General features: G+C 45.3%; 1 protein-coding gene across 1 annotated transcript; it reads left to right on the forward strand.

Annotated features, from left to right (window-relative positions):
• Positions 1 to 12,554: 12,554 nt before the first annotated feature.
• Positions 12,555 to 100,193, forward strand: LOC310823653 (slit homolog 1 protein-like; the record flags this gene model as incomplete). The annotated part of the gene is given in 32 exon segments (XM_083696533.1): positions 12,555 to 12,759; positions 16,484 to 16,584; positions 25,154 to 25,247; positions 27,027 to 27,045; positions 27,133 to 27,204; positions 31,649 to 31,720; positions 32,144 to 32,215; positions 47,467 to 47,583; positions 64,973 to 65,044; positions 66,139 to 66,210; positions 66,341 to 66,412; positions 66,649 to 66,792; positions 67,479 to 67,642; positions 68,058 to 68,081; positions 69,607 to 69,751; positions 72,259 to 72,333; positions 74,251 to 74,394; positions 74,528 to 74,671; positions 74,928 to 75,094; positions 81,611 to 81,721; positions 88,999 to 89,023; positions 89,477 to 89,545; positions 89,679 to 89,750; positions 90,012 to 90,083; positions 97,244 to 97,315; positions 98,714 to 98,877; positions 98,993 to 99,117; positions 99,236 to 99,333; positions 99,686 to 99,825; positions 100,021 to 100,094; positions 100,096 to 100,124; positions 100,175 to 100,193. Coding segments are annotated over 32 exon segments (3,045 nt in total).
• Positions 100,194 to 136,902: the final 36,709 nt, after the last annotated feature.

Consider the following 136,902-nt stretch of genomic DNA (forward strand, 5'->3'; position numbering starts at 1 on the left):
GTCTATGCCCCTCCACTGTGTCATGATCAGTCACAATTGCATAACCCACATTATTCAGAGAGGATATAAAGCATTTTGATGCAGACCATCTACATAATGAACCACATCGCTGTTTTCGAATGGTTCATCTGATAAATCTTGCCTAGGTGTACATTGCTGGTTTATTGCTGCTAAACAGTCATGGGGCTCCCCATCCTCCTCTGTGGGGAGAAATGTAGCTGGATTGAGGGCTGTGCATCTTACAACAGTAACATTTGGGAGAGATAGCAGAACATTGTGGTAGTGGAGGAACCTTGCCCCCGACAGATGGCTTGTCTTGTTTTCTAATAATATTCAGGCTACAGAGTGCGGCACTCAGAGTTCTAATGGTTGACAGTGAGGAAGCCCTTGATTTACAGCATCAAGTTTGGAAGAGAAGTATGCTATAGGGCATAATCTATCACCATGTTTTTGCATCAGTACAGAGGACATAAAACCATCTTTCTCACATACAGCCTGGATGAATTTCTTATTTGGGTCAGGCAATCCTAAGGTCGCCCCTGTCAACATAGTTTTGAGTTTATTGAAACAATCTTCCCCTTCTGTTGTCCATGTAACCTTATCTGCAGAGGCAAATTTTTAGCCATGTGCCATGGTGTGGAGCGGCTGTACTAATTTAGCATATTTGGGGACCCATTGTCTGCAGAAACCTGTCATGTCAAGAAAAGACATGAGGTGCTTCTTTGTCATGGGTTTACGTATTTTGGCTATCGGCTCGACCCTGTCTCCACTGAGACTTTTTCCCTCAGAGGCGAGCTTGTGGCCTAAAAATATCACTTCCTCTTTTGCAAACTGTAGTTTCTGCAAACTTGCTTTGTAGCCTTGTTCTGCTAAGTACTTCAAGAGAGTCACTGTGTCTCTCTCACATGTTTCCTTGTCAGAAAAGCAAATTAAAAGGTCATCAACGTATTGTATTAAAGTGCTCCCTCTATCTAATTTTAAATTATCTTTGAGAGCTGATGCGAGCACAGCTAGGCTCTCGACATACCCCTGGGGTAGACGAGCCCAGGTGTATGGCTTATTATTAAGTTGAAATGCGAACCAAATGTACTGTTGCCTCATAATTGTATATGGGTCAGGGACTATGGGTGCGCGCACATGAACTGCTTCATTAACTTTTTTAAGATCCTGCACAAAGCGTCACACCTGTGTTTGGCCTTCCTATTTGGCTTTTTTAACTGGAAAGATAGGAGTGCGGCATGGACTGTTAGGGCATGGAACAATTATCCCTTTCTCTAATAATGCTTCAAAAACTGGAATAATTCCCTCGGCACGGCATATGGGGTCCCTTGGGTGTGACTCCCAACGATAAGGCCAACGTCATACTTATGCTGTGACCAGAGTGTGGGTAGTACTCCCACCAGCTGACTGTCTCCTGCAGTCATCACTGCCCCCATAAACCTTGATTGCTCATCTCGCTCTGGGATCAGATGTACACTCCGTATTCCTACAAACGTACACTGATATGGGCGTCTATAAGCCTTTACTGTAGACGAGTATTCACCCCCACCCTCACATGCGACCCAGTCCCTAGCCAGATTACAGCGTCTCACCCAAGACCCCACATCCTGACATTTTGCCTCAATAGGCTAGCCAATGATACGTGAGAGTCTGACCCATATACTTCATAAATCTACTCTCACTCCAGTAGAGTCTGTGTCCTGACAGCAAGTCACTTTTCTCTCTAAACCAAACTTTCTCAAACTTTTCATCCTGACTTTCCGTTACCCTAGCAGTACAGTATAATTCATCCTCATCCATGAATACAACTCTAACTCTTTGCCCTGCTTCTCTCATTAAGTCCTGTGATATTGACCTTGGACCAGATCCAACAAGATCCCGTGAATAGTAGTAATTTAGCTCTTCTATGCCCAATATAACATTTTGTCCTGCCCATTTCTCTATTTTTATACCTTCACTAGTACAGAACAGAGCTAAGTTACACATTAGATCTCTTCCCAACAGATTAACAGGGCAACAATCAGAGAGTATGATATGAATTGTCATACTGAATTGTCTCATCTTTTACAGACAGAGGAACGGTAAATCGTTCCTTCATCCCTATGCCCGCTGCCCCTATTATTCCCACTGTTCGACCACTGACTTTTGGCTTAGGATTCCACTCACTTGCTGTAAAGACTGAATACCCTGCTCCTGAATCTACTAAGAATTTAACCTCTTTACCAGCTATGATTAACGATAATTCAGGTATTATTTTTTTTCTATTGGTCATTTACTTCCCATGAATTTTCTCTAACAGCCTGTATATCTAAACATTGTGTGTGCGTTTGTTTTGGTTTGATCTCACCAGTCAATGCCTCCCATCCCGTCTCCTCTGACCGTCAGTGCCCCTCCTGTTGGTTCCCACCTCGGCACCCTCCTCTTGGATTGCTGACTGTAATTCCTCGCGGGGCATCATCACCCTCTTCTGGTTCAGGACAGTCGTTTATCCAAGGTTCCTTTGATCCGCAACGGAAACTGAGATTTCTGCCACTTCTCCCTTGTTCTCGTCCGCCCCCTCTTCCATTGTATCTCCTCCGGCCTCGTCCTCTGCCTGTCTGACCAGTATAGTGGGCCAGTTGGGCCATCTGGAGCTTCTTGCCCATCTTCTCTTTAACCTTGTCCTCCTTATCCTTTTGGTCCCTGATGAATTTCTCTGCATGTTTTATGTAAGGCCAGACGTCCCCCATCCGCCCATCCTCATAGGTGACACAGTTCTTTTTTACATGTTTCTGTATATCCGGTAGTAATCCTGCTATCATAATTAACTTGCGTTGTTGTTTCCATGGGCTGTCCTGGTCACCGTCCGGTCAAGTCATCCCACTGTGGTCGAGGAAAATGTTTTCAAACCGCAGTTTATAGTCAATCACTCTCTCGTCTGGTTTCTGCTTATAGTCTGTGATCTTCTCCCAGTTCATTCGTCTGGGGAATTGGTTTCCGAGATGCTCACGCAGGCCCCTGACATGGCCTATGTGGTCCCCCTGCTCGTCATCTGACCAGGGGATGTTGAGCTGTGGCCAGGTTCCCTTTACCAATGACCACCTCAGTTGCAATTGTTTCATCATGACATACTCCAGTTCCTGAGTGATTGGTTTGTATTGGTCAATCATCATGTCCATGGCCCTTATAAATCCGTCTGCCCCCTCTTTTCCTGCGTCTGGCAGTGCCTCTGCCACCTCCCTCAAGTCCTGTGGAGACCAGGGACGGTAAACCAGCATTGTGGCTTGTTGTGGTTGCTCCTCTGTCCCTGGGGCGGCCGGGTTGGCCACCTCCACCATGGGTGCCTGGAAAACAAAGTCTGAGTTCAGGGTTCAAGGAGACTTCTTGTTTGGAGGGCCTCTAGGGGATACTATATCCACCAATGCTCAAGCTATTCCCAAGATCACACTGTTCGGAGTCTCCGGAGAGCCGTGGTCCATGCTCCATCGGCATCGGATGACGGCATCCTCAGTGCAGGTGCAGGTGCTGGCAGCAGTGGGGCGTTGGGCATGGCTGCCCACCACGGCTGTGGTGGTGGTTGTTGTGGTCTGACAACAGCATACGGTGGGGGTGAGGGTGATCGGCCAGAGGGACAGTCCAGGTCTGCAACTACCTGGTCAGACACAACTATAGGACACTGGTTAGTTGGCCCTACACTGGCTGTCTGTCCCTCTCTTACTTTGCCCTGTAGGCGTCTTTTCTCTTCCTTGTCTGTCTCTTCCTTTCACATACCATATGCTTTCCAATTCAAGATTCAAGATTCAAGATATTTATTAGTCATATGCACAGTAAACAGACAGTTACACCACACAATGAAAATCTTACTTTGCTAGTCCCCCCTAACACAACAGTATAGACTAAACTAAAGAAGCAGATTAAAAAACTAGTTCCATATATACATATACAAATTCTATATTGCACCTGGTGGATCACAGTTATAAAGTTATAAAGTGCGCTTATGCATTGTTGCAAATTGCATGAGGTATTTGTAGTGCAAACAGTAGTGAAGTCACAGCAGCAGTCAGAATGTCTGTCGAGTTCACAGTTGATCAGTCAAGTAATGCAAGTGATGTGGGGGGTGGGAGGGGGAGGGCTTTGTGAGGGAACTTGTTCACAAGCCTGATGGCCTGTGGATAGAAACTGTTTGTCAGTCTAGTGGTCCTAGATTTCAGACTCCTGTAGCGCCTGCCTGATGGTAGGAGAGTGAAGAGTCTGTGCTGGGGGTGTGTACAGTCCCTGATGATGTTGTGTGTTCTCCTGGTGACCCTGGTGTTGTAAATGTCCTGAAGTGAGGGGAAGGCTGCTCCTGAGATATACTGTGCAGTTTTTATCACACGCTGGAGTGCCTTCCTGTCCTGGGCTGTACAGTTTCCATACCAGACTGTGATGGAACTGGTAAGGGTGCTCTCAACTGTACATCTATAGAAGTTGCTGAGAATTTTGGATGGCATGCCAAATTTCCTCAGCCTTCTTAAGAAGTACAGTCGCTGCTGGGATTTCTTAATGTTCTGTTGTGCATTGTGAGACCAGGTAAGATCCTCGCTGATGTAGGTTCCGAGGAATTTGAAGGTTTTCACCCTATCCACCTCTGTCTCATCTATATACAGTGGTGTGTGCTGCACACTCTTCTTTCGTGGATCAATAATCATCTCCTTGGTCTTGTCTGCGTTCAGGGAGAGATTATTGTCCTGACACCAGGCCACCAGATCCGCCACCTCTCTTCTGTATGCCGCCTCAGCCCCCCCGGTGATCAGTCCAATGACTGTCGTATCATCCGCAAACTTGATGATGCTGGTGTTATCCTGGGAGGCCACGCAGTCATATGTGAAGAGGGTGTACAGCAGGGGGCTCAGCACGCAGCCCTGGGGGGTCCCTGTGCTTATGGTTCTTGTGCCTGATGTGCGGTTGCCTACTCTGACTGACTGGGGTCTGTCTGATAGAAAGTCCAGCACCCAGTTACAGAGAGCAGGTGTCAGTCCAAGAGTGAGGAGTTTTGCACAGAGTTTGTGTGGGATAACCGTGTTAAATGCTGAACTGTAGTCAATAAAGAGTAGTCTTACATATGTGTCCTTTCCCTCTAAGTGTGTGAGGGTGGTGTGGATGACGGCGTTGACTGCATCGTCGGTGGACCGGTTCTGACGGTACGCAAACTGTAGAGGGTCTAAGGTGTTTGGGATGGTCCTCTTGATGTGCGTCATGACTATCCTCTCAAAGCACTTCATCACTATTGGGGTGAGTGCGACGGGTCGATAGTCATTCAGGCAGGTCACAGTGTTTTTCTTTGGGAGGGGCACGATGGTGGTTGTCTTGAAGCAGGTGGGCACCAAAGCTTGTGCTAGTGACATGTTGTAAATATCAGCCAGTCAACCCTTCACTTGACTTTCTGTAATTTACCTGACTCATATTCATTGAGCTTATCTCTTAGCGCATCAAGCTGTCTTATGCTGAAACTCCCATTTACCGGAAAACCTAACATTTCCCACGTCCATTTGCCATATTTTTCAGACATTATTTTTGCACACCCTTCCAAACGGACACGCGGACACTCCGCTTTACTCACTGTTTTTCCCATTTCAAATTATTGTGGCGTCTTCATCAGTCCTTTACCTTAGTGTTCAACAACAAAAGTGTTCAACAACAAAAGGTGCCAAACCTTGTATCTATTCTCGATTAACATATACCAAACAATCGTTAATAAGCCCGTCGGCCCTTTAGCGAGAATACTCCATTCCCACAACAGGATACCTCCGTTCAAGAAGAGGAGGGTTTCTTTCCAGATTTTAACTCTGTTCCCACAACAGGAGACCTCCGTTCAACAGGAGGATTTTTGTAACAAATATTGTGGTCTCACCTTTCCGAATTCAATTTTCCCTCGGGATCCCCGTACTGAGTAGTCCCGTTCCTTTCTCCTTCCAGGCGCCCTCCACTCCACCCCTGGCGGACTCTAATCCTCAGGGGGAGGATTTAGGCTCCAGGACCCAGTCTCTGACCATGCACGGTTGACCTGTTAGTAGAGGTGGAATACTCAGGTTAGGGATCCTGGACAACCCCCCAAATTGTCATGGAAATTCTCCAATGTAGTATTTTATTTCAGCAAAGGTGAGATTCAAGAGTCAAGGATCTTGTTAAAGCCACAATATAAGTTTATTATACTTGTACGCAGAGAGACACACCAGACAGAATTCAGTGAGATCTCTGAGGCGCAGCTCAGCAACCTTCCTCCTTAAAGAACACAATCAAGGACAAAGATAGGGATGTTGGCGGTTTGGAACATATTGTGTCAATAACAGGTGCCACAAGTACTGTTTCCCACAGTCTATTTCCAACCTTCAAACCCTGTTTTGCCCAGAAACACTACTCGATAAATTTCCACAACCTGCCTTACCATAAGGGCAGGCCTAGTACATTGTAATAAGCAATACAGCAGTATTCTGTCTAAAACATTTCAATCAATAATATTTCTATCACAGAGTAATTAATATGCTTAACATACCCTCACCGGACGCTTTATTAGGTACACCTGTTCAACTGCTCGTTAACGCAAATATCTAATGGTGTGGGGGATATTTTCTTAGCACACTTTGGGTCCCTTAGTACCAATTGAGCATCGTTTAAATGTCACAGCCTACGTGAGTATTGTTGCTGACCATGTCCATCCCTTTATGACCACAGTGTACCCATCTTCTGATGGCTACTTCCAGCAAGATAACGCGCCATGTCACAAAGCTCACATCATTTCAAACTGGTTTCTTGAACATGATAATAAGTTCACTGTACTCCAATGGCCTCCACAGTCACCAGATCTCAATCCAATAGAGCACCTTTGGGATGTGGTGGAACGGGAGATTCGCATCATGGATGTGCAGCCGACAAATCTGCAGCAACTGCGTGATGATATCATGTCAATATGGACCAAAATCTCTGAGGAATGTTTCCAGCACCTTGTTGAATCTATGCCAAAAAGAATTAAGGCAGTTCTGAAGGCAAAAGGGGGTCCAACCCTGTACTAGCAAGGTGTACCTAATAAAGTGGCCGGTGAGTGTATATTCATGCTTACTTAAAGTAAATTACACTGAAGTTGTACTGACTTTGTACTTTTGCGTACTTACTCAAAGCACACTTTAATTTCATGTCCTTCAATTTGTGCTTTAGCATACTTGCAAAAAGTATACTAGAGTTTAATGTACTTTAAATTATACTTTAGTATACAAAAAAAAGTATACTTCATTGTCATGGAATTTAACCTGTATTTTAGTATACTTACAAAAAGTATACTTGAATGTCATGACTGTAAATGTGCACTTTAGTATATTTACAAAAAGTGTAGTTTATTGTCATATCTGTCATATCATTCAGTCTACCTATAAAATAGTGTACTTGTATTTCCAACATTCGTAATCCCATAATTTACAGTTCGCTCCATACGTATTGGAATGAGGATGCATTTTGTCTTCTTTTAGCTCTGTACTGCAACAGCTTGGATTTAAAATCAAACAATTACTGTGAGGTTATAGTAGAGATTCTCAGCTTTAATTAAATGTTTTCTTTTTCAGTTCTGTTTCTCCATTTAGAAATTACAACCCTGTGTATACATAGTCCCCCTATTTCAGGGGACCAAAAGTATTGAAAAATTGGCTTGACTCCACCACAAACCACCAGGATGGTCAGGTTACAGTTTGCTAAAAAGTACCTAAAAAGTCTGCAGAGGTCTGGAAAACAGTCTTGTGGACAGATAAGACGAATATTATCATGTACCAGAAAGATTGCAAGAGTAAAGTTTGGAGAAAAAAGGATCATCTGTGAAACATGGTGGAGGGGGTGCTATGGTTTGGGCATGTATAGCTGCCACAAGAACTGGCTAACTTGTCTTAATTGAAGATTGACAGCAGCAGCAGAACGTATTCTGAAGTGTACAGAAACATCTTGTCTTCTTGAGTACAAGCAAATACCTCCAAATTCATTGGGTGGCGCTTCATCACACAGTGGGTTAGGGTTAGTTCTTAATATGACTACGATTACATTCTAAGTGTGTTGAAGATGACCTCAGATGATCTTATTATAAGTATATTTAAGTATGAATTAAGAGGGGTCAATTTAACATATTTCAACGATACTTAATATGCCAAAATCCTACATAATTCCCAATTTTAGTATATAAAATAGAACTTAAATACAATTTAAGCTGGGTAATTTTAGTATGCTTTAATATACTTCAGTATATTTAAAGTCAAGTATACTAGAAATATAATACTTAATTATAATACTTAACTCATTCTAGTGCTTTCGGCCAAATGCTTGTTCCTCTGGTCCTCTCCCAAACAGAACAGGCCCCTCCTGGTGCATGGTTTCTATACATAGTAGTGGATGTATATTTTTATGCAGTATATGAGCATGTGTGTGTATTGTCGCCGAGGGCGAGACTAGTATGGCCTTTACCCGGCCTCAACACCACACTCAGAGTTACCCAGGCTATAGTAAGAAATCGGAATATGTGCTGTGGGTGTGTACCCCGGAGGAAATGCCAAAGGATGGGGGGGCCGGGGACACCTACCGTATTGTACCGGGGCCACTTGAGATGGAAGCCGGGGCACCGGTTGGGCTTAGTAAGCAGAGGGCATCCACTGAGGGAGAGAAATTACCCGTACACACCCAGGAGATGGAGCCAGACTCAGCTGAAAGCAAGGCCATAGATACTAAGCCGGTAAGCAGTGGACGAGAGTTGAGACCACGTCCAGCTGGAGTGCCACGACAGCCTAGTGAACTGACCTCCACCACTGATACTGACACCGAGTCGACTGACTCTGGATCCGCTTCTGATGTTTCTGAATATAGGCCAGGGGCTAGGCCCAGCGGGCAAAGGTTAGATAAACGTATGGGTCGTTACATGCGTAAAATAGATAAACGTATGGGTTATAAACCTCCTGGGAAGCCACCTAAAAGCCAGGGGGTTCAGGAAAGGAAGGTGGATACACCACCACCCCCACCAGGCTTTAACTGTGTGATCTTGCTCAGAGTGAGGCAAGGCAATATATCTTTGAAAAGTTGAAGTCATGTGTATAAAGTGCAACTACTGTAGGAAAGGAAATATGAAGTGAGACTCGTCGAAAGGTCAGGTCAGGTGATGGAAAGTCCCTAACTGAAAAGTACCATGGCGTCCAAAATCAAGTAGAAACATGCCGAGAAATGTGTGATACTAATGATATAGAGAATAGAGCGATTTGCTGGTTTTAAGGCTTTTAAAATGATTGATTACTATATGGTTATACGGTAGGAGAGTGTGTTGGTAATAGGGCCTGGAAGCCATACTTGTTGGGGGATGGGAAATGGCCTAACCACAGAGTTGCTACATTTGGAGCTGTAGCAGCCCCCACCTTCTGGTCTTGTGATCTCTGGAGAGGAAGCATTGCAGGCCTGCTGTGTACCAACCAGAGATGCACCCTATGCATAGTGTGTAATAAGATGTGTAATAGTGTAATAGATACGCTGTAAACAAAGCATAGATGTACAACAAACAGATGTTCTACATGCAAAACATAGATATGTACTGTGCAAGCAGACATAGACACGCAATGTGCAGACATAGACAAAACACACAAGATAGGGAGGTACCTTAGCCAGGGTATAAAACATGATGTTTGGGGCATTTCGCTGGGTGCACCCCGCTGCGGAGCGTATGAACCTGATGCATCGGAGCAGGATTGAGTGTGTTGGAGACCAAGCCCGGAGCTCATAATCTGATCATATTCTGATTTACGGATTGCAACCGCTGAACAACTTTTGGAGACGAGTTTTCTTGACAAGTATTTGGAGATCATTTTAGTGACTAGACCACACTCTGAGAACTCCACAGTTCCTCTCTCAGCACGGGGCTGGACCCTTAGCTATTGGGGCTGTGGCAGCGAGTAACACCGAGGAGCATTTATTATAGGTTTTGTTCTTTTCTAATTTTTATCTTTTTCAGAGGAGCACCTTTAGATATAGTATTATTATAGGAGTTTACATCAGATTCACGGATAATACTTGGACACAGGATTTCAGGATCATCCAGAGTTCCGGATCATCGAGATTTCAGGTTCGTCCAGAATTCAAGATTCTTTAATCAATTCCAAAGGAAAATAATTTTAGTAGTTTTTCTAGATTTCACTTGTCAGGGGCAAGGCTGAGGCCCCCCGCGGGGAATCAGAGCCTCTTGGCTGGGTAGAGGAAACTCGAGCTTACCACAAACACGGCGGATAGAGGAAACGAACCTAACTCGACGGGGTTTGGAATCTGAGCCTCTCCAAATCTTCACTGACCAATAGTAAGACAGACTGATAGGTTTTGTTCTTTTCTAAGTTTTATCGTTTTTACTATTATCATGTTAACAGTTTAATCAAATTGTCTGTAACCCCATTTTATGATATTTTAGCTATGCTGTAATGCTTTGAATATTAATTAAACATCATATCCTGCATTTAAAGCAACAGTGTCACAAAATTTAATGGTTTATTATTTTTACTCTAAAGTGTAGAACTCAGTATAAGTCACATTTCTCTTCCTGGTAATGTAAAAAGTTATAGGCTACTGTGCATGTGATATCATAGGATCTGAAAGGTTATATTTGGCCCATTATTATTACCTCCATTGGGTATATTTTCCATACCGATAAATCTTATATCCGCAACCACACCAACTGGCACTCATAAAAGGTTAGAGCAGCCGTACAACCATAGAGATTGCCCGCTTCTGTGCACGGTTTTATAGGGGTGACTTTTCAGTGCATTTGAAGTGAGTGAAGGAAGCTTTTATGGAGGAACTATGGGATTTTTTAGGCTGTTAACAGCGGAGTGAATCTAACCACCACCGACCTACACCGGACCCCCGAGGTCCAAACCTGTTACTAGAGGGTTGGTACCGGAGCCCTGTATAGGGCTTTGAGTTCTGTTTGTGAATTTTATATTTTTAAACTGAAACTCAACTTTTGCCGGGAGACATTTTTGGCGCCCAACGTGGGGCTCTCAGGAGGAGCTATAAGCCCGCATTCATTTGGAGCGGCACGGCTTAATCTTGGCAGCTCTTGACCTAGGACTGGAAACCTCAGGACTCATTCGGGATTCAGGATTCACTCTCAGGAAGGGAGGACACATTGGATACTCATTGGGGACCTTGGAGGAACAGTCTTGAGGAACGTCGACCCGGGAAAGTAAGGAGGAAGGAGAGAGAAAAAGACTGGGAGCACCCTGGTAAGGGGGCTCAGTCGAGACCAAGTGTGCAGACCGCTGGGAACACTCCGGAAACAGAGCCCTGTCTGTATGCTAACCACAGGTAGGAACACCCTCGAGAGGGCTACCTAATAGAGCAGAATAGCTTACAAACCCTCCACGGCCGGCCTAGTGGTAACTAGGAAGGGGGAAGAGCCAGCCTGAGAACGCCCTGGTAAGGGATAGCTCGGCCTGAGTTTGTGCAACATTAAAGGGAATATTAAGGGGAGGTAACTGTGACCAGGGCCTCTCTGTCCCGAAGAAAACAACCCCAACAGCAGTATTGGATCCGGCATCAGCCCGAGGAGATACTTTGAGTAAACCTGGGGAGCTAAGGCCACGACAGCTGGCTAAGGACTCCAGGTATTCCTGCTACCGACCATACCTAGACCTAAGCGGTCCAAATATTCCTGGTAAGGAAACTACTGAGGACAAGAAAATATTAGATACAGTAAACCCAGCATCAGCCTGGACATGTATGTAAGTAAGAGACGGGTCTAACAAAGAGTTCTTTAGTTTAAAAATCAGTCACCGGCCATACAACAAGAAGAGTGGGACAGAGACTGGACTAGCAACCCAGTGAAGCTGGACTAGCGACCCAGTCACCTACCATTGTCAACACGAGTTGCACGGGGGCTATTTAGGACGAGGATCTCAGTTTAAGACCTGTCGCCTGCCATAGTCAAGGAGAGCTGCACAAGGTTACACCCACTATCTTAAATGGAGGAGGAGAATGCACCACCCAGGAGACCCGGAGAGGGTAGTGTTATGAGTGACACCCATTCTCGTATCTCGGACAGAGAAACCCCTGAAATCATGGAGGGGGAAACCACCTATGTGCTACCTTTAGTAGATGGCTGGGAAAGCTGGGCACCTGAAATATGGGACTGGGTACAGTCAATAATAAAGAAGGGAGAGACACAGGAGAGCATGGACCTACCAGGGAAAGTGAAAAGCTATCAGAAAGATAAAGGAGCCTATGAAGTAAAATACAGGACCGAGCATCAAACTGATGGGAGGTTACTAATCTATCCCAGCCCGCTGGAACATGATGCCCCATCAGCGGTGCAGGACTGGCTGGAATGGTGGATAGAGGTGTTGAAACAGTATGGAGGAAACCCACAATACAGGTTGGCCTGCCTGGTGAGTCCACATGAGAAATGGGACGCCGTTATCAAAATAGTGTCTAATTCATCAAAAGTAGATTGTTTACTGAGGGTGGTAGCCACTAGGGCCGCCGTCAGGAAACCCAGCACATTAGGACTGAGAGAAATTATCAAGAGCCTGGAACAGGACATGAAGGGGCCAGGAGACGGGTGGCTGCACGCCACTGGGGGGGTAGATAGTTTAAACGACTCAGGTGAGGATGAGGAGGACCTAGAGGAGGTGAAAGCCCAAATTGAGGTTATCCGACCTCTCACACCACTCAAAATCAAAGTCTTGCCCCCTTACCCACAGCCTGTGCCCACCCCTACACGGGAGGAGTCCACACCGAGACCAGGTTTGGATATCGCAGATACAATTCAGAGATTGCAAATAGGGATTAGGAGGCTTTGAAATGCCAGGGAGATTAGGCAGGGTGGAGCAAAACCGCTCGAGGACCCAGACCCAGGAGCAGGGAGAGAGGTAGGCTCCCCCCAATGGACTAGAATGGGGGCAAAGCCTAAGACCTTGTTAAGAGAACTACTCTCACCCTCAAAGGACCGAGGAGGAGGCGAGGACGTGCTCCAGGAGTCCCCGGAGGAGACATATAATAGCTTACCCCGTCTAACACGAGGGCTCATGACTACACTGGGGCCACTGGGGGGAAATAATGTATTAACACGAAGCTACCCAAAGGGGTCCTTGTGCTCATATGTGGGAGACCTGTGGGACATCCAAGCTGACGGGCTGGCTGTGCGAACTAATCATCGTCTCAAACCCGTAAACAAAGAGTTTGCTAAATGCCTCAATCGCCAAGCTGGAGAGGTGCATGTAAAAGCGCGAAGGAAGCACCATCAGAAAAGGGAGAGGTCCCAATGTGTGGGGGAAAAGTTTCAGAGGATAATTGATGGAGGAGGTCTGCAGGCCCATGCGGTAATATACAGTAGTGTGGGACCACTGGAGGAGTTAACACCAGAGACCTTAGCATACTTCGCCACGGCAGATGTGCTGGGGGCAGCACGCGAAGTAGGGATGAGAAGGATAGTGGTAAGCCTGGATGCTATAAGAGACAAGGGACATATTATTGTCCCCACTGAGCAGGGGGTCATAAGAGCAGCCCTGAGGCAATTATTGCGTAAAGAGGGCCTGCCAGACAAGGCATATCAGAGAGTGATGGTTTACACCCCTGAACAATGGCAGGAATGTCAAAGACAACAGAGGAGCACTATCCGAAAGACTCGTTCCCTAGAAGGAGAAGTTGAGCAGCCCACACTAGGGCCCGGGGAGAGACGGAAATCCATGCCGAGCCTTAGGGCTCTCCCGGAGGAAGAGTGGGAACTGGGAGCAGGAGTGTTTCATACCCCGGTCAGTAGCTCTACCCCCAGAGAACCAAATAGAAATAGGACCCAAGGGTCTAGGGACCTGGAGGATACTACTCTAGGCCAAGAACCAAATCAGGGGAGACTAAGGGAGAGACATTCGGGCGGAGACCGCCAAGAAATGAGGAGCGGGTTAGGATACGGACCAATCCCCATACCCACTGAGTATATGCATGACCGAGAGGAGGATGATGAGGAGGACACGGAGGACACTAGTCCATCCCAGGATGAATGGTCTCAGGCACAGGAGAGGAGACCTCTGAAATCTGGGCAGTATAAGAGACAAGCACCTAAAAAAGAGGTAAAGATGATAGACCCGCTGAAGGCTTCCGAAAGATTGGCTAGGGATATAACCCTGGGAGCTATTGAGACGCGAGATGGTAGGAGGATCTATGACCCGAGGTGGGCCAAAAGACGGCCAGAGTGCCTAAAGACTGGGGTAAGAATGAAATCAAGGTAAAGTTGGAGTGGCAAACATTGTCAACATGCCACCCTACCCACGAGTCATGAAACATCAGGACCTAAACCTACCATTCAAAGGAGCTTATGTGGGTATAGCCCATGATGTGTTACTGAGGAGATGTAAAAAGGGGGCAAAGAAATACCTGGATGCGTGTCTGAGAGATGAGGTCAGAGAGGATGGTTTGTTGGATGAGTACTCAGAGGAGGAGGACGAACCGACCCCAACACCCCAAGTTAAAGCGGTAACATTCCTCGGAGCACCAGCTGAAGGCAGTGTGAGCCGAGGCACAACCACAGGGGGTATGGGGGGAGTAGAATATAACGTATCAAGGCCACCCCTTACACCTGGGGGTGGTCCCCCTCAAGGATGGCCAAACCCCGGCTGGGACCCTTTAAGAGACCACACTTATGGAGAAACATACTCACTAGCCACAGGACAGACCCCAGGAGGAGGCCTAGGTTCACTAAGGGGAGGTGTGGACCCCATGAAGGAATTAAAATGCATAGACCTACTGGTGCCGAATAAAAAACCGGAGGAGTCGATGAAAGAGTATTTAATAGAATGGTACCCCTAAGTAAAAGGATATGGGGAGGGTGCACAAAAACTTTGGTTGAAGCGAGCAACTAAATCAAAGAGCACGGACCCACAGACGGCCCAGCAAATATTCGAACACTTCACCAGAGGAGAGGCAGAAGATGAGGAGGCTCTGATACAAGTAGCTAGGAAACAGTTGAGGGAGAACACCTCCTTAATGACCATCTGGCAAGGTCTCAGACCCCTAATCCTACCAAAACGATGGGTAAAGGTGCTAATCGCCATAACAAAGGGATATGCTGGAGAGATAGATTTCATAGGGCTAAGTGCACAACACTCCACTCAGAAGGAAATAGATGCAACTATTATCAAGTGGGAATTGATACATGAACATTATGAGCAGAAAAGGAGACGAGGGGAAAAAGCCAGGACATATTCAGCTCCCACCACTCCAAGAGATTCATGGAACGAAAACTCACCCCGGGATAGGCCTGCAGCTCAGCAAACTGCCTGGAGTGCGCCCATTAGAGAGACAGGAGGCCAACGAGGGCCTAACAGAGAGACCCCGGATAGGAGGATGGACAATCCACACAGAGGAGAATTCACCCAAGGCAAAGTAACTGATGGGAGATACACTAGACAGGACTCGGGGGGGAAATGCAAATGCCCCGGGTGATTATGCAAAAAAGAACAATGATCAGAAACCAGCCCCCTACCAGTCCCGCCTGCCTAAGGGACCGGGGGGGGTAAAACAGTAATGGCTAACAGCTTGCGGGTCACATTGAAGTATGCCTACTGGGTGGGGAGAGACATATACACTAACATCTTAGGTGTCCCCTACCTGGTGGATACTGGGGCAGAGGTGTCCATGACCCGCAGGAACCTAAAAGCTAAAGGACATCTCAAAGTAATGTTGGCAGACGGTACCATGAGGAGAGTGCCGTATGGGATTTGCAATGGAATTGTATGGATGTTAGGCCCTCAGAATCTGATCACAATACAGGACATGGAGGAAATACATGGAGGGGGTAGGCGACGGACCCCATTAGGTAAAAGGTTACAACAGTTGAATGCCAGAATGGTAAAAGCAGGCCCAACATTGCCTGACTGGTATAAACCAGTAAACGTGCCGGAGGGCATGAAAGAGAAAATCAAGGAGAGTGATCTCTCTACTCAAGGGAAAGAGCGGCTGGGTCAGATGTTGAATAAAACGGAGGTGGCATGGTTTAAAAATGACTGTGGAAAATTGGGAGCGGAATATACACACACAATCGAAGGAGGAGTACACCCTGAGGTACGAAAATATCCCTTAAATCCAGGAGCGGTACAGGAAATGGATGTAATAGTGGAGGAGCTCTTGAAATTAGGAATCCTTAGGTTCAAACCTAATCCCATCACTAACAGTCCTATCCAGGCAGTGAAAAAGCCTGAAGCAGCTGGGGGAGGCTGGAGGCCTGTTATCAACTTTAAGGCCTTGAATCGACGTACTATAGCCAACAAAGCCAGCCTAATCAATCCACAAGGTACCTTGAAGACCCTAGCGGTCAAGAAATATAAATCCTGTATCGACCTGGCGAATGGATTTTTCAGTTTGCCTCTAGCACGAGTCTCACAGGCCAAAACAGCCTTCACACACCAAGGAAAGTCATATGTATGGCAGGTCTTACCACAGGGGTATAAAAACTCCCCTAATGTCTTCCAATCAGCTGTGATGAACGTTTTAAAGGGCATCGAGGCCTCGGTGTACATAGATGATATATTCATAGCAGATGACACGGAGGAGGAACACCTGGAGCGGCTGCAACAGGTGATGGAAAGACTGACAGAAGCCGGCCTAAAGCTGAACTTGAAAAAATGTCAGCTGGGGAAATTCAAGGTTAACTACTTAGGATTTGAGGTGTCAACTACTCTGGGATTGTCTGAAGGATACAAGGAGAAACTAGCACTGATACAACCTCCCACCACAAAAAAGGAGCTTCAAAGCATACTGGGACTCTGCAATTATGTGAGAGACCATGTAGAGGGCTATCAGAAATATGCACGACCTCTGTACACCAAACTAAGGGATGAAAAGGACTCTGAAGGGAAAGCAAAGCCTAGCAAATGGGTCTGGGAAGCTAATGACCAGGAAAACCTGGAAAATCTCCGTAAGGTCATACTCACAGCAGTTAGACTCGAGCCCAGAAGCCTCGAGGGCCGCCTGGAAGTGGAGGTACACTGTGAGGATGAGAATGCAGTAGTAAGAGTTAAAAATGAAGGAGGAGGATTAGTAGCTCTGTGGAGCTACGTGCTACCCTTGGTAGAACGCAAATACCCATATGAGGAAAAGGAGTTGGCTGTGCTGGCTAAATACTGGAAGCATATAAAAGAGCTGGCCCAGGGTCAAGGTATAAAAATAGGCACACAGAGCCAAGTACATCGTTTCTTAAGGAAAGGAACCGTGGAAAGCACAAAGGCCACCAACACTAGATGGGCACGGTGGGAAGATATCCTACTAGACCCAGACTTAGAAATTGGGCCTATAGATGCTGTGAAACATAAACCAAAACAACCAAAAACACCCGAGCCGGTGATTGAGTCATATGAGTGTGAATTGTACACGGACGGCTCTAAGAAAGGAGGAGACGAGTGGGCATACTGGGGATACATCCTTAGCAATAATGGCAAGGAGACGTTTCGACAAAAAGGTCGAGTAGCCGGCACGGCTCAAACCGGCGAAGTAGCCGCAGTATTGGAAGGACTGCTGGAGCTAGAAAAAAGGAGAATAAACCGGGTGAGGTTAATCACTGATAGTTACTATTGTGCACAGGCTCTAAGGGAGGATTTGGACATACAGTGGGGGAAATAATTATTTGATCCCCTGCTGATTTTGTTAGTTTGCCCGATTACAAAGAAATTAGCAGTCTATAATTTTTATGGTACTTTTATTTTAACAAATAGAGACAGAATATCAACAAAGAAGTCCAGAAAAAACACATTATATAAAGTTATAAATTCATTTGCATTTGATCGAAGGAAATAAGTATTTGATCCCCAAGCAAAACATAACTTAGTACTTGGTGGAGAAAACCTTGCTGGCAAGCACAGAAGTCTGACGTTTCTTATAGTTGGTCACCAGGTTTGCACACATCTCAGGAGGGATTTTGGTCCACTCCTCTTTACAGATCCTCTCCAAATCCTGAAGGTTTCAAGGCTTTTGCTTGGCAACTCGAAGCTTCAGCTCCCTCCACAAATTTTCTATAGGATTAAGGTCTGGAGACTAGCTAGGCCACTCCATGACCTTAGTGTGCTTCTTCTTGAGCCACTCCTTTGTTGCCTTGGCTGTATGTTTTGGGTCATTGTCATGCTGGAAGACCCATCCACGACCCATCCTCAGTGCTCTGGCTGAGGGAAGGAGGTTCTCGTCCAAGATCTTATGGTACATGGCCCCGTCCATTGGCCCCTCAATGCAGTGAAGTCGTCCTGTACCCTTAGCAGAGAAACAACCCCAAAGCATAATGTTTCCACCTCCGTGTTTGACGGTGGGGATGGTGTTCTTGGGATTGTAGCATTCAGCATTTCTCTCCCTCCAAACACGAAGAGTCGAATTTATGCCAAAGAGTTCAATTTTGGTCTCATCTGACCACATCACCTTCTCCCAAGCCTTCTCTGAATCATTTAGGTGTTCATTGGCAAACTTCAGATGGGCCTGTACATGTACATTGAGCAGGGGGACCTTGCGGGCACTGCAGGATTTCAATCCGTTACAGTGTAGTGTGTTACCAATGGTTTTCTTGGTGACTGTGGTCCCAGCTGCCTTGAGATCATTACCAAGCTCTTCCCGTGTAGTTCTGGGCTGATCCCTCACCCTTCTCATGATCATCCTTACCCCACGAGGCAAGATCTTGCATGGAGCTTCAGGCCGAGGGCGATTGATGGTTATTTTGTATTTCTTCCATTTTCTAATAATTGCACCAACAGTTGTCTCCTTCTCACCAAGCTTCTTGCTGATGGTCTTGTAGCCCATTCCAGCCTTGTGCAGGTCTACAACTCTTACCCTGATGTCCTTTGAATGTTCTTTGGTCTTGCCCATGGTGGTGGAGAGGTTGGAATGGAAGAGATTGATTCTATTGACAGGTGTCTTTTATACCCATAACAAGCAGAGATTAGGAGTACTTTTCCTAAAGTGACAGGACTAATCTGTGTGCCTCATGGGCATATAACCGGTCTGTATGAGCCAGAATTCTTGCTGGTTTGTAGGGGATCAAATACTTATTTCCTTCGATCAAATGCAAATTAATTTATAACTTTATATAATGTGTTTTTTCTGGACTTCTTTGTTGATATTCTGTCTCTATTTGTTCAATTAAAAGTACCATAACAATTATAGACCGCTCATTTCTTTTTAATCGGGCAAACTAACAAAATCAGCAGGGGATCAAATAATTATTTCCCCCACTGTAGGTACATCCATGGAACAAAAGTTCACGACAGAACAACGGGTGTAGCAAATGCCAGGCTTATATGCTGGACAAATAACAAGGCACAGGTGAGGAAAATAATAAAGGGAGTCTCTGGTGGCCAATGGTGGCCAGTAGGGGAAGCAGCAGGATGAGGATGATTCCTCACAATCTGGCACAATAATAAGTCAAATACTGAGATTCCGCTCCATCATAGCACTCTATTGTACTCCATGTACTCTCATCTTTAAGGGCGAGAATTTAAATTCTGCCCCTATCTTCTTCAATTGACCTTCCCCTGCAATGACATGGCTATGAGCTCTCTGAAGTGTCAAACTGAACTCTGATTGGTCTCCCTTGGTCTCCTTGCAAACAGCTCCTAATTTAAATACTTAAGTCTCTATAACAGGGGCAAAGGGATACATTCATATCTTTCCTTTGTCCTGTTGTGAGGTTCTCATCATGTTGTGAGTAGCATTGTTTTGAATGACCTGTGGTCATCTGTCTATCTCTCTCTCTCTCTCTACTCTCTCTCTATTACAATGTTACGGCCGCTGCCGATGACTGCCCGTGTCTGTCTCTTGTTCTGTGTTGTCAAGCAGGCTGTGTGCTCCAGGACTCGGAGGCTCCGCCCACTTTGTGGTTGTCGCCAGTGGGGATCCTGATTGGAGCGATACATTCCAGCAAGCGCACCTATCGGGACCGAGCGCGAGGTGTATAAAAGTTGGGCCAGCTTGTCAGTCAGGGGGCTGTGTGTTGTTGAACAGTTCCCTTGTGAGACTTTGTTGACATTCTGTTAGAGATAACTCAGTTTGTATTGTGTACTGTGCATAACGCACTAGATTATTGTTTATTATTGTTTAGAAAACTGGGCCAGGTTTAGTTTTGTTTTACTGATTCGCACCACACGTAGTGGATTCTTTTGCTTAGATTCTCGAGGAGTAGAGGTGGCTGTTCTTGAATGTATTTAAGTTTTGACTGCTGCAGTAGGCCAGTGAGGTTTTATTTTCGCTTTGGTTTTGTTTAAATAATGAAAGTTTAGTTTTGCTCGCCTTTTAGGAGCTCTCTTTTGGTTATATTTGTTTGTTTGAGTTAAACAGCACCTGCCGGCCCTTTTTCCTTTGTGTTACCATTGTTACCTTTACAAAAAGACCTTGTAAATTCCTTGTTAATAAAATAACTTTAATTTACCAAATCCATCTGGTTTTATGTTCTTCCCTTTCCCCTAGCGAGCCGGGTTGTAACATACAATGTAGTGTTCGCCTTGTAATAGTTGTATACAGTATTATTAAAGCCTCATTTGATTCATTCTACTTTACCTTTCTTGCACTAAATCAGCACAGACTCAACAATTATTTGCACATAGTGATAATTACATTGGAGTCAGATTATCAATATTAGATATGCTTTGCTATTATTATGCTTTGCCAAAAATCTACCTTTGTGTGGAAACTGATGTTGTTATAAAATGCTCTACAATCTCTCTGCTTAGGAGGAAACACACACACACACACACACACGTCTTGCTGTCTGGGGGGGAAATGTCATCAACAGCCTCCACACCCATGGAGAGATCATTGGCTCCAACATCAGTAGGTACGTCCAGCAGTTTGTAGAGCTAGGGTGAAGAAGAGGTGAGAACTATAATTAGTTCTGGGAGAGGTAGGCTAGAGGTACAAAAGCATTTCTGTCATGTAGCGGTGTGTTGATAAGAGGCACCGGTATAACCTAGGTGCCAGACTGGTTCTGCTTTCAACTATTCTACATTGTTGCTTTGCCAAGATGACATTTAATGTTTTTTGTGAAAGTTTAATGGTTGTTCTGGAATGAGAGTGTTATGGATATTCAAAGCAAAAAAATAGTGAATGTGCAAATTCCAACTTTAATTGCGGTATATTTGCAGTGGTCTGCAATAGGCTGTTTTAATTGCTGTTCTACCATGAAGGCACAACCACCCATTCATTCATCATATTGCACAACACATACAGCACTGTGGCACCAGTGTTTTTCTATTCCTTTTGTATGATGTTGAAACCATGTCTGTGAATTCATAAGTCTGTACGCATGTATCTTAGAGATGCAAAGCTGTTGTATTGTGATATGAATTAATCAGTATGTCGCAAGTTGAACTTTTTCCCCATGTGTGCCTTTGTGTGTGTGGGTGTATGTCTTTAAGCATCTGATCTAGGTCTATTGCAGTAAATTGTGTTGTGCAGAATAGGGTAGCACTTTACATTACAGCTTGGAATAAGTGGGTAATAACATGGTGTAACAATGTCCGTTGTACACAGAGAGGCAGACGCAGCGTGTTGGTGAGGGAATGTCCCGTTTATTTATCAAGTTCGTAATACTTTGGCTTTTCAGCCCTCCAAAACCAAAACACTCGGCGACTTTCCAGTCGCCCTCCTTTTTCCTGCCAAACAGAGGCACACACATCTTAAACCATTTAGTCAACGAGGCTTCATTTGCAACAGGTGTGCAACGGAGCCTCGCCGACATAACCCTGGCCACGGTCCTGTAGCTCCCTCTACAGGCCGAACGCTGCATGTCCCCCCACATACCCCCACCGCCCGACACAGGCCGGGGACACGACGGCCGACAACCTACTCCCCCCCCCCTGCGCGGGAGAGGAAGTCTGCCACGACCATCTGCGCCCCCGGTCTGTGCACGACCGAAAAGTTGAAGGGGTGCAACGCGAGATACCACCGGGTGATCCTCGCGTTCACATCCTTCATGCGGTGGAGCCACTGGAGGGGAGCATGGTCGGAGTAGAGGGTGAAAGCGCGACCCAGCAGGTAGTAGCGGAGGGCGCCGACCGCCCACTTGATGGCCAGGCACTCCTTCTCCACCGTGCTGTACCGGCCCTCCCTCTCCAATAGCTTGCGGCTCAGGTACAGCACCGGCCGGTCAGCCCCCTCCACCCGCTGGGTCAGCACTGCTCCCAGGCCTCTATCCGACGCGTCCGTCTGTAGGGAGAAAGGGAGGTTAAAATCAGGCGCATACAGGACCGTTTCTCCACAAAGAGCTCCCTTAAGGGACTCGAACGACCCCTGGCACTGGCCCGACCATTGGACCGGATCCGGGGCACCCTTCCGGGTGAGGTCCGTCAAGGGACTGGCCAGCTCTGAAAATCCCGGCACGAACTGTAATAGCCAGCCAGCCCCAGGAAGGCCCTCACCTCCTTCTTCGTCTTGGGCCGCGGAGAGTCTTTTCAATCTGCGGCCGCACCTCCCCCCGACCCAAGTGGTACCCCAGATACCGGATCTCCCTCCGCCCGATCACGCACTTCTTCGGGTTGGCCGTCAGCCCTGCCTGCCTCAGGGACCGCAGAACAGCAGCCACACTCTGCACATGCCGCGCCCAGGTGTCACTGTGAATGACAAAGTCAGCCAGGTAGGCCTCAGCATAGGCAGAGTGCGGCCGCAGAATGCAGTCCATGAGGCGCTGAAAAGTGGCTGGGGCTCCGAACAACCCGAAAGGGAGCACCGTGAACTGGAATAGCCCGAGCGGAGTGGAGAATGCAGTTTTCTCCCGGGATACCGGCGAGAGTGGAATCTGCCAGTATCCCTTCGTGCAATCCAACGTCGTGAAATATTTGGCCGTGCCAAGCCGGTCCAAGAGCTCGTCAACCCGGGGCATCGGGTAGGCATCGAACTTGGAGACCGCATTAACCCGTCTATAATCCACACAGAACCGTATAGCCCCATCCGGCTTGTTGACAAGCACGATGGGGCTACACCAGTCACTGCGGGACTCCTCGACCACACCCAGCTCCAGCATGGCTTCCAATTCCCTGCACACAATGTCTCGTTTGTGTACCGGCAACCTATAGGGACGCGTGCGCACCGTTAAACCTGGCTGCGTTTCTATGTGGTGGTCGATAAGCGTAGTCCGACCGGGCAGGGGAGAGAACACGTCCGCGAACTTAGCTTGCAAATCTGCAACGTCCGTGGCCTGGCTAGCAGAGAGATGGTTATCAATACCGACCGGAGTGCTAACTTTTGATTTTGGGACCGAACTCATCTCTCTCTGGAATGATTGTAGCCAGAGCAACAGTGACCACGTCGTTCCATTTTTTTAGGAGATTTACGTGATACACCTGCAAGCTATCCCCCCGGATACTACCTCCGAGTGTACTACCTCATAATCCACGTCCCCCATGCGACGTGTGACCACAAACGGCCCTTGCCACTTCGCTAGTAATTCCGTGCTGGAGGTGGGTAACAATACGAGCACCTTATCTCCCGGTGTAAATTCTCGTAGGGTAGTTCCCCTGTCGTACAGTCACTTTTGACGCTCCTGGGCTTGCAGCAAATGCTCGCGTGAGATAACCCCTAGGGCGTGGAGCTTTGTGCGCATGTCCAGGACGTATTGAATCTCATTCTTACTGTCGCTAGACCCTTCCTCCCAATTTTCTTTAAGAAGGTCTAGGACACCCCGTGGCTTACGCCCGTAGAGTAATTCAAATGGGGAAGACCCGGTAAAAGCTTGGGGGACTTCCCGTACCGCAAACAACAGGGGATCTAGCCATTTATGCCAATTCCGACTATCCTCGTGTACAAACTTCCGGATCATTGACTTCAAGGTCCGATTGAACCTCTCACAAAGGCCATCAGTGGCCGGGTGGTAGACACTGGTTCGAACCGCCTTGATATTCAACAAGCCATACAGTTCTTTGAGGGTGCGTGACATAAAATTAGTGCCCTGATCGGTGAGAATCTCTTTCGGGATTCCCACGCGGGAGATTACTTGAAACAATGCCTGTGCTACACTCCTGGCAGAGATATTGCGCAGCAGTATTGCCTCGGGGTATCGGGTTGCGTAATCTATCAAGACGAACACAAATCGATATCCCTGTGTACACCGATCGAATGGCCCGATAACATCCATGGCAATGGGTTCTCGACCAATGGTAAGGGCCGCAAGGGGGCCCGTGGAATGGCTGGGGGATTTACCAACTGACACTCGTGACAAGAAGCGCACCACCTACGCACCTCTGCCCGAATTCCCGGCCAATAAAATCGAGCCATTATACGGTTTAGTGTCTTATCATACCCTAAATGGCCCGCCATTTCCCGGCGGCTACGGGGAACCAACAACTGGGTTACTTCCTCCTGGCTATGTGAGTCACGACTTACTCGGTACAACCTGTCGCTGATAATCGCGAAATAGGGGTGGGCGCGTACTGTGTCTGGCCGTACCAAAGTACCATCAATCGCTATCACTTGGTCATAGGCCGATCGTAGAGTCCCGTCACGAGACTGCTCGAGGGGGAAGTCACCTAGCAGCGGATAGTTCGGCGGGGAAATCTCGGGTTGAGACCCCCCCCGCCGGCTCCTTGGCAGTGTCACGAGGCGCCGCCTCAGCACAGAGCACATTACACGCCTCACACCTCCCTCTCTGTCGTGCACGCACCCCGGTAGCCCGCTTTACTGCTTGAGGAAACCCCTCCCAATCTACACCCAGAATAAGGGGATGCGTGAGGCGCGGGCTAACGGCCGCCTGTACACTATGCTTTTTCCCTTCAAAATGAATTTCGATCGCGACCACAGGATATTCGTGAATGTCCCCATGCACACACTTCACCAACACCCTCGATGCCTTTAGCAATGCCCCCGGTCGAACCAGGCGCTCCTGGATCATGGACTGCATGCAGCCCGAATCCAAGAACGCCTGGTGCGTATCATGTTGTATCCTTTCCGGAACACGATACGCCGCTCCTGGTCCGGGGGGAGGGCCCGGTATGTCGCCGATGCGGACGACCTGCCCCACCTCCCTCACTGGGCACTCCGCCCGTACATGGCCCGGCCATCCGCATCGCCAACACACCCCCCCTGTCGCTCGGGGTGCTTCCTGTGGGGCCAGGGCTGGTTCTCGACATGCCTGCCCCTGCCATCTCGTCCTCGGGGCGGGCGCCGGCCTCTCCTCCTCCGGCAGCACGGCAACTTCCGGGCGCCGCCCCCCCGCCCCCTGGTGCGGGGTTGGTTGTCGGGGCTCCTGCGGCGGGAGGGAGAGATGGTCCTCTGCCAAGGTAACAGCGGCCGCGAGATCCTGGGGCCGGTGGTACTGGACCCAGGCGCGGTCCGGGCCGGGAGCCCCGTGAGGACGTGCTCCAACACCACCCGGTCCCCGACCTCCTCCGCAGAGCTGTTCTCTGGGTCCAGCCACCGCCGCGCGCTGTCCCGCAGCCGCTGGGCGTAGGCAAAAGGCCGGCTCCCCTCCTCCATCGTCAGGGCCTGGAACCAGCGACGGTGTTCCTCCGGGGTGAGGCACAGGCGGTCCCGAATCGCCCGGGCGAGGGAGGGATAGTCCCGCTGGGCGGCCGTTGGCAGACTGTGGGCAGCGAGCTGCGCCTCGCCCGACAGGAGGGGCAGCAGATGGTACGCCCACTCGCCGTCCGGCCACCCCGAGATCCTCGCCGTCCCCTCGAACACCGCCTGGAACGCCTCCGGGTCGTCCAGGTCCCCCATCTTCTGGAGGTGTACCTTGGGGGGACCTTGTGGCGAGCCGGGCGCCGGCCCCGACGAGCTCCCGGAGGAGGGCACGGTCCTCAGCCCTCGCCGTCGCCATCTCTCCCATCGCGGACTGCTGCTCGTGCTGGAGGTGGGCCTGCTATTCCAAAACGAGGGCCATCTTTCCGATGCTTAACGCCTCCATCTCTGTGCCCCACGTTGGGCGCCAATGTAACAATGTCCGTTGTACACAGAGAGGCAGATGCAGCGTGTTGGTGAGGGAATCTCCCGTTTATTTATCAAGTTCGTAATACTTTGGCTTTTCAGCCCTCCAAAACCAAAACACTCGGCGACTTTCCAGTCGCCCTCCTTTTTCCTGCCAAACAGAGGCACACACATCTTAAACCATTTAGTCAACGAGGCTTCATTTGCAACAGGTGTGCAACGGAGCCTCGCCGACATAACCCTGGCCACGGTCCTGTAGCTCCCTCTACAGGCCGAACGCTGCCTGTCCCCCCACACATGGTAAGAACCATAGTAATTTCCAGTAATTACTTGTAGTTACTAGTAACAAGAAAGACAATTACCTTCTTATACGCTATGAAAGTCCATACATCACACTGCAGAATATAAAGAAAACTGGACACTAACGTTATGATTGCTAGCAAAAGAGAGTCAGCGCAGTCGCTAATTAACGCTTGGCTAATTAGCTACAGGTAATTACCATGGTTTTACCCTACCTACTGTGGGGGTGTGTGGCCATGTGTGTTTGGCTGTGTGTGCTTGTGTGAGGTTAGCTCACCATTTAACCGCCTAACAAAGACTCCTGCTAATTAAAACTATGGTTACTTGTGTTTCTCTCTCCCTCCGCTCCTCTCTGACCCACCCTCTACTCTCTCCATCTCTCAATCTCCATCTCTCTCTCGACACATCACACACAACACACACACACACACACACATACACATCACATTCAGAAAGGACAAACACACACCACCATTCAATGGTCTTTGTCTGGAAGTCTCCCTATGAATCCGCACCCGCAGACCCTAGTAGGACACTGCTGCCTGTTAGTAAGATTTGTGTACAGGCACTGAGATGGACACCTCACACCTCACACGGCATTATAAACTCCATGCAGTTCCACACCTCTAGCTTTTTGGCAAAGGTTTGAAAGAGAAGACTAAGGCTTTAGATGATCTGTCCCCTGGAGGCTTCTCCCCACAAATGAGTGCTCTTAATGAAGAACTGGGATGACACAGAATTAATTCAGTCAGTCAGACTACAAGCAATCTTTCACTACAGGGCTAAGTTGCTGATATTGAATAATTTGTGTCTTGTGTATGTGTCTTCCCTAGTTCTCTCTCCTATAACACAGTGTGAAACTGTACATGTGTTGTGTATGTGGTTGGATGGTGAGATGTTGGGTTTGAGACTAAAACAACCATGTTCTTGTCTTCATAGAGATCTGAGTGAAAACGTCATCCAGTCCATCCCCAGGAAAGCCTTCAGAGGAGCCACTGACATCAAGAACCTGTGAGTGTCTGTCTGAGTGGGCTAGCTTTCCCCACATGGACCAGATGGACCAGTGACCAGTGTGTGACACACACACACACTGATGTATGCCCCTGTCGTTGTAGATAAACAGTAAAATCATCCTTTCGTTATACAAGCAAAGATTATTACAGTGCCCACCATAAGTTTTGGAAAAAGGAAGCATTTTGTCTTGTCTTAGCTCAATACTCAAATCAACAATTTGGATTTGAAATCAAACAATTAGTATGGGGTCAAAGTAGAGATTCTCAGCTTTAATTCAATGAGGGGGGGGAGGGTTCAGATTGGGTGCACCATTTAGAAAGTACAACCATTTTTAAACATACTCCCCCTATTTCAGGGCTCCAAAAGTATTTGAAAAGATCATATAATGTCAAAATAAAGTACTCATGTTTAGCATTTGGTCGACAATCGTTTGCATGCAATAAGGTCCATTAACGCTGTGTATCTTCTCTGGTGATGCTCTGCCAGTTGCTGTTTGTTTTGAGGTTTGTTTTGCTTAAAATCTTATGATCAGGAAATTAAATGTATGTTCAATTGGATTTAAATCTGAAGATTGACTTGGCCAGTCAATACCTTTCCGCTTTTGGCCCTGAAAATGTTACACCGGAACGTCTGAAGAACGAAATGACGGCACACAGAGAGGGTGGTAGAATATAGCCCGAAGGCGTATTTAATAATTGTTATGATGAATTTTCATTTACGACTCCAATACTAACCAGATGTGGAACATAGCCTAGGGCTACCCCAACCTCCAGACTTACTGGCACCATGCCACATAAGGTATGGGGGAGGCTTACAAAGAGTTGTTCTCTTTCTGTATAAATAGGAGCGAAACCCCCATTTTGGTGCTCTCTTATGGGAAATATACATTGACCATGTATCTTCCATTGTGAGCCCAGATCGATCTGAATTAAACTATCCTGATCCAACTTTTATTCGGCGTATCTACTTTATCACCGGTGACTGCATTCTTCAACATCCAAAAATCATCATTACAATAATAATGAATAGGGAGAGGGGTTGGGGAGAAAGGGATAATCCAAGGGGGTCGTCGGGGTCCGGTCCAGGGTTCGGTAACGGGAGATCCAGTAGCTGAGAGGGGTAGGGGTTGGGGTAGGGTCGACGTACAGGTAGGGGCTAGGTCCATGGAATGGATAAATTAGGGAGTCCGAGGGAGACGAGAGTTCTGGAGAGTCACAAGGTAAACAAGACACTAGGAACACGTAGGAATACTCGGGAGGGCTGAAGCATCTGCGGGTCACGTGGGAAGATTACCATTAGACACAGTACGTTCTGGCAGGTGAAGTTCAGGCAGGGTTTAAGTAGGGAGGTGATTGCCGATGGGTTGCAGGTGTGCTGATAGGTGATATGGAACAGGTGCGCTGCCGACTGGGGACCGGGGACTGGGCGCTCCAGCGATGATCGCCGGGGCCTCAAGGTGGTGCCAGAGAGTTGGTTAGAGGGAGGGACCGTAACAGAAAAACTCCCTAGTTGCTATGGCAATATGTTTTGGGTCATTGTCTTACTGTATGATGAAGCACCATCCATTTGCTTGTACTCGAACAGACAAGATGTTTCTGTACACTTCAGAATACATTCTGCTGCTGCTGTCAGCAGTTACAATCATCAGTTAAGACAAGTTAGTTCTAGTGGCAGCTGTACAAACCTAACACCCTCTGCATCATGTTTCACAGATGAGGTGGTATGCTGTAAATCTTGGGCAGATCCTATTTTCTCCAAACTTTCCACATCTATCCACAAGTTTTCCAGACCAACTAGTGGTTTGCACCTGGCAGTGAAGCCTCTGTAGTTTGGCTGGTGACATATTCTGCAGATTGTAGTTTCTGACACATTCATGCCTTGTCGCCGAGGGCGAGTCTAGTATGGCCTTTCCCCGGCCTAAACACCATTCCCAACGTTACCCAGTTAAGCACAGCAGGATTGGCCCAAGGTTTGAGAGCAACCTTGGTGAATCACCACGACACTGCGAGAAAGAGAAAAAGCTTAGCAGCTGGGGGGCCAACCTGACGAGGGACACCGCGGCTGCGGATGTTCCTGAAACACTTTTTATCTTTGATCTATCCTTCAAATAGGTGCAACTGCATTACTGCTTATAAATGATAAGTTGGTTCGAATATGTGTAACTGAATAACTAAATAAGAGGAATTAGAATGCAAGTGTATGACCCTGGGTCAACATATCTGCTTGGGCCTCATTGTGATGACAGCTTACTAACACGGAAGGTACTAAGAATATAGAAATATAGAACTGTTTGATTGTGTAATCTTACTCAGGGATGATTACTGAAGTATGCTACTATATGTACTAATGTTAATTTTGATGATACATAGTTTTATCACGGCATAAGAAGGGTTAATAGTGTAAGACCTGCGGGATGAAGTGGGTCAGGTTGCGGAAATCCCCAACAGAAAGTACCCTTGTGTCCATAATCAAGCATGAGTGTGATAAGAATGTTTAGCAGACACAACAAAAAGTACCCTTGTGCCCATAATGTATTATTATCAAATGTATTATTATATGTCTTGTGACACTGAGAGTTGAGGGACAGAGACACTTCCTAAAAAGAACTTCCCTAAAAGCACTTCATATGACCTTACAAACACAGACACTGTGTCTAACACAGAAATACGCACGAAAATACACACACTATGATTAACACATATATTTAGAGACAAACCCACAAAACACCTGCAGGTGTTAGACGAACAGGAAGCCACATAAGAGAGGGTGGGGGCAAACAGGAAGCCACATTGAAGGACTTTTTATCGAGAATATAAAAAGAGCTCCCCGGAGCAGTACAACGGTCATTCCCCGCTGAGGAGCGTAAATACCTGGAGGACCGGAGCAGGACTGAGCGTGTTGTAAACTACCCCGGAGTGGAAACTGGAGCTTTCATACTCTAGCATCCGAGCAGATTCTCCGTGACCGGAGCTCACACTCTGATTGAATTCTGACTGACGGCCTCGCCACTCAAGCACAACGGAGGACCTTGGCGGACCTTTCTTTGTACAACAACGGCCGTGGCGGAAAGAGGAACCGGCTACGCTCGACGGAGTGAGACTGGGACTTCTCTAAATTTCACAGGCAGAGTAGGGACAGACTGATAGGTTTTTATTCTTTTCAAATTTTTATCGTTTTTGAATACTACCATTTAATCACTCTGCCTGTAACGCTGCAATGCTTTAAGCCATCATTAAAGAATTTAACCTGCATTTAATGGAACAGTTTTCTCAATTTTAATTCTTAAATCTTTATATTTTTTTATTTTTTAAAAGAAAAAAACGTTTTATTAACGTCGTTTTATTCATATAAAGACGTTTAGTATTCCATCCACCATAAGCAATTTTACCTCCTCCTGGTGACATAAAACATTATAGACTACTGTGCATATTACATCTTAGGATCTGAAGGGTTATATCTGGCCCCTTATTACCTCCTTTGGGTAAGTTATCCTTACCGATAAACATTTTATCCGCAACCACACCATCTGGCACTCTTGTAAGATTAGAGCAGTCGTTAACCATAGAGATTACCCACTTCGGTGTACGGTTTTATTTGGGGTGACTTTTCAGTGCAGCTGAGGTGGGTAGAGGAAGATTTGGGAGGAACTATGGGACGTAGACTGTTAACAGCGGAGTGAGTCTAATCGACACCAACCTACATAGGACCAGTCAGCAGCTGACAGGGTAAGACCCTGCAGGCTGAGGATCCACACCTGTTATCAGAGGGTTGGTCGGGGGCTTCTGTACAGGGCCTGAATACCCGGGAGACAGCCTACACGTGTTCCTGATCTGTGGAACAGTTGTTTTGAGGGTTTTCTTAATTATGGTTAGCATTCTTCGGTCATCCACTGTATTCGTCTTCCTTGGCCTACCAGCCCGTTTGCGATTGCTGAGCTCACCAGTGCTTTCTTTCTTTTTTGATGATGTTACAAACTGTAGATTTTGGTAAGTTTAAAGTTTTGGCTATGTTTCTGATATATTTTTCTGATATTTCAGCCTCATAATGGCTTCCTTGACTTTCATTGACACCTCTTTGGTCCTCATGTTAACAGACACCAATAGCAAACTCCAAGGCAAATGCAAAGCCTAGAATCAATACTAGACATTGACAGCTCTCTTATGCCTGCACAAATGATGTGACGGAACACACCCGATTAACCAGAAACACCTGTCAAGCCAATTTTCCAATACTTTTGGTGCCCTGAAATAGGGGGAGCATGTATAAAAAGGGTTGTTATTTGGAAATAGTAAAACCAATCTGAAAAAAAGAAAATATTTAATTAAAGCTGAGAATCTCTACTTTAATCTCACAGTAATTGAAACTGTTGGAGTATAGAGCTAAAATAAGACCAAATGCAATCTAGTGTAGAACGCAACCTATCTCTCTTTTGTCTCTGTAGTCAACTGGATAAGAATCACATCAGCTGCATCGAGGATGGAGCCTTCAGAGCGTTGAGGGGTCTGGAAGTGCTGTAAGTCCAGTATGATGCGCACTTGCACATGTGCACACACACACATGGACATAAATGCTTAAACTCTCTTAACAGACCAAACCCCAGCCTCACTAGCCCTCCCCCTCCCTCACCCCACGTAGCACTTAGTTAAATGAAGTCACTAGGAGCCTTCTAATAACCATCACCGCAACTGGTTTATAATCCAGACAGTCCTCTGATAAGCTATAATATTCATACACAGGACGCACAGGGCCAATGCAGCCTAACTGCCTGATAGCATCATGGCCCATTAATTCATGTGCCAGGGGGAGACAGGGTTCCTACCCCTGTTCTTGTCCCTGCCCCTGTCCCCGCCCTAGGGGAGACAAGAGGGTATTTATGGTTTTATAGTCTCTTCTCTGTTGATACATGTATCTTTTCCTCTGTTGTTGTCTCTTCCAGAACTCTGAACAACAACAATATCAGCAGCATCCCTGTGTCCAGCTTCAACCACATGCCCAAGCTACGCACCTTGTGAGGGACACACACCAACACCTCTCTCTGTCTATTTGTCCATTTATCTGTCTCAGTCATATTTTCCATACTGTGGCGAATAGAACAGTGTGAGAAAGCTGTGAGGTCCCATACGCTACCATCTCAATGAGCATATTATTGGCACAATTTACAATGTACAATGTAGATCAGTGATTTATGCCTGCTCTATGGGGAGAAAGAGCGAGTGTGTGTGTGTGTGTGTGTGTGTGCGAGCATGTGCGCGGGTGTGTGTGTGCGAGCATGAGCCCAGAAATACATACCCCCCAAAGCCTATTGTCTAAAGATAATTACTAAATATTAATGTCATGAATATAGTACGCAGGCAGAAGACTCAAATGCATGACTCAGAGACCAAAACTTCCAAAACATCCAAAAAGAATAGTCTGGTTCGATACACGGGTATGCAGTCAATAGGTAAAACAGATAATCCAGTAAGGGGTAGGCAAGGCAGGGTTCGGTACACAGGTGATCAATCAGAACAGTAGGTAAACAATCTGTCAGGGAGATGGCAACAGGGAACGTCAGAAAAACAAGCGCAGATCAAAGAAATGTGAATACAAAAACACAAGGAGAATCGCTGGTAGGCTTGACACAAGGGACAAAGACAAACTGGCAACGAGACTGGGGAAACACAGAGACTAAATACACAGGGAATGATGAGGAACAGGTGAAGCCAATCAGGGCGGGGTAGACGATCACACAGGCGAGAAACACACAACGGCAGGTAGTGAAGTGTCACAAAAATAAACAGGGAAGAATAAATTAATCACATGGAACAAAGACAAACAAAACTAAGGAGCAGGACGAGACGTTACAATTAAATTATGTATGAATTAAGTCAATTATGTTATGCGGGGACGTTCGGGTGGAACCAATAACGGCACAGGGAGCGGAGAAAAGCGATATTGCCCGAAGGCGTCTTTAATAATAATTATAATAGGGAAAAAGGGAAGGGGGGAAGAGTGGAGAATCCAGAGAGAGTAGTCAAGGGTCGGTCCAGGGGTCGGCAGGAGAGCAGGTAGTCAGACAGGCAGGGGTCGGGCAGGCAGACGGGTAGTCAGACAGGCAGGGGTCGAGCAGGCGGGGAGGTCCAGTAACAGGAAAAGGGGCTAGGTCCGTGGAAGGGTCGAGGCGGGATGCAAGGGGGTCGGGACTGCAGGAGGAAAACACAGGAGACAAGGGGTGAGGCAATACATTTGGGATTGAGTGAGTGGTGAAGCCTGTTCTCCAGTCTGAGTAAATCAGTTTAATCTTGTTTCTAGTCAGAGTGCTATTAGGAGTTGTTTGTTTTTTCAGTGACTATCCTGCCTGAAGCCTGTTCTCCAGCCTGAGTAAGTCAGTTTAATCTTGCCTCTAATCAGAGTGCTATTAAGAGTTGTTTGTTTGGCTATCTTGCCTTAAGTATTAAGTTTCTATTGGAAGCCATCTGTTTGAAGTCAATTAGCTGTGAAGTGCTGTCAATCTCCAGTGGGAGGGCCTAAACTCCTGCTCACCCTGGACCACGACTAATACATTTGGGATTGAGTGAGTGGTGAAACCTGTCTGGTCGTTAACGGATCGTCAGGTGGAAGGGGATGCTACCCTGCTAGTCATCAGCAATCACAGAATCTGCATTTATTTCGTGACAATCGCAGAGCGACAGCCTCCTGACACGAAGACAGGAGTCTATCTGTGGAGTCCATCGAGGAAGGCCATACTACTAAGTATTTTTATTCTATCTTGATAATTTCTTCATTACCCTGAGTGTATTGTGTATACTTTACCCACTAACCCAATGTGCTTTCTCCCCATTCCTGTTATTTCCTCCCTTAGGAGGACACATCGATGCTACACTTCCACTCGCAACCCTTCCAATCTTATCTAGATTAAAATTAGATTAGATTCAACTTTATTGTCATTGTGCAGAATACAAGTACAGAGACAACGAAATGCAGTTAGCGTCTAACCAGAAGTGCAAAAAAAGCTGAAAAGTGCAATGTGAACAATATATACAGGTAGTGCAGTATAAGCAGTATATGAGCAGTATAAGTAGTGCAGTATAAGCAGTATACAGTGGGGGAAATAATTATTTGATCCCCTGCTGATTTTGTTAGTTTGCCCGATTACAAAGAAATGAGCGGTCTATAATTTTTATGGTACTTTTATTTTAACAAATAGAGACAGAATATCAACAAAGAAGTCCAGAAAAAACACATTATATAAAGTTATAAATTCATTTGCATTTGATCGAAGGAAATAAGTAATTGATCCCCTACAAACCAGCAAGAATTCTGGCTAATACAGACCGGTTATATGCCCATGAGGCACACAGATTACTCCTGTCACTTTAAGAAAGTACTCCTAATCTCTGCTTGTTATGGGTATAAAAGACACCTGTCATTAGAATCAATCTCTTCCATTCCAACCTCTCCACCACCATGGGCAAGACCAAAGAACATTCAAAGGACATCAGGGTAAGAGTTGTAGACCTGCACAAGGCCGGAATGGGCTATAAGACCATCAGCAAGAAGCTTGGTGAGAAGGAGACTGTTGGTGCAATTATTAGAAAATGGAAGAAATACAAAATAACCATCAATCGCCCTCGGCCTGGAGCTCCATGCAAGATCTCGCCTCGTGGGGTAAGGATGATCATGAGAAGGGTGAGGGATCAGCCCAGAACTACACGGGAGGAGCTTGGTAATGATCTCAAGGCAGCTGGGACCACAGTCACCAAGAAAACCATTGGTAACACACTACACCGTAACGGATTGAAATCCTGCAGTGCCCGCAAGGTCCCCCTGCTCAAGAAGGCACATGTACAGGCCCATCTGAAGTTTGCCAATGAACACTTAAATGATTCAGAGAAGGCTTGGGAGAAGGTAATGTGGTCAGATGAGACCAAAATCGAACTCTTTGGCATAAATTCGACTCGTCGTGTTTGGAGGGAGAGAAATGCTGAATGCTACAATCCCAAGAACACCATCCCCACCGTCAAACACGGAGGTGGAAACATTATGCTTTGGGGTTGTTTCTCTGCTAAGGGTACAGGACGACTTCACTGCATTGAGGGGCCAATGGACGGGGCCATGTACCGTAAGATCTTGGACGAGAACCTCCTTCCCTCAGCCAGAGCACTGAGGATGGGTCGTGGATGGGTCTTCCAGCATGACAATGACCCAAAACATACGGCCAAGGCAACAAAGGAGTGGCTCAAGAAGAAGCACACTAAGGTCATGGAGTGGCCTAGCTAGTCTCCAGACCTTAATCCTATAGAAAATTTGTGGAGGGAGCTGAAGCTTCGAGTTGCCAAGCAAAAGCCTTGAAACCTTCAGGATTTGGAGAGGATCTGTAAAGAGGAGTGGACCAAAATCCCTCCTGAGATGTGTGCAAACCTGGTGACCAACTACAAGAAACGTCTGACTTCTGTGCTTGCCAACAAGGGTTTCTCCACCAAGTACTAAATCATGTTTTGCTTGGGGATCAAATACTTATTTCCTTCGATCAAATGCAAATGAATTTATAACTTTATATAATGTGTTTTTTCTGGACTTCTTTGTTGATATTCTGTCTCTATTTGTTAAAATAAAAGTACCATAAAAATTATAGACCGCTCATTTCTTTGTAATCGGGCAAACTAACAAAATCAGCAGGGGATCAAATAATTATTTCCCCCACTGTATATATTAACAGGAACATTATAAGCAGAATAAATATAGAATGCAGTATGAATGGTATAAGCAGTATATGAGCTGTATAAGTAGTGCACTATAAGCAGTATATGTAATAACATTATAAGCAGAATAAATATAGAATGCAGTATGAACAGTATAAGCAGCATATGAGCTGTATAAGCAGTGCAGTATAAGCAGTATATATGTATTAACAGTAAACATTAAAGCAGAGTAAATAAGCAGAATAAATATGGAATGCAGTATGAACAGTATAAACAGATATGTACAGTATGTACAGATATGTGCAGTGTATTTACAGTAGCATTATAAGATTAGTAAAAAAAATAAGGGTATGTGCATTATGAACAGTATAGACAGATATGTACAGAAGAACAGTAGTATATAGTATAAGAGCAGTGTGTACAAGTGAAGATACAGTATGTACAGTTTATAGGAATACTATAGGGTAAGAGTGCAAGGGTAAGGGTGTAGGGGTTAGTTGGTAGGTTGTCACCTAGGTGTAGAGTTGGAGTTCAGTAGGGTGACAGCCGCAGGGAAGAAGCTTCCTCTGAACCTGCTGGTTCGGGTGCGGAGAGACCTGTAGCGCCTCCCGGAGGGGAGTGGGACGAACAGTCTGTGGTTGGGGTGAGAAATGTCCATGACGATGCTGCGTGCCTTACGCAAGCATCGCTTGCCCTGGACAGCCTCAATGGAGGGGAGTGAGGAACCGGTGATGCGTTGGGCAGTTTTCACCACCCTCTGCAGTGCTTTCCGGTCAGAGGCAGAGCAGTTGCCATACCATACTGTGACACAGTTGGTGAGGATGCTCTCGATGGTGCAGAGGTAGAAGTTCACCAGGATCTGAAGAGACAGATGGACCTACTTTCGTCTCCTCAGGAAGAAGAGACGCTGGTGAGCCTTCTTGATCAGGGTAGAGGTGTTGAGGGTCCAGGAGAGATCCTCAGAGATGTGGACACCCAGAAACTTGAAGCTGGTGACTCACTCCACCTTAGTCCTGTTGATGAGGATGGGGGTGTGTGTGCCAGCTTTTGACTTCCTGAAGTCCACAATGAGCTCTTTGGTCTTCCTGGTGTTGAGAGCCAGGTTGTTGTCGTTGCACCACACTGTTAGGTGCTGGACCTCCTCCCTGTAGGCCATCTCATCGTTGTTGCTGATGAGACACGTTGTGTCGTCTGCAAACTTAACAATGGTGTTTGAGCCATGTACAGGTGTGCAGTCGTAGGTGAAGAGGGAGTAAAGGAGGGGGCTCAGCACACAGCCTTTTGGAACGCCGGTGTTCAGGGTGAGGGTTGAGGAGGTGTGGTTATGGAGCCTAACAGACTGCGGCCCACCATGGTCAACTGACCACGACCTCACTGTCACGGGAGGACTTTGGAACTGCCAATCAGCGGTCCGGAAAGCAGAGGCTATCTCAGCCTATGCCTGCTTCATGTCTCTCCACTTCCTTGCTCTCACAGAGACATGGATTACACCGGATAACACAGCTACTCCAGCAGCCCTCTCTGATGCCTACTCCTTTACTCATTCCCCTAGACTCTCTGGTCGAGGAGGAGCAACAGGACTCTTCATTTCGCCTAAGTGGTCACATAATGTCCTTCCCCTGTCACACCTGTCCATATCCTCCTTTGAATTCCATGCTATTTCTATCACCTCCCCTGTCAAACTTCACATTGTTGTTATGTATCTTCCTCCAGGTCAGCTTGGCCACTTTTTAGATGAGATGGATGTCCTTCTCAGCTCCCTCCCTGAGGACGGCACACCGCTCACACTACTGGGAGATTTCAACATCCAGTCGGAGATGCTTCACTCGTCTGGAACGCTTGACCTTCTATCCTCCTTCGGCCTTACCCTGTCCCCCTCTCCTCCCACTCATAAGGCGGGCAATCAGCTTGACCTTGTCTTCACAAGATCCTCCCATACCTCAAACCTCACTGTTACCCCTCTTCCGGTTTCGGACCATCATTTCGTATCCTTCTCCCTCCCTCTCAAATGCTCACCCTCCCAACCAGTCTCTACCCACACTGTGTCCTCTCGTCGCGGCCTGCGCACCCTTTCACTCACCACTCTTTCTTATCCGCCCTACCCTCTGTTGAATCCTTCTCTCTTCTATCCACTGACGCAGCTTCCTCCACCCTCCTGTCCTCTCTTTCCTCATCCTTTGACTCTCTCTGGCCACAGATCTCAAGGCCGGCACCATCCACTCCACGCGCTCCCTGGCTGTCTGAAACCCTGCAAGCTTGTAGAATAGGGCTCCGGGCAGCTGAGAGGAAATGGAGAAAATCTGGCCTTCCAGATGATCTAGACCCTTATCTCTCTCTCCTCCTCAACTACACCTCATCTGCATCAGCTGCTAAAGCCTTATACTACCATTCCAAAATCCAATCCTCTGTCTCTGACCCAAGGAAACTGTTCTCCACATTTTCCTCACTCCTCAACCCTCCTCCTCCCCCCCCTCCTCCCTCCTCTCTGTCTGCCGATGACTTCGTCACCTAGATTGAAAAGAAGGTTGATGACATTAGCAGCTCCTTCCCTCTACCTCTCACCAACAATGCTACCTCTCTTCCCAAAGCCAATGTGCAACACCCAGTCTCTGGTTTATCAGATTTCTCCCCCCTCTCCCCAGAGGATGTTCTAAAGCTGGTCACATCCAAGCGGGCAACCACCTGCCCCCTCGATCCTATCCCCTCTCCAATCCATCTCCAAAGACCTCCTTCCTCCTTCCGTTCCTTACCACCTTAATCAATTCCTCTCTATCCACAGGATCTGTCCCAGCTGCCTTCAAGACAGCCAGAGTCAAGCCTCTTCTCAAGAAACCAACTCTTGACCCGTCTGCTGTCCATAACTACAGACCGGTATCCCATCTCTCCTTCTTATCTAAAACCCTTGAACGTGCTGTCTCTAACCAACTGTCGAACTACCTCCTTCAAAACAACTTCCTTGACCCTCACCAATCCGGCTTTAAAGCTGGGCACTGTACTGAAACGGCTCTCCTCGCTGTCACGGAGGCTCTCCACTCCGCTCAAGCTTCCTCCCTCTCCTCTGTTCTCATTCTTCTGGACCTATCTGCTGCATTTGACACAGTAAACCACCCAATCCTTCTCTCCACCCTCTCAGAATTGGGCATCTCTGGCTCTGCACTCTCCTGGTTTGCATCCTACCTGGCCGATTGCTCCTACCAGACCCCTCACCACTGGTGTCCCCCAGGGCTCTGTCCTTGGGCCTTTACTGTTCTCTCTCTATACCAAATCTCTCGGCTCTGTAATTTCTTCACATGGTTTCTCCTACCACACCTACGCAGATGACACTCAACTTTTTCCCTCATTCCCCCCTTCTGACTCACAGGTGGCAACACGTGTCTCGGCATGTCTTGCAGACATTTCTGCTTGGATGTCAGCCCACCACCTAAAGCTCAACCTTGACAAGACTGAGCTGCTCTTCCTCCTAGGGAAAGCCTGCCCTCTCCAAGACTTCTCCATCACAGTAGAAAACTCTACTGTGACCTCCTCCCATACAGCCAAGAACCTTGGGGTGATCCTTGACAACCACTTATCCTGTGTGGCGAACATCACAGCGACAGCATGCTCCTGTAGATTCTTTCCCAACAACATCAGAAGGATACGTCCATTCCTCACCAGAGAAGCAGCACAACTTTTGGTCCAAACACTTCTAATCTCTCGCCTTGACTACTGCAATGCACTCTTGGCCGGACTCCCCCATCAGGCCTCTGCAGCTCATCCAGAACGCTGTCGCTCGTCTGGTGTTCAATGTCACACCCCTCATCCGCACCCTCCACTGGCTCCCGGTAGCAGCTCGCATCAAATTCAAGACCCTGGTGCTTACCTACCGTGCGGCAAAGGGAACAGCCCCTCCCTACTTGCAAGCAATGGTTAGCCCCCAAACCCCTGCAAGATCACTCCGCTCATCCACCTCGGCTGCCCGCCTGGCACCGCCGCCTCTACGTGGATGCAGTGGCCGCGCTACTTGGTCACAGCTTTTCACTGTCCTGGCGCCTGTTATGGAAAATACATTCATAGAACTATTTTCAGGTTATACACTTTCATATGACTGATACAACGTGTGTAACTACTGTGATTAAATTTTCTCTTGCCACACCTCTAAAGTTCTATAGCCATTGTTCTAAAAAGCACTGTATAATTTACCATGTGAACAGCGGTGGTGTCGGAGGGAGTGGTGAGAGAGAGCAATAATGGGGGGACAGGCACATCCTGCCGATAGGTGTGAAATGTTGAACACCGATTAATCAGTAAGAAAGCGCTGATTGATCAGTGAGAGAGTCTCCCCATTGTTCATTCTCTCCCGCCCTTTCTCACGTAAGCACAAGCCCATCAGCCGATAGCCTTGGTGGCAACTTCCATTATGTTCAAACTGTATAAAAGACAAACCTGATCATTGTCTCTTTAGACTTGCGCTGAACGGAACCCCGGATCTAAGCTGGGCTGCTGTTACGCTCTTGTCTCTTGTTTGCAAGCAATAAATACCGGACTCAGATATTGTGGCTACTCAGGATTTGTTTCTTGATTCTTACCTCCGAAGAGCTAAAGTACAGAGTGGTAAATCCTAGACTTCCACCACATGCCCCGCTGGTGCAATGAGCTTCCCACTACTGTCAGGACTGCAGAGTCACTTCCGATCTTTCGCCGTAGATTGAAAACCCACTTACTTTAACAAATGTATTGTTGTAAGTGGCTTTGGATAAAGGCGTCTGCTAAATGCCATAAATGTAAATGTAATGTAAATGCAATGACGAGGAGACGAAAAACACTGGAGGGGTTACCGTATGGTCACAGTACATTCTGGCACTGGAGTGATGACTGGGCAGGGTTCTTGGGGATGGGTCGCAGGTGTGCTGATAGGAGATCGGGTCCAGGTGCGCTGTCGACTGGGAGGGAGACGCTCCAGAGATGACCACCGTGGCCTCGAGGTGGTGCCAGAGGGTTGGTTAGGAGGGGGAACCGTAACAAATTATGCTCGCTGAGATTCTTAAATGCACCACACTTTCATTTTTGTGGTGGTTTATGTACCTCTCCACTCCCAGTTGGGTTACGGGTGTATATGTGTGTGTGTGCACGTGCGTTTGTTTGTGTGTGCGTGCGTGCGTGCATTTGTGTATGTGCGTCTGCTCCAAACCCCCACCACAGAGTTATTCTGGACAAGGGGAACCTTCCTGGAATGTTAGTTTAGAATATTCAGGGTTTATAATGTTCTTTTTGGAATTCCTTGTTTATAACGAGCGTGTGCCTGTGTGTGTGCGTGCCTGTGTGTGTATGCGAGCATGTGCGTGGGTGTGTGTGAGCATGTGGGTGTGTGTGTGTGTACGTGCGTTTGTTTGTTTATGTGTGTGTGTTTGCGTGTGTGCGTGCGTGTACACTCCAAACCCCCACCACAGAGTTATTCTGGACAAGGGGAACCTTCCCGGAATGTCGAATATTCAGGGTATATAATGTTCTTTTTGGAATTCCTCGTTTAGAATGTGTCATTTACCATCATCCGTTAGGAATGCTCCACTGTGGGGAGATGTAATGGGACTGGGGAAGAATAGGTTTGTGAAAGAGACCCAGACATTGGGGTTTAGGGTTAGTACAGTTTGCTGCTGATTAGGGTTTAGGATTAGTGTACAATAGGGGTGTGCCAAGTACTCTTGATCATTCTTGATCATCAGTAAATTGATCATTCAATAACTGGAAGGAACAATTTGTGAGGAGGAATAGTGACAGGCACTTGCTAATATGCATTCTGACCCACTTGCGAGTGTCATCCGATTATCAAGTTCTATTTAACAGATACAAGTATAACGAGATTGGCACACCCCCAGTGTACAATATGTTCAGGCAATTCAGTCAGCAAGTTTCCAGTCAGTAAGATGGTGAAGACACGCATACAGACAATGCAGTAGACAGCAGCCACACATATTGATGATGGTAAACTCCTAACACTCTCTCTCTTTCTCTTTCTTTCTCTCTTTTTCTCTCTCACTCTCTCTCCCGTGGCGTCGGTCAGTCTGTGGAGAGATCAATTGACCTAGGCTGTTTACAAAAGCCATCTGTCCTGGCTGTTTACAACTGTGTTTATTACTCATCTATCCTGTTTCTGCAGCTTTGATCTATTGTACTCCATTGTGTTCATACCCTCTAGTCAACCCCCACTTATCTGATCTCACCCCTTCTGAGATGTTCCAGGACCATCTGGTGTCCTTGTGACCTTTTCCCCTAGGTGTGGGATTACAACCCTTATATTGTCTTTACATTTACCATAGCGTGCGTAGATCCCTCTCTCTCCATGGATTATACACAACCATACGGCATGACAGCACAGATCGTTAACTATTCATTGCCCAGGGAGAGAGTTCCAAAGCATGGGAGTGTAACAATTCCAGAAACATAGAGGGAAGGGGGAGGGGGGAGATTTTGAGCTATAGGGAGGGATGATATGGGGAAGGAGAAGGTTGGGGGGAGGGAGTGTGTAATAATCTCTATAGCAAAGATGATTCATTGAAGTCCTGAGTGGATCTATGCAAATATTCTGGCAATCAACCATTAGAGTCATCTTTCACCTAGATTGTCGGACAGATAGTCACAATGAGGTTGTTCTTCATTGTTCTTCGTTTTAATGAACAGGTGTTAAGTAGATATTACTATAGCTACGTTTTACTTCTTAGATTGACCTGTAAAAAGACTACACTTAACAGTTTCACGGTCAGCAACCACCAAGGCAGGGCTAACAAACAATCATGCACACACACTCTCTCTCTCTCTCTACACACAAATACCCACACCCACTGTTATGTCTTGAGTGGAGGGTTGACCAACAGAAACTCCCTCTGAAGGGATCATTAGAGACTGGCTCATTGGCACACACATACACAATCTCTCTTTCTCTCTAGTGTATGTTTGTGTGTTTGCTAGCTGTGGCCAGACCAGGACACCTGCGGGAGATTTGGGGTTGGGTGAATGAAAATGACGATGAATGAATGACAAAAGGTAGAGGAGTAAGAAAGAGAGAGAATAGAGAACATAATGGGAAGAGGGGTGCACTGGAAAGTTGCACAACAAAAGCCTCAACTTTAAACTGTCAGAAACACACACACACACACATACAGGTCCCAAAGCTCCAGCTGTGCTCCGCACTTCCACTGATCCTAGAGCTGTCAAACTTGTCTTGTTAGATCAGAGGAGAGCAGTGTTCCGTCAAATAACTGATCCCACATCAAAAACAATCACACAAAGGGTGAAAAAAGCAGCTCGCTCTAACATTACTCAAATGCTGTTTTTACATGTGTACCTGACTCCTTGTACAGAATATACTCATAATATCTCTCTGCTGTTATTGTTATTATAACTATTGTTCTTTGACATACTTATTATTATTCCAATTCTTCCACCTGCTACTCCTCCTACAGCATTTAAGCTATTTACACCAATCCCACTTTAAAACGTGCAGAGAGGTCTAACTCGCGTTGCTATGACTTTTGGTTTTGATACCAATTAAAGTGCACTTTTTTACATGGAGGTCTATAGAAACCAAAAGATGCCATGTCACGGTAGATTTAGAGTTTGACCACCAGAGGCTCTATTCACCTTAGCCAAAGCTGATGGTTAACCAGGAAAACCCCAAAAATGCAGAGTCAGAAGAACAGTTGAGGGAGGTCCAAGGCTTTTACTCGAAAACTTCAGAATCTTTACAATACACGGAAAAACAGTCTCAGGAATAAACATTCAAGACTCAGCAAAGAGGCACTGCTAACAGAGGTATTTAAATACTCCAACTAATAAGGGCTAATGACTAAACACAGGTGAGAAACATGAACACAAAACACAATCACTCCGGTCATCTGTTCCAGGTGAGTCCCTCGGGCAGGAAAGACCAAATATAGGCATCTCCAGGTTACTTCCTCTTGGTCCCCCTGGAAGTGCTCTCTGTCGCCATCTGCTGGTTGGAAAGCCTCGTGACATGCAAACGATGCAAAAATCTTATTTTTTAACATGGTGAAATGTTGATTTAGGCCAACATTCCGAGAGCCCCATTATTACTGCAACTGCTATGGAACTTTCAGAATTCTTTAATAAAAACAACAGGAGACCTGCAGAACACATTCTTAGAATGATTACACAATACACTCTCTTGGCTACCAGTTCTGCAACACTGAAACCACTCTCAACCCCTTAACCAACCAACTCTACCACTCTCAACCACTAAACCAACCACCCCTCAACCCACTCCACTAAACTACCCCAGGCTCATCCTATCTGTCCATCTATCTATCTATCTATCTATCTATCTATCTATCTATCTATCTATTTATCTATGACCTTCTAACATACTATCTATCTCACCTTGTATTTTTCTAACCTTATATCTATCTAACCTTTCAACTACCTAGCATCATCCTTTCTTCCTTTCACCAGTCACTACTACTTTACTCAGAATAACCCATAGCCTACTAATTAACCTCTTAATTATTTTGATCTTTCTATACCTCCCCTCTCCCATCTACCCATCCTTTTTTGCGTCTATCAATTCATCCATCCAATCAACCAACCTTACCAACCTATCTCAGATTTTCTTACTACCCAGACAATCTTCATCAACCCTGATAAAAGCTTTCTGATACCTTTTTGTAACTCCAAAAAAACGCTCATCTACCACTCAACCAACCAACTCTCTACCCACTCCACTGAAGTACCCCAGGCTCATCCTATCTATCTATCTATCTATCTATCTATCTATCTATCTAACATTCTATCCATCCAACCAACCAACCAACCAAACCATCTCTAACTTTATCCGCTACCATAATAAGACTCACTTTCTTTCAACTACACAGGAAATCTATTTATCTAACGAAACATCTTTAAACTTTTTCCACAGCCAAAATAAGACTTTGGGTCAAGCCCACAAACTTTCTTCTGGAACTTATTTTTCTAGTTATAACTGTTAGTATTATTCCAATTCTTCCCAGTGCTACTCCTCCTACGTGCAGAAAGGCCTAACATGCGTTGCTATGACTTTTGATTTTGATCCTATTACACTTTTTAAATTATGCAAACTTGAAAGTGCGCTTTTTAACATGGAGGTCTATGGAAACCATCCGATTTTTGAACCACTGCTTACACCTTTTAAGCAATTCACACCATTTCAACTGTAAAATGTGCTCCAAATTAACTCCAAATGATCAACTCTGATGAAAGCTTTCTGACACCTACTAAACTTTTTAAACGATTTTTGTAACTCCAAAACCTCTCATCCGGTTAACATGGTGGAATGTTGCTAAGCTCATGTCGCTAAGCTAATTAGAAGAGCCACGAGCCACCATACAGAAACACACATACATAGGCCAGTGTTTAATATGAGCACACCAATATCGCAGCAGTGGTCTACCTCAATGCCGCTGCTACAGCAGACACATGGTGTGAAGTGCTGCCGAAAGCCACCACAAGGTGATGACGAGCTGTGAAGGATGTTTGAAATGAGAATGGTTTGCCTTTTATCAGCTTGCCTTATCAGATAGATTGGCAAAATCAAGTTTATTATAGCAGCTCATGAATTGTGATGAAGAGTGGAAATGGTTTAAATATCAGGTTATTTTAACAAGGACCAAGCAATGGGACCAACTCCTATTTACTCTCATACTGTCATCACACATTATTTCACAGCGCAAAGAAACAGGGGGGAAATGTTTTAGCACAGTCTGACATGAATAAGCGTGAGTCGGCTTTAATAATGTAATGTATTGATTACAGAATGAAGTTAGAAATCTTCATGCGAGACAGGAGTAAGGATGTTGGGTTTCAGTGGGATTGATACTGGATAAAAAAGTAGCCTACAGTTGTTATCATTAAAACCGTCATAATAGGGTGAGAATGTCCACATTTTCAGCAAGAGCAGCCTTCTCTCGTTTACACAATGTAATAATAATAATAATAATGCATGTCAATCTTCTATGAACTAATGGAATTCATTAAATGAAGAACTTCACTGTTCTAGGAGAGGAGTGGGATTGGATTGGGCTCCTCATTGGAATTGTATCTCTCTAGTGGCTAGATAAATTGTCACGCTTTTGTTTGTTAATGGGAAATGATTTGAGCTTGTTGTAAGCGGAGCTCAAGCATGCACACACGTAGGAGCTGAATCAAAATGTTTAGCCTACAGATCATGAATGTCACACATATCAACAATTGTCCAAGGCTACAGCAATTATATGACACCTTTATGAAAGTACTTCATTTGTAGCCAACTATGATACATGATATGACGGACAGGAGCGAAAAAGAACAGTCAAATACAGACAGTAGGCAACTACAAATGACTCATTGGATACGGGCAGTAAAAAAGTGAAAATATTTGTTTTATTCTCGTCATTGCACATGGCATGTACACATTTTTGATTGATTCATGAAAGCTCTCATTTCAATCATGTGAAATACGTTCAATGTGAACTTGCAGTGCCAGAGCAGAAAATTATTGACAGGAACTGAGCTCTTTGCTTTGTGTCCATCTTGCCTACTGCTGAAATGCGCGGAATCAACTAGAAAAAAAACATTATGTCCCTATGAGTTTATTGATATGCAATTTCGCAGACACGCATGTCTGACATCATTTTATGAAGTGTCCATGAAGACATGATTTGTTCTAAATTATGGTTTATCCAAGGACATCATTTAGAATTTCTCCGACCAGACAATAATTCTCATAATAAACTCATAAGCTACTCTTCACATAATTCATCAGGCGGCAATGTTTGTAAACACATGACAACACACTGTAAGCATATTCATTATGCTCAACAATGCCTGAAATAAAACTCACTAGTGCCGTCGCATTACTCCTGCGACATCGTCACACTGGCGGCCAACTTCTAAACTCAGGCCGACTGTACAGCTAGTTGTAACACAGTGAGAGCTTTGTTCAGAACACACACGCACACACACACACACACACACACACACACACACACACACACACACACACACACACACACAGCAGACCGGGAGATGGATATGGAGGCGATCAAATATTTATGGTTTGAAACTCAGATTAGTAATGTATCTTAAATGAGGTATTTAAAAGTTTTTCTGAGTTAGCCTGGAAATACTGGAACAGCACACACACACACTCTCTCTCTCTCTTTGGCAGTGCTGGTGCTTTTTGAACAGGTCTCAGGAGACAATGTCAGGGGATGTGTATACAGTATGCAAATTAGGGATTATTTCTTCAGAATGTTCAGAACAAACTGCAGTGAGAGCTCAGAGGACATAGGGGGCCGGTGGTGCTGAATCTGCAAAATAGTGACAATTACACCTTGACTTACAAAATGGTGAGAACACTGGCACACACCATCAAACAGACAGCACATTCTTGCACACGCCCAAACACACACACACACACACACTCTTTCTCTCTAGTTTTGGAACACATTGTCCAGCCCCTTCATTTTCATATTCCCCCTTTCATATTGACTAGTGAGTGATATGCATGTACTTCAATTGCTCTCTCTCTCTCTCTCTCTCTCTCACAGAAAACTCAGAGAGCTCTGGTCTGCAGCCATGTAGGGGGAGGTTCCTGCCCTGCCATGTGTACCTGCAGTAACAACATTGTGGACTGCAGAGGGAAAGGCCTCACTGCCATACCAGCCAACCTGCCAGACAGCATGGCTGAGATGTGAGTACAGTACCACACTCCCATTTAAGAAAATATCTCAAAATGTAGCTCTCCTTTAACATGCTGTAACTCGCTAGTCAACATGGCTGAGATGTTAGTACTGCACTTGGGATAATTTGACTCCACCCTATCATAGTATAGCACAGCCAACATTAGGAATACAGTTTGGAGCAGGGAGGAGGGAAACTTTTCTAGGTCTCATCCCTCATCACCCCCGAAAGAGCCTGTTTCTAAATACCCACCCAGTATGGGTCAGTACACACACACACACACACACACACACACAGCATGGATGTTCCTTCACAACCCTGACCCATTTACAGGGCGTTGGTGAGACAGAATTCACAGCTGGACACAAGGCTAAAATGCTAAAAGGCTCAGTGCGTAAGCTCCATGATCTATGTAACCAATAGCATCTCAAGATTCCACTCAGCAGCACCAATGGGAGATTGTGGAAAAGATAGCTGTACTTTAAATATTACAATCCAAGATTCTCTAGATGTTAGAGAGATTTCACAGGACTTTTTGCCCTAAAGTTTTAGATTTGTACTAAATGGGCACAGCTAATGAACCGTATCATGTTCTAATTCATCATTTACAAGGCCTGGATGAAACACTGGCATCTATCCTCCTCCTCCCTCCCCTCCTTTACCCATCATGTTAGATGTTTCATCTCACTCTTCCCCCTCCTCCTGGTCCCTCTCTTAGCACTACCCCAGGCAGCTTTGGGAGAGGAGGGGCGGTGGGGGAGGAAAAGGGGGAGGAGGGAGAGTTATTTTCAGTAACTCTGCACAGCAGGTCCGATGTGAATGCTTGAAGTTCATTATAAAATCAGTTTAAATTATAGCAAGGCAGGGTATCAAGGCCAGCCTAATGCCTGGTTAATGAGACACGCACACACACATACTCTCTGCTCTCATTACTTACACATGGAGACCCAGAGCCTTTCTGCCCTGCTCTGTTTTAATGAATTTTATGGGTTATTATGAGACGTGAGGTCTGAACACTCCACGTGTCGCTGTGCTGGGCTGGTACATGTGTACTACTGGTGAATCTATGTCCAGTTAGGGTTCTGGCTCTCAGGACCATATACAACCATAACACAATGTTCTCCACAGTCACTCTCTGCCATGATTGAATCCTGCCATGAAAAACTCCTCTCTCTTGGTTTGTTCTCTTGTGCTGTGATTCTCCATTCCTTTTGTGACTCACTCTGGTTTAATACCCCATGATATGTGTTCCCTTTAACAAAAGCCATGCCTTGAGCCTTATCAATAGGATGAGGGGCATGGATTGGAAACATGCATGCACGCATGCATGCGCTCACGCATGCACACACCTGAATATAATTAGAAACATTGATTATCCATCTCAAGGCTACTTGGAGATTGTTTCTTTTCTTTCTGTTGATTGGAGGGAGTCCTGATTGTCCTGTCCCATCTAATCCTACTCTCATACAGAGTGATTCTGAAGCTCTCAGCTGTACTCTACTTACTTAACTGGCCAGGTTGTACATTTTGAATCGTTTTGATCGAATTAAAGGTAGATATACATTAGCCTCTGTTTGCTAAGGTTTTGAAATGTGGCTCTGATCATGTTTCTTCACCCAGACCCAGCACTGCTCTGCCCTGCGTTTGGCCCAGTCTTACACACCAGCTCTATACCCCAACTTCCCCAAGACAGTCCTGACCTCCAGCCCCAGCTAGCTAAATGGTGTGGTGTGGCAGGCAGCTGCGTCTCTCCAGTCACCTCTAAGCATTGTTAAGGCCTGTTTTAAAAGCTGTGAACTGACCTGGAGATAAACAGCCAGGCAGACTAGGCCAGGCTGGGACTATAAGGGAGGGTGGGGGACAGGGTCAAGGTTGGTGTAAAAGACCTAACAGGCAGCAACCTGTCCAGCATAGACCCTCACTCACACATATGTACATGCACGCACGCACACACACTGACGCACAGTCTCTCTCACACACACACACACACACACACACACACACTAATGGGGTTCAGAGAATGTCTGTTTCTCCAGACCATACGAGGCTGATTAAGAATCTGACTTCCAGAGGTTCCGCTTTGTGTGTGTGTACGTATGTGTGTGTGTGTGAGCGTCTATGCAGGTAATGGTTGCTGTCTGTTAGGCCTCAGCCTTTTACACCAGCTTTGGCCCTGTCCCCCAGGCCTGTACTGCAGCCATCCTCAGTTGTTTGTTTTGAGGTCTTTTTGTCAAAAATCTTATCAGGAAATACATGTTCAATTGGAATTTAAGGTTCTGGCAAGTCCACATTAAATGGTTCCAATTGTGTTTTGTGTCAAAGTTGAGTATCATTTTAAACATTCACCAACATTTTAACCCAAAAAAACAATAAGTCAATAAGTATGATAAAACACATAACTCAACTTTCTGGTCAGACAGTTCTGAGGGCTGTATGGCGTGGACTTGCACGCTTGATTGACAGCTCCCTTTCAAAGCCTCCTACAGTACGTCACAAAAACAAACTCACATGGCTAGCTACAGATGGCGCTAGCAGGGAGAATCGGTCTCATTCAGCCATATATGCATGAATCTTCTGACTCTTCTGATTTTGTAGAAGAGGCAGAGGTCCCACCACAACAAAACCAAATGGTGAGTTTAGCCTGTTTACCAGATCCGCCATAGCCTAGTAGCAGAGGGGGGTTGTAATGCTATGATTAGCTAAATAATGTTAGCTAGTGCAGTAGTATGATGTTTGATTCTAAAATGTTTCCAATGTAACTAACTTGCTGCGTTATCATACATGACATTCATCGACTAGATGTGCTTATAGTTCTGTCCTTTAATTACTAATGATTTAGCTACTGTTGTAAATGTGTAAATACTGAGCTAATTCAATGACTTGGCTAAGATGCTTATAGTTATGCACCTGTCAGTATAATTCATCATATCAATTCAATGACCACCATTAGCATACTGTACACCTGGCACAATATGGTGAATTATTGAACACAATACTTAGATAAATATAGCTGTGAATACTGTCCTATGTACTATGTACAGGTGCACATGTGGAGAGTGGCAGATAATGCCCACAGAGGTGGAAGACCTTTGCTGCCGAGAGGTTACACCGGTGTGTATAAATCATATGAAGCAGTTAAGTACAACTTAATTCTTCAATAGTAATAATAACAATAAGTGAACAAGTGCAGAGAGCTTCCTGAAGATCCCAGGTGCATGACCTGACATCTTGGCCTGGAGCCTGTGTGCCTGAACCTATTCCCTCCAAAATGCACTCAAACAGTATAGGGCAGACCATGGACCTATACCAATCAGACAGAGAGCAGCGTAAGTAAATAAAAACTATACCATGTTTATTGTTTTAAAAGTTCCAAAGACGAGGCTACACTCATTGGCATTGACTATATAATCAAGGTATCAGGTCAAAATCATCATCATGTCTTCGAGTGGTGGACAGGTTCAGAGTAGAGCTTCATACTTCATCAGCAATCAGGGATCACACTGTAAAACAAAAGCACACAGATAGAGGGAGGGCAGACAGGTTAGACTATAAAAACAATCCATTTGGGATCTTTTTTCATAGGATTTGATCATTCATACTTGTGGGGAAACAATGAATAGGCCACTCACAGTATTGAGGATGGATTACACCACAAGCTGAATGACACAAGTGGGCTTCACCCAGAGAATGCAGATGTGTTACAATCAGACATACACTCACCGAACACTTTATTAGGAACACTATACTAATACTGGGTAGGGTCTCCCTTTGCTCTCAAAACAGCCTCAATTCTTTGTAGCATTGATTCCACAAGATGTTGGAAACATTCCTTTGAGATTCTGGTCCATGATTACATGATTGCATCACGCAATTCCTGCAGATTTTTCAGCTGTGAATCTCCCGTTCTACCGCATCCCAAAGGTGTTCTATTGGATTCAGATCCGGTGACTGGGAAGGACAGTGAAGAACACTGTCATGAAACCAGTTTGAGATGACTTTTGCTTTGTGACATGGTGCATCATCATGCTGGAAGTAGCCATCAGAAGATGGGTAAATTGTGGCCATGAAGGGATGCACATGGTCAGCAACAATACCAAAGTGTGCCAAGAAAACATTCCCCACACCATTACACCACCTCCACCATGAGAAGGTGTACAAATGTTCCTAATAAAGTGCTCAGTGAGTGTATCATGCAATCAGTAATTATATGGTCCCTGACCCCAATGACATGAGTCTAAACCAATCAAAATGTTCTACACTTAGTTTAGTTGAATATGGTGGCTACTGCGATTCTCAACAACAAGGAATGAGGGTCATTGATAAAGTAGGTCTATGGTACTATGGACACTTGCAATGTAGTATTGTCTTTACATGTAATCAAACCAATTGTGATAAGCTCAAAATGGTAAGATTACTTTATACAAGTGACTTGGGCATACATTGTGTGCCCACAGTTTTCTGTCGATGTAGCATGCCTGGCTCTGTCTGGCACCCAATTTCCCTTCTGTAGATTGGCTCTGGCTGACACTGGCAGCCAACATCAGCCGTAGTTTTGGCGCACTATTTTTGCAGGGGAATGGGACTGGGAGACTGGGTGAGGGAGACCGGGATAAGAGTGAAATTTATTTGCCATCAGGGTCTGCCGCCGACTAACATTAGCTAACAAGTAAAATACAGCAGTTTATCAATCAAACACAAATCTAACCCCTAAAGAAGCTAGTTAGCCGTTCTAGCCCAGCTATGCTAGCTAATGTTAGCTCGCTACCTTTGACATTTGAATTGGATTGAAACAGCTAGCTAACTACTTACATGTTCTAGAAGGCTCATCTGACCGACGATGGAGCTTGATGTTGGAAGAGGATGAAGGTGGGAGGGTACAGTTCCATCAATAAGCACAAGCTGGCTAGCCAAACCAAGAGCTTTCTGCTGGGAATTTGTGAAGCTCTCCTGTGCAAAATGGGCGGTGCACATGCAGGTTTATTTTACTTAAAGTTACCACTGTGGCCAGTATAGATTAACTATGGATAGTTATAGATTAGATTAGATAAATGAGTCGAAAAGAGTGTGTCTCAGATGTTAAGAGGCAGATAAAGAGGGAGAAGAAGTTTTATTTGACTACTGCTGTGGACGGAGGATAATGTGCAGAGACAACTTTCTGATTGGTGCATGCAAATGAGCGGAGAATCATGACGAAAGCTTGCCCCTGCGTTGATCCCGTCCAATTTAGGCCCAGTGATTGTATGTGAGGGAAAATGGGGAAATGTTTAGATTGATATATCTCGAAATTGCAATGTAATACATTTCTCATACCTTTTTGATGCTTATTATACTGTATGCATACAAGTCCCCAAATAACATCATTACAAGGCAATCAGGCAATTGACTTGCCAGGACCTTTCCATCTGAAGATTGACTTGGCCAGTCAAGAACATTCCACTTTTTGACCCTGAAAAATTCACACCGACCTCCTGGAGAATGTTCCTGATCTGTGGGACAGTTGTTTGGGTTTTTTTCTTAGTTATGGTGAGCGTCCACTGTAGAAGTCTTCCTTGGCTTACCAGCCCGTTTGCGATTGCTGAGCTCACCAGTGCCTTTTTTTCTTTTTAATTATGTTCCAGACTTTTGATTTTGACTTAAGGTTTTGGCTATGTTTCTGCTAGTTTTCAGCCTAATAATGGCTTCCTTGACTTTCATTGACACCTCTTTGGTCCTCATGTTGACAGACATCAATAGCAGACTCCAAAGGTAAACTCAAAGCCTATAACCAATACTAGACATTTACAGCTCTCTTATGCCTGCACAAATGATGTGACGGAACATACCTGACTAACTAGACACCCCTATCAAGCCAATTATCCCATTACTTTTGGTGCCATGAAAGAGGGGGACTATGTATCAAAAGTGGTGTTGCCAGTTCTAAACCAATATGTACACAATTACCATCAAATAAAAGCTGAGAAGCTCTACTTTAACCTCATTGTAATTTAAACTTTTGAGTATTGAGCTAAAAGAAGAACAAATGCTTCATTGTTCCATTACTTATGCAGGGCACTGTATGTTCTCCTGCTTGCTGCTTGGTGTTTGTGTACATATTGGTTTCACCATTCAGAAATTACACCACCTTTTGAGCATAGTCCCCCTATTTCAATGTAGAAGTCTTCCTTGGCCTACCAAGCCATTTCTGAGCTCACCAGTGCTTTCTTTCCTTTTAATGACGTTCCAAATTGTTGATTTTGGTAAGTTTAAGTTTTTTGGGGGGTGTTCGGATATTTCAACCTCATAATGGCTTCCCTGACTTTCATTGACATCTCGTGGTCCTCATGTTGATAGACACCAATAACAGACTCAAACGGCAAACGCAAAGCCTAGAATCAATACTAAGAAACACCTGTCAAGCCGATTGTCCCATCACTTTTGTCTACCCTGAAATACGGGGGACTATGCATAAAATGTGCTGTAATTTCTGAATAGTGAAACCAATATGTACGCAAATACCATCAAATAAAAACTGAGAATCTCTACTTTGACCCCATGTTTGGGATTGAGTGAGTGGTGAAGCCTGTTCTCCAGTCTAAGTAAGTTAGTTTAATCTTGTTTAAAGTCAGTGTGCTGTTGGTAGCTTGTATATTTTGCTGTGGCTATCCTGCCTTAAGCTCAGGAACCTAGTTTCTATTGGAAGCCAGCTGTTTGAAGCCAATTGCTGTGAAGCGCTGTCAATCTCCAGTGGGAGGGCCTGACACTATCCTGCAAGGTATTTAACCCCTGCTCACCTTGGACCAGGACTAATACATTTGGGATTGAGTGAGTGGTGAAACCTGTCTGGTCGTTAACTGATCGTCAGGTGGGAGGGGCTGCTACCCTGCTAGTCATCAGCAATCACATAATCTGCATTTCTATTGTGACGATCACAGAGCGACAGCCTCCTGACACAAAGATGAAGGAGTCAATCTGTGGAGTCCATCGAGGAAGGCCTGGGAGGACTCTCTCTGTCCACAGACCTCAAGGCCGGCACAATCCTCTCCACGCACTCCCTGGCTGTCTGAAACCCTGCAAGCTTGTAGAATAGGGCTCCGGGCAGCTGAGAGGAAATGGAGAAAAACTGGCCTTCCTGACCCTTTGTCTCTCTTGTCTCTCTTTCCAAAATCAGTCCTCTGCCTCTGACCCAAGGAATCTGTTTTCCCTCCACATTTTCCTCACTCCTCAACCCACTTCCTCCCCCTCCTCCCTCCTCCCTGTCTGCGGATGACTTTGTCACGTACTTTGAAAAGAAGGTTGATGACATTAGCAGCTCTTTCCCTCTACCTCTCACCAACACTGCTACCTCTCCTCCCAAACCACTGCACTACACCTGGTCTCTGGTTTATCTGATTTTTTCCCCCTCTCACCTGATGATGTTGGGTCACATCCAAGTCACTGGTCACATCCAAGCGGGCAACCACCTGTCCCCTCGATCTTATCCCCTCCCCCTGTCTCCAATCCATTCCATTCCTTACCACCTTAATCAATTCCTCTCTATCCACAGGATCTGTCCCAGCTGCCTTCAAGACAGCCAGAGTCAAGCTTCTTCTCAAGAAACCAACTCTTGACCCGTCTGCTGTCCATAACTACAGACCGGTATCCCTTCTCTCCTTCTTATCTAAAACCCTTGAACGTGCTGTCTCTAACCAACTGTCTCACTACCTCCTTCAGAACAACCTCCTTGACCCTCACTAATCTGGCTTTAAGGCTGGGCACTCTACTGAGACTGCTCTCCTTGCTGTCACGGAGGCCCTCCACTCTGCTCGAGCTTCCTCCCTCTCCTCTGTTCTCATTCTTCTGGACCTGTCTGCTGCATTCGACACAGTAAACCACCCGATCCTTCTCTCCACCCTCTCAGAATTGGGCATCTCTGGCCCTGCACTCTCCTGGTTTGCATCCTACCTGGCTGATCGCTCTTACCAGGTGGTTTAATCGCTGTCCTCTCCACGAGCCTTCACCACTGGGGTCCCCCAGGGCTCTGTCCTAGGGCCCTTACTGTTCTCCCTCTATACCAAATCTCTTGGCTCGGTAATTTCCTCACATGGTTTCTCCTACTACAGCTACGCAGATGACACTCAACTCTTTCTCTCTTTCCCCCCTTCTGACTCACAGGTGGCAACACGTGTCTCTGCGTGTCTTGCAGACATTTCTGCTTGGATGTCAGCCCACCACCTCAAGCTCAACCTTAACAAGGCTGAGCTGCTCTTCCTCCCAGGGAAAGCCTGCCCTCTCCAAGACTTCTCCATCACAGTAGAGAACTCTACTGTGACCTCCTCCCATACAGCCTCACACCGCCGCCTCTACATGGATGCAGCAGCTGCACTACTTGGTCACGGCTTTTCACTGTCCTTGTGGAATGAGCTTCCCACTGCTGTCATGACTGCAGAGTCACTACCAATCTTCCGCCGTAGATTGAAGACCCATCTCTTCAGGCTACATCTTAACGGTCCCTCCTAAAGACCTCTTCACCCCCACTACAAGTTTCTCTCCTGTTAATACAAAAAAATAAATAGAAATAAATCCTTCTTCTAGCAGTGTGACTGCCTATGGCCCCTGGTCTGAGCATTGATTACTTTATCTTATGTTGACTGATGGATAGATGATTCACTTACTTAAACAAATGTATTTGTTGTAAGTCGCTTTGGATAAAGGTGTCTGCTAAATACCATAAATGTAAATGTAATGTTTGATTACATTTTGGAGGGATGCACTTCCGGTTTCCCCTTAGCAAACGTTTTTGATTGCCGCTTTTCATCCTGAAAAACTTTATTTCTTGATCATTATTAGGATTGACCATTGGTTCGATTTTGTTTTTACTTCGTAGTATTGTCTTTTTTCTTCACTAACCGAATGGATTACGAAGGGCTGTTATTGCTGTCTATGGCATGCTGCGTTAGCCTCCGAGGCTAAAAACAGACATCGGCTGTCTCCACGACCCTGCCTGCTGCCTTCTGAGGGTCTAAATTCTTCTATTCAACACCGCAGTGTAAGTGCCTGTCTTTCCCTCCGTAGAGCCCCCTATTCGCTAACCCTAACCCTATTCCATTCTCGGAGCCTTTCGTGGTCCTACTATTTGAGTCATCACCGCAGCGTGATCATGCCGCCGCTCTCCTCTCCTCTCCATCTGGATGCAACAGCTGCCTCCACCTGAGCCAGAGGATTGCTGAGCTGGAGGGGCGAATTTCTACTCTTCACCAGATCAGGGAGGATGAGCAGGACATCGACTCGATGGTTGCCCTGGCTACATCCAGGAAGATGAAGATGACACCACTCTCCCCTGGCTTGGCACTACCACCACCGGAGAGCCAGTAATAATGAAAGCTCCACCAGGCCTACTGGAAGACTCCTGGTCCAGACTCGGGGCTAAACCCAAGAACCTGCACTGCTCTACACCTTCTGCGCCAGAACCCTGGATTACTGCTCGGGGAAGCAAGCATCACAAGAGGCGTTCCTCTGGGGCCTTCAGCACCACCTCAGGAGGACAGTGGAAAGGCAGACAGTCACCGCCTCGCGCACCTGTAGAGGTCCCTCGTCTCAGCAACAGATTCCATGCCCTGGAGCGGTTACATACATCCCAGCCCACTGAGCCTGCACCTCCTCCTGGTCCTCCTGATGCCTCAGCTGCCCTAGTGCCCATCCCCACTACTGCGGCCCCTGTCATCCCTGCTCCTGTCCCAGTGTCTACTGTTCCTGTGTCTGCTAATACAGCTGCATCCAGGCCATACACAACCAGATCCCAGCGCCCACACTCCAGGAGATCCTACAGACCCTGCAACCCACCTGGCACTTCTAAGCTTGACCACCCTCCCCCATCAACCATAGTCCTAGTGAGCTCCATTGTAAGAGACATCAGAGTGAGGGGGGGGCACACCTACTGTTTCCCTGGAGTCTGTGTGTCAGACATCCTGGAACAGCTACCCATTGCACTACAACACCACCCAGAGTGCACCAGGATCATTGTGCACGTTGGGTCGAACGACACAAGGAAACGGCAGTCAGAAATGTTAAAAGAGGACTTCAGACATCTCCTGGCTGCACTACTGTCCACTGGGAAAATGATCCTGATCTCCGGTCCAATTCCTACTCTTGGGCTTGGCTATGGCTGTTTCACCAGGCGACTCTCTCTCCACAACTGGCTCAAAGCAGAGTGCACAACCCTCGGAATCCATCTCACCCACTTCATTGACAACTTCAATCTCTTCTGGAACCGCAGTGAGTACTATAAGGGTGATGGACTCCACCCCAACCGTACTGGTGCACACTTTCTCTCTGCTAACATGGACTTTGCCATCCAACACACTGACACAGCTGTCTGAGAAAGTCCAGGCCCCCACAGGGTAACGACATCACCCATTCCAACAAAACAAAGTCAATCAAATCAGTTACCTTGTGTGATTGCTACAGCCTGTCATGGTCAACACAAGGGTCCTGGACTAATTAACAAATACTCATTCATTTCTCACAGTAGAGATGTTTGTTTTCATTCTAATACCATCCCAATTACTATTGGCAACACGCAACATGTTAGATCTTTCAACCATCAGCTAAAATGTACTACCCGTGGTATAACTAAAAATAATCTGATCACCATCCCATTAAATGCTCCATCCCCTGCACTAAGAAAGCCTGTATGGGAAAAATGGACATGGCACTTCTCAATGTTCGATCACTTAGCAATAAGTCCTTTGTTATCAATGAGCTCATCTCTGAACATAAACTTGACTGCATGTTTTTAACAGAAACCTGGTTAAATAGCAACGGACCTGCTGTTCTTATTGAAACATCCCCTCAATGCTATAGTTTTGAACACTCTACTAGGAATGGTAAAAAAAGGTGGTGGGACTGCCTCTATATTTGCTGATCCCCTGAACTGTAGAAATATCCCTATTGGTGATTTCCGCTCCTTTGAACATCATGCTATACTGTTAAGATCCCAACCTCCTGTACCATATATAGACCCCCCAAACAGTGTTCTATCTTCCTGGATGAATTCTCTGAATTGTTGTCCATTGTCAGTACAAATTATGACAACATTATGCTACTGGGTGATTTTAATCTACATGTGGATAACTTGGCCGACTCTAGAGCTGCTGGGTTCCTAAAAATGTTGAGTTTTATGGACTTCATTCAAAATGAGCTGACACACAACCACGGTCACACGCTAGATCTAATTATTACTCATGGCCTAAGGGTTGATGTATCCTCTGTAATTGACTTGCCACTCTCAGACCATTACTGTACCTTTTTCACTGCATTATTATCATCATCTAGCTTTCCTACTGAGCAGGTTGTTACAAAACGCAATCTTACCCCGGAAGTTGCTGAAACTTTTGTTAATCATTTTAATAACATACCCCCACAGATCCTTCCGTCCTCTTGTGATGATCTAGTCAACAATTTTAATAATAAGTTAAAGACAACCATTGACACTGTAGCACCAGCCAAACTTAAGAAGACTAAATCTAAACAGAAACCACCATGTAGAACAGGGGATATTATTAACTTATAGAAAAACTGTAGGAGAGCTGAACGTCAATGGAGAAAAACTAAGCTGCAAGTCCATTTTGACATTTTTAAAGAACACCTCGCCAACTTCAACAGAGCAATTAGAAATGCAAGACAAGCTCATTTCTCAAAGCTGATTTCTAATAATCCTAGAATACTTTTCTCAACTATTGACAGCCTCATAAATCCAGCCCCAAAAAAACACGCTTTATTCTCCTTTGTATCAAAAAGCGAAGAATTTGCCACATTTTTCAGGGACAAGATATAAAAAAATCAGGCTGGACCTCAAACATGTTTTTCAGAATGTGCGTGAGCCCCTGTCTTCGGACACTACCCCTCTGCCTAAGATCACTATGAATGGTTTTGCTGCTATTGATAAAATTACAGAGCAGAGAGATTTGGTATAGAGAGAGAACAGTAAAGGCCCAAGGACAGAGCCCTGGGGGACACCAGTGGTGAGGGGTCATGGAGAGGACAGCGATCCTCTCCACGTCACCTGGTAGGAGCGATCGGCCAGGTAGGATGCAAACCAGGAAAGTGCAGAGCCAGAGATGCCCAATTCTGAGAGGGTGGAGAGAAGGATTGGGTGGTTTACTGTGTCAAATGCAGCAGATAGGTCCAGAAGAATGAGAACAGAGGAGAGGGAGGAAGCTTGAGCGGAGTGGAGAGCCTCCGTGACAGCGAGGAGAGCAGTTTCAGTAGAGTGCCCAGCTTTAAAGCCGGATTGGAGAGGGTCAAGGAAGTTGTTTTGAAGGAGGTAGTTAGACAGTTGGTTAGAGACAGCACGTTCAAGGGTTTTAGATAAGAAGGAGAGAAGGGATACCGGTCTGTAGTTATGGACAGCAGACGGGTCGAGAGTTGGTTTCTTGAGAAGAGGCTTGACTCTGGCTGTCTTGAAGGCAGCTAGGACAGATCCTGTGGATAGAGAGGAATTGATTAAGGTGGTAAGGAACTGAAGAAGGTCTTTGGAGATGGATTGGAGAAAGGGGGAGGGGATAGGATCGAGGGGGCAGGTGGTTGGATGTGACCAGCTTTAGAACATCCTCAGGGGAGAGGGGAGAGAAATCTGCTAAACCAGGGACTGGGAGTTGCGCAGTAGGTTTGGGAGGAGAGGTAGCATTGTTGGTGAGAGGTAGAGGGAAGGAGCTGCTGTCATCAACCTTCTTTTCAAAGTAGGTGACAAAGTCATCAGCGAGGAGGGAGGAGGGGGAGGAGGAGGGTTGAGGAGTGAGGAAAATGTGGAAAAATGTTTCCTTGGGTCAGAGACAGAGGATTGAATTTTGGAATGGTAGTATAAGGCTTTAGCAGCTGATGCAGATGAGGTGTAGTTGAGGAGGAGAGAGAGATAAGAGTCTAGATCATCAGGAATGCCAGATTTTCTCCATTTCCTCTCAGCTGCCCGGAGCCCTATTCTACAAGCTTGCAGGGTTTCAGACAGCCAGGGAGCGCATGGAGCGGATGGTGCCAGCCTTGAGATCTGTGGACAGAGAGAGTCGAAGGATGAGGAAAGAGAGGACAGGAGGGTGGAGGAAGCTGCATCAGTGGATAGAAGAGAGAAGGATTCAACAGAGGGTAGGGCAGATAAGACAGAGGAAGAAAGAGCGGAGAGTGAGAGGGTGCGCAGGCCGCGACGAGAGGACACAGTGTGGGTAGAGGCTGGTTGGGAGGGTGAGCATTTGAGAGAGAGGGAGAAGGATACAAAATGATGGTCCGAAACTGGAAGAGGGGTAACAGTGAGGTTTGAGGTATGGGAGGATCTCGTGAAGACAAGGTCAAGCTGATTGCCCGCCTTATGAATGGGAGGAGAGTGGGACAGGGTGAGGCCGAAGGAGGATAGAAAATCGAGCGTTCCAGACGAGTGAAGCTTCTCCGACTGGATGTTGAAGTCTCCCAGTAGTGTGAGCGGTGTGCTGTCCTCAGGGAATGAGCTGAGAAGGACATCCATCTCATCTAAGAAGTGAGGGTGGGTAGATTAGGTTGGAAGGGTTGCGAGTGGAGGTGTAGCATCGATGTGTCCTCCTAATGGAGGAAATAACAGGAATGGGGAGAAAGCACATTGTGATTTTTTGCCGATATAGAGGGAGAGGGTTAGTGGGAAAAGTATATACAATACACTCTGGGTAATAAAGAAATTATCAAGATAGAATAAAAATACTTAGTAGTATGGCTTTCCTCTCAGGCCTTCCTCGATGGACTCCTATGTCTTTGTGCCTTTAGTCTGACTCCACAGATAGACTCCTATGTCTAACATGGCTCAAACACCATTGTTAAGTTTGCAGACGACACAACGGTGATCGGTCTCATCAGCAACAACGATGAATCGGCCTACAGGGAGGAGGTCCAGCACCTAACAGTGTGGTGCAACGACAATAACCTGGCTCTCAACACCAAGAAGACCAAAGAACTCATTGTGGACTTCAGGAAGTCTAAAGCTGGCGCACACACCCCCATCCTCATCAACGAGACTGAGGTGGAGCGAGTCACCAGCTTCAAGTTTCTGAGTGTCCACATCTCTGAGGACCTCTCCTGGACCCTCAACACCTCCACCCTGATAAAGAAGGCTCACCAGCGTCTCTTCTTCCTGAGGAGACTAAAGAAGGTCCATCTGTCTCCTCAGATCCTGGTGAATTTCTACCGCTGCACCATCGAGAGTATCCTTACCAACTGTGTCACAGTATGGTATGGCAACTGCTCGGCATCGGACCGGAAAGCACTGCAGAGGGTGGTGAAAACTGCCCAACGCATCACCGGTTCCTCACTCCCCTCCATCGAGGCTGTCCAGGGCAAACGATGCTTGCGTAAGGCACGCAGCATCGTCAAGGACATTTCTCACCCCAACCATAGACTTTTCACCCCACTCCCCTCCGGGAGGCGCTACAGGTCTCTCCGCACCCGAACCAATAGGTTCAGAGGCAGCTTCTTCCCTGCGGCTGTCACCCTACTGAACTTGAACACTGCACCGACCTGACAACCTACTACCCCTGCAACCCCCCCTCCCCCCCCCCACCCGGACAATTGCACTATTGCACTATTACTCCCCTCCCCTGCTCTTACTCAATACCACTGCTCTTCTGTACATACCTGTCCATACTGTTCATACTGTTCATAATGCACATAATGCACATATCCTTATATTTTCTTTAATACTACTGCACATACTGTACATACCTGTTTATAATGTTTATACGGCATTCCATATTTATATTTATTCTGCTATCTACCTCATGCTACTGTTAATACATATATACTGCTAGACTGCATTACCCATACAGCTCATATGCTGCTACACTGTTCATACTGTAACTATTTATTCTGCTATAATGCTACTGTTACTCATATACTGCTATACTGCACTGCTATATTATACTGCACTACTACTGATCATATATTGCACTACCTGTAAATACTGTTCATTGCACTTTCTGCTATTTTGCACTTCTGGTTAGACGCTAACTGCATTTCGTTGTCTCTGTACTTGTACTCTGCACAATGACAATAAAGTTGAATCTAATCTAATCTAATCTTTGTGTCTTGAGTCTGACTCCACAGATAGACTCCTATGTCTTTGTGTCTTGAGTCTGACTCCACAGATAGACTCCTATGTCTTCGTGTCTTGAGTATTCGTGTCAGGAGGCTGTCGCAGAGGCTGTCACTCTGCGCTCGTTACAAAATAAATGCAGATTCTGTGATTGCTGATGGCTAGCAGGGTGGCATCCCATCCCACCTGACGATCAGTTAACGACCAGACAGGCTTCACCACTCACTCAATCCCAAATGTATTAGTCGTGGTCCAGGGTGAGCAGGAGTTAAATTGTGATTAGGCCCTCCCACTGGAGATTGACAGCACTTCACAGCTAATTTACTTCAAACAGATGGCTTCCAATAGAAAATACTTAAGGCAGGATAGCCAAACAAAACAACTCTTAATAGCACTCTGATTAGAGAGGCAGGATAGCCACTGAAAAACAAAAAAAACAACTCCTAATAGCACTGACTACAAACAAGATCAAACTGACTTACTCAAGCTGGACAACAGGCTTCTCGAACCAGTCTGGCCACCTCTGGCATCAACAAGGCATTTTCGCCCAGAGAACTGCCGCTCACTGGATAATTTCTCTTTTTCGGACCATTCTCTGTAAACCCTAGAGATGGTTGTGCATGAAAATCCCAGTAGATCAGCAGTTTCTGAAATACTCAGACCAGCCCGTCTGGCACCAACAACCATGCCACGTTCAAAGTCACTTAAATCACCTTTCTTCCCCATTCTGATGCTCGGTTTGAACTTCAGCAGGCCGTCTTGACCATGTCTACATGCCTAAATGCATTGAGTTGCTGCCATGTGATTGGCTGATTAGATATTTGCATTACCGAGCAATTGAACAGGTGTACCTAATAAAGTGGCCGGTGAGTGTATATTTGGATTTTTGTTATTTTAGCTGTTTACCAAAACATATTCAAGTTACAGTTATATATAAATATGGGCGTAAAGTGCAGACTCTCAGCTTTAATTTGAGGGTATTCACATCCAAATTGAAGGAAGGGTTTAGGAATTATAGCTCTTTTATATGTATGCCCCCTCTTTTTCAAGGGACCAAAAGTAATTGGACAATTGACTCAAAAGCTGTTTCATGGACATGTGTGGGCTATTCCTTTGTTATTTCTTTATCAATTAAGCAGGTAAAAGGTCTGAGTTGAAACTAAGATCAACCTGTGCCAGAATGATGGGAAGAAAAAAGTATGGAGAAGGCTTGGAACGGCTCATGATCCGAAGCATACCACATCTTCTGTAAAACACGGTGGAGGCACTGTGATGGCATGGGCATGCATGGCTTCCATTGGCACTGGGTCAATGTGTTTATTGATGATGTGACAGAGGACAGAAGCAGCCGGATGAATTCTGAAGTGTTTATGGATATACTGTCTGCTCAGTTTCAGCCAAATTCAGCAAAGTTGATTGGACAGCGCTTCGCAGTACAGATGGACAGTGACCCAAAATATACTGCGAAAGCAACCCAGGAATTTTTTCAGGCAAAGAAGTGGAATATTCTGCAATAGCCGAGTCAATCACCTGATCTCAACCCGATCGAGCATGCATTTCACTTGCTGAAGACAAAACTAAAGGCAGAAAAACCCACGAACAAACAACAACTGAAGACAGCTGCAGTAAAGGCCTGGCAAAGCATCACAAGGGAGGAAACTCAGCATTTGGTGATGTCCATGGGTTCCAGACTTCAGGTAGTCATTGCCTGCAAAGGATTCTCGACAAAGTATTAAAAATGAACATTTTATTTATGATTATGTTAATTTGTCCAATTACATTTGAGCCCCTGAAAATGGGGGACTGTGTATAAAAATGGTTGCAATTCCTAAATGTTTCATACAATATTTTTGTTCAACCCCTTGAATTAAAGCTGAAAGTCTGCACTTCAATTGCATCTCGATTGTTTCATTTCAAATCCATTGTGGTGACGTACAGAGCCAAAATTATGAAAATTGTGTCACTGTCCAAATATTTCCGGACCTAACTGTATGTATGTGTGTCTTTGTCCATCCCTGCGCATCACCCTGGGCTATGTGCAATGCAATTTCTGGGATGAGACATATTCATCAGTGTGGCTCTCCTCTGTTGAGCGTGGGCCATAATTGGCCTGACTGCAAAATTTCGGAATGGAATGGGAGAGGAGACACACACACACACAGTGCCGATTAATGATATGATCAATGCCTGACCAATCTCCAAGGGTTGATGATGTAGGATTACTCAGCTTTGTTGCCATAGTGATCTGTGTTGTGAGTGCTGTGCTGATCTATTTCTTTGTCTACATTCCCCCAATATCTCTCTCTCTCTCTCTTTCTTTTTCTCTCTCTCTCTACAGACGACTGGAGCAGAATGGGATCAAGTCAGTTCCTCCTGGAGCCTTCTCCCCCTACAAGAAACTCTGCAGGATGTAAGTACACTCACTCTAGGTCTATAAAATGTACAGCATGTAAGAACACTCTCTATAGGGCTGAAGAACCAATCTAAGTACACTTGCCCCAAGGCTGAAGAACATATGTAGCACAAGTACACTCGCTCAAGAGCTGAAGAGCGTATGTAAGTATAGTTGTAACAAGATCCGTGACACAGAGGCGGAGTCGAGGTTCTGTGGTCTGGGAAATCCCGTTTATTTTATAAAATGTTCGTAATACTTTCGTATTTATCAAGTTCGTAAACCCAAACACTCAGCGATTTTCCAGTCGCCCTCCTTCTTCCTCGAACGCAGAGGCACACACATCTTAAACCATCTAGTCAACGAGGCTTCATTTGCAACAGGTGTGCAACGGAGCCTCGCCGACGTCACCCTGGCCACGGTCCTGTAGCTCCCTCTACAGGCCGAACGCTGCATGTCCCCCCACAATAGTACACTAGCTCCAGGTTTACAGAGCACATGTAAGCACACTAGCAGTAGGGTTTCCTCTTTCTCTCCTCTCCTCTCCTCTGAGGTTGATGACAGCCCTCTGACAATCCAGTCTGAGTGGTAGCCACCACCAACAGTCAGTCCAGTCCAGTCCAGTCCAGTCCAGTCCCAACCTCCGCTATAGCTGTACCTGACCCCAAGCATTACTAGGGTTTGGACTGGAGAGGGAGGGAGGGAGGGAATGGGAGGTTAGATGAGAGCTTTTTTCATAGCAGAAACCAGTAAATGATGGCCCATGATCCTCCTTCGAGGACAGCCTAAAAGCAACACTGGAGAGCTTACTAAAAAAAGATAACAATACAGATTGGACAGAAACATTCCATTCCTTCCCTCCTCCCCCTTCTCCCCCCTCTCCTGCCCCTCTGTGTTACGGTGGATCTGTGCACAAACATACCATCCTGCTGTAGCCTACATTTACAAACAACACCCCCCCCCCTAGAAAATGTGGAGTATTTGTGTGTCATCCATCTTCTACTGTCTGGCATTAAGGCCACACGGAGGTCAAACCTCCCACATTGAACATCTCCCTAACTGTTTCTCTGTCTGTCTCTGCCTCTTTCCCCCCTCTTTCCCCATCTCTACAGAGACCTCAGTAATAACCAGATCTCAGAGATAGCTCCTGATGCTTTCCAGGGCCTGCGCTCCCTCAACTCTCTGTGAGTAACAGTCTCCACTTGTTTAACTGGAGCAATCCATGGAGGGTGAAGTGTGTGTGTGTGTGTGTGTGAGTGAGGTGAGTGAGTGATACCTGTCTGATTTGAGTATGTGTATGTGTTTGATCTCCAGAGTTCTGTATGGGAACAAGATCACTGAGCTGCCCAAAGGAGTGTTTGACGGCCTCTACGCCCTGCAACTGCTGTAAGTACATACATGCACACACACACACACACACACACACTCTACTCTCATTACATACTTTCTGCCCTGCTCCGTTTTAATGAATGCCAGTTTTACACACACACACACACACTCACTCACACTAACTCACTCACACTTGTGCATAGGCACAAGAACACTTTCATTCACTCACTCACTGCAATTTGTCACACATACACACTGCTGTTAAATGTTCTCTCTCTGTCTCTTCCTCCCAGGTTGTTGAATGCCAATAAGATCCAATGTGTGCATGTCAACGCCTTCCAGGACCTACAGAACCTTTCCTTACTTTCTCTTTATGACAACAAGATCCAAACCCTCGCCAAGGGCACCTTCGCTGCACTACGAGCTATACAGACACTGTAAGTCACACACACACACACACACACTTTCTGACACATGGTGAGCTGTCACCATACAACATGAGCCGAAACATAGTTGTTTACTCCCATGTCTCCCTAATAACACAAGAATGGCAGCATGAGGTAAAGAGCGGAGTAAGTCTATCATCCTGACAATACCATGCCTCGCTAGCAGATCAAACACTAGGCAACTCACGAGCATCCACCAAGATGGGCGTCACACACACACGCGCACACACGCACACACACACACACACACACACACACACATCTGTCACCGTTGATTGATAGTGCTGTCCCTTGGCTTACCTAACGGAAGATCTCACCAACAGGGGTCACTCACACAAGGGGTCTGAGTTCCACTCTAAAACTAGCCTCTTGTTTAACCTGGATTCTCAGAATAGGGTACAAATAAACCTTCCCCATCTAAGCACTGTGTGCTGGCCACATATTTGATAATTAGCCACATATTTGAGATGACCAAAGCATAGCCGCCATGCCACACACACACACACACACACACAGTGCAGTACACTGACTTTGATACCGAGTTTCAAGAAGAACAGTGATTCCCATACAGTTGAAAGGGAACACAGTTCAGTTATTACTGTACAGTATGTATGATCCTCCCTGTCAACATGTTTGTTTGATATGATTTCCTCCCTCCCTCCTCTCCCTCTCTCCAGTCACCTGGCCCAGAACTCGTTCATCTGTGACTGTAAGCTGAAGTGGCTGGCAGACTACCTGCGCGCCAATCCCATCGAGACCAGCGTTGCCCGCTGTGCCAGCCCCAGACGCGTAGCCAACAAACGCATTAGACAGATCAAGAGCAAGAAGTTACGCTGCTCTGGTAGGGTTGTGTCTCTGTACCTATATCCATACCTATACCTCTCTTTCTTTCTCTCTTGCTTTCTCGCTCTCTCTTAAACACATATTGAGTCTGGTAGACCACAGAGAACTGATGTCACTGGGCAAGGCAGATGTATGGGGGCTAGGGTTTCTGCCTGTGCCCACTGTACTCTCTCTCGCTCTCTCTCAAACGCATTGTGATTCTGGTTTCACATAGTGAGTCTAAGGTCACTGGGCAAGGCAGATGTTTTTGGTTTCTGCCTGTGCCCACTATTCTCTCTTTCTCTCTCTCACGCTCTGTCTCTCTCTCTCTCATGCTAGGGGCTAGGATTTCTGCCTGTGCCCACTATACCTGTGCCTATATATAACTCCCTGTGCCCGTCATTCATTGCTTCTCTCTTGTGTCTCCATCACAGCCAAGGAGCAGTATTTCATCCCAGGTGAGTGGTGTGTGGATGTCTCCATGTTCTCCTAATCTGCCTTCCACTGCCCCTAAGGAGAGTAGAGATGTCCTCTGTAAAGACGCGTGACTCATTTCCAAATCTCTCAGCCAGCAGTGAGTCCCACTGGTCCTCTGAGAGAAACAGGACCTATCTTTCTCTCTCTCTCCATCACTTCCTTTCTTCTCTCTCCATCTCTCTCTTTTTCCTCTGTCTCTTTAAGAAACAGTAATGATGACTAAAAAGGAATCTGCTCCACTCCTGTACATGCTCGGGATCAAAGTGCCGCTCGATACTTTCATTGCTTCCTGTTCCTTTTCCTGATGTCCCATCCAGAGAGCTCCTTAATGACTACTTCCTGCTCCTACTGCCCAATCAGATGAAGAGGGGATAAGATTCTGATGTCATAACTTTCTTTAAAGATTCTGGAGGAGTGGAAAAGTCTCACAACAAAAATACTAGACAGACACATTTCTGACTGTGATGAGCAGGATTTCTCACTGCTATGTCATTGTGGTGGATAAAGGCCTTCTGTCTCTGGCTGTGGGTACTCTACAGTGGCTGCAAGGTGTAGGGGATTGGAGTGTGCAGTGTTACGGAACATCACCCAACAAAAGAACATTGGGCCGTCCTCTCCAAGTGGAACACACACACACTCACACTCTCACTCATTCACTCCTCTGTAAGTGGTTTCTAGTGCCTCTCCATTATTGAGCACTGGTGATGTAACTGGCAACACACTCTCTGGCACGAAACATCAATTCATAGACAGAGGAGGAAGAGAGGGAACTATCCTACAGACTCACAGTCCCTACACTGGCACTCTCTCCTACTCCTGATCTCTGAGGACAGCTGTCTATCTTGCTCTTGCCCTCATCTTTCCTCTCTCCTCCAACTCACCTGTCTTCTCCACTGCCAACCCTGCTTCTCTCTTGTACGCATCAACCTCCCTCTTGCCTTCACCTCTGCTCTCTCTCTCTCTCTCACCTCCACCTGTACTCTGCATGAGTAGACTGATCTCACAGCCCAAATCCTCTCTGGCATCCCATCTCCCTCTCTCCCTGTCTCCCTCTCTCCTTCTTTCCCTCTCTTCCGCTCTCCTCCCTCACTCTTGGCTGCTTTTTAGGGCCTGGTGTGTGTGTTCTTTTCACACCACTGCTCCCACTACGTCACCTCTCTAAAATAGAACTCATCTCTCTCTCTCTCTCTCTCTCTCTTTCTCTCTCTCTCTCTTTCACAAGTACTGTTCTCTACCTGTCACGTAGAGGCTTTGTGTAGAGAGAATAGCTAGAAAGGCTCTCTCTCTCTCTCTCTCTCTCTCCCTCCAGTCCTCCGTTTCTTTCCTCCTCTCCCGTCCTGTCTCTCCCTTGCACCACTGTCTCATCTCTCTCGTCTGGCAGTATGTGTTAAACCTTAGGGTCATGTTAGGCAAGTCAAGGGTTTTTAGGGTCATGGGGGGGGGTTTCTGAGTGAGTGTGTGTGTGTAATAACTTTTTCTAATGACGTTGTGTGTTGTGTGTTTCAGGCACAGAGGACACACGTCTGAATAACGAGTGTAACAGCGACCCAGTCTGTCCTCCTAAGTGTCGCTGTGAGTCTAATGTAGTGGACTGCTCCAACCTCCGTCTCACCAAGATACCTGAACACATCCCTGCCTCCACCACTGATCTGTAAGGCATTCAGATTGTCTGGACATGCACTACTGCACACAATAAAACCAAACTAACCACAGTTAATCTCAAAACCAACAAACTTGAAGAATCCAGATAAATCCGCCCTGCTAGACACCATGCTAACAAATAGGCCTTATAAATATATATCCAGTGGTGTTTTTGCAAATGACATCAGCGATCACTGTCTGATAGCCTGTATTAGAGATGAAAGGATAGAAAAATCTGCTCCATGCTTCATTACAAAAATACATTTTAAACATTTTAGCGAGCAAGGTTTTTCACATGATCTTTATTGGTCGAATCTTTCCCTTATCAGCTGCTGACCCTGATTTGGTTCTAGAACATTTCTCATCTATATTTAAATCTCTGGCAGACAAACACGCCCCCTTTAAACGCCTTAGAATTAAGAATAGATCTAATCCATGGTATTCCACAAAACTTTCAGATTTAGCTGATTGGCAGATTTTCAGACAACTGAGAAATAGATGCACCTCATCAATTAAGAAAGCTAAATTAAGCTACTTCCTAAGTGCTATCTCGGATTCTGCTGGTGATCCTACAAAATGTTGGAAAACAATTAACACCCTGAAGCGTGGAAATTCTTCTTCATCCCTACCTAAATAAATGTTGTCAGACTCTGTCCTCATTACAGAGAAAATTGAGATAAGTAATGCCTTTAACCAGCATTTTATCTCAGCAGGCTTTTTATTTGAGAGAAATGGTGTTTTGGCTGACCCTGGTCATACGGTCGACTGCACTCCCATCTCCTAGCCCCCAGTTGGCTCGATGGGAGATCAGTCAACAACTAGCGAATCTTTGTTTTCATTTCAACCATTTTCTACTTGTGTTGTACTAGATGCCCTGCTTAAAATTGATATAAAAAATCCATTGGGGCATATCTGCTTGATTCAGGCCTATTGCAGCTTTCGGCCCCCCTGATTGCAGAGTCATTGACACATATTTTTAATCTGACTGTTATCTCATGTGCTATCTCCAAGGTTTGGAAGGCAGCCCATGTGCTCCCTCTCCATGAAGGTGGTGAGGGAAACCCTCCAACCTAGATAACTACCGGCCAATATCCAAGCTATTTTGCCTTTCCAAAGTATTAGAGTCCCTGGTCAACTCCCAGCTAAGAACCTTTTTATCTTCTCATTCTATTCTAAATGTGCACCAATCTTTAGTTTTAGCTTTAGACCTGGTCATAGCACAGTCTCAGTGGCTACAACATGTGTTAAATTGCCTAGATCAGAAAAAAGCATTGTGCTGCCTTATTTATTGATCTCTCCAAGGCATTCAATACGGTCGACCATTACCTACTCATTCAGAGGTTGTCTGAAATAGGCCTGGATCAGGTTTCATGTAGATGGTTTGAAAATTATTTAACGGACAGAATGTAGTGTGTCTTAACTGATGGTGTTAAATCAGGTTATCTGGACATAACAAAGGGTGTTCCACAAGGATCAATTCTTGGTCCGGTTCTTTTTACATCAACAATATTGGATTATCTGTAAATAATTGTAACTTGCATCTATATACTGATGACACTGTTGTATATGCTATTGCCCCCACAATTGACCAGGCTCTTTCTGAGCTACAGTCTGCATTTGCTGTCCTGCAGAGAGCATTTGCTGGGCTGAGGTTGGTAATGCTGGAAAGACAAAATATACACTCACCGGCCACTTTATTAGGTACACCTTGCTAGTACCGGGTTGGACCCCCTTTTGCCTTCAGAACTGCCTTAATTCTTTGTAGCATAGATTCAACAAGGTGCTGGAAACATTCCTCAGATATTTTGGTCCATATTGACATGATAGCATCATTGCTGCAGATTTGTCGGCTGCACATCCATGATGCGAATCTCCCGTTCCACCACATCCCAAAGGTGCTCTATTGGATTGAGATATGGTGACTGTGGAGGCCATTAGAGTACAGTGAACTCATTGTCATGTTCAAGAAAGCAGTTTGAGATGATGTGAGCTTTGTGACATGGCGCATTATCCTGCCGGAAGTAGCCATCAGAAGATGGGTACACTGTGGTCATAAAGGGATGGACCTGGTCACAAGCAACAATACTCAGGTAGGCTGTGGCGTTTAAACGATGCTCAATTGGTACTAAGGGGCCCAGAGTGTGCCAAGAATATATCCCCCACACCATTAGATATTTGCGTTAACGAGCAGTTGAACAGGTGTACCTAATAAAGTGGCCGGAGAGTGTATGTTATGTACCAAATCACAGAAAAATTTATCTGATTTATGCATATGTACTTTGGGTGGTGCCCCCTATTGAGCATGTCCGTGTTATAAATACCTGGGCATTTGGTTTGACAAAGACTTGACGTTCAAAAAAGCTTGTTAAAAGCTTTAAGGTGGGCTTCTTTTCTAGGAAGATTGCTACTAAGATGCAATTATATAAATAACAAATCTGTGTGAACTTTTGAGTGAGTAAGTAACTTTTGGTGTAAGTATCGGTTTTGACTGTTATATTGCTTCTGTCTCCTACTCAGCCGCCTCAACAACAATGAGATCACTACACTGGAAGCTACAAGAGTGTTTAAGACCTTGTCCCAACTCAAGAAGATGTAAGTCTGCTGCTGTTTGTCAAATATTACATTTGACGGTCCACTGTTGTTGAAGATATGTGTTTGTCAGAGGTACTGTATTTTCCATAGATAGATCGATAGATCAGACAGATACAGTCATGAGAAACAATTAGGACACCCTATGAAAACCTTTGTCTTCTTCAACATATTCAAACATATGGACATTTGATATTCATTTGAACAATATTGAAAAATTGAGGTAATATAACTAAACAAATACAACTGAAACAAATTATTTAAAAAATGATTGGTAAAATGTAATTAATAGAAATGCAATCTTCTTGTGAGGAAAAAGTTAGGACACCCCCACATTTAGTTCCACTTAAAATGCCTAAAATTATAATAAAGAGCACCACATCAGGTGCAAATGATTAGAACATCGTTACAGAGGATTTTGGAGGAGCCTGTCCTATTTAAGCCTCAGATATTTAGTTTGGTTTGCTCTTGATTGTTGAAGTGAGTTGCATCACCATGGCGAGATCAAAAGAGCTCTCTGAGGCCTTCAGAAGAAAAATTGTAGATGCATATGAGTCTGGGAAGGGATATAAAAAGATCTCCAAACTATTCGAAATTGGCCATTCCACTGTCCGGAAAATAATTTACAAGTGGAGAACATTTAAAACCACCACCAACATGGCCAGGTCAGGCCGCCCAAGCAAGTTCAGCATAAGAGCTGACCGAAAGATGCTTAAAGAAGTCTCCAACAATCCCAGAATGTCATCACGAGACCTACAGGTATCTCTTGCCACAATTGATGTCAAAGTACATGCATCCACCATAAGAAAGAGACTGAACAAGTTTGCATTACATGGGAGGTGTGCAAGGAGGAAACCCCTGCTGTCAAAAAAAAACATCAGGGCAAGACTAAAGTTTGCCAGAGAACACCTAGAGAAAGACCAGAACTTCTGGAACAATGTGCTTTGGACAGATGAATCCAAAGTTGAACTATTTGGGCACAGTAAGAGTAGACATGTTTGGCGCAAAACCAAGACAGCATTTGAGAACAAGAACCTCATACCAACTGTGAAGCATGGGGGTGGAAATGTCATGGTTTGGGGCTGCTTTTCTGCAGCAGGGCCTGGTCAGCTCACCATCATAGAATCCACTATGAATTTTGTATTGTATCAGAGGGTGCTTGAGGAAAATGTGAGACCATCTGTTCGAAAGTTGAAGCTGAAGCAGATGTGGACCATGCAACATGACAATGACCCAAAACATTCCAGTAAATCTACCAAGGAATGGCTCAAGAAAAATAAATTGAGAGTTCTGGAATGGTCAAGTCAAAGCCCGGATCTTAATCTTATTGAGATGCTGTGGATTGATTTGAAACTGGCTGTGCATGCAAGACACCCCTCGAACATCACACAGCTGAAAGAATTCTGCAAGGAGGAGTGGGAAAAACTTTCTCCCAATTGATGTCAGAGACCTGTAGACAGTTATAAGAAACGTCTAATTGAGGTTATTTCAGCCAAGGGGGGCAATACTAGCTATTAGGGCATAGGGTGTCCTAACTTTTTCCTCAGTAGGAATTGGCATTATTGTTAATTTTTCGTTAAATAAATGATTACAAAGTTACATTTTCATAGTTTTTTGTTCAATTACATCCCCTTTATCTATAGACATTGTTAGAAAGAAGATAACATATTGATATGTCCATATTTTTAAGAGAATAACTTAATATTTTGGGGGGTGTCCTAACTTTTTCTCATGACTGTAGTGTGGACGTACAGTATGCCTTTGTTGTTACAGTAACATCAGCTTCACAATGACATACCATGTCTGTTTTATATCATCAGCAAGGTAGTCGTAGGTTACTGGCTGCATTTCTGCGTCCTGGTATTTCTCTTCTTTTATTCCCATAAACCTTGCCGATGTTATCTTTCTTTTTTCCCCCAGTAATCTGAGTAACAATCAGATCACAGAGGTCGAGGACGGGGCGTTTGATGGGGCGCAATCAGTGAACGAGCTCCACCTCACAGCCAATCAGATTGACCAGGTCCGCAGTGGAATGTTCAAAGGCCTGGAGGGGTTACGCATGCTGTGAGTGAGACACACAGACACACACACACACACACTAACAGAAATGGTGCCTCCAGTGTCACAATTCATATTGTATGTATATCAAACCAATATACTCATATTTATGACAGTTATTCTGCTTCCTCCGTTCCAGAATGCTGCGGAACAACCGCATCAGCTGTATCCATAACAACAGTTTAATTGGGCTGTACAACGTCCGTCTGCTGTCTCTCTATGACAACCAGCTGACCACCATTACACCTGGGGCTTTTGACACACTGCAGACCCTCTCCACCCTGTAAGACCCCCACACATACACTTGAATTTTTCTCCAAGGCTGCTATCACCACAGTCGTTGATCAATGAAGGTGATTGATTAGCTAGAGTTCCACACCTCTGTTTCCCAAGGTCTCAATGAGTCTCTGGGTAAAAAGCAATAACAAAAAGAGGCAGACATCTAGGTATAGAGTTTTCGATCACTGACCATCAAGTCTAACAGTGTCATTAACCTATTTCTATTGAAATCATTATTTTCTCTCTCCTTCCAAACTCAGTAACTTGCTGGCTAACTCCTTCAACTGTGACTGCCGTCTGGCCTGGCTTGGTGATTGGTTGAGAAGCAAGAAGATTGTCACTGGTAACCCTCGCTGCCAACGCCCCGCCTTCCTGAAAGAGATCCCGCTACAAGATGTAGCACTGCCAGACTTCCGCTGTGAAGAGGGTAAGAGAGGGTAAACACACACACAGACACACACACTAATGTGGTGCAGTTGCAGTAGATGGTTTTCATTTCTCCTATTTTCTTTGGATCTTGTGGATTGTGGCATGATCTACACAACATGTCAAACAATGGATCAGACCATTTTTGTAGTTATCAAAAATGTCTGAACTGTCCCTTTAAAGGGAGATAAACATCTATGAATGGCCTCCATTGTGTTTGGCCTGGGATGACCAAGGTGGCGGCGCGCATGCATCGCGACGCTCGGTGTCTCTCCAGAGTTTGCGAATTAGTAGTCATTTGCTTGTTTATCTTAAGTATTCTCGCTAAAAACAGTTTAGCGTACATATCGTACAGCCGACAAGAACTTCTGGACATCGGTTCCGGCACTCCAGTCATCTTTATCAACGATATACCCGAGATTACCAAAACAGCGGGTCCAGCTAACTCCGCTACACCGACCGGAAGAGGCCCCAGACCGGCTCGGAAACTAAAACACAGGCGAGGGAGCCGAGGTGGGCTGAGAGCTAGGCTAAAGCTAACTCCACACCGACTCTCACTACCTAGCCTTTTCCTTGCAAATGTTTGTTCCCTGGCAAACAAGATGGATGAACTGCGGCTGCGGATCATCACCCACAAATGGATTAAGGAATGTAACGTCATGGTTTTCACTGAAACCTGGCTCAACAGCGAGGTTCCCGACAACGCTATCGAGATAGCAGGTCGCTACGTTCCCCGAGCAGACAGAACAGCAGGCGACTCCGGTAAGACCAGAGGTGGAGGGTTGTGCATTTATGTAAACAAGACGTGGTGCACGGACACTACCATCACCGAGAGTCACTGCTCAGCTAACCTGGAGTTTCTCATGGTTAAGTGTAGACCTTTCTATCTGCCCAGAGAGTTCACGTCAACTGTTATCACGGCAGCCTATGTCCCCCCGGATGCTAATGCTAAGATTGCTATGAAAGAACTGCATGCTGCCATTAGCAAACAACAGACTCTGCATCCCGAGGCAGCCTTCATTGTCGCGGGTGACTTCAATCACTCCAACTTAAAGACTGTACTGCCCAAATTCCACCGAAATGTCTCATGCCCCACCAGAGGAGACAGGACATTGGACCAAGTATACACCAGCATGGCTGATGCGTACAAAGCCGTTCCCCTCCCCCACCTAGGTCAATCAGACCACCTCTCATTGTTCCTACTGCCCAAGTACTCAGCACTCATCAAACGAGTGAAACCTACAGTGAGGACAGTCAAGGTCTGGCCAGAGGGAGCGGACTCAGCGCTCCAGCAGCGTTTTGGAAACACTGACAGGGGTGTGTTTGCCACTCAGGCCACCCATGACTCCCACACGGACATTGATTCATATGCCTCCTCTGTTTTGGATTACATCAATTCTAACATCAACAGTGTCACCACACTCAAGCGGATCACCACTTTCCCTAATCAGAAGCCATGGATGAGCAGTGAGGTCCGACTCCTGCTGAACGCACGCGACATTGCCTTCAGATCAGGGGATGCTCGGGCCTATAGCTCATCCAGGGCTAACCTGCAGAGGGGCATCAAAAAGGCCAAGCACAAACACAAGCTGAGGATAGAGGATCACTTCAGGAACAACTCTGACCCCCGACGCATGTGGCAGGGCATCCAGGCCATCACAGACTATAAACCAACTAACACCTCACCCCTCTCCGTCGACGCCTCCCTCCCTGATGAGCTGAACCACTTCTATGGCCGCTTTGACAGGGACAACAAGGAGGTGGCCATCAAGGCTGTGCTCCCTGCGGATCACCAGCCCCTCACTCTATCTCCCACCGACGTGTGTGCGGCACTGAGCAGGACTAACGCACGCAAGGCTGCTGGTCCTGATGGGATCCCCGGACGCGTCCTCAGGGCCTGCGCTGTGCAGCTGACTAAGGTTTGGACTGACATATGCAACCTGTCCCTAGCCCAAGCAGCTGTCCCCGCGTGCTTCAAGACCACCTCCATCGTGCCGGTGCCAAAACACTCCACTGCAACGAGCTTAAATGACTTCCGACCAGTGGCACTCACGCCCATCATCATGAAGTGCTTCGAGAGGCTGGTCTTAGCTCAACTCAAGACCTGCCTACCACCCACAATGGACCCCTTTCAATTCGCCTACCGGCAGAACAGGAGTACAGAGGATGCCATTTCAACGGCACTTCACTCCGCCCTGTCCCACCTCGACAAGACTAACTCTTATGTGAGAATGCTGTTTATTGACTTCAGCTCAGCATTCAACACCATCATCCCCTCCAAACTGATCTCCAAACTCAGGCAACTGGGCATCAACCCCTCCCTCTGCAACTGGATTCTAGACTTCCTAACCAACAGGCCGCAGTCTGTTAGGCTTCACAACCACACCTCCTCAACCCTCACTCTGAACACCGGCGTTCCACAAGGCTGTGTGCTGAGCCCCCTCCTTTACTCCCTCTTCACCTACGACTGCACACCTGTACATGGCTCAAACACCATTGTTAAGTTTGCAGACGACACAACGGTGATTGGTCTCATCAGCAACAACGATGAGTCGGCCTACAGGGAGGAGGTCCAGCACCTAACAGTGTGGTGCAACGAAAATAACCTGGCTCTCAACACCAGGAAGACCAAAGAGCTCATTGTGGACTTCAGGAAGTCTAAAGCTGGCGCACACACCCCCATCCTCATCAACGGGACTGAGGTGGAGCGAGTCACCAGCTTCAAGTTTCTGGGTGTCCACATCTCTGAGGACCTCTCCTGGACCCTCAACACCTCCACCCTGATAAAGAAGGCTCACCAGCGTCTCTTCTTCCTGAAGAGACTAAAGAAGGTACATCTGTCTCCTCAGATCCTGGTGAACTTCTACCGCTGCACCATCGAGAGTATCCTTACCAACTGTGTCACAGTATGGTATGGTAACTGCTCGGCATCTGACCGGAAAGCACTGCAGAGGGTGGTGAAAACTGCCCAACGCATCACCGGTTCCTCACTCCCCTCCATCGAAGCTGTCTAGGGCAAACGATGCTTGCGTAAGGCACGCAGCATCGTCAAGGACATTTCTCACCCCAACCACAGACTTTTCACCCCACTCCCCTCCGGGAGGCGCTACAGGTCTCTCCGCACCCGAACCAGCAGGTTCAGAGGCAGCTTCTTCCCTGCGGCTGTCACCCTACTGAACTCGAACACTGCACCTACCTGACAACCAACTACCCCTGCAACCCCTGCAACCCCCCACCCGGACAATTGCACTATCACTCCCCTCCCCTGCTCTTACTCAATACCACTGCTCTTCTGTACATATCTGTCCATACTGTTTATACTGTTCATAATGCACATAATGCACATATCCTTATATTTTCTTAACCCTTCTGTGGTCTTCGGGTCAAATTGACCCGTTTTAAATTTTTACTTGAAGAAAAAATATACAAGGAAACATTTTTTCAACCTGAAACTCCATGGCCTTGGCTTATTTACTGTGAAGAACATGTAAAAGAAAAAAAAATCATTGAGTGCACATGCTACACCCCCCCTTCACATTTATGTCCTTCACAAGGTGTTCGGGTCAATTTGACCCGCATATACACACAGACTCACAGAAACATGCACACACACACTCACTCACACACATACAAACACACACACACACAGAATCTGCACAATGTTGTTACAAAACATTCTGGGAAGCCAGAGGGAGGAGACCCTGAGAGACACCAGGGGACACGGGTGGTACTGGATATGTCACAGGGCCTCAGTGGCCACAACATCACTTGGGATAATTTTTTCACATCGTACAGCCCGGGACAGGAACTTCTCAAAAGAAAGCTGACAATGGGTGGAACAGTCAGAAAAAATAAGACAGAGCTCCCACCTCAGCTTCTAACTGTAAAGAACAGGCCAGTCCATTCCTCCCACTTTGTGTTTACGGCCAACATGGCCCTGGTATCCTACATACCCAAAAAGGGCAAAAATGTGATGCTTATGAGCACTGGTGACACCGCACATACAGAGGAGACAACATGTGCCCAGGAACCCAGCTTCTCTAGCCATAGTGAGGAGGGTGGAGGAGGCTCCTGCTGTCCCACCTGCACGACCCACACAACCACAACCTCCAGTGCCTGAAGTAAGTGTCCTGTTGTTGTTGTTGTTTTTGTGTGCATGTATCTGTGTGTGTGTGTGTGTGTATGTTTCTGAGTATCTCTGTATGTATGTGGGTCAAATTGAAATTGACTATTAGAAGATGTGGTGGGAAAAAAATCCTGAACTAATAAAGTATTTTCATTATTCTAGATTGCAGCTGGTGGCAACAAGAGGAAGCACAGCGAGGTGTGTGAACCCTCAAAGGACTCAAAGACACAAACCACATGCAGAAACTGCTAAAAGTACATCTGTAGTACACATAGTCTCAAATTGTATGTATCCAATATTATTTCAGAATTGTTTGAAAGATGTATTTTTCAGTGTACTGTATTTCATTGACAGTGAATAAAGCAGTGTACATTTCGTTCATGTTTTGTGTTTCTATTTATTGTAAATCATCTCAAATTATTTTTGAGACATTTCTGAGAGATGTATTTCATATCCAGTGACTAAATCGATCTAAGTTTGGTTCTCGTGTTTCTATTGTCGTTCATCACCTGTATTTGCTTTTCACAGCTTTGATTATAATAAGATAAAGATGAAAATCAAATGAGAATATCTCCTCAAAAATAATAAACATCAATGAAAACATTGTTTCATTTCAACTTTTCAGAGATAAGCATTCCACCCAAGTCCTTATTATAGCAGATTTTTTACATAAATTATAACTTTATCACAAAAAACGAATTACACTTCCACTGTTATATATGATCTAGCAGAGATTAATTGCAAATATTAATCATACATGTTATCTATATTGTTTGGAATTGAGATAAAGACAATATATGTTAAAGAGTTTTGAATGGAAATTTGTATTTTTGTATTGCTTTTAAAGCCCCAATAATGTCCCGGGTCAATTTGACCCGAAGACTTCCAAAGGGTCCAAAAAGTGAAGACAATATGAGGGTTAATACTACTGTTAATACTCTGCACATACTGTACATACCTGTTTATACTGTTCATACGGCATTCCATATTTATATTTATTCTGCTATCTACCTCATGTTACTGTTAATACATATATATACTGCTAGACTGCATTACCTATACAGTTCATATGCTGCTACACTGTTCATACTGTAACTTATTTACTCTGCTATAATGCTAATGCTACTCATATACTGCTTACACTGCACTACTTATATTATACTGCACTACTTACTGCTCATATTGCACTACCTGTAAATACTGTTCATTGCACTTTCTGCTATTTTGCACTTCTGGTTAGACGCTAACTGCATTTCGTTGTCTCTGTACTTGTACTCTGCACAATGACAATAAAGTTGAATCTAATCTAATCTAATCTAATGACCAGTCTGGACAGGACTGAAAGTGTTTGAACTCAATATTCTACCCTCACCAAAACTTCCCAGAGACTTTGATTCAAAGTCAAACGGCGGTTGAAATACAATTCCGTAATGACTTATTTTTGTGAAAGTCTTTTGTTCCTTTGTTTAGCAAGTGGATTCCCACTCAGCAGTTCCTAAGCTGCTGATCGATGCACCATGAGTACTAGTATTGAGCTGTTTGCTGTATTGACCAGTGAGGCAGCATGCTGCTAAGAATGAATGTTAGCCTTGTCTTTGTGCTTCAGCCTTCTCTGTTCAATATCACATTAGTGTCTGACAAGTGTATGTTTGTAATGGCAGGAGTACTCAGGCAAAGGACTCAAACGCACGACTCGGAGACAAGAACTTAAATCCAATAGAATAGTCTTTACTTTCAGAAGGGTTCGGTACACAGATAGGCAGTGGGTAGGCAGATAATCCAGGAAGGGGGTAGGCAAAGCAGGGTTTGGTACACAGGTAGACAGTACAAAAAGGCAGGCAGATAATCTGATAAAATGCAAAGTCAGAAACACACTAGGAGATCAAAAAACAGGAATACTTATCACTAGGAAATGCTGGGACGTATGACACAAAGGTACAAAGACAAACTGGCACAGAAACAGGGGAACACACAGACTAAATACACAGGGAAGGATGATGAAGAACAGGTGAAGCCAATCAGGGCGGGGTAGACAATCACACAGGCGGGAAACACACAAGGGCGGGCGGTGAAGTGTCTGAAACGAGAGACAAAGTGAGTAAGACAAAAATAAACAGGAAACAATGAATGAATAACATGAAACAAAGACACACACAAACTAAGAAACAGGACGAGACGTTACAATACTTTTCTCTCCCTCCTCTTAATTATCTCTTTACTTATGATGTTGTTTTGATTTATTTATCTCTTTGTCTTTCACTTTCCCTTACTCTTCATCTGGGTTCATCTCTTTCTCTCTCACTCTCTCTCTCTCTTTGAACTATTTCTCTCTTTCCTTCTCTCTCTCCCCATCTTTCCCCGTTTCTCTCTGTCTCTCTCCATCTCTCTCAGGTCATGAGGAGACTAGCTGTATGCCCAGGCCTCAGTGTCCCAGTGAGTGTACCTGTCTGGAGACAGTGGTGCGCTGCAGTAACAAGCACCTGCGTGCGCTGCCCAAAGGCTGTAGTAGAATTTAAGTCATAATATTTTGAAATAAAATACCGTTAACCAGAGCTGTTGATTCATCCAGAGACATTATTCACAGAGAACGAAGCCGGGTCAGGTTTGCAAAGTTGAACCCCTTTCACTTCCGTTACCTGTCCTTTTATAAACATCACACAGGTCAACGCCCTTCATTCAAATTCCTGTCTACTTATACCAATGATATTTAAGAACTACATTTCGTCATCCAGGGGCTACTCCCCCTTTGACTTGGCGTCTGTCAGTCTACTTGAGAGATCAATTGACCTAGGCTATTTTCTAAAGCCTTTTGTCCTGGCTGTTTACAACTGTGTTTATTACTCATCTATCCTGTTTCTGCAGCTTTGATCTATTGTACTCCATTGTGTTCATACCCTCTAGTCAACCCCCACTTATCTGATCTCACCCCTTCTGAGATGTTCCAGGACCATCTGGTGTCCTTGTGACCTTTTCCCCTAGATTTGGGATTACAACCCTTATATTGTCTTTAAATTTACCATATATTCCCCCCTTTGGGACTTAATAGTCCCACATCCTATATTAATGAGTTGTAAATGATACACTAATAAAACATACAAGTGATTTCAAGACAATATACATAGGCAACTCACAGAAGTAAACATAACCTGTATGGCATCAACAGTATGACATTCTATTAGCTCCTGGGGACACGCCTCCTTTACAGGTGGGGGCGAAAAACCCATCCTTGTATTTGGGAAAATTCCCCCACGGTTCTCACCTTATCCAATCATCATTGAGCAACCACTTTACAGGTCTGCAAATGAGCACCCGTCCCCATGAGCAACAACTTCCTACACATTTAAATGACTACACAAATTGTTAATAAAAAGTAAAACAACACACAACACATCAACCTATAATGGGACTTTATGTCCAACACAGGGGACCATCCCCTGTCTCTGATCCATGGCCATCCCATTGTGTCTCTATGCATACATTCAACATGGTCATTCTATCAGTACTACACACAATAATTGTTACACATAACACTTTAAAACACATCAATGTCCATTCAAATTGTCAATATTCCAAAGGGAATATAGTCCTTGTATGGCCAGGGTTTCGTCTTCCTTGATGATTGAGCCATGTTCCTCCCAAGTAGGTGTAGCTGTTAGTGCTTGCTAGTCCTGGCTGGGAGTCTAGACGATCTCGTCATCATCGGATGAGGGGGCAGAAGACCCACCGCTGCCTCCCCAGTCGAGAACAGGATATAGGTCTTGTTGTCCTCCCATTTTGTTGAGTGCCATCGGAGCTATCTCTCTGGTTACACTCATCTGCTTAATTGTGCTCTGTATAAAAAAGGATCTCAAAACAGGCATTATACAACAAAATATTAATCCTAACACTGTAATCACTATCACAACCATTATTCCCATTCTCGCCAACATTCCTCCCCATGATCCTAGGATGTTGTCAAACCAGTCTAATTTCCCAAAGTCTGTGCCCTCATTTCTTCTGTGCTCCTGTACGATCTCACCCATTCCTTCGTCTTCTTCTCTGGTTTGCCTGAGTTCTTGCCTCGGGACCCTGGTGCCGTGGTTCTAGTGGTACCAGGTTAGGCTCCCTCGAACTTGTATTGCAGTGGGGGTGGCTCTCACTACCTTGTACGGTCCCTCTCTCCTTGGCTCGTTCAATTTCCTTCTGAAGACTTTGATGTACACCTGGTCTCCTGGAGTTCTCGGATTGGGCAGGGGTGTCTCCGGCTCCAGCTGCTTGTCTTTTTCCTGTGAACATATAACTTTGTGTATCTCAGTTAATCAATTCATATATTGTTTCAATTCTATCTGGCGTTGTTCAAGCGGTGGTCCTTTGTAAGGTCCTCGTATTGTTAGCACTGGCATGGGTCGACCCGTAAGCATTTCATGCAGTGTTAAATGCGTGTTTCTGTTAGTCTGCATGCGATAATTCATTAATACAAGTGGCAAGGCATTTACACAATTAAGCTTTGCGCTGGCACATATCTTATTCAGCTTTGTTTTGAGGGTACCATTTATTCATTCTACCATTCCTTGTGATTGTGAATGGTAGACACAACCCAATCTTTGCTTTATTCTCAACTGCTGTATGACTTGTTTCACAGTTTTCTGAATAAATACTGCACCGTTATCTGAGCTAATCTTATTATTTATTCCAAATCTGGGTATTACTTCTCGTTAAAAATGTAACCCCTGTTCCTTGCTTCTACCCATCTGCTGAATCTATCTGTAACAACAAGCATGTATCTTTTCCCAATGACCTTTTTTATCATGTCTACATAGTCCATTACCGAATTTGTAATTTAAATGTTTTTAATTAATTAGTCTATAAGTTTAAATGCATTTTCTACCATTGCCTGTACATAGGGTGCCCAATACCCTTGGATTTTTATCTTTCTCACAACTTCCCCCCTTGCGCAATGGTCAAAACCATGCGCACCAGTGATCAAAATCCCCAGTAGTCCAGTAGGCGCTACTATAGTACCCTCATATGATCTCCACAATCCCGTAGAGTCTACCTTCGACCCCCTTCGGAGCCACATGGCTTGCTCAAACGGCCCTGCAATCCGATGCATGCGTATTATATCCTCTAGTTGCGTTATTGGTTCTATTTAATTGATTATCTGACTTTTCTTTCATCTGACCCTGTCGTTTAACCAATATGGCTACTTCCTGTGGTATATATTATTTTATGAATTCCTTATCCGCAGAATGTTTTATCAATGGGTTACTTGTTTCTTTCCATTTACTTTTTAATGCGGTTCTCATCATAGGTCCCAAAACTCTTGCTCTATACCCTTTATTTACCATTAATGACCCATGATGAGCAGCATTAGGTATATTATACCACTTTTGTACGAATTCTAATTCATCTATTTGTATAGCTGCTCCCTGTTTTCCCCTATAATATATTGTGACATTAATGGGACAACCAGATTTTTGGTTTGCTCCTGCCAGATTTGTTCTTGGCAGGAGTTGTAATTTAAGTCAAATCGTGGTCTCCTTGCATCTGGCAATTGGGCTTCAATATATTTTCTCCATTTTAACCAATTTTGCTCTATTTCATGATTTATTTCCCCTAACCAGTAATCATTTGCGCTTGCAGTTATTGGTATTTCTTGTATCTTTATTGCCATATTATCTACATATACACCTTCTGGGGAACACCATATTTTCATCCCCAGCATGCATAATGCATCCCTCCCCAAGAGATTCACCGGAGTCTGGTCAGAGATCAGTATGGGCAGGGTTGTGGCTCTGTCTCCTATCTTCTATTTGAACCTACAGCATTGGTTCTTGATCAGCTTCTGTGGTTAATACTGGAAGCTAGTAACCATAATTTAGTCCCCTATATGGATTGGCCGGTCCTTGTGGAGGCCTCTGCTGTTGCTGACTATAGCCCTGTTTACTATTCTCCCTCGATTTCGGATTAGTACAATCCCTTTGGAAATGTCCTGATGTTTGACATCGCCAGCACATGTCAGATGGACCTTTTGGGTTTGTTCTTTGGAACCGTCCTTGGGGTCTCTTTCTGCTTTTCCCTGGCTTAAACTGCTGGGGCTGCTGGGTATACACCTGAACTACAGGTACGGTGGGTTGCTCTTGTCCCTGAGGTCTCAGCACTGGAAGTGGTTCTGGTGTGGCTCTGTATGGAGCTGGTTTCTTGGTTTCGGCGCCCATTACGCCTTGTTTTCGTTCTGTGAGTTCCCCCAGCTGGAGCTGTGTTAACCTTCTCTGGTCCCCCTTTTCTTGCTCCTTTAGCCTTGACTCATCCTTGTGTGTTTTGGACGTGAGTCCCACCACATCCTCTAACCTGCTTTTCACCGGAGGGGACATGGCATCTACCACTGCGGTTCTGAACAGAGTTGTCATCAGTGGGTCTCCCTCTGGGTCTACTTCAGTCTCTAGTTTCCACTTCTTTGGTTGCTGGTGCAGGTATGTGGCAGGATCCTCAGTCTCTCCCAGTGGGTCTCCCTTCAGGGTCTTAATATCCATCCTTTGTGGATATTCTTCTCTCAGGGTTGTCCACCTCTCATTTCTGGTCTGGTCAAATGACATCCCATCGGCTCTGGCATTGTCCTTTGCTCCTTCCAGTCCACAGCTTATGAGAACGTCTTCCATCTTTGCCACCCCCAGTACCTTGGCCAACAGGGCTATGAGGTCTCCCACCGCCAGCAGTTTCCCTGCAGTCTCTTCCTCAAGGCTTCTAATCCCTTTACCTGCTCCATCATGTATGTTAAGTAATCCGCTAACTATTCCCTGCACATCCTGCATACCCCAGGGCACATAGTGTCCTTGATTTCCTTTTATCAGAATGGGGCAATGATATCTATCTGGGTGACCTATCTTTCCCCTATCCCTCAACTCTCGTTCAGTAGTCCTGGATCTTTCCTCATGTCTTCTCCTAATATTTTCTTTCCAGTCACTAATTATTTCATCTATTGTTTGTACTTGGTCTATCTCCCTCTGGCTTATCCCAGACCTCCTCTCCTCCTGTTCCTCGTCACCGGACCTCGGGTCATCTCTTGGGTCATCTCCTGGGTCATCTCCGGGTCCCCAGGTGGTTGCTCCCTCATCTCTGGGTGTGCTGTATAGCTGTTTCTCTGTTCGGCGTGCGATTGGTTCCTTCCCTTTTCCTCTCTCTCTTACTCCGGCTTCCAATGGTTTAGTCCTCTTCTCTTGCCTTGACTCTGACCTCCACACACCTTTTTCTAATCCTGCATAACAATCAAGCTCTATGGGGCTTCTAGATCCCCTTCTCACTTCACTTCCCTTCTCTTCTTTTAACATTGCTTCTCCTTCTGTTTTGAACAATTTCAACATATCTATTTCTCTCTTTTTTGAATTTACTCAAGTTTTGGGGTTTCTTATCAGTGTTCCCATTTCCTTACCCACTGCAACATCAAATGTCCCTTCTTTTGGCCACTTCGTATAATTCTTACTGGTTAGTTTTTCCCATTTTTCTGACATCTCTTTTATTTGGTTATTTAAAAGAGGGTTTTTATTCTCTAATATTTCTACTGGAGTTACCATGGTAATCCCTTTCTCCATTTTTCCTTTTATTTTCCTTTAGCATTAATTATTCTTAGGGTTATTTTAAAATGTCTTAAACTTTTCTGTAATTTATCAAAAGAGAACAATATTGTATTATTGGTTATCTAGGATATCACTTTAAAATTAAAGAAATAAGTTAAGAAACAGCTTTGGAATCAGCTTGAGATATCCTAATCACAATTGGTGTCTTACACCCTGGGAATCAAATATAGATATAACCAACACCTGTGTACTTGCATGTATGTATGTGTACTTGAGAATGTAGTTGTAGGTATGACAATGTATGAACGAGTGTGTGTCTATATTGGTATAGTTATGTGTATGTGTCTATGTGTGTAATTTATGTATGAGAGTAGTGTGTGATGTGTGTATGAGTATAAGATGTGTGTGTGGGTGTGTGTGTCTATGTGTGTGAGTGTGATGTGTGTGTGAGTATATAAGATGTGTGTGTGTGTATGTGTGTAAGTGTGTGTGAGTGTGAGTATATATACGATGTGTGTGTGTGTGTGTGTGTGTGTGTGTGTGTGTGTATGTGTTTGAGTGGGGATGAGGGGGAGGGGTATGTGTGTGTAGAGTGGGTGTGAATGTGGGGTATGTGTGTGTGTGTGTGTGTGTGCCTAGAATGTGAATTAAATCAGTGTGAGCTTAGACAAGAATCTCTTCAATTAAGAATCACTTTCACTCAGCATATACTTATATAATAAAATATTATTATTCTATCTTATTTATTTATTCATTCATTCATTCATTCATTCATCCTAAACCACTGTGGAGTCTATTGTTACAATACTCAGTTGATTCCCTCCCCCTTTTACAATAATACCGTCCAACTCGAATGACGTTTCAAGATGGCGGTCTTCCCGTTTTCACGTTAATGTCTGTCCCAATTCTTACTTTTGATTATTTGGCTTTTACAAGAAGTATCTTACGTTTCCTTTAAGAGGCACCGATGGCTTTCTTCCAATTCCGTATACACAAATATACTGTATATCATACTATATTCTCATTATTCTGTACTCTGGGTTAGGGTTAGGGTTAGGGTTATATTCCCCTTAAACTACACAACAACGATATTTCAGCGGTAACCATGTAACAATCTGCCCGAGCTGACCTCTAATATTTATAAAATATGAGAGCGGTAACCACAGATTAATTTACACCCGATTCAGACCTGTAATATCGCTCTAACTCTTTAGCTTACCGTCCAGCCCCAAATCAATCAATTTCAATTTCAGCGGTAACCATGAATTTACATATTTTCATAACATAAATTCACCCGAGCAGACCTGAAATATTGATCTAATTTGGCGTTATCCTAAGCTCTTCCGCCCGAGCTGACCTGTGATATTTATTTAATATCACAGCGGTAACCACGGAATTTTGCACATGTGACCCACTCTTTGGGCTTTAACTTATTTACAGGTATCAACAATTACGGCATGCACATTTTCTGAAATCCTCAACAGCTCTAGTTCAAATCCTAAATTTGGTTCTTTATGGGTAAGACTAATGCTCGTTTCTTACTGTGGAGGCTGGAAATCCAGAACGACTTATACAAATTTCCTATACTAAAGCAGGAATTCTGCTTATCTTGTTTTTTGAGCTCATTAATTTATATAAATCGTCGGAGTCCCTCCTCAACGATAATTCACGATGCGAGCCTTATCTATCCATCCTGTTCGTGACGCCAAATATGTAGTAGAATTTAAGTCATAGTATTTTGAAATAAAATACCGTTAACCAGAGCTGTTGATTCATCCAGAGACTTTATTCACAGAGAACGAAGCCGGGTCAGGTTTGCAAAGTTGAACCCCTTTCACTTCCATTACCTGTCCTTTTATAAACATCACACAGGTCAACGCCCTTCATTCAAATTCCTGTCTACTTATACCAATGATATTTAAGAACTACATTTCGTCATCCAGGGGCTACTCCCCCTTTGACTTGGCGTCTGTCAGTCTACTTGAGAGATCAATTGACCTAGGCTATTTTCTAAAGCCTTTTGTCCTGGCTGTTTACAACTGTGTTTATTACTCATCTATCCTGTTTCTGCAGCTTTGATCTATTGTACTCCATTGTGTTCATACCCTCTAGTCAACCCCCACTTATCTGATCTCACCCCTTCTGAGATGTTCCAGGACCATCTGGTGACCTTTTCCCCTAGGTTTGGGATTACAACCCTTATATTGTCTTTAAATTTACCATAAGGCATCCCCAGAAACGTCACTGAACTGTGAGTTCCTCCTCATACCTCAACCATACTGTATCACACACACACACACATACTGACAAAGGAAAACACATGGCATTGCAACAAACAGTCAACTCACAACTGTCATCCAACCTCATATGACTTAAACAGGAACAGACTGGCACCAAGTGTCGATGGTATATACCTTAGGATATCAGCGAGAGAGAGAGTAAATAAACCTTGTAGTTATTCTCTTAGACACAGTGTGTGTTTGTGTGTGCATGCATGCTAGGACTGTCCACAGGACCAGAGGGGAGCAGGAGGACATTTTAATGAGCATGTTTCAATGGGAGGGGAGAGATGGGTCTGGAACTTTCCTACACACTGCTCCAAGGAGTTCACACACACAGAGGAACACATGTATACATACAGCCACACACACGTGCACACACATGCATGTGAGAAAAGTGTATTGAACTGATTCTCTCTTGTCAGGTACCTGGATGGAAACCAGTTCAGTGTGGTGCCAAAGGAACTGTCTGCCTTCAAATACCTACAGCTAGTGTGAGTCTGTCAGTTCGCCTGTCCGCCTGTCCGTCTGTCCATCTCTCTATATGTCTGTCTAGCTAGCTGTATTTCATGTGTGCAGTCTCACTGTAATGTGTAATGTAGCAATATATGATCTGTTTCCTTCCAGAGATCTGAGCAACAACAAGATCAACTCTCTGACCAACTCCTCCTTCGCCAACATGAGACAGCTCACGACACTGTAAGCACTGTCAACACTCCCACCCTCAAACCTCACTCTTACAATGCATGCATCTAAAGACAGCGCAGAGGAAGGCTAACAGCATGGAAGTGGAAAGATGACGAAAGTATATTGCATACAGTATATTCTGACTTCTCTCAAAGCTCTCTCTAGCTGCAAATATTGATGATAAAGAAAAGTTGCATTTCTATTCCCTTGTTATAGCTGTTATTTTCCATCATATGTCTTAAAGTGAAGGAGAATGTGTGTTTTGTATTCCAGGATCCTGAGTTACAACTCTCTGCGCTGCATCCCTAGTCTGGCCTTTGGTGGACTGCGCTCTCTCCGACTACTGTGAGCGCCTTTTCACCATACTCACACACTCAACCCCTGTTCCTCTTCATTTGTACATGGTAGTGATGCAACTGTCAAGCGTTCAGTTACTCTTCACCATAGAGTTTTGAAACGATTAGCCTGCTCACCTCCAATTGCCCCAGCCCATCAAGGGCCAAAAGTCTTCCCCAAGCACCAGATACTGGAGAACATTATCCAATTAATGAGTGAATGTTAGCAGTGCTTTCTTTTAAATGGTTTGGCTTATGATACTGGGTGTTTTTTTTATGATATCGCAAAGCCCCTGATTGTATTTCCTCACTGAGTATCGTCTTCTCCTGGATAAGAACGTCTGCTAAATTAGATAAGAAGATAGAAGATAAGAAGAAGTAGAAGCTGAATGTATTTGACAGATAGATGATGAGGACGGAGGCTCTCCACTCCGCTCAAGCTTCCTCCCATCTGCTGCATTTGACACAGTAAACCACCCAATCCTTCTCTCCACCCTCTCAGAATTGGGCATCTCTGGCTCTGCACTCTCCTGGTTTGCATCCTACCTGGCCGGTCGCTCCTACCAGGTGACGTGGAGAGGATCGCTGTCCTCTCCACGACCCCTCACCACTGGTGTCCCCCAGGGCTCTGTCCTTGGGCCTTTACTGTTCTCTCTCTATGCCAAATCTCTCGGCTCTGTAATGTTTCTCCTACCACACCTACGCAGATGACACTCAACTTTTTCTCTCTTTCCCCCCTTCTGACTCACAGGTGGCAACACATGTCTCGGCATGTCTTGCAGACATTTCTGCTTGGATGTCAGCCCACCACCTCAAGCTCAACCTTGACAAGACTGAGCTGCTCTTCCTCCCAGGGAAAGCCTGCCCTCTCCAAGACTTCTCCATCACAGTAGAAAACTCTACTGTGACCTCCTCCCATACAGCCAAGAACCTTGGGGTGATCCTTGACAACCACTTATCCTGTGTGGTGAACATCACAGCGACAGCACGCTCCTGTAGATTCTTCCTCTACAACATCAGAAGGATACGTCCATTCCACACCAGAGAAGCAGCACAACTTTTGGTCCAAACACTTAATCTCTCGCCTTGACTACTGCAATGCACTCTTGGCCGGACTCCCCGCCTCCTCCATCAGGCCTCTGCAGCTCATCCAGAACGCTGCCGCTCGTCTGGTGTTCAATCTCCCCAAATTCTCCCATGTCACGCCCCTCCTCCGCACCCTCCACTGGCTCCCGGTAGCAGCTCACATCAAATTCAAGACCCTGGTGCTTGCCTACCAGGCGGCAAAGGGAACAGCCCCTCCCTACTTGCAAGCAATGGTTAGCCCCCAAACCCCTGCAAGATCACTCCGCTCGTCCACCTCGGCTGCCCGCCTGGCACCGCCGCCTCTACGTGGATGCAGTGGCCGCGCTACTCGGTCACGGCTTTTCACTGTCCTGGCGCCCCGCTGGTGGAATGAGCTTCCCACTACTGTCAGGACTGCAGAGTCACTTCCGATTATCCGCCGTAGATTGAAAACCCATCTCTTCAGGCTACATCTTAACAGTCCCTCCTAAAGATCGCTTCACCCTCACTACCCCCCCTATACTAACCCTAACCCCAACCCTAGAGACCTCTTCATCCCCGCTACCCCCCCTGTACAAGTTCTCTCCTGCTAATAAAATAAATAAATAATAATAAAAAAAATAATAAAAGAAATTAGCCGACTGGCATTACGACTGCCTATGGCCCCTGGTGTGAGCATTGATTACTTTGTCTTATGATGACTGTTGGATAGATGATTCACTTACTTAAACAAATGTATTGTTGTAAGGCGCTTTGGATAAATGTAAATGGATTTCTAAATGGATTTCTGCTCTGGCCATAAGGCTTTGATCTATAATGAAGTGCCCTCCATAAGTATTGGAAAGAGGAAGCATTTTGTCTTCTTTTAGCTCTGTACTCCAACAGTTTGGATTTGAAATCAAACACTTACTATGGGGTCAAAGCACTCATGTTTAGTATTTGGTTGACAATCCTTTGCATGCAATAACTGCTTAAAGTCTGCGACCCATTGACCCCACCAGACGCTGGGTATGTTCACTTGTGATGCTCTGCCAGGCCTGTACTGCAGCTATCTTCAGTTGTTTGTTTTGAGGTCTTTTTGCCTGAAGTTCTCTCTTCAGCAAATACAGTGGCCTGTGTAAGTAATGGGAGAGTGAAGTATTTTTTTCTCTACACTCCAAAAGTTTGGATTTGCAATCAAACAATTACTTTGAGGTTAAAGTAGAAATTCTCAGCTTTTATGTGATGTTATTTGTGAAATATGTGTTTCGCAATTCAGAAATTACAACACTTTTTATGTATAGTCCCCCTATTTCAGGGTACCCAAAAGTGATGGGACAGATGTATCAAATCTCCAAATTAAGCACTCGTGTTTAGTATTTGTTTAGTATTTGTTTAGTATTTGGTCAACAATCCTTTGCGTGCAATAACTGCCTGAAGTCACATTTTCCCTGGTGATGCTCTGCCAGGCCTGTCAACAACTTTCCATTTTTTGGCCCAGTTGCTATGACAGTATGTTTTGGGTCATTGTCCTGCTGTATGATGAAGCAAAAGTTTGGTGGCATTTGCTTTCACGTGGGCTGACAATATGTTTCTGTACACTTCAGAATTCATCTTGCTGCTGCCATCAGCAGTTACATCATCAATGAAGACAAGTGAACTCGTTCTGTCGCCGAGGGCGAGATTAGTATGGCCTTTTCCCGGCCTAAACCCCACACCCAAGGTTACCAAGTCACAACTGACAAACCATCAGCTCAGAAAACCACAAAAAAGAAAGCTTCAGCTACCAGGACCACTTCTGACAGAACATCAACTTTAAAAATGACAATCAAAAAAGTAACAAAGGGGACTTCAAAGACCAAGAGAGCATTAATAAAGAAGGAAGAAGACACCAAGATTGAGGCTTACAGACCTAGGCCTGACACTATACAAACCCCTAGCAAAAAAGCAAAGTACAGTGTGCAGAGGCCCACAGGGGGCAGAAGGGTGCATGAGAAGAAGGAGGTCATGCCACCACCACCAAAAGTATCACAGGGCCCATCGGAACCTCACCGGAGTTATCAGAGATAGAGATACAGCCTGACTGGGTGGTATTAGACGAGGCCCACAGCTCTCCCTGCTCACCTCAGTTCCGATATTCACCGCTCACCAAAACAGAATTGATCATACTGGAGCCAATGGCTGAGGTTCCTGAAGATCCAGTCCTGCCAAACCTGATGGGACTGTGGATCCCCGAGGAGGCTCCTGAAACAGTCTTCAGCTTCGATTTAACCCATGACATAGAGATACAGAGGTATGACCCATTGCCGATTCTTACTCTAGACACAGAGGATTTTCAGTTAGATTCCCCACCAGGAATGGCCTATGGAGGAGAAGTGTCCTTCCTTGATTTGATCTATGAAATGACCCAGTTTGATGTGTAACTGATTGATGACAAGGATTCAAAAGTGTATAACCACTAATTGATGACAAGTTGATTCAAATGTGTGTAACTGATTAATGATAAGTTGATTCAAAAGTGTGTAACTGACAAGTTGATTCAAATGTGTGTAACTGATAAGTTGATTCAAATGTGTGTAACTGATAAGTTGAGTCAAATATACAATTGGTTAATGATAAATGAGTTCAAGTATGTGCAAAAGGCAAAACTTAACAAAAGAAATTATAAATGTAGTGGATGACTCCGGGTCAACATATCTGGTTGGACCTCGTAGTGATAACGGTTTAACTGATACTGGAGTAGGCAACCAAATGCATTAATGTTTGACTGTATAATTCTTACTCAGAAATCATTTCTGAGGTAGGCCACCATATTAATGTTTGACTGTATAATTCCTACTCAGAGATGATTGCTGAAGTAGGCCATCATACTAATGTTTTACTGTATAATTCATGTGGGCTAATGATAATTGTATACCATATGTACTAGATGTTAACTTTGAGAAAGGCCTAGATTATTATGTTACGAAAATAGAATAGAATTGCAGAAGTCCACAATAAGAAGTGGCCTTGAGTCCAGTTTGAGCAGGAGAGTGATAAGTATGTCTAGTAGACATAACAACAGGTGCCCTTAGGCCCATGACTAAGCATGAATGCGAATTCAGGGTGATGTAATGAATTAGATAGAATTCTATGATTGACTGAGAACTAGATCGAATTCAGTGCCTGACATAATGAATTAGATAGAATTCTATGCTTGACTGAGAACTAGATCGAATTCAATGCCTGACGTAATGAATTAGATAAGAAAGGGTGGGGGTAAAGGAAAGCCCCATTGCAAACTATAAAAAGAGCTCCCTGGAGCAGTACAACGGTCATTCCCCGCTGCGGAGCGTAACTCCTGAAGGACCGGAGCAGGACTGAGTGTGTTGAAAACCACCCCGAAGTGAAAACTGGAGCTTTCATACTCTAGCAGATTCTCCTCGTCCGGAGCTCACACTCTGATTGAATTCTGACTGTCGGCCTCGCCACACTAGTATAACGGAGGACCTTGGCGGACCTTTGTTTATATAACAACAGCTCTGGCGGATAGAAGAACCCTGGGGCACTGGGGCTTCTCTAAATTTCACAGGCAGAGTAGGGACAGACTGATAGGTTTTATTATTTTCTCATTTTTATCATTTTTGAATACTAGCATTTTACCATTTAATCACTCTGCCTGTAATGCTGTAATGTTTTAAGCCATCATTAAAGAATTTAACCTGCATTTAAAGGAACAGTTCACAATTTTAATTGTGAACTTTTTAAGTCATTCCATCCCTCATAAGCCTTTTACCTCCTCCTGGTAACATAAAATATTATAGATTGCTGTGCATAATACATCTTAGGATCTGAAGGGTTATATCTGGCCTCTTATTACCTCCTTTGGGTAAATTATCCTTACCGATAAACCCTTTATCCGCAACCACACCAACTGGCACTCATATAAGATTAGAGCGGTCGTTAACCATAGAGACTACCCACTTCGGTGTACAGTTTTTAGGTTTGGGGAGATTTTTCAGTTCAGCTGAGGTGGGTAGAGGAAGATATGGGAGGAACTATGGGATGTAGACCGTTAACAGCGGAGTGAATCTAATCGACACCAACCTACATAGGACCAGTCAGCATCTGACAGGGTAAGACCCCTCAGGCTGAGGATCCATAACAAGATCTGAGGTTGGTCGGGGGTTCTGTACTGAGCCTAAATTCCCGGGAGACAGTTCCAGTGGAAGCTATACATGCCCAAGCCATTACACCCCTTGCACCATATTTCATAGATGAGGTGGTATGCTATGGATATTGGGCAGATAATTTTCTTCTCTACACTTCACTCTTGTCATCACTCTGGTACATGTTAATAATTGTCTCATCTGTCCACAAGACCTTTTTCCAGAACTCTGCAGGCTCTTTTAGGTACTTTTTAACAAATCGTAACCTGACCATCCTGTTTGCACCTTGCAATGTAGCCTCTGTAGTTCTGCTGATGAAGTCTTCTGCGGATGGTAGTCTCTGACACATTCACACCTACCTCCTGGAAAGTGTTCCTGATCTGTGGGACAGTTGTTTTGGGGGTTTTCTTAACCATATTGAGCATTCTTCGGTCATCCATCCTTGGCCTACCAGGCCATTTGTGATTTCTGAGCTCACCAGTGCTTCTTTCCTTTTAATGATGTTCCAAGCTGTTGATTTTGGTAGTTTTAAGGTTTTGGCTGTGTTTCTGATTGATTTTTTTCTGATATTTCAGTCTCATAATGGGTTCCCTGACTTTCATTCACATCTCTTTGGTCCTCATGTTGACAGACACCAATAGCAGACTCCAAATGCAAACACAAAGCCTAGAATCAATACAAGACATTGAAAGCTCTCTTATGACTGCATAAATGATGTGACGGAACACACCTAACAAACCAGAAACACCTGTCAAGCCAAAATCACTTTTGGGTACCCTGAAATAGGGTGACCATGCATAAAACGGGTTGTAATATATACGTATATATATTTTAAACCATTGAATTGAAGCTGAGAATCTTGACTTTAACCTCATAGTAATTGTTTGATTTCAAATCCAAACTGTTAGAGTAGAGGGCTAAAAGAAGACAAAATGCTCCCTCTTTCCAATACTTATGGAGGGCACTGTGCGTCTGTTATTTCTGCTTTAACTCACTCACGCACCATTTAAGTCTGCTTCATTTGTAACATGCCCCCATGCTAGTTTGCAAAGTTTTTTTTTTTTTCTCAAGGGCTGGGGGGACGACGACGACGACATGTTGACTCGACAATGATTTCATAGTTTTCACCTAATACTCTTAAAGGGGTTCAAAGTTCAAAGTTGGCGGGTTTGAGACTTCACAGAAACCACAGTGAGGTGCCAAAGGCTTCATAGAGCAAAACACACACACACACACACACACACACACTGAGGTGCACAGCTTCAAACAGACCAGGGGTCTGGGGCTGCCATGGATGTGGTTTGGTGTGAGTGTGTGTGTGTGTGTGTTCCTCATGGTTGTGGTTTGGGTTGTGGATTAATAAGATAAAATAAGGTGCTTAATTAGGTGTGAGAGGAGTGTTTCAAGCCAGCGCCAGGGAGGGAAAAAAGTGAAAATTAAAGGAGAGTGAGAGAGAGCGAACAAAGGAAAGAAAGGCAGGAGAAAAAGAACAGGAAAGAAATAAAAATGGAAGTGAGAAAGACAGTAAAAAGAAGAGAGGGAAATAGAGAAGAAAGGAAAAAATACGGAGAAAGAGAGAGATGAGATCTCTGGTTGTTGAGAGCAGTACCAGTGTGAGTGAGGATCATGTTTCCTCCTGAAGACTCCCTGGCTCCTCTCTCTCTGACAGCCCCATGTGACTGGCACACCAACTGCTGGCCAACTGCCCACCCTAAACCTAACCAACCCGTGACCCCTTCCACACAAAAACAACCACTTTCCTCCTATCATCCCTGTACCCTGTGTAATTGCCCCCTCCCTGAATCACAGAACCTTACTGTCCCCACAGTTTGTTGCCCCCCTTGTCCCCTGTACCCAGCCCAGACACTCAGCAGTCTGCATTAGGGGATGAATAGGGAGGTATAAACAGATTGGCTGATGAATGTTGATGTTATTCTTATTTTATATCCTACTGACCCCTGCCTCTATCCTATCTAAGGTCTCTCCATGGCAACAAGATCTCTGAGCTTCCAGACGGCATCTTCAGTGACGTGGCCTCTCTGTCCCACCTGTAAGTACCACCCCAGAGACATCAACACATATGCATGCACGCCGAAGCATAAGCTGGCTGTGTGTGTGCCATGGGGAGTGGCTCACAGTAGCCTGTCTGTAGTGCTCTTTGGTGGGCTTGGTACAGCCCCCCTAGTCATCCACAGAGCTGTGGTTACAGCAACACAGAGCCCTTTCATGTCCCACCGCTCTGTGATATCTCCAAAACACACAAAACAGTGTGTGTGTGCGCGTGCGTGCATTTCAAGCAAATGTATCGTTATGTCCTCTAGTATCCAGGTTATGTCCCATATCACCCATATCATGTGGAGGTTGATGACCCTATCAATGTCAGGTGCACAGGTGGAGAGAGGAGGGAGAGGAGGAGTGTAGGGGGAGATAGAGAAGAGAGACTAGGAGCAGGGAGAGAGAGGAGAGAGGAAGAGATGGTTGTAGAGAGAAGAGAGAGTCCAGGCTGGAGAAGAGTGTTGTGTAGACTCAGGATAGGAGAGAAGTATGTGCAGGAGAGGTTGGTGGAGGCAGAAATCGAAGGACAGGCTTATTGTAATGCATGGAATGGAATGAGGAATGGTATCAAACACGTTCACAGATGTAGAGGGGCCATTAATGGCAGAATAGAAAGAGGAAGAGTGCAGGAGGGAATTAAGGAGGGAGATGGTTGTAGATGGAAGAGTCCAGGCTGAAGGAGGGAGGTGTGTAGAGGATGGGGAGGCTTGTCTTTGACAGCCATTGATACACAGTCAAGTGCCTTTCATGTTCGCAGATGTCAGTCGTCAGCTATTGGACTGGCCTGAAAGATGAGCCTGTGTTCCTTAGTAGTGATGGAACAGCATTGATTCAGAAGTGTTTGTGCATGGAGGGTGGGATCAGGGGTGGGTGTGGTGGAGGGTGGGGGAGTAGCAACATTGATTCAGCTACCATGACAGGTTAAGTGCTCCTTCTCTTGGCACATGGTAGCATATCTATAACATACAGTGTCTCATCTCTCTAGCTTTGGAGTAACAATAACATCATACTGCATAATATAGCAAAACATTCTCCAAAATGTTTCTCACGTGAAATTAAGACTGCATTCAAATAGATGTGAGAGAATGTGATGTATCCATGTCTCCGTGCCTCAGTTTATAAAACACTACCAGAGAATGTTCAGTTGAGAGAGTACCACCAGTGTGAAGGCTGGAGGCTGGAGAGACATCTGCTGGTTATAGCATGTACTACACATGGTAATAGCCCACAGTGCATCTTAACAGTGGCTTCTTCATCATAACCAAAATGAAAAGCACAGGATAAGTGAAAGCAAAATACCTACCTGTAATGTCCTCTCCTAGCCAAGTCTAACTGACAGAGTAGGGAGAACTTTTGCCTGCCGTTTCATTCTCTTTAACCCTTCCCCTCACAGAGCTATCGGTGCCAACCCTCTGTACTGTGACTGCCGGCTGCGCTGGCTCTCTGACTGGGTGAAGACGGGCTACAAGGAGCCTGGCATCGCCCGCTGTGCTGGACCGCAGGGCATGGAGGGCAAACTGCTCCTCACAACACCCGCCAAGACGTTTGAGTGCCAAGGTGGGATGGTGTTTGGTTTGGGAGGGTGTAAAGTGGGTGGGCTGCATAACTTTCTTTAATAAGGGCCTTTAGAATGTTGCCTGTAGAGTAAAGGGAGTCATCTGGCTTTGTATAGGTGAGGTGGACAGTGTAGTCCTGGCCAAGTGTAACCCTTGCCTGTCCAGTCTGTGTGTGAACCAGGGGATCTGCCACAATGACCTGGTGGACATCTACAGGTGCAGCTGTCCTCCAGGCTTCAATGTGAGATCACACCTAAACCCTTTATTGATCACTACCTATACACTACTGACCCTAATGAAAATAGACATGGTACTGGCGTGTAACATACATACACATCTGTGTTCCTCTCTATGTGCAGGGCAGAAACTGTGAGACAGCTCTGAATGCATGTGTAATTAACCCCTGTGCCAATGGGGGCACCTGCCAACTCAATGAGGAGGAAGAGAGTGAGTACAGGTGAGTCAGAATTAATGATTGATGTATTGATATTTCTTTACAGTATTAGTCATGTTAAATCTGCTGTTGTTAAATACAGAACAACGCCATAAACACATGACTAAACAGCTCTTGCAGTGAGTAAAATTGTTAAGATCTAGTACCAAAAACAAACATAACATTCCAAATACACAGGAGGGCACTAATACAACAGGAGTTTTAAATACTGCTGCTACCGTTAGCATCAATTACATTAGTTATACACAGTATTTATTTTCGATCAAATCACCTACAGCACATACATACATACACAATCATCACCATTTCATGGACTTTATAAAGTGTGTGTGTGTGTGTGTCTGTGTGTTCTCAGCTGCTCCTGTTCGATGGGCTTTAAGGGTCATACATGCCAGACTAACCTAGATGACTGTGAAGACAACGACTGTGAGAATGGAGCCACATGTATAGATGGAGTCAACAACTACACCTGTCTGTGTGCCCCCTACTACAAAGGTAATACACATACACACACACACACACACACACACACACACACACACACACACACACACACACACACACACACACACACACAAATACATTGAACTCCTTTGGTTTGATACTCTTGTATTACAATTATGCTATGATTTATTTCTGTTTAGTAGTCTCAATATCTCTATTTCTCTCTGTCTCTCTCTCTCTTTCTAGGGGACATGTGTGAGGAGATTGACGATGTGTGTGTTCCTGGCCGGAGCCCATGTCAACACCATTCCACCTGCCTCATCACCTCCACTAGGCCCAAGTGAGTGTGTGTGTGTGTGTGTGTGTGTGTGTGTGTGCGTGTCAACTGTGTACCCCTTAGATGCTGGATGGTTGGATAGATATACAATGCCTATAGAAAGTCATCATACCCCTTTGAAATAGTTACTATATTTATCGTACAGCCTGAAATCAAAACCCATAAAAAAAAAACTTTTTCCAGCTTTATGTACAAATGTAGCCATACAACATCAAACTAATGAAAAAAAAGGCGACAGTTCTGAAAATGTATAAAAAATGAAAAACAAGAATAACAGGGTTGGAAAAGTCATCAGTCCCCTGATTTAATACTTTGTAGAGCCACCTTTTGCTGCAATTAGAGCCATCAATCTGTTTGGATATGTCTCTACTAGCTTTGCACACCTAGATTGGAGAATATTTGCCCATTCTTCCTTGCAGAATTGTTCGAGTTCAGTCGAATTCCGTGGTGAGCGGCGATGGACTGCTCTCTTCAAGTCCATCCACAGATTTTTCATCGGATTTAAGTCAGGGCTCTGACTTGGCCACTCAAGGACATTCACCTTTCTATCCTTAAGCCACTGCGTTGTTCTTTTGGCGGTATGTTTAGGATCGTTGTCGTGTTGGAAGGTGAATGACCTGTCCATCTTCAGCTGTCTAGCAGAGGGACGCAGGTTGTCCTCAAGAATTTGGGTGTACTTGGCAGCATTAATTTTCCTTTCAATCCTGACCAATTGCCCAGTCCCCGCTGAAGAGAAACATCCCCACAACATAATGTTGCCAACACCATGCTTCACAGTAGGTATGGTGTGTTTTGGGTGGTGTGCTGTGTTTGGTTTTCGCCAAACATAGCGCTTGGAGTTCAGTACAAAAAGTTCAATCTTAGTCTCGTCTGACCATAAAACCTTTTTCCACATGGCAACAGAATCTTCCAGGTGTGTTTTTGCATAGCACAAACGAGACTGAGTGTGGCACTTTTTCAGAAAAGGCTTCTTTCTTGCTACCCTGCCATACAGGCCAGCTTTGTGTAAAGCTTGTGAGATTGTTGTCACATGCACAGACAGACCAGTCCCAGCCATAAAGACTTGTAAGTCCTTCAAAGTTGCCTTTGGCCACTTGGTAGCTTCTCTGATCAATGTCCTCCTGGCTCGGTCATCCAGTTTGGACGGACGGCCTGATCTAGGCAAGGTGTTGGTGGTGCCATACGCCTTCCACTTCTTAATGATGCTCTGAACGGTACTCAGAGGGATAGCTAAAGCCTTCGAAATCTTTTTGTAGCCTTCACCTAACTTGTGCCTTCCTACAACTTTATCCCGGAGGCCTTTTGAAAGTACTTTTCCAACCATGGTGAATTCTTTGCAGAACCATGCACTTCTAGTAGTGGAATTCTCAAGAAACAGCTGGTTTTATTCTGAAGTAATCAAAACCACTACAATTGATGTCAGGTGGGGGGCAATTAGCCTGGTGTTTGATCTGGAAGTTGATTGGTTGCACCTGAGCAAGTTTATAATGGTATACTCTAAGGGGCTGATCACTTAACCAAAACAGGTATTTCACTAATTAATTTTTAATAATTTTCCAGAATTTTAATTTTTTTTATTTTCACTTTGATGTTGAGGGTTATGATGTGTACATACAGCTATAGTTAGATTTGATTTATTTTAATTTCCAGGGTGTAATGTGACAAAAGGTAAAGATTTCAAAGGGTATGATGACTTTCTATAGGCACTGTATTGATAGACAGATGTGTATTTGCGCGTATTGTCGCCGAGGGCGAGTCTAGTATGGCCTTCCCCCGGCCTGAGCACCACTCCCAGAGTTACCCAGGTTACAACAGGTTGGGCCCGAAGGCTGAGAGGGGTCCTGAGGCGAAGCGCAAAGCTCTCGGGAAACCCACAGGAGGCCAGGGGGCGCAAGAAAAGAAGGAGGTTACGCCACCGCCCCCGCCAACTTCACAGGCCCTGTTGGATACGACTGAGGATGATCCTAAAATAGTAATTATGATACAGAGGATGACCAAATGCCAATCCTCACTCTAGAGACAGGGATCTTATCGGAGACCATACCGCGGAGTCCTTCACCAGAAATGTCTGGTGAGGTTGACTTCACGGATCTACTCTACGAGTTGTCCCTGCTACGGCAGGAGTTGTCAAACCTGGTGCTGGAAGAGGGGACGGAGCCGTTCATCAGCTCCACCTTCCAGGATCAGTAAATGATAAATTGATTCAAATATATGCGACAGCCTAACTGCATAGACGTAACTAGAGTGAGAGTGCTTGACCCCGTGTCACCATATCTGCTTAGGCCTCATCGTGATGACGGCCCGCTATTAAAGAAAGTGCTAAGAATATGAGAATACCCATGTTTGATTGTGTAATCTTACTTAGAGATGATCACTGAAGTAAGGTACTATATTACTGAAAGTTGTAGTCATGGGTACAAAGATTAATCACTGCAAGACAGGGGATATTGTGTAAGGCCTGCCGGGAGAGGCAGGTCAGGTGGTGGAAAGTCCCCAACAGGAAAGTACCATGGTGTCCAAAATCAAGTGTGAACATGTTGAAGATGTGTAAAACTAATAGTATGAAGAATAGAGTGATTTACTGGTTTTGGATCCTTTAAAATGCCTGATTATTATATTGTTATACAGTTGGAGAATGTGTTGGTGTGATAGGGCCTGAAAGCCATACTTATTGAGGGACAGAGAAAATGTCCTAGTCTTAGTGTTGCGAAATCTGGTGTTATTGCAATACCCTCTTCCTCTTTTTTATTTTTATATTCTCTGAAAAAATACTTTGCAGGCCTGCTCTGCAGAACATAGACACACACAATGGAAACTTAGACACACAATGTTCAGACATAGACACACATACAACAAGGTAGAGAGGTACTGGCAAGGGTATAAAACAAGCTCCCCGGAGCATTTCGCTGGTCGCACCCCGCTGCGGAGCGTATAAACCTGAAGCATCGGAGCAGGAGAGAGTGTGTTGGAGACCAAGCCCGGAGCTCATACTCTGATCAAATTCTGACTCCCAAATTGCAACCGCTGAACAGCTATTGAGGACAAGTTTCTTGACAGTATTTGGACAACATTTCTGTAGGATTTAGCAAGTTACTAGACCACACTCTGAAAACTCCACTGTTCCTCTCTCAGCACTAGGCATCGTCCTTGGATGGCGCTCATACAGTAAGACAAAAACACCAAACATACTGCCATAGCAACTAGGGAGTTTTTCAAGAACAAAAAGTTCTTGACAGGCCAAGTCAATCTTCAGATTTAAATTTAATTGTACATGCATTTAATTTCCTCATGATACGATTTTAGGCAAGAAGACAGTAAAACAAAAGAAAGAAAAAAGACCAAAAAACAACAACAACTGAAGATGGCTGCCGTACAGGCCTGGCAGAGCATCACCAAAGAATATACCCAGCGCCTGGTGGGATGGCTTGCCTTATCAGATAGATTGGGAAAATTGAGTTCATTATAGCAGCTCATGAATAAAAGACATGAAGAGTGGAAATGGTTTAAATATCAGGTTATCTTAACGAGGACCAAGCAATGGGACCAACTCCTACATTATCTACTCTCATACCATGATCACATTCTCTCACAGCGCAGAGAAACGGGGGAAATGTTTTCGTGCAATCTGACATGAATAAGCACGAGTCGGCTTTAATAATGCAATTTATTGATTACAGAATGAAGTTAGGGATTTTCATGCGAGACAGGAGTAAGGATTTTGGGTTTCAGTGGGATTGAGACTGGATAGAAAAGTAGTCACTCTTTGGAACACTCTCCAAAACCACACCAAAGAATGCAGCACACTCTCCTCCTTCAAACGATCCCTCAAAACCCATTTTTTAAACTTGCTTTTAATCTTTGACAATTTTTATTGTTGTTTTTACTGACTTTTTGTTTTACTTTAATTTGTCTATCTATTATTGTTCTCTCCATGAAATGTAGTGTCTTTTGGTTCTACGAAAAGCGCTATAGAAAAATTAATGCATTATTATTATTATTATTATTAAAAACGTCATAGTAGGGTGTGAACGTACACATTTTCAGCAAGGACAGCATTCTCTCATCCACTCAATGTAAAACACTGGTCAATCAAACATCTTTCTTTCATAACTGCCGATATGATTTCATATTTGGGGGATATTAAAAAAAAGTGTAGTTGTAGTTTTTTATACTTTTTGACTCGTCGTCTGTCAAACAGCAGAGAGATGTACCACTGCTAGCTGCCTAAACCAGCTAACAGTAAGGATTTGCAGTAAACATGAGGTAAAGTTTATCAGTATCTATAACTATCTATCTATCGTAGCCTAGCTACCAACATGACTTGGAAAGAAACACGCGAGCTGGCCAAGCGGATGGCTCTCTCAACTAGCAGAGATTGGCTTGTTGCGAATGTATGAATTTTCTGACAGATCGACCGTATAAACTTTCAGCTGATTTAGCCTAATTTGTCATTGATTAGATATGGTAATGTCATTCTAGATAGTAGTCAGCTTTCCAATAAAGTGTGCATGGATTTACAGTACTGTGGAGGCTTTAGCCTATGTGGAACTAGCCAGCAACTACAGAAGCCACTATATGCCGAAAGCATTTCCTTTGCTTAACGTGCAGCTAAATTGGCCACAACGTTGATGTAGCATGCCATTTTTATGTTGAATTTATGTGTAGAGAGGCCAATTCCACTTCATCGACCCATAGTTTATGTGAGAAATCTGTTCTGACTGCCCTAGACCATATTACATCAGATAATAGTGGTTTTATTTTATATAAACCGCAAAATAACCACAGCGTTTTTAAAGTGTCCAACCTGCCCCCCAGCTGATAAATCAAATGTTTGCAGAGCCTATTGTGACGCTGTAACGAGTTCCATGTACAGAGAGGCGGACGCAGTGTGGTGATGAGGGAAATCCCTTTTATTTAAGATAATAATGATAATAATGAAGTTTGTTTCTCAGTTGACTTTCCAGTCTTGGCTTTCCAGCCTTCTCTCCCGACAGCAGAGGCACACACATCTTAAACCTTTTCGTTGACGAGGCTTCATTCGCAACAGGTGCGCAACGGAGCCTCGCTTCCGTCACCCTGGCCACGGTCCTGTAGCTCCCTCTACAGGCCGAACGCTGCATGTCCCCCCACAGACTAAGGTCATGGAGTGGCCGAGCTAGTCTCCAGACCTTAATCCTATAGAAAATTTGTGGAGGGAGCTGAAGCTTCGAGTTGCCAAGCAAAAGCCTTGAAACCTTCAGGATTTGGAGAGGATCTGTAAAGAGGAGTGGACCAAAATCCCTCCTGAGATGTGTGCAAACCTGGTGACCAACTACAAGAAACGTCTGACTTCTGTGCTTGCCAACAAGGGTTTCTCCACTAAGTACTAAGTCATGTTTTGCTTGGGGATCAAATACTTATTTCCTTCGATCAAATGCAAATTAATTTATAACTTTATATAATATGTTTTTCTGGACTTTTTTTGTTGATATTCTGTCTCTATTTGTTAAAATAAAAGTACCATAAAAATTATAGACCGCTCATTTCTTTGTAATCGGGCAAACTAACAAAATCAGCAGGGGATCAAATAATTATTTCCCCCACTGTATATATATATATATATATATATATATATATATTTGTATTTCATTTTGGTATAGTATTTTTATATGTTAAGTAAATATGTGTTTTCTGGAGGCTTCAGAACGGGCAGAATGACATCCAATTGTTTCCCAAGGTGTTTTTATTTGTTTATCTCACTTGCTCAAACAAGCTAGTTTGTAATTAGCCAAAACAAGGTCGCGAATGATTGGCCTTGTTGTGTCGGAGGCAGTATTGATCTAGAAACAAATGTTTAATATTGTATATGTTGTCTTCCATGTTAATATTACTTAATCTAATTAATTTGAAAGTCTGTGTGCTGTTTTGTTTTTGCATTATTTTATTTATTTTATCGCACGCTTTTTCCTGTAGAAAATAAAAGGCACAATAAGTGTAGCTGATTTTCAAAAATAGTAAAATAAATAAATAAATAAAAATAAAAACTAGTGTACAAAAAAATGCTGTTAGGGTTTTTGTGACATCACTTAATAGCCAGTTACGACAGTGTTTCCTCCTCTCTGGCTCAAACACATTTCTCATTGGTTGCAGGGGCCCAATAGGGCAAAGTGAGAATGCAAATGAGAGGGATACCCCCTAAAAGGGATTTCTCCTGTACTAGCTTTGAGGCTTTCCCCTGGGGCCTCTTTCAGCCGAGTAGCAGTGGTCAACTCTCTCTTCTCCTTCTCTTTGACCCTGATGACCTCCTGCTCAATACCTTTAGCAATGAGCTTCTGGCTTTTAGGTTTGCTCTTTACAGGGGAAGCAATGGCAAACTTCTTCAGGTGTTTCTTTCAGCGTTCAGCCTGCAGGCTCGGGAAGACCCCATGGGAGGTGCCTGGAACACCGGAGGAGCTGTGGATGTTCACCTTTTTGACCATGACAAGGGATTTTGTCTCTGTTGACTGCAGGAACCAGTGGCAGATAGTGGATAGGTTGAAATTCTTCATGAAAAGCATCTGCGCTGGGGAGTACCTCTGGTGCTTCAGAGACTTTGGCTTTCTGACCCTGCGCTTGCTCTTTCATATTGCTGCCTGCCTGTCCGCCTTGTTTTTATGTCTGGGACCTGGCTGGCACTCTTTGTCCATTTGGACGAAGCCTTTCTGCATCTTATCAAACCTGGTGTTTAGGTTGGTGATTAATTGTTGGTTTTCCTCTCCATTTAGAGCTACTAAGAACTTGGGGGGAGTTGGTACTGGGGGCTGCAGCCTTGGCAGAATGAGAGGCGTAACAGAGCTCTCGGGCAAGGGAGAGATGATAGGCAATGGAGATTCTCTGGCTGGTGACTTAATGATTCTCTCTGGTTTCACCCTAATGGGAGATGCCACTTCTCTCCGTTTCTCAGCTATGATTGAAGCGCTGACAGAGGTTGTGGCCGACCTCTGGGATCTTAAGAACTAAATTCTTCTCCTGTATTTAACATACCACACTTTGAAATAATAGTGAACGGTTTATGATTGTTTGTGTCGATTTTGTTGAAGTGTCAGGTTGTGTTTTTGTCTACGGCAAACATGTCTCCAATTTAATTTAATATTCAAAGTGAAACAGTCACAACTGAAATTAAGTTGCTGTGGTGAGCCACAAAGAGTAGGATGACGTTGCCCTTCGATGCTGATCTTCGATCAGTTTAAAATGTTCCCCCAATCATAGTCAAAGTTAGGTTTGGGGAATGTAGACTGACTTGCCAATGTGTATCCACTCACAGCAAGCCTACAGTACTGTATAAGTGATTTTTGGCCATTTAAACATGTAAATCTGTCTATAGGACATATGACAGAGAAGGAAAGGTGCCTGTCATAGAGAGTAACAGTCCAACCTGAATGTATAAATGTGTACAGATAAATATAAGCTGAACTCACTCATGAAGTGGTAACTTTGAGATGTTATTCAGTTTAGTTTCCTTTAAAGTATACAGGGCACAGAACTGCAGGACAGCTTTGGCTTTGTAGAGTAGGATGAACTTGTCCCTACACAGATCTATTGTCACTCAGTGATGTTTTCCCCCCCTAGTGGATTGATAAGGCTAAACTGACCCGGGAGCTGTACCTGCTGGCAACATGGAGCTTCTGCCTCGGCCTAGTTCTGCAGCAGTGGACTACCATTTTTCCTTTTCTGAGAGAAGTGCTGTATGATACTGTTTAATAACTGTCAATCTCATCCTTAGCCAAGGGTTTAGCTCCATCTCCCTAGGGGTGCATCTCAGTAGTCTTAAGTTGTTTCCTCTCCTCTTCTCCTTCCTTCCATCTGCACTGATGTGAAAGAACTGGACAGGGGAAATGTGTTTTGGTGGACATCCTAGTGATGCCTTCACTCTGTTGAGATGCACCCCAGATTTCAACATCAGCTGATCATAGTGTCACAAAGACTCAATCATCTATTGAGAACTGTACTCAGAAACATGTTATTGTAAAATACAATACTGTTGTATTGAACTGGTGCATAAACAAAGAAAAACATATATATTCTCTGGTTGGGCTTCAACAGATTTGCTTTCTGTTGCTCTATGTTTTGTATGGTGCAGGATTGGTGGTAGGATTGAACTGAAACTCCTGATGCTGAAGGTATGTAGTGCCACCGACAAAATGTTTACTGAACCTCCACTCTTTTCATTCATTAAACTTTAATGTGTGTGCTTTTAACATGCAGTGTCCCATCTCTTAATTGGTTTGACTGGAGTTTGTGGGCTGTGAGTTTATATCCACTCACCGGCCACTTTATTAGGTACATCTTGCTAGTACCGGATTGGACCCCCTTTTGCCTTCAGAACTGCCTTAATTCTTTGTGGCATAGATTCAGCAAGGTGTTGGAAACACATCCATAATGCGAATCTCCCGTTCCACCACATCTCCCAAAGCTCGATTGGATTAAGATCTGGTGACTGTGGAGGCCATTGGAGTACAGTGAACTCATTGTCATGTTCAAGAAACCAGTTTGAAATGATTTGAGCTTTGTGACATGGCGCATTATCCTGCTGGAAGTAGCCATCAGAAGATGGGTACACTGTGGTCATAAAGGGATGGACATGGTCAGCAACAATACTCAAGTAGGCTGTGGTGTTTAAACGATGCTCAATTGGTACTAAGGGGCCCAAAGTGTGCCAAGAAAATATCCCCCACACTATTACACCACCACCAGCAGCCTGAACCGTTGATACAAGGCAGGATGGATTCATGCTTTCATGTTGTTTACGCCAAATTCTGACCCTACCATCTGAATGTCGCAGCAGAAATCGAGACTCTTTACATTTACATTTTACATTTATGGCATTTAGCAGACGCCTTTATCCAAAGCGACTTACAACAAATACATTTGTTTAAGTAAGTGAATCATCTATCCAACAGTCATCATAAGACAAAGTAATCAATGCTCACACCAGGGGCCATTGGCAGTCGTAATGCCAGAAGCCATTTTATTTTATTTTTTTAATGATTTATTAACAGGAGAGAACTTGTACAGGGGGGGAGTGGGGGTGAAGAGGTCTCAAGGGTTGGGGTTAGGGTTAGTACAGGGAGGGTCATCAGACCAGGCAACATTTTTCCAATCTTCTATTGTCCAATTTTGCTGAGCCCGTGCAAATTGTAGCCTCAGTTTCCTGTTCTTAGCTGACAGGAGTTGTGGTCTTCTGCTGCTGTAGCCCATCTGCTTCAAGGTTCGACGTGTTGTGCATTCAGAGATGGTCTTCTGCATACCTTGGTTGTAACAAATGGTTATTTGAGTTACTGTTGCTTTTCTATCATCTCGAACCAGTCTGGCCATTCTCCTCTGACCTCTAGCATCAACAAGGCGCCCAGAGAACTGTGATGCTGGATATTTTCTCCATAACCATTCTCTGTAAACCCTAGAGATGGTTGTGCGTGAAAATCCCAGTAGCTCAGCAGTTTCTGAAATACTCAGACCAGCCCGTCTGGCACCAACAACCATGCCACGTTCAAAGTCACTTAAATCACCTTTCTTCCCCATTCTGATACTCAGTTTGAACTTCAGCAGGTCGTCTTGACCATGTCTACATGCCTAAATGCATTGAGTTGCTGCCATGTGATTGGCTGATTAGATATTTGCGTTAACCAGCAGTTGTACCTAATAAAGTGGCCGGTGAGTGTATATTTAAACAGCAAACCTACATGGAAATACCAATCATAATTTAAGATGAAAACTATACAGTCGTAGTTAACCACATGAATGGTGTAATGGCAAAAAATATATTTGTACTATTTAGTTTTAGTTTTATATGAAATGTATTGACCTCTCTGTGACCCAATGTACTTTGTTATTTTTAATTATGTGACTGAGGAAGAACCAAAACCGACTGCTCCTTCTCTTGTATCAAAGATGTTATGTGACCTTGGAACACTCCTAACTGCAGGCTGAGGTTTGAGATAGTGGCTCACAACGCCTACGCTTCTTTCCCAGCTTCTTGATCAGCAAACAGGTGCAAGATATGTTTACCCCTAGATCTATGACGTATGAGCATTGGAGTTAAGGATGGTCCTCTCCTCAGCCACAGCATCAGTATCTGAATCCACACTGTTGGTGAAGGAATGCTGATCCAGCTGACCAACGTTGTATAATACTTTCTATATGCATTAAAACTCTCAACTGAGACTAAACATCGTTTATTGTTGTTCACTGAAAGATTTCCATAACAATCTTGGGGGCTCGTCCGGGATTGCTCGACTGAGGGTACTCTGACCAGGCGCCGGAGGTGACCAACCGTCCTGAAGAAACAGTCTTCAGCCTTAAACCTCATTAGAACCGAGTGACAAGGACCAAGGGCCCTGGGACAGACTTCACTCAGCGCTGCGATCCCTTGAACCTGGTGAGGAACTTTCAGTTTATTCTTTGGCAACAATTTAAATTGACCAAAACACATGACGTCACGAGACTAAAATGTTTTGATGTGTCTCTCATGAAGTTTTACTGATAAAAATGTATTATTGGTTTTAAGAGTAAAAGAGCGAAGGTGTTGTGTGAGATAACATAGGAACTGGGGTTTTTTTTTGGAGACCGAGCGAGGCTCCTGAGTATTTTTAACCAAGGTTTAGTAAAACCTGGAGTTGTACTGACGAGTTCAACTTACAGACTGTTTAAGTGCTTGCATAAAATATACCAGTAAGTATATGGGAAGAGTGTGACTGGGTCATACAAGGAGATAAAGCAAGTGCAGACAGGGCTGAAAAGCATGCAAGGTATAGATCACGTTCCTATTGTTAGATCGCCAACACCAATCTAAACTACTAAAAGATTTTAGTTATAGAAAAAACTAAAACAGAATACTGTCTTTTATAATACTTTGGGTATAATACTTTGGGTAATAAAAAGAAAATATAATACTGTCCACCAATACCAACCTAAAAGATAATTTATTAAAAAAAAAAAAGGTTACACTGTCTTTTATAATACTTTGGGTAATAATAATTGTTATACATTGTGTTTAATTGTCCAACACTCTTGTATGAACACCTCAAGACAAAAGGGAAATTGAAATAAAACAAAATGGGCTCAAAACTTGGTAAACAAGAACCGAATCAGGCCTATACTGGCCCTAATGTCAATTTCATGAGAAAGAGCTATGGTGACGAATCAATTACTCAATATCATGTCTGGGTACAATGTTTTGGTTTTCCAGCAGATGGTAGTTTTAACCTAAAACGACTAGATCAACTAAAACTAAAAATGGAGGAAAGGGAAAGAAAGAGCAAGGGAAAGAATAGAGGTGACTGGAAAGCATATGGAATGTGGCAGAAAGAGGCTATGATAAGGGATAGGAAAAGTGAGGCAGGGAAAATCTCATGTGTGCCTCAGTGTGTTCAGTTGCAGGACGCCGACCTCGACTGCGCCCCGCCAAGAAGACTTACACTGCACAGCATATGTAAGCAGAGGACAAGACACAGCATATGAGAAACAATGGTATCGGACAGGTTATGAGCATGAAAAGCTAATGTTAACTTGTATGTATTGGAATAACCATAGATGTGCAATTTCTGTCAAGCTCCCAGAAAAGAAACAGGGTAATGTGAATTCAACATCACCATCTATCTCTCATGCACACTGTCCGGAGTATCCTGCACCGTTCCATGTACCTGGCTCTCACCCACATGTGTCACTTGCCAAACACAAAAAGGATGACTGGGAGGATCTGGGTCCATGGGTAAGACGATGTGTTCAGGACTCATGTAAGTGGGAAAATACAGCAAATGCAAAAATCAAATGGAACCATGACTTGAAGGTTTTCAAACAAAGTGTTTGTTCTATAGTGCATGCAAGTAGAACTGTAGAACTGGTACCAGAGAGCTCAGATATGTTTCAACAGGTAAAAAGTGACGTCACAACCAAACCAGATCTAAACCCATCAGACTTGCCGGCCCTCAAGGAAGTTCCAAATTCCCTATGGGCACAGGGCAAACATGATGTGGGCCTAATAAAAAATGCAGAACCAGTAGTGATTATTCCCAAATCAGACTACAGACCATGTCAGAAACAGTATCCACTTAGGAAAGGTGCAATTGATGGAATTACACCTGTCTTCAACTCTTTGTTGATGGCTGGGGTAATTGTTCCCTGCAAAGCCTCACCAGTCAGAACTCCAATCTTTCCTGTAAAGAAAATTAGAGACAAGGGTCAACCTGATGAATGGAGATTTGTACAAGACCTACAAGCAGTAAATGAAGCTGTCCAGCAGAGGGCACCAAATGTGCCAAACCCTTATAGCATCCTCTCACAGGTACCTCCTAAGAGTAAATGGTTCTCCGTGGTAGATTTGGCAAATGCATTTTTCAGCATACCCGTCCATCCAGACAGCCAGTTTTGGTTTGCTTTTACATTTAATGAACAAACTTACACATTCACACATTTGTGTCAAGGCTATTGTGAGTCTCCAACAATCTACAATGAATGTTTAAAAGACAGCTTGTCAACACTCACTCTATTGCCAGGAAGTGCACTCCTACAATACGTTGATGACCTGATGATTTGTAGTCCAACACAGGAACAATGCGAGGCTGACACTGTTAAACTATTAAAACACTTAGCAGCGGAAGGTCATAAGGCTAGCATATCAAAATTACAGTTTGTCAAAGAAAAGGTTGTTTTCCTAGGGCATGTGATCACAGCAGAGGGCAAATCCCTCTCCCCTAAAAGAGTTCAAGCAATCCAAGACATTCCGAAACCACAAACTAAGAAACAGGTTATGTCGTTCTTAGGTATGTGCTCTTATTGCAGAGCATTCATTCCCCACTATTCTGTTATGGAGGCACCACTCAATGCTATGATCCACGGTAAAGGCCTAACAGCTAGCAGCAGAATTGTTTGGACTTCTGAAGCTGAGCAATCATTTAACGACTTGAAACTGACCTTACAAACGACTCCCACACTGGGACTACCTAATTCTGACAGACCATTCACACAGACTGTGGACGAAAGGAGAGGTTGTATGACATCTGTGCTCCTACAAAAACATGGTGGGAGACTTAGGCCAGTGGCTTATTTCTCAGCCAAACTTGACCCCGTGGCAGCTGGACTCCCTGCATGCTTAAGGGCAGTGGCAGCTGCAGAAAAAGCTGTGATGGCTTCAAGGGACATTGTAGGATATTCTGATCAAACCCTTTTTGTCCCACATGCTGTGTCTATGATCTTGCTTGAACAGAAAACATCCCATCTCTCGGCAGCACGTTGGCTGAGATACACGACAACCTTACTAGACATGCCTAACATTTCAGTAAAAAGGTGTACTGTTCTTAACCCTGCTACCCTTCTCCCAACAGAAGACGACGGCGAGCCACATAACTGTGTTGCTTCCATTTCACAGATCTGTTCCCCAAGGACGGACCTTAGGGAAACGCCCATCCCTAACGCCGATCTAGACCTGTTTGTGGACGGATCTGCATCACGTGACCCAGACACAGGCATCAATAGAGTTGGGTATGCTGTGGTAACATCACATGACACATTAAAATCTGACTCCTTACCATCAAACCTCTCAGCGCAAGCTGCAGAACTAATTGCGCTCACAGAAGCATGTAAAGTGGCTGAAAACAAAACTGTCAACATCTATACAGACAGTAGATACGCATTTGGCGTAGTACACGATTTTGGCGCCCTGTGGAAACATAGACAGTTCTTAACCTCCACAGGGAAACCCATAGCTCATCACAAACTTGTGTCTGCTCTCCTTGATGCTGTTCTGCTTCCCTTATCAATTGCTGTGGTCAAATGTGAAGCTCACACACGGAACACTGATGAAGTGTCATTGGGTAACGCTCATGCTGACAAACAAGCAAAGGCTGCAGCCAAAAAACCATATGATGACTCTTCTTTCTCTCTCCTAAATGACAGCACACCTGCCACACCCTTCCTTGACTTACAGGAAATCCAGAGGAAGGCTCTACCAGACGAAAAGTCCACCTGGAGGAAGAATGGCTGTGTGGTAACAGAAGGTGTCTGGTATGGTCCTGACAACAAACCATGTCTGCCTAAGTATATGTTTCCCCATTTTGCTAAATTGACACATGGTCAAGACCACGTGTCAAAAGGGGGGATGTTAGCATCCATTAACCAACACTGGTACACAAAAGGGTTCGCAATATTCTCACAAAGATTCTGTGAAGCATGTATAATTTGTGCAGCTCACAATCCTGGCAGAGGGGTTTCCACCCCGCAAGCAGCACACCCACCTCCAGACAGACCATTTGACCATCTCCAAATGGACTTCATTGAACTCACCCCAAGCGAAGGTAAAAAGTATTGTCTGGTAATGTGTGACATGTTCTCAAAATGGACAGAGGCCTTCCCAACAAGTAAAGCTGATGCAGCAGCAGTTGCCAAAGCTCTGGTAAGAGAGGTCATACCAAGATGGGGTATTCCAACAAAAATTTCTAGTGATAACGGCTCACATTTCGTGAATGCAACATTAAGGGAGGTGGGAACATACTTTGGCATTGATATGAGACAACACTGTGCGTATCACCCTGCCAGTGGTGGAGCAGTTGAAAGACAGAACGGAATCTTGAAAAACAAATTGGCAAAATGTTGTGCTGAGACAGGGTTAACCTGGATGAAGGCACTCCCAATTGTGCTCTTCCAAATGAGAGCACGAGTCAGACCAAAATATGGGCTCAGCCCATTTGAAATTCTATTTGGGAGACCAATAGAAACAGGCATTGGACCACGCCAGAGACAGCTCCCACCCACAGACCAATGTGAAGATGAAATGTTAAGATACTGTGCTAACCTCTCTTCTACCCTTAGAGACATTCACAAGCAGGTAGGAGACGGCCTACCCAGATCAGCTGAGGGTCCACTCCATGACCTCAAGCCAGGTGATCACGTGATGGCGAAAGACTTCAGACGAAAGAATTGGGCTACACGTCGTTGGCAAGGACCATTCCAAGTGCTCCTGACCACCCACACCGCAGTAAAAGTTGCAGAGAGAGCTACGTGGATCCATTGCAACCACTGCAGACGAATCAAGACAACACCAGAGGACCAGACCAGACCAGAATAACGACGCTCTCAAGCCATCAAGTGGAGTGCCAATCCACCAACTGCAGAGAAAACTACACCCTCAAACCAACAGGACAGGGAGACAATCGGTCGTGCCCTGGTCCCAACAAGTGGAGTGCCAATCCACCAACCGTAGGGAACTCCCTGCAGCAACAAAGGACAGTCTAGATCATCAAAAACCCTGACTACCAACATGAAGCGACAACAACAAAGACCATGGCATCCAATCAGACACCCAGGTTTTTGTGGTGCCAGGGGCACCATTCTTTTCCTACTATTAATGACATGTGTGATCGTGGGACCTATATTGTGGCTCCTAGAGCATAGAACTGACATAAATGGTAGTGATGCTAATGATAAACAAAACCGCTCAACACTCTCCTCCACGGTCAGCCCAACAGCAGGTCCAGAAGCCTGTAAAACAATTAGATCCCGTGAAGTGTTTTAAATACATCTATATCCGATCAGACTCAGAATCTGTGGTATCAAACCATATACATATCAACGAGACGACTAACCAACACGAGTTGTTACGTTTGTACCCAACTACCACATAGCACTGCCTCTTCAATGCCCCTTTTGCCATATCCATTGAATGCCTCAGAGGTAATGGGAGCAATGATAGCCCTGACGTTTACCCAGAACCACACGGTAAAAAATTTGATCAACAAATTGAACAGGCTTAATGTGTCTGTACCTAATTTTTCCCACAGCACTGCTAGACTAGTCAATGTGTCCGAGGATGTAACCAATGAGGACGTATACAGGCCGGTGTTTACCACACCACCAGGCAGAATGCCTCCAGGCATATGTTTTGAACGAAGTTGTGATAAGACCAGCAAGCCTTTGGGACAGTCAAAGTGTAATTTAACAATACAGGCAACATGTGGGATAAAAGCAGACAACGGTTCCACCACCAATTGTAAGAATAGCGTAGAGTCCCATATCTTGGAAAATTAAATCTAACTAATCATCTGATTCTCCTTAACAGCAGGACAGGTAACGTCAGCAATAACCCTCTCGTGAGTATGCCCCACGGCGACGGGTTTGGTTGCCTCACCCAGCATGTTTGGGTATGTGGTAAAAACGTATATCAGGCCCTAAGGCCTGGCTGGTGTGGAAAATGTTTCCTATCCCGCCTACTCCCCGCGATAGGAATGCTCGGAAAAATGCCTAGGTATCATGTAAATTATCCACATTATTACGTGCCCCATCAGCCACTACGTGTTCAGAAATGTGATCGAGTGAGGATTTCAACAGGACAGAAGCTCTTTGGAAGTCTCATACCCTTTTATGGAACAGTTAACAATGCACATAATATAGACGCACTTACTCTAGATTTAGAAAACCTCACGGCATTGGTGGAAAAGGGTTTTGAGACCTTGACTCCCGAAATCAGAGCTCTTAGAAACTTGGCGTTACAGAATAGAATGGCATTGGACATGATGTTGGCAGCACAGGGAGGGGTCTGTCATATAGTGGGCACCAGTTGTTGTACTTACATCCCCGATGTCACTGATAACATGACCCATGTTGTTGACCACCTAAATGACCTTCTTCACGAGGAGCGCAGTAGAGATACCGAAGAGACCCAAGGAGGGAACTTATGGGCCTGGCTAACAGGGGGAGGGTGGGAAGCCGCTCTCTGGAAAATATGTACTCCCATATTATCTGTGTTATGCATAGTGTTCCTGGTGTTCTGTTGTGTTGTTCCCTGTTTAAAGGTGATGATGAGCTCGATGATAAAATCCATGATGGGACAATACGTCCAGATACCCCAACAATATGAACAAATGACCGCATCACCTGACCTTTATCCAGACCTGGATCCCACCCCTGAGTGGATTCCTCCCTATCATGACAGTGATGATGACTATGATGACACTGATACAGTATAAATGAACAGTATAAAATGTGATCCCTTTTGCCAACCCCAGTATAAAATGCTTGCTACAACATAGAGTTTCTTCAACTCACAAAAACAGCTAACGCTGAGATACGTTTTTCTGTTTGTTCGACTATGAAGTGATTGCCGAAAACTGTTTTCCAGAAAGGCAATTATGGATGCAAATGAATACATTTTGTAATATACTTTGAGATCCTTAAAGGATCTAAGGGGGGATTGTAATGGCAAAAAATATATTTGTACTATTTGTTTTAGTTTTATATGAAATGTATTGACCTTTCTGTGACCCAATGTACTTTGTTATTTTTAATTATGTGACTGAGGAAGAACCAAAACCGACTGCTCCTTCTCTTGTATCAAAGATGTTATGTGACCTTGGAACACTCCTAACTGCAGGCTGAGGTTTGAGATAGTGGCTCACAACGCCTACGCTTCTTTCCCAGCTTCTTGATCAGCAAACAGGTGCAAGATATGTTTACCCCTAGACCTATGACGTATGAGCATTGGAGTTAAGGATGGTCCTCTCCTCAGCCACAGCATCAGTATCTGAATCCACACTGTTGGTGAAGGAATGCTGATCCAGCTGACCAACGTTGTATAATACTTTCTATATGCATTAAAACTCTCAACTGAGACCAAACATCGTTTATTGTTGTTCACTGAAAGATTTCCATAACAATGGGCCGAAAGCAAATTCTCTCACTGAGGATGGACTGATGTGTGGATGGATGATGGAAAAATGAGACAAGAAACCAAACATAAAATTCAAAGATCTTTGTCAACTCCAGCAAAAACACAAAGTCACGAACATAAAAGATGTCTCACTCTTGTGATGAACGCAAATACATCACTGTTATGTCTTTTCAAATATACAAAATCAAAAACTATAAATATCCACAGCAAAGAATAAAACATGTTCAAATTTGATATTTGGTGGGATGCTTAATTTAGGTCTACTGTATGCATTTACCTATAGGGGGTGCTTAAATAACAATAAAAACATGAATACCGTCCTAATTGTATTGCATTTACTCATGATTTTTATAATGAAATGACCATAATTAAAATAACACTGTGCTAAAATGTGTATTATTTTGTTCTTCTTGACATATGGAGATCAAACTATTGCTGAAGGATGGAAGCTTGAAAATGTGTTCCTGAAAGTAAATTTAAAAATAGAGAAAAATACTAATTATAGTCAAGCTAATTTTAGGACATTGGGATATACTGACAGATATTTTACCATGAATTGAAGAAAATTCTCATCTCTATGGCTACCAGGGGTCAGTGTACTGCAACATTGTCAAAATGACAGAGAAACATACCCCCTCATTCTGGGTGTAATCCTAACTCGAGATTTGTGGCGTAACTCGCGTTATATTGCATGGAGGTCAATGAGAAATTTGCGTGATGATTCCAATTACATGCAAGGATCTCAAGTTAGAATTCGACCCTCTGTAGATAACCGTGAGGGTATGCTATGTATCGTGCAGCACTACACCATAAAAGCATGGTCCAAACATATCCATCCAACACAAAATACAGACTGTAGATCTGTGAATCTTTTTCTGGTATGTACTCTCCAAAACAACAAATGTTCATGATGATGTTGCTCTAGTTAAAGACTACAGTATGTGTGTTACTACATTTGCAATAACAGGCAGAAAAAGCATGAAATAGCAGGTAATGGTCACATTGCAGGAGAATACCAGTATTTAAGTTAAGCAAAAGATTGAGAGGATGAAACGGCCTGGAATGAAGGCTGAGGCACAACATACTCTAGCTGAGGCTTAATGTCCCTCATATTTCATTTTGTATTTTATTTTTAAACATTAAACACAGCTTCAATAACAGATGCAATGCTACTACTCTGAAAATAAATGGGCCATAGTCTAAAACCAAAACACAAAAACAAGTAAGATCATATCTGAATAAACCATGATGTTTCATGTTTACACATTCAAAATAAAAGAGACAATACAAGAGTGGGGAGGGGTAGCACTGTTGCAGGGAGACAGAAGTGAAATGGGAACACAGGGGCTGCATCTCAGTAGCTCAAAATGGCTTCCTTCCTCTTGTCTCATTTCCATTATTTACACTGTTTATCGAGGGCTGGATATGTGAAAGGAGGCCCTCCAGTGAGTTACTGCTTCTCAATGATTTCTCAGATCACTGCAGATGAGGGAATGGAATGAGACCATAACAAACTATTGAGATGCACAAAGGGAAGTTGAGCATGAAGACATCCACTCTCTCCTCCTACAGTACTTGAGAAACACAATTCGATTACTTTACACTAGATAAATAAGGCACCTGATCACGAAAGTCACAATTCTGATTGAGAGACGGGCTGGAGACATCAATGACTTGATTATTCTACAAGAATATTCAGTGAAAAGTGGAGTTACAGCGTAACTGACAATTGGTTTGTCGTCCTGCTGGCAATGAAAGAACATAAATATAGTTTGTTTTAGTAATATGATCCTGCTGTCTTAATGTCATTAAAATCAAACAAGGTTTCATTGTGTAGAAAACCGTTTCAGAACTTGACGTGAAATTAACCAAATATAACACATCTTTACAAAACACTATGATAAACAAATATGAGGAATGGTATTTGCTATTGTTTGAATAACTTATAACCTGGCATCAAAACAAACATTTTCTCATATAACAGCATAATCATATCCATCTCCAAGTCAGCTTTTTCCTCATTCTTTAGCACATTTCTTTTCACCCCCCATCAAAAAGTATCATTTACAAACACAGTTTGGGAAGAACACACAAAATAGAAACTGACATTCATTTATAATATATTCCAGATAGCACAAACAAAACACCAGCATCTTAATAACCAAAGTCTCTTTGTCTGCACACATGCTTTATTTTGAATGTGACATCCTGGTGCGCTTGTCTGGAGTTTGTATGGGCTCCTGAGCTCTTTTTGTGGCAGATTTAGGGCTCACACTCGGAGAGAGAGTGGCCTCCATCTTCCTCTGTGACCTCGTCAGTACCTGGTCAGGTGAGACAGGTATCCTGACGTCCATGTTTTGCTGCGGCGCTGCCACCACACTCTCAGCATCTTTACTTTCAGTGACTCTACTTTGAGAGGGTTTCTTTGTTTGCATTTTCACCTCATTTGCTTTACTTACCAGAGGCTTTTCCACCCCTGTTTTCTCAGCCCCAACCTGCTTTCTGTTTGAGTCCATTTTAGCTACAGTGGCAGGAGCAGGGCTGTCTTTCTGTGTTTTCGTGGTCACATGTCTTTGGGGAGACCTCTGTTGTGACACATAATTTTTCCTAGCAAGATCCCTTAGAGTTCTACTGCTGCTGCTATTCTTGGCTACCATCTCCTGGATAGCAGCTTTTGTTGCAGTCTTTCTACTAGGAGACAGCTTTTCTCCCTCTGTCTTTGCAACAATGGGTTCCTTCGTTCTTTTGTTGGCAGACAGAGGGAGTTTCTGTCTCTGTACAAGAGACTGTTTTGGTTTAGATGTAGTCTCCGCGATAGTGGAGGTTTTTGCATTGGTAGCTTTGAGGCTTTCCCCTGGGGCCTCTTTTAGCCTCATGGATGTCTGCTGAACCTGCATCTTCTCCCGGATGTTTGAGTACTTCCTTAGAATCCTGGCACTTGCTGGGTTTTTGGCCTTCACCGAGGCCTTCTGGGCCTCCCCTGTCTGTGCCTGGGCCTCGGCAGAGGAGCAGTAGGGCTTGGTGGAGATCCGAGTAGCAGTGGTCAACTCTCTCTTCTCCTTCCCTTTGACCCTGATGACCTCCTGCTCAAAAGCTTTAGCAATGAGCTTCTGGCTTTTAGGGTTGCTCTTTACAGGGGAAGCAATGGCAAACTTCTTCAGATGTTTCTTTAAGCGTTCAGCCTGCAGGCTCGGGAAGACCCCATGGGAGGTGCCTGGAACACCGGAGGAGCTGTGGAAGCACAGCTGAGTTTCAGACGGAAGACGCATGTTCACCTTTTTGACTATGACAAGGGATTTTGTCTCTGTTGACCGCAGGAACCAGCGGCAGATAGTGGGTAGGTCGAAATTCTTCATGAAAAGCATCTGCGCTGGGGAGTACCTCTGGTGCTCCAGAGACTTTGGCTTTCTGACCCTACGCTTGCTCTTCCATATTGCTGCCTGCCTGTCTGCCTTGTTTTTATGTCTGGGACCTGGCTGGCACTCTTTGTCCATTTGGACCCAGCCTTTCTGCATCTTATCAAACCTGGTGTTTAGGTTGGTGATTAATTGTTGGTTTTCCTCTCCATTTAGAGCTACTAAGAACTTGGGGGGAGTTGGTACTGGGGGCTGCAGCCTTGGCAGAATGAGAGGCGTAACAGAGCTCTCGGGCAAGGGAGAGATGATAGGCAATGGAGATTCCCTGGCTGGTGACTTAATGATTCTCTCTGGTTTCACCCTAATGGGAGATGCCACTTCTCTCCGTTTCTCAGCTATGATTGAAGTGCTGACAGAGGTTGTGGCCGACCTCTGGGATCTTAGAGCTACATTCTCCACATGGGTCGATGGGGTTGCCATGGTAACAAACTGGCTTGCCACTTCAGTGTTACTACTCTCGCTCCTCAATGGCATTCTCACAGGTTTGTCTGAAATGGAGGAACTGCTGGAATCTCCAGTTGAAGTTTTGTCCTCCACAGAAGTTGGTGCTTGTGCCGCCTCCTGGGAAGCCAATTTGCTTGCCTCTCCCTCCTTCATGGGTGGCTGTTTGCTTCTCAGTGGACTACTCAGTGCTTGCACCTCACTCTTTTTAACCTCTGTGAGAGTAGATACAACACTACTAGTTTGCTGTGTCTCAACATTCTCAACTTCCTTTGCTTCCATTGACCTGAGCTTCTGTCTTGTTTGCACCCTGCTTTCCACATTTATGTGTTGTGCCTCACTGGGTTTGGTGTCAGTAGCTGGCTGAACCTTTTCAACTTTCAACTCCACAGTACTCTGTGGGACTGTGTTTTGTTGATCAGCAGCAGAGAGGGGAGGACAGGCAACAGGGAGGGGAGGACAGGCAACAGTGAGGGGAGGAGAGGCAAAAGTGAGAGGAGATAAAAGCTTAGTGGGTGGGGGGGTTGGGTTAGCAGGGAAAGCAACAGCTCCTGCCAGTTTCAGTCTGGAGGATCTGAGTGGGCGTTTGGACTCTGGGCTTCTGGGGGAATCGACTGGCTGGTCTGAAACTGGGGCAGGCAGAGTGTCAGACGTGCTCTGGCTTGGTTTGGTAAGAGTTCTAATGTCAGGCATGTTCTGAATTGTTTTCACAGGGGTCCTTGTAGGGTGTCTTGATGTCAGGGCTTGTGGTATCTCACGTGTGTTCTCAGTGGGTTTCACAGAGGATTTCATAGCCTTCGTGGGCCTTTTCGACAAAGATGCCTGGGCTTGTGGAAACTCAGGCGTGTTCTCAGTGGGTTTCACAGCCTTAGTGGGCCTTTTCAACAAAGGGCTTTTGATACTTTCAACAGTAGGGTTAGGGACATCAGGTGTTTCAGTTACATTCTGACTACATTTGACAGGTGTTTTAGTAGGCTCTGGTGTGCCTTTGGAGGGCCGCCTACGCAAAGTTCTATCAGAGGGTCCTATAGGTCTACCATTAACGTACCCCACAATTACACTCTCTGATTCACTGACTACAGCTTTGTTTGCCTGCAACTGTGCAATACCCTGCTTTTCTCCCCCTGGTGGTAATTCTTTCACAACCACCCCAACCTTTTCAGAGGACACATCAGTGTCAATCTTCTCTCCAGGCATAATGTCAGCATCAACTGGGGAAGAGTCTGCTTCAACTCTGCCAATTTCCTGTATCTCAGTATTTTTCTTATCTGTTGTAACTTCAATGCCAGTCTTCACTTCTTTTCCTGAGTCCTCTGATGGTTCCTGCGCCTCTGATAGTAGATGCTCCACAAGCTGCTCATGCGCTCTCTCCTCTCTGTCTGCTCTCTCCACCTCCTCTTTGTCTCCTGTGCTCTTCATGGTTGGGGTCTGTGGATCAGGTTCCTGCTGGGGTTCAGACACACTGCTTGGGCCCTCCTCTGACACACACTGGGGGTCAGCCTCCTCTGTTGAGTTATCCTCTGATGGCTTCATTCCTATCACCACCTCCCCTGCACCTTCACTGAAAACATCATCACCTGCTGCTGGTTCAACCATATCTACTTTGTCCTCTGATAAAATGTTTTGCCTTGGCTGCTCTGAATCTGTCAATGCACTTTGCTTGTTCTCCATTGGGGATGTTTGAGAGAGTAAAATGGTAGTCTGCTCTTTGCACTGACTCTGATCTGTCTGTCTGGTCTCAACTATCAGGTCCACCTCACTGGCTGCTGCTGCTGCCACCACATCCCCGGTTCCTGGTATCGCCCTCTCCGTCAGCTGCTCTGGGGGAATTTTCTGTCTGACATTTTCTGTCTCCCCACAGCCACCAGCAAAAGACATATCCATGGGAGGAACACAGTCAGCTTTGGTGAGCACCTGTTTGGGGGTGACCAGAGTGAGGAGATCTGGCATTGGGGTGGGACAGTTGCCCCTCTTGTTATGGATAGATTTGAAGGCCAGTGTACGGACAGTTTTCAGCTCCCACATCTCCTCCATGTACATGTGCCCTCTGGTGCTTTTCCTGGCGTTGCGCCGCGGGAGCATTGGGTGATGCCGTTCCCGCAGACACTCTGTGATTGGTTTGTCAATGTATACGATGTCACAGTGGCCGAGATCAGGGTCAGATACAAACCTACACACAGAGGAAGAGTCCTTGGATCGATGGTAAGAAGATCCCCTAATGGTCTTTCTGGCTGTCCTGGGGGACACTTGGGGAATGGTGGTTGGGGTCCTTCCAACTGTGTAGGGTTTGACCGGTGAGTCTTTGGTATGTCCAAGAGAGCCTTTCTGTCTGGCCTGATGTGAATGACCAGAATGATCATGCCTTTTCATAGGAGAGTTGAGTCTAGCACTGTGAGTCTCTGCTCTGTTAGAGGAGTCAGAATTGTCCGGCCACTCCTCCAAAGTTCCAGAACGAGCAGGCAGAGAGGTGGTAAGCACACAGGACAGCTTCTTACCATCAGCTAAGCTGCTGGATTTAATTATTTTCATCTTCAGAGGGGCATGCTCACTATGACGTTTGCTCTCACTGTCCTCTGTATTGCAGAGCAGGCTGGCCAAAGCCTTTGTGTCCCCTGAGCCATTTTTACGGAGATCCAAAGGGAGCCCAGCATCATCAGATGAGTTCAGTGAGATGGCAGTCCATGGGATCTGCGGAAGAGTTTTCCGGCTGCTCCTCAGGACACTGGCCGTCTCTCTCACTTTCGTCAGGTCTTTAGGAGTGGATGCCAGAGGTCTTTGCTCTGTACGTGCCCTCTCTGATATCTCTAGGTGGGATGCAGGACTGACGCATATGGCTCCCTGGTCTACTATGGAAGGGAGTTTAGAGGCTCGCAAAGTGCTGGAGGAGGCTACGGCCTTGACCTCGGTCTGTAGGAAGTCCAGGGCGTCAACGATCTGCCTCTGGTGGTGCAGACACAGCTTGGCCATGAACTGCTCCAGGGTGGAGGTGGACTGCAGGTCCCTTGCCTTCGCAGGACTGAGCTCCAGAGACTCACTGAAAGACAATAACCAGAATAATTAATGTTATCACTAACTCTAGAAGAGTTATAGAAGAGATAAAAACATAGCATATGTATAGTCAATAATGAAAGTGATGTATAAGTATGGTTAAAAAGTCAGGATAACTTCACTATTATCAATTATCATGAAAATCAATTTCTGTTGTGTTCATATTCTATGGTTAAAAACTATACAGTTAAATACTACAAGATATAGGAAAACTATAAGTCCTAGGAAATCAACTGGGTATTTGAAGAGGGTTCTCACTGCACCTTATTGGACGCAGCACTATATCAAACTGACATCAAGATAAGAGCATTCAAGATTACATCTCGAAAAGCAACCAGTTCATATTTTTTATTGCCTCATCTTGTCAGAGTGAGCTGAAAAGGATACAAGAATACTTTCCAGGATACAAAAATAGGGCACTGTAGCTAGATCAATGATTTGATTATATTCACTTCTGTCTCTATACATTCTAAACCAATGTATTGATTGTACTGATCCATGTCAGCATTTTTGGCAGTGCTGCATACCCTCTGAGATTTTTCTCCATCTATCTATAGAGTCTACTTAGATCCTTCACAACAGAGGAGCAGTCAATACATGTCATCAAAAGCAGTCTTTGGGTACAAATGGGCGACAATCCTTCAGGAAATGTCGAGCGAAAAGACAGGAACTTAGGATTGTGGCCCTGTTTGAAAAAGTATCCTACCTTCCTCCCTTCTTTAAAGAAATCATTGATCGTAAATGACTTGACTGGTGAAAGCAATGCAGTAGGAAGCTTTCGTTGACTAATCCCATTACATTAGATCAGTGGTTACTACAAGGAAGGAAGGGAGGGAGGAAGCAACTCTTAAGTATTCAAACAGGGCCCAAACATACACAAGAGAATGGCATTATGGGTGCTAAACTAAGATACATAGTTTGATGAGAAATGGTTGACAAGATGATATACAAGTCATGCAACAACAATGCCAAGGCTGATGTACAACTAGCTTATATTGTGCTTTGCGAGAGAGACTATTGAGACATTTATTAGACTGGTTCAATGATTAAAAATCTCAGAAATCAGTGACTGCTGCTGTGGTTCCTAATAGGTTGGGGAAATGGCAAAACAGAGTTATGGACATCTTGAGCAAAAACTATGAGGAAGCATTCACTGTGATGAAGCATTTTGAAAGCAACAAGCGTAGATATATGCCAATGCTGTATAGCAGAATTCATAAGAAAACAGAAATATCAGTGATATAATTATTTTGTAGGAATAACTGACAGATAATTTATTTTCACAATAACATTTATTCGAAGAATGTCGTTTTGAAAAGTGATTAAATCATCAAGTGAATTTGAACTGACCAACATTGTTGATCTCTGTTTTCAAAATGGTGATTTTTCCTGACAGAGTACATCAAGTAAATTCACACACATGTACAAAGACAATTAATCAATGGTGGCCCACTGAGAAGATCTTCAAGTCTCCATGAAAAGTATGCATTCTCTTTTCTCAAAAGTGTCTCAGTCCATTAAGTAAAAATGTTAAATGTGCTGTAAAAATGTGCTGAACAACGCTCTAAGCGTTCAAGTCATCCCAATTAGACTACAGAAAAACTGGAAAGGCTACTTTCAAATATGTAATATACAGTGCCCTGCGTAAGTAATGACACAGTGAAGCATTTGTTCTTCTTTTAGCTCTACATTACAAAAGTTTATTTAATTGCTGTGAAGTTAAAGTAGAGATTCTGCTTTATTTTATGGTATTTGTGCACATATTGGTTTCACCATTCAGAAATTACAACACTTGTTATGCATAGTCCCCCTATTTCAGGGTACCCAAAAGAAATGGGACAATTGGCTTGACAAGTGTTTCTGGTAAGTCAGGTGTGTTCTGTCACATCAATTGTGCAAGCATAAGAGAGCTGTCAATGTCAAGTATTGATTCTAGGCTTTGTGTTTGCTTTTAGAGTCTGCTATTGGTGTCTGTCAACATAAGTACCAAAGCGGTGTCAATGAAAGTCATTATTAGGCTAAAGAATCAGGAAAAACTATCATCAGAAACATAGCGAAAACCTTAGGCCTGCCAATATCAACAGTTTGGAACATCATTCAAAAGAAGAAAAAAAAAAAAAAACACTGGTGAGCTCAGCAATCGCAAACAGGCTGGTAAGGCCATGGGAGATTTCTACAGTAGATGACCAAAGAATGTTTTTAATTAAGAAGAATGTTTGTAATTAAGAAAAACCCTAAAACAACTGTCCCACAGATCAGGAACACTCTCCAAGAGGTAGGTGTGAATGTGCCTACCATCCGCAGAAAACACTTCCAGCCGAACTACAGAGGCTTCACTGCAATGTGCAAACCACTAGTTATCCTCAAAAAGGATGGTCAGGTTACAGTTTGCTAAAAAAGTACCTAAAAGCCGAGGTCTGGAAAAAGGTCTGGTGGACAGATGAGACAAAGATTAACATGTACCAAAGTACAGAAACATCTTGTCAGCTGAAGTACAAGCAAATGCCTCTAAACTCCTTGAACGGCGCTTCATCATACAGCACTGTGGTTTTTAGGGTGATATAAAAAGCAGAGGTCAGAGAAAAGCCCTCTCTCTTTCCTGTGTCCTGTTGTGAGGTTCTCATCATGTTGTGAGTAGCATTGTTTTGAATGACCTGTGGTCATCTCTCTAGACATGTAAAATTTCTCTATGAAGTATTCACCTTGTAATAGTTGTATAAGTATACAGTATTATTAAAGCCTCATTTGATTCATTCTATTTGACCTTTCTTGAACTAAATCAGCACAAACTTAACAATTCTTTGCACAAAGTGATAATTACATTGGAGTCAGATTATCAATATTTGATATGCTTTGCTATTAACAAAATATAGCCAAAAGTCCCTGCCAAACCTTTGTGTGGAAACTGATATTATTATAAAATGCTCTACACCCCCCCCCCTCCCAGTCAACACAAAACAGCACTCGAACTCAGGCAGACTATTTACCAGCTTGAAATACCCAAACTCAACCCGTAGCCTTGCTGCCACCAGTCCCTTCATTACTGCCCTAGCATTTGTTGACCCTGCCCCCAGAATCCTGTTTTTCCGGCTCTTCCAAATGGCTAGCTTAGCCTGACCCATCAAATATTTGAGCAGGCAACTCCGAACTGAGTATCTGACGACTGCAACGAACAGGTCCCTCGAGAAGCCACTCCTAAGCCCGGCACACCACACCTCAGCACCCCAAACAACTTATCAACCAGATGCTCCAACATGCTCCTCCTTGTGACAAAAAGGACATTCCCTCCCCACCGTTGGATCAAGGTGAGCACTTCTCTATGGGAGGTTTATACAGAGTGCGACAGCACTCTTTCAGATAACAGAGAGTCCTAGAGTGGCTCATCCCCCATTACAGCAGTGACAGTGATGGACGGGAATGTACAGCTGCGTTCCACCCCAACCTGGACAGACTCGGACAACATTGTCACTCAGAAGGAGCCCAGAAGAGCCTTACGAACCCCCTCAATGACCCACTGCATCAGCCAGAGGGACGTGACCCCCGTCCTTGCAGTCCAGTCAGCTGCTGATGTCCAGCCGGCTTGCTCCCTCAAGTCACCAATTTTTGGTGACACCCGCTATGATGCCCCCTGCAGGTTGGGCACTAGGTTATGAAAGATCGGCTCCTGAAGTAACAAGGCCCCTTGTTTTGACAGGTATCTCTGGACACACAGTGCCTTTTGGCATGCCCATAACACCGACTGGTAGAACAGAGTAAGCGTTCCACCTCCCCCAGGTTGAGTAAAAACAGCTGCGTGTCATATCCCAGGCCCCCACCCCTCCAAGCTGAGGTCATGCTGAAAAAGCAGGCTTTGGGCTGCCTGCCTGTTGGGCTGCCTCTCTTGTACTGGCAGGTATAGTACGGCCACACAGGTCCAGTGTTGCCTCCTTTGCAGCGCTAGGAGTAACTTAATGGGGGGCTCCAACACTGTCTGTGCCAGAGTATGGAGGCGGCCAGGTTGTTAGTGACCAAGACCCTTCCCCTGAAGGACATAAGTGGCAATAACCACCGCCATTTCGACAACTTGGCTGACACCTTGTCCACTACCCCCTCCCAGATTTTACTCACGTACAATTGAAGTTGGAAGTTTACATACGCTTAGGTTGAAGTCATTAAAAACTCTTTTTTTTAACCACTCCACAGATTTCATATTAACAAACTATAGTTTTGGCAAGTCGGTTAGGACATCTACTTTGTGCATGACAAGTAATTTTTCCAACAATTGTTTACAGACAGATTATTTCACTTATAATTCACGATATCACAATTCCAGTGGGTTAGAAGTTTACATACACTAAGTTGACTATGCCTTTAAACAGCTTGGAAAATTCCAGAAAATGATGTCATGGCTTTAGAAGCTTCTGATTTGCTAATTGACATAATTTCAGTCAATTGTAGGTGTACCTGTTGGTGTATTTTAAGGCCTACCTTCAAACTCAGTGCCTCGTTGCCTTACATCATGGGAAAATCAAAAGAAATCAGCCAAGACCTCAGGAAAAATTCTGGTTCATCCTTGGGAGCAATTTCCAAATGCCTGAAGGTACCACGTTCACCTGTACAAACAATAGTACACAAGTATAAACACCATGGGACCACGCAGTCGTCATACCGCTCAGGAAGGAGATGTGTTCTGTCTCCTAGAGATGAACGTACTTTGGCGCGAAAAGTGCAAATCAATCCCTGAACAACAGCAAAGGACCTTGTGAAGATGCTGGAGGAAACAGGTACAAAAGTATCTATATCCACAGTAAAATGAGTCCTATATCAACATAACCTGAAAGGCCGCTCAGCAAGGAAGAAGCCACTGCTCCAAAACCGCCATAAAAAAGCCAGACTACGGTTTGCTACTGCACATGGGGACAAAGATCTTACTTTTTGGAGAAATGTCCTCTGGTCTGATGAATGTGGCCATAATGACCATTGTTGAACAATGTTTGGAGGAAAAAGGACGAGCGCAGAACACCATCCCAACTGTGAAACACAGGGATGGCAGCATCATGTTGTGGGGGTGCTTTGCTGCAGGAGGGACTGGTGCACTTCACAAAATAAATGGTATCATGAGGAAGGAAAATTATGTGGATGTATTGAAGCAACATCTTAAGACATCAGCCAGGAAGTTAAAGCTTGGTCGCAAATGGGTCTTCCAAATGGACAATGACCCCAAGCATACTTCCAAAGTTGTGGCAAAATGGCTGAAGGACAACAAAGTCAAGGTATTGGAGTGGCCATCACAAAGCCCTGACCTCAATCCTATAGAAAATTTGTGGGCAGAACTGAAAAAGCGTGTGCGAGCAAGGAGGCCTACAAACCTGACTCAGTTAAACAAGTTCTGTCAGGAGGAATGGGCCAAAATTCCAACAACTTATTGTGGAAAGCTTGTGGAAGGCTACCCAAAACGTTTGACCCAAGTTAAACAATTTAAAGGCAATGCTACCAAATACTAACTAAGTGTATGTAAACTTCTGACCCACTGGGAATGTGATGAAAGAAATAAAAGCTCAAATAATTATTTCCCCCACTGTATATATACAGTGCCTATAGAAAGTCATCATACCCCGTGAAATCTTTACCTTTTGTCACATTACACCCTAGAAATTAAAATAAATCAAATCTAACTTTTTTGAGCTGTATGTACACATTATAACCCTCATCATCAAAGTGAAAATAAATATATTTTAAATTCTGGACAATTATTAAAAATTAATTAGTGAAATACCTGGTTTGGTTAAGTGATCAGCCCCTTAGAGCATACCATTATAAACTTGCTCAGGTGCAACCAATCAACTTCCAGATCAAACACCAGGCTAATTGCCCCCCACCTGACATCAATTGTAGTGGTTTTGATTACTTCAGAATAACACCAGCTGTTTCTTGAGGATTCCACTACTAGAAGTGCATGGTTCTGCAAAGAATTCACCATGGTTGGAAAAGTACTTTCAAAAGGCCTCCGGGATTAAGTTGTAGGGAGGCACAAGTTAGGTGAAGGCTACAAACAGACTTCGAAGGCTTTAGCTATCCCTCTGAGTACCGTTCAGAGCATCATTAAGAAGTGGAAGGCGTATGGCACCACCAACACCTTGCCTAGATCAGGCCGCCCGTCCAAACTGGATGACCGAGCCAGGAGGACATTGATCAGAGAAGCTACCAAGTGGCCAAAGGCAACTTTGAAGGACTTACAAGTCTTTATGGCTGGGACTGGTCTGTCTGTGCATGTGACAACAATCTCACAAGCTTTACACAAAGCTGGCCTGTATGGCAGGGTAGCAAGAAAGAAGCCTTTTCTGAAAAAGTGCCACACTCAGTCTCGTTTGTGCTATGCAAAAACACACCTGGAAGATTCTGTTGCCATGTGGAAAAAGGCTTTATGGTCAGACGAGACTAAGATTGAACTTTTTGGACTGAACTCCAAGCGCTATGTTTGGCGAAAACCAAGCACAGCACACCACCCAAAACACACCATACCTACTGTGAAGCATGGTGGTGGCAACATTATGTTGTGGGGATGTTTCTCTTCAGCGGGGACTGGGCAATTGGTCAGGATTGAAGGGAAAATGGATGCTGCCAAGTACACCCAAATTCTTGAGGACAACCTGCGTCCCTCTGCTAGACAGCTGAAGATGGGCAGGTCATTCACCTTCCAACACGACAACGATCCTAAACATAAAGCCAAAAGAACAACGCAGTGGCTTAAGGATAGAAAGGTGAATGTCCTTGAGTGGCCAAGTCAGAGCCCTGACTTAAATCCGATAGAAAATCTGTGGATGGACTTGAAGAGAGCAGTCCATCGCCGCTCACCACGGAATTTGACTGAACTCGAACAATTCTGCAAGGAAGAATGGGCAAATATTCTCCAATCTAGGTGTGCAAAGCTAGTAGAGACATATCCAAACAGATTGATGGCTGTAATTGCAGCAAAAGGTGGCTCTACAAAGTATTAAATCAGGGGACTGATGACTTTTCCAACCCTGTTATTCTTGTTTTTCTTTCTTTATCAATTTTCAGAACTATCGCCTTTTTTTTCATTAGTTTGATGTTGTATGGCTAAATTTGTACATTTTTTTTTTAATGGGTTTTGATTTCAAGCTGTACGACAAATATAGTAACTATTTCAAAGGGGTATGATGACTTTCTATAGGCACTATATATATATATATATATATATGTGTGTGTGTGTGTGTGTGTGTATATTGTCACCGAGGGCGAGATTAGTATGGCCTTTTCCCGGCCTAAACACCATTCCCAACATTACCCAGTTAAGCACAGTAGGATTGGCCCGAGATTTGAGAGCAACCTTGGTGAATCACCATGACACTGCTAGAAAGAGAAAAAGCTTAGCAGCTGGGGGCCCAACCTGACGAGTGACACCACGGCTGCGGATGTTCCTAAAACACATTTTATCTTTGAACTATCCTTCAAATAGGTGCAACTGCATAACTGCTTATGAATGATAAGTTGATTCAAATGTGTGTAACTGATTAATGATAAGTTGATTCGAATGTGTGTAACTGATAAAGGAGTTCAAATATGTGCACAAGGCAAAACTGAATAAGAGAAATTATAAGGGTAGTGTATGACTCCGGGTCAACATATCTAGTTGGACCTCGTAGTGATAACGGTTTAACTGATACTGAAGTAGGCAACCAAATGCATTAATGTTTGACTGTATAATTCTTACTCAGAAATGATTGCTGAAGGAGGCCATCATACTAATGTTTTACTGTATAATTGTATGCTAATGATAATTGTATACCATATGTACTAAATGTTAACTTTGAGAAAGGCCTAGATTATTATGTTACGAAAATAGAATAGAATTGCAGAAGTCCACAATAAGAAGTGGCCTTGAGTCCAGTTTGAGCAGGAGAGTGATAAGTATGTCTAGTAGACATAACAACAGGTGCCCTTAGGCCCATGACTAAGCATGAATGCGAACTCAGGGTGATGTAATGAATTAGATAGAATTCTATGCTTGACTGAGAACTAGATCGAATTCAATGCCTGACGTTGTAGTGACCTACAAGGGAGGAGAGAGAGAGACATTCACCGGGGCATCTGTGCCTTTAAGAGAGTGGGCGGGAGTTATATGTTTGGGGTTCCGGGTAACGTGTTGTCCCGCTCAGTGTTGTTGTCAGTTGTATTTTTATGTGGAGAGTAAACAGACTCGACTTGCCTTCGCCTCCTTGTCTCATTGTTTACCGCACCTCCACATTGGTGACCCTTGAGAGAATATGTCGACATCCGAAGATGGCAACAACTACCCTGCAATGCCTGGACCGAGCGGGGCGGAAGAAGCGGCAAATGTTAACATCTACGCCGCGACCATCAAGTTGCCTGACTTTTGGCAGCGCAACCCACGGCCGTGGTTTCAGCACATTGAAGCCCAGTTCCAGCTATGAGGTATAACGCAAGATGTGACGAGGTACTTCCATGTGGTGGCGGCGTTGGATGCCTCGACGACGGCCAGAGCGATGGCACTGCTAGAGGCTCCACCGGCTGTCGGCAAGTACGCCGCACTCAAAACTTTCCTATTGAGACTTTTCGAACTGTCAGAAATGGAGAAGGCAGACCGCCTGCTGTCCCTCAACGGCCTAGGGGATAGCAGGCCGTCCGAATTAATGGAGAAAATGCTGGCTGTGCTGGGCTCGGCTGATCCCTCATTCCTTTTTGCTCACATTTTCCTGCGGCAGCTCCCAGCGCCGGTACGCACTGCGCTAGCCAGCTCCTCCCTCTCCTCCACCAAGGACTACCGTGAGCTGGCTGCGGAGGCAGACAGGATTTTCCTTGCCAACCGGCAGCAGTTTGTTCACGCGCTGCTCCCTACCCTGGGCGCTTCGACCCCGCCCCCCCCTTCGGAGGACACCATGGGCACCGCATGGGCCGCCAGCGCGACGACGGGTTGTGTTATTACCATGCCAGGTTTGGAGCTAAGGCTAAGCAGTGTCGCCAACCATGCAGTTTCGCGGGGCCGGGAAACGCCAGGGCCGGCGCTCATTAGCAGCTATGGGTGCTGGCCGTGACTGCAGGCTGCTGTTTGTCACCGACTCCATCTCCGGCCGGCGTCTGTTGGTCGACTCGGGCGCCCAGCGCAGCATCCTGCCAGCTCTGCCCGTGGACACCATGGCTGGCGGACACGGCCCACAGATGGACGCCGCCAATGGCACGCCTATACGTACCTACGGCACCAGGTATGTGGAGGTGTGTTTCGGCGGGCGGCGTTTCGGCTGGGACTTTGTTATGGCCGCTGTGTCTACGCCGATCCTGGGCGCGGACTTCCTCTGTGCCTTCAGGTTGCTGGTGGATGTTACGAACTGCCGCCTGATCGATGCTGTGGCCTTTGCTACATACCCCTGCACGCTTGGAGGGGTTGGCGGGCTCTGCCTGTCAAACACATTCGCCACCGGGGATCAGTATCAGCGCCTACTGGCCGAGTTCCCTGTCCTCACCACACTCACGTTCTCGTCGGCAGTGGCTAAGCACGGCGTAGAGCACCACATCACCACCGTCGGCCCTCCAGTCTACGCTCGTGCTCGGCGCCTCGACTCTGCTAAGCTCGTGATTGCCAGGGAGGAGTTCGCCACCATGGAACACCTCGGCATCATGCGCCGCTCGAACAGCCCGTGGGCCTCCCCCCTGCACATGGTGACTAAGGCTGATGGCGGTTGGCGCCCCTGCGGCGATTTCCGTCGCCTGAACAACGCCACGACTGCCGACCGGTATCCCGTCCCGCACATACAGGACTTCTCCGCCCACTTGGCGGGGGCCACCATCTTTTCCAAGGTGGACCTGGTGCGAGGATACCACCAGGTACCGGTCCAACCACTGGACGTCCCCAAGACAGCGGTCATCACGCCCTTTGGCCTGTTTGAGTTCCTGCGGATGCCTTTCGGCCTTAAAGGGGCGGCGCAGACGTTTCAGCGCCTGATGGACTCTGTGCTGCGGGACATGCCGTTCTTGTTTGTCTATTTGGATGACATTCTGGTGGCCAGCGCGTGTGCAGAGGAGCACCTGACACACCTCCGGCTGCTGTTCGAGCGGCTCAGCGAGCACGGCCTCATCGTCAATCCGGCCAAGTGTCAGTTTGGCCTGTCGTCCATTACCTTCCTCGGACACCATGTCACTCCACAGGGAGCGGTCCCCCTTCCCGCCAGGGTGGACGCCGTCGCCAGTTTCCCACGCCCCCGCACTGTGAAGTCCCTGCAGGAGTTCCTGGGCATGGTGAACTTTTACAACAGGTTCATTCCCCATGCGGCTCACCTCATGCGGCCCTTGTACGAGGCCCTGCGGGGAAAAGGGCCCAAGGATGACGTGGACTGGTCCCCGGGGAGGGACGGAGCTTTCGACGCGGCCAAGGCTGCGCTGGCCACCGCGGCGCGGCTGGCGCACCCATCTCCCACGGCCCTGGTCGCCCTCACGACAGACGCATCAGACTACGCAGTGGGAGCGGTGTGTGAGCAGTGGGTGAGCGGGGCCTGGCAGCCCCTGGCTTTCTTCAGTAAGCAGCTTCGCGACAACGAGAGGAAGTACAGCACCTTCGACAGGGAGCTCCTGGGTCTCTTCCTCGCCACCCGACACTTCAGGTTCCTGTTGGAGGGCCGCCGGTTCACCGCCTTCGTGGACCACAAGCCGCTGACATTCGCCATGGCCAAAACCGCGGAGCCGTGGTCTGGTCGACAGCAGCGTCAGCTCTCTGCCATCTCCGAGTTCACCACGGACATCCAGCATGTGTCTGGCAAGGACAACTCTGTCGCCGACTGCCTTTCCCGGTCAGTCGTGGGGTCCGTGCACTTGGGACTGGATTACGCTGCCATGGCCGCTGACCAGGCCACGGACTCGGACATTCAAGCCTACCGGACGGCCCCCACTGGGCTGCGGCTGGAGGACATGGTGTTTGATGACGCCAAAGCCACGCTAGTCTGCGACGTCTCCACGGGCCAACCGCGCCCCATGGTGCCTGCTGGCTGGCGGCGCCGTGTTTTCGACACCATCCACGGCCTTTCCCACCCGGGCGTGAAAGCCTCCACTAGGTTGGTGGGGGCCAAGTTCGTCTGGCCGGGCCTCAGAAGGGACGTCAGGACGTGGGCTGACTCCTGCGTGGCGTGCCAGCGTGCCAAGGTACAACGCCATATCAAGGCCCCTTTGGCACCGTTTCTGGTGCCGGAGAGGCGGTTCGACCATGTCAACGTGGACCTGGTGGGCCCCCTGCCCCCCTCCCTCGGGTTCACTCACCTCCTCACCATGGTGGACAGAACCACCAGGTGGCCGGAAGCCGTTCCCCTGTTGTCTATTACATCAGCAGAGGTGGCCCGGGCGTTCATCGCATGCTGGGTTGCCCGGTTCGGCACGCCGGCTGACCTCACCTCCGACAGGGGCCCACAGTTCACATCAGAGCTTTGGACTGCGGTGGCTGAGGGCCTGGGGGTGAAGCTCCACCGCACTACAGCGTACAGCCCGCAGGGCAACGGACTTTGTGAGAGGTTCCATCGCTCCATGAAGGCTGCTCTGCGGGCCAGCCTTACGGACAGCAACTGGGCCGACCCCCTTCCGTGGGTCATGCTCGGTCTTCGTTCTGCTCCCAAGGAGGACCTCCAGACCTCATCCGCCGAGCTGGTGTACGGCCAGCCACTGCGAGTTCCGGGGGAGTTCCTCCCGGAGGCCGCATCCCCCTGGTCTGCCGACACTCATCGGGCGGTGTCCCGGGGCGTCGCTGATGCCTTTGTCCCCATCCCAACATCTCGCCACTGCGTCCCCCAGTCCTACGTGCCCAAGGACCTGCTGTCGGCCAGATAAGTCTTCATCCGCCATGACAGCCATCGGACTCCATTACAGCCCCCATACGATGGACCCTTCCGCGTCCTGGAGGCGGGAGCTAAGAACTTTGTTGTGGACATGGGGGGGGGTAAGCCAGAGCGGGTCACAGTGGACCGTCTCAAGCCTGCTCATCTGGACATTGACAAGCCGGTTCAGCTGGCCCTACCCCCGCGGCGGGGACGCCCCCCTGCTGCGGCCTCCGGCCCTGCCCCAGCCCCTGCCCCGGCCCCTGCCCGGGCTCTAAGGCCGCCCAGGGCCCTTGACCCCCCTCCTGCTAAACGCAGCCGTTTTGGCCGCTTGATACGGCCACCGCCACGTTGACTGTTTGTTATGTTAATTGTTCATTGATTGACTGCGTTTTGTTA

This window comes from Argentina silus, assembly GCF_951799395.1.
Source record: "Argentina silus genome assembly, chromosome: Y".
NCBI lineage: Eukaryota > Metazoa > Chordata > Actinopteri > Argentiniformes > Argentinidae > Argentina > Argentina silus.